Consider the following 121,896-nt stretch of genomic DNA (forward strand, 5'->3'; position numbering starts at 1 on the left):
CTGAATTGGAAAGTGTGCAAAAGACTCTCTCTCTATCTCTTTCCCTCTGTCTCGCTCAGCGTTCTTTCTCTCTCCTTTTCTTCATTTATATTCTGCGCCATCTCTCTTCGCATATTGCCTCCGTTGGTCAATTCAAGTAATTGTTATAGGCATCTGACATGAGGATGACAATTACAAGCTGCTTTACGCAGCTGAAGATTAATGATAAGAAATGCATTTATAAAGGCATGAAATTTCATATAAAAACTCAGCTTCATGATGTGTTGATTATGATAGCACAGCCAAGAGCTTACACACTCTCTCTCTCTCGCTCTCTCTATCTCCCTCTCTCTCTCTCTCTCTCTCTCACGGCGTACTCTCTTATTCATGAGCTTTTTAAATTTTTGCTCTTTTGCATATTTACCTTGTTATTTTATTACGCGGCGGATATGAGCAGAGCAAAAATAAAATAAAATATAAAATAAAAAAAAACAGAAAGACAGGAAAGTGGAAGCTGCCGCATAAACAGCGCGAAAACATTGTCACAGCATGAAGTCAAATGTTTTTTATATGCAAAAATATTTCATTTCCTACAGCGACAAAATGAAACGAAATGTTAAATAATAATAAAAAAAAAAAGAAATATCCACATCAAGTGCGACAAAGTAAATTCCTTGTAAACAACAAAAAAAAAAAAATTACAAAAAGAATATCGGGATCCGTGAACAAGAAATGCAAATAAAAAACTGCAATAAAAATCTGTTTAACATGAAGTGAGGGGACGCACAAAAATGTACCCGGCAGAGTCAGTCAGTCGCTTTGTGCTCGCTTCTTGCCATACACTTTACAACTTATGAGGGCTAATAAAATTCTTCACTCGCCATATCCTTGACAATTCACAAAAAGTGCGTCAAGGTGCGAGCAATGATAAAGACAGCAACAGCAGCGGGGTTAGTCGTTGGGCAGGAGGTGGGAAGGTGGGAAGGTCGCCTTATGGACAGCATAAAATGCGATTTCATTTGAGTTTTCTTTTTTTCTTCTTTAACACAAAGCGCACAAAATGAAACACTTACTTGTATCTGCTTTGTGCAATTTCTGTGATAATTTCGCAATAGATTATGTCCGTTCGCTCGCACAAAAGCCAGAGTCTATAAAGTCTTCAATTTGCATTCTGAGTGTGAGGTTGGGAAGAGTTCTGCGATTATTTGTTTATTCGTTGTCAAGTTTTTCAGTTGAGGATTGGCAGCAGCATGAACCTTCGAGAAATGTAAGGCAACTGAAGTCCAACTGGGATTACAAGATTCCAAAAGTTCAGCTGAAAAGAAAAATAAATATATATAAATTATATTCAAAGCATAAGTTGATTACAGTTTTATTACATTATCTAATTATGAGTCAGGGAATTAAAGAGCAATGAAATACCTACAAATAACCTTTTAATAGATAACTTGATTTACAATAATGTTTTAAAACATAAAATGCTAGTTTTTTTTTAAAGAATTTTAGCTGACATGCAACTATTTTCTCATAGAGAGAAAGACCAGCTGAGATTACATAAAAATTTCGACTTAAGCTTAGCTTTAACAATGTACAAATTAGTACATTTATGTCTGCAACTTTGGGTTTGCCAGTTGCATGTAAAGATGCATATAAAAATGAGTTAACTAACGGGAGACTTCAAGGGACGGTACGTCGCGTTGTTATTGTTTCCAAACTTAGACTAAAAAATACAATCTTTATCAATCTAAGCAATGCCTGCAGAGACGCCGTCGCTGCTCCAGAGCCGCCGTCGCTGCTGCAGAGCCGCTGCCGCCGCTCTCGCAAAAGTGCAGCGTTAGCGCCTCGTGTGCGGTGTCGGATGACCGTCGCGGCCGGCGACATAGTTGCGACATATCCGTCGCCACATGACTCTGGTCATTGGCTTCCCCAGAACGCTGGGTCAGCACATACCAATAGTCAGTGGTTAACTTACACATATAAAGCATAAATTAAATTGATTGCATATTATTAATAGTTCTAACATTTGGCGATTTAGTGCTCCAGTCCATAAGCTTGCGTTATTTTAAATAATTCGTGGTTTTCTGTAGAGAATAAATTTACAAACTTAGTCAATAAAAAACTTAATCTTATTTCGCAGAAATAAAAATATTGAAATATTATCTACATCCCCATATTATACACCATCCCTTTTCTTTGCGTTGATTGGGATGCCTTCCCTTGACAAAAAACCGTGTCAATTACATATTTTACATTTTGAACATTGAATATTTTTTCTAAAACAAAGATCACTGGGGCAGCCTTACAGGAAAATCCAGTATTAAAATAAATGTATATATCTGGGCAATGTCAACCACTTGGCGACTCTTTCCGCAGCTGCTCCTTGTGCTGATTCTATTTGAACTGCAGACAACGGAGGCGATATGGTTTCCCTGGTACTTTCATCGCTATGGTTTCGAGGCGCACAGCCGTCCTGGTGCACCTACAAAAGTATTGCCCTCAGCTAAGCCGGAGAGCAAGTCGAGTAAAGACGGATCCGCTACGTGTCCGCCTGGCTATCAGCTGAAGGAAACGACTGCGGCAACATGTCCGCCAGGCTATCAGCTGAAGAGCAAGAGCGGTGCAGTTCTATCCGTGAATCGTCTGTGCGATGATAATCCCGTGGTGATGCAGCTGGCACGCCTTTATGTGGTTAGTCCGGAGCGTATTGTGTTGTTGCTGGCACAGCCGATGCTGATGGAGTCCTGTGAGGAGATATCCGACGTGGTGGATCATATACGAGCCGCCACAAGCAACTGTTTCCTTTCCGATGACAACATCTATGGCAAGCTCGCCGAGGGTCTCAAGTACTACAAGGCGGAGGTCTGCGACGCCGACGCCGACAGCAGCAGCAGCAGCAATAGGAAGCGCTGCGCGAGCCTCAACGAGGCGCACAGCTGCTTAAAGGAGCTGCGCACGGACATGATCGAGTGCGAGGCGCCAGCGGATTGGTATGAGCAGCGTAATGCGACCAAGGTCTGTCAGACCTTTAACGATGTCCTCGACTGCTATTACACGAGGGGCGCCATGCTGTGCGGTCTCGAGGCGGCCCGGCATTTGCGTTCCTTTGCCGGCGATAGTATGAAACGCTCCATGATCCATGCCTGCGATGTGAACAGGCGTTTGCCACGTGTGATGGATCCTATGCCCGTGATTACTGCGGCTTCTACAAATTCTTTAAACGTTTTGTTAGCTTCTAGCTTTGTAAGTTTACATATAATATATATATTTATATAATTTATTTTGTATGCCAACACTCTGACCCGTGAGGGAGCCTAAAAATCATTTATCAAATGCACCCGACTACAAGCTTGGGGGAAGGCCTAATGCCAACTTAAGTGTTTTGCCATTGCGAGTAAATTTCAATAAATACCCAAGGGACTTAAACTGTCGACAAAATAAGCCAATTTACCTACATGGCCAACACGCGGTGCTCCAAGTGTGCGAGTGCTGTGTGTGTGCGTGTGTGAACCGCAGGACACAACTAGGATATATTCGGGTTTGCTACAAGCCAAAACTCATCAATTATGTTGACGCGGACTGCGAATACACGGCTGGTGTGTGGTTCCTGCTAATGACCCTTTCCTCCGGCTTCCCAATATGGCCAGAGTTGTCAGTCAGACATTACCTTTGAGCAGGCGAGCCAACAGATGGAAGTTTTCGTTATCCTAAAAATAAAATAAATGACATCGTGTTTTTATTTATAAACTAGAATTCGGCACAATTTAAATCAAGTTATATAAGGAAATAAAGGACTCTCATAGTTATCAAGGCCAGAATCAGAGGCAATTCTTAATCAATCTAACAAACTATCTGACTGAAAATCCAAGCAGGCTGCCTATATATGTTATAGAATATATTTGGCTGATTCACAATGGAATTTGCTAGAATATTATCGATGACAATCTGGCTGAGCAAAAAGTTGTGCAATTAAAAAATATATATCATTTTATTTTCATTCTTTACAAAATATATATTTAAGGCTTCGGCTTTTCGTAAATTGAGTGCCAGGCAAACAAAAGTTACCACCGTCGATTAATCCGCTCCTTCTCCGATGATGAAACCGTTGACAATGATGCTGAACGGGCATAAGTATATATATAAATAATTTACTAAATAATATACTCACAGAGTCATGCGATTGCACAGGTAGTTTTTCAAGTGTTCAGTGTTGTGGTTGATTATTCCACTCCTGTGACGAGTGTTACCGAACAAGCTACTATAAAAGCTATAGACAAATAAGTATATTTGTTAAATATATACACTTTTTGCTTACAGTGTTGTATAGTGTTACTACAGTCGATTCCAGTCCTCCGATGTTTGCAAATGATGCTGAAAGAGTAGCGTTAATGAGGATCGATATTATGTACACATGAATATGGATATACTTGGTGTTGCAATGTGTAACGCGATTGCACATGTGTTATTTCCATAGTCTAGTGTTGCATTGATCTCCGTTGGGTCTGTAGTATGTATTAAGTATCCGAGTGTAATAGTATATGGAGTTACGGTTATAAGTATGCTATGTTAATTGTATTTAGTCTCGATTTATTTTAGCCCATTTCGGATGTCTAGCTATCAGTTGCTGTTGAAGAAATGTATACATTAGTTTTCTGTCTTAATTGTTTTCTTTTTTTTTGTTAACTTACATTATGGTCCTTCGCAAACACTCGAGCTTTTGGTTTCTCTTAAAAAATATCACTTTTTTCTTAAACTAAAATCTGGAACGCGTGGAGTACCCCAGCTGTGAGTTTTACAATTATTTTTGTGTGTTTTTTGTTTTCTAAAAAATTTGTGTTTTAGTTCTAAGCTCCTACTGCTATGAGTTGCTAAAGTGTACTGAACCTCTGTTGAGGGGCTCTGGCCAATGTGTTTTTCAATTTCCCAAATTCCAGGCCAACTTCGATATCCAAATTCCGATTAGAGAAGTGTTTTATCAATGTTATCAATTATAAATTGAGCTCAAAAGAGTAGTCCGGCACTTAATCCTGATGTGTAGGCTTCGCATTGCCGGCGTTTATCTGTAAAACAATTAAAAAATCACATTTTAAATGGAGAATATGAAAATAGATTGTTATTATATATGTTTAATTATTATGAAGGGGTTTGGCTACATTCCTTATAATTTGCATGGCGTTCAAAACTCAAAATATTACACCAAAAAAATTAAGCAAATTTTTTTTAGTGCATGTTTAGGGCTTAAGTTGTACATAATTTAAATTGCTTTATTTTGTTAGATAGTGTCAATAAGTAAATTGGTTTCAATTGAAAAGCTCTGCCGTGGCTAATATGAAAATTGGTTTTGCCAATATGCGTATTAATTTAAATTATATTCACAATTGCAGCAATAAAAAGATGGTGCTAGAAACAGCTAACAAAAGTTATGAGTGCAATGCTCAAATTTAATGGCATAATTAAACAGACACACACAAACAATCGCACACCCACTCACAGCTGATAGCCGGGACTCTAAGCTCGTAAAGTGAACACAGAGACAAATATGCTAGGCACACGCATAGGAGACGTTGACAGGACGCTGTGGGTAAAGGGGTTGGCAACTGGCGCCCATTTAATGTCGCCAACGCAGTTATTGTTGTTGTTGTTGTTGCTGCTGTTGTTGTCTACTCCATTAAAAGCGGGCGCTGCTCGGTTCGGTGGCGCCAGCGAGACGTTCAAAATAAAAAGCAGGTTGTTCGCAAACAAAACACGGGCACATTTCAATGCTTTTTACCTGTTACCTGTAAATACACAACGTAGCATTGGGGGCAAATAGACAGCCAGACAGAAGGCTGCTGTCGCCTAGCACAGATAAAATATCTTTTTGTTTTCTGCCACATAAAAATAAGTGCTCACAGAACAGACCCTGAACCGCACCCCAAGTACATTCAACATCTCTATTATTTTTTTCCCTCATCCCCGCAATTGATAATAAACACACGTTGGCCGAGAGGATGACCCCAAAAAACGGTTGCCATTTGGTCAGATGAATGTCGTTTGCCAGGGCAATGAGTGTGGCCTCCCTCTTCTAGCCTGTACGTGAGTGTCTGGGCGTATACGTAATATGATTTGCAAAAGCACTCGCTGTGTTTGCCGTGGGTCATATTTACGGTGCATTCATTGTTAATTTGCCATTGATGAATTGATGTTAAATAAATCAAATTCAAATTAATGCCAATTAAATTATTAACTCACTCTGTTGATGAGCACAAAATATTTACAGGCGAGCGCTTTTGAAATTAATTAAAGGATAGATGTGCGTATACGCAATGTATTTAATTAACTGAATGCTTAATAGGGCGGAAACTGAAACTTCAAAATAAATAAAGATTGTAATGATTATCTGCAGTTATAAACAGTTTCACAAAATGAAGTTTAAACAGAGTTTTCGAATCATAAAAAAAATAATTTAAAAAAATATAAATTATACCAAATTAAATATAAATTTCTAGATGACGCTTTTGAATTTGATCGATTTAACAACATTATTAACTCGTAATATATTTGCCACATTTACCACTAAATTTCCACACTTTATCTTAGCTTATGGCCAAGGGTTCTTTAGCAAAAGCAACCACACCTTATAATTTAACCATCAATTCAGTCACCGCATCACGAGCTAAACCTTTTCTCTTCTTGACATTCAAATGCCACAGCACGTAGTCGAACCCAAAATAAAAAGAAGGCAAAAAAGAAAAAAAAGAACAACAGAACTGAGCATATTTAATAAGTTGACAAAACATATTTCACACGCACAAATGCGTCAGCTTTTGGCTGGGATGTTGTTCGTGCAGCAGCTTCTTCCCCTTGAGTCTACATACATATGTCAAGCGTCATTATTAACAGATTTTGGGTGCGACACGCACATCGAACCAATCCTGGCAGATCCTTCTCATACAACCCCCTTAAAAGGCACGCCCAAACACCTTACAACATTTGCCTGTGGGTGGTGGCTTAACAAAACAAGCACAGCGTGCGAAAATGTTATTGACGTCTATTTCAATATTTATCAACACCCCAAAAGTATTATGCATGTAAAATATAAAAAAAAAAGAGGAGAAAGGAGAGAAAACACCAGCCCTGGTTGGGGTGGGGCTGATGTAACGGCATTTCGTTTATAATTCTCTGCCAGTTGAATGGAACGTGCCTGACTTTAAAGCCCTGGCAACTCAATGAACTCAGACGACAGCCGAAAGTCCATCGAATTCAATTTATCAACAACTCTAGAGCTCAGCCTGGGGTTACAGCATACGTGTGTGCGTGTGTGTGAGTGTGTGGGTTGTGCGTGTGTTGACTGATTTCGATCATTGCAATTTTTGGCCACTAAAGCATGCAAGTCCCATGAAATATGCATCATTTAGCATTTACGACAGCAGCCAAGGGACAAGCACTGCAACTGACAGCGGCAAGCGCCAGAGGATGGGGCTTAGGGCGGGGGTTGCAAATGAGGGGGCAAACTGCAACCACTGTTTATGGTTCCATCTGTCCGAACATAAATGCCACAACATTGGAGCTGACACTAATACTCAAAGCTTGGTTAGGCAACTAATAAGCGTGTTGCCGCGGTGCGGCCCCAGATCCATGGCCAATGGAAGGACGCACAGTTGTGCTAGTTGTGTCCTGTTGTGTACTGCGCGCCAGCCACAAAATGGGCAGCATCTTAAGTTGCAAAGAGACACCTCTTCCTCTGTCTCGCTCTCTCTGTCTCATGAAAAAAAGGCAAGCAAATTAAACCCATATCAAACTAAAAGCATTGAACAGTTATAAGCCAGGCTAGACAGCGTTCCAAATACCAGACGGTAGAACAAGACCAAGAAATAAAGGTAAAAATATATAATGACCCCCAAGCAAAAGTACAATGGGCTAAATATTGAAATTAGTTGATGAATGTTTGAAATATAATACGAATAAAATAAATGTCTCACAAAAGAGAAGATGGACTTTGTCTTATAAATATACTTTATATACATTTTGAAATAAATTTTTTAAATAAAAATAATGTTGGCTTATAAGAATATAGAACCAGATATCTGTACATACATATTTAAAACAATTTTTTATTAACTTTCAAATACAAATTTTCAGCTCAATTTTGAAAAATCGTTTTAACATAATTTTTGCTCTATTTTTCCAATATATTTGCCATGATGACCGAGCCAAAGCCTTTTACAAAATTTAAATCGTGGCACCTACACGAATCCACGTCTCAGACATGCAAAAAAACCAAACAGAAGAAATTTTCCCACACAAAAAGCACGCAAAATACGTAGAAGCCATATCAATGGCATATTTATGCTGCACGAGGGGCTGGCCCTAAGAGAGAGGGAGATGGAACCGAGTTCAATGCATTGATTATATAAAGATTACACATACGCCGTGTGTGCGTTCAGGCAAATTTTGGCTAGAAATTAAATTAAAGTTTGCTACGCTGGTCAGGGCCAAGTTCAATAAATTATTGATTATGCCAAAAGAGAGGCAGAGAGAGAGAGATAGAGAGAGAGAGAGAGAGAGAGAGAGAGAGGTTGAATTGGGGAGACGGAACGCGTCCAAGGCAAACTGAAAACTTTAATCAAATGAGGCGAAAGGCTGGCACAGGCCTAGGCGGGGTTGGGCGGCGTTGGGCGGGGTTGGGCGGCAGAGGCAGACAACCTTCGTTGCGGGCGACGCTTGTGGTTCAGTTGCTGGCGCTGCCGCTGCCATGGCACTTATTTAATTTATAATCAAATCAAAAAGCAGGCAAAGCCAAGTCAATAAAAGTCAGGCCAAAGTGCGAGCACAAAAACTTGAGGCATTTCTGATTATTGGACATTCAAATTGCCTCAAGCATGAATTATGTGCGGGCCCAGCTAGGAGGAAATTTGTGCTCCTTGTTGTTTTTGTTGTTGTTTTTGTTGTTGTTTGTTCTATTGAAATACTTGGAAATGAAAGTAAATAAGCGTAAAGATTCGCTTAGTGACTCTCAATTCGTATTCGTATTCGTGCATGCGAATGCGAGAATTGTTAAATGATAAGTAAATTTAACTTTTGTTTAGCTCTGAAGTTTGCCTCCTCCAAAAATATTCAATATGAGAAAATGTTGCGGTTGCGGATTTTAAATGAAAGATATTTTGCGTTTCCGTTGACCTAAATTAACAGTTGCGCCAATGCCAGAACAATGCGTGACTGTAAATTAGAAAATTCACAAAATGAAAACCAAAGCAGCGGAAAAGTTCATTGAAAAACATAAAAATTAAGCTCGTGCGGTAGCTTCTTTAATTTCAATATCTGTACAATACGAATAGTCTGTGTAGTTTAATAGACCAACTGGAAATTTGAAATTGTACTTTAAAGCCTTTGTTATGGCTGCAATTGTTTCTGGCCTTGGTGTACGCTCGCGCATAAAGATCGAAATTGATCCTATAATTAAAAGATATAAACTAAAAATTTGCAGGTAATAAGGATTTTCAAATAAACCCACTTGAATGCTGTCGACCTAATTTGGGCTGGCGATTCTCGAAGCAAAAATACTGTATTATGAAATTCTCATTATCAGTTTGCGCAAACTGTGCCCAATAGAAATTATTATCGAAGGCTCGTTTAATGCATTTATCCTGCAGATAATTTGGATGCACTGCATATTGAAACCAGTTGCCAGTAAACTGCGAAATTTGGAAACATATGCTTTCATATATGCAGTATATATTAATTAACACATATTTACCGATATTTCGGAATTCCCAACAGACTCAAGCTCCACAAACTTAGGGCATTGTCCCTTGAACATAATTCGTGTATAACTAGCTAGGCAAAGGGCTATCAACAGCTGAGAGAAAAGCAGGCAACTAAATAAAAGACAAATTTTGAATAGGTCAAATTTAGGAGTAGAAATACGAACCAGAAGCGTTTAAGCATGTTGTTTGGCAATTGACTTGTGAATATGTAACTATATTATTAGCTTGGCACATAAAAAGATTTTACACTGGTTTAGTTACGCTTTGTAAATTTATATTCTAACATTAGTCACGCCCAGCTGCAGCTGCTTTTAAATAAATATGAGTCGAATGGTAGCCAAGAGAATTAAATAATGCTTTAGTCACGGCTCGAACTTAGGAATCTGATTTACACGATGCTAAGTCCGATTTTGAACTAGTTTTCTTTAAAATTTCATTTGCTTTGGGTTCAGTTCTGCCTCGCTCTGAAAACTAATATAGTGCGAGGAAACTTAAATAAATTGTTGTTCCCGTCGGCTTGGTTCAGAGAGGTTTTTGTGATTATCAGGCGCCAAAATTAAATACTCGTACAGTCTCGTCTATTTACTGACCTAAACTAAGATGCCTCTTGAGACATGTTCATAGATTAAATAAAAAAACATTTCGAAAAAAATCAATAATTAACAATCTAAAAAGCTGCTAAAAACTAGGAGCACGTTCTGTGAAGCACTCATTAAAATGCATTCGGCTCAGAGCACCTCAAAGGCCAAATGTAAAGTGTGGCCAAAAGAGTCACTTGTTGCAGTTATCCAACTAAAGAGCAAAAGAGCAGGCAAGTGTTTTAGAGAGAGAGAAAGAGAGGGCGAGAGAGAGAGAGAGAAATACTGACAGATAGCTAGATGAGATGACACACAGTCAACACTCACTTAAGCCAAGTACTCGAGCTGCTCGCAGACGCGTCTTTTTCTATCCATCCTAATGATGTGCCACACAAGTTATTTAAGACATGGTTTTCCTTTTAATATTGTGCTCTATATTAAAACGAGCTGTCCCACTTTCAGACTGGCAGCAATATGTCAATGTCATTGCGCAAGAAATGTCAGCGACTTGCGGCTTGTGACTCGCGGCTGCAACTGCATTTGTTCAGTTTAACATAATAAAACACAAACAATGCAAGCAACAATAAATGCATAAAAATAATATATATAAAATGCATGTTTTATTTATGCCTGTGCCTGGCTGCATTTGCATGCATATGCGTGCTTGTGTGTGTATGTGTGTGTGTGAATTTGTAAAACAATTTTTATGCTCCAATTTCCAATCAAGACACGCACCAGAAATTCATTGCCACCTGAAGCATACAAAGTTGGACGCGACATTAATGTTGGCGCCACAACATTTTTATGCTGGAATTCTTGTGGTTTACGGTTGTTGAAAAAAAAACATTTGTTATTGTGAATATCGCATTACAATCATTACAATCATTTCAATGCTGTGTAAAAAATACTAGAGTATTTCGATAGCTGGTAGAATAAATCGTTGAAGAGATTTCCCAGTTAAATTTGCCTTTTTTTAAATAATGAAAGAGAATTTCAGAAACTAATCTATACATTATTCAGAAAAATAGTTTTGTAGATTCGGTTCAACAATATTTAAAAAGAGACTAGGCCTAGTCTAATTAAAAGAAATTCTATCTATTAAATTAATAGTTGAGAATAAATATGTTCCATATCATTATTTATTTTTTTTTTTAAATTTATTTATGCTTGCTTTTTTTATTTTTAATTTGCATGATTTTTAAAAACAATTAATCCTCCACAAAATTTGTATTTATGGTATTTCAGGGTTCATTAAAAATTTAAAATAGAATTATGAATTCCACGTGTTAAACACATTACCTTTAAGTAAATACCAAAAGATAAATATTTATCAAAATGAAAAGTGCAAAAATAAAAAGAACATTCTCAGCTGACACACTTTACTGACGACATTTTTCACTTTTCCTGTTGCCGCGTATGTTATCTGACTTGACTCGCGCCTCTCATACAAATTTAATTAAAGAATTTTCCAGTGTTTTTCCACGACAAATAAAAAAATAAATAAATAAAGAGGAAGAAAAAAAGAAAAAACAGCGAAAAAGAAGCGAAATCAAAAAGATTTATTTACCAAGTGCAAATTTATTTTCATTTCCCCCACTTAATGACTTTATGCAGGCGAAACCCGAACGCGTACGCGAACAGCTCAGCAGACAGAGTCGGAGACATAACATGTGTCGTTACCCCCTCTTTCCACCAAGGACGAAGGAACCAGTCCAATCCCTAGTGCAACTACTACTAAAGCCTGGGGCTGTCTCTTAAATAAAGGTGCAGGCTTCACTTTCATTCGTGCAGCCAAAACCAGCAGGCAGCAACTGCCTCTCACAACTTCTTGACTTGCTCAGTTACAGCACAACAACAACAACAACAACAACAATAAGAACAACAATAACAAAGTCAAGAACATCAAGCGGAACAAGATATATAATTTCCTTTTCTTTACATTATAGTTTTCCAAGTTTTCGTTAAATGCATTCAGCATCCTTCCCTCTCGCACAACTTGGCCAAGACAAGTTCGTATAAATATCTTTGCACGGCACACGTATCAGCCAAAGATACTTAAACTCCCATGTAATACGTGTAGTTTTCAGGCTCTCTCGAAACTTTGCCTGCTTTCCACTAGCCCAACATTTGGAAAATGCAATTTTCACCTACTGCATTGTCTTTCGTGCTGTGTAATTATTTCCCTTTTGCTTCAACGCAAAAACTGTTGTTGCTCGATTTTTGCCCGCTTTGCCAATTCGATTCTTGTGCTGCTTCTTATACCTTCCTTTGTTCTGCTTCTTCTTTTTTTTCTTCTTGCGGATTTTATTCTTTAATTAATTTGCTACGAGTCGGAAATGAAATAAAAGATGCAAGCGTGACATCAAACGATACTAGGGAACCTATTAGACGAGCAGCCATATAGGACTCTGGGATAACTAAAAACTGTTGCAATTTTTTGCTAAATGTACGGCTTTTTGTGGCAAAGCTTCAGGGTGGTATTAAAACTAGTTTAGTATACCCTGGACCCACTGAAAATGGACAAAGGGGTATACTTGTTATGTGCAAATGTATGTAGCAGACTGACGAAGTCATCTCTGACCCAATTAGGTGTATATATATTCTTGTTCAGGACGACGAACGAAGTCAATCAATCCGTGTCCGTCTGTCTGTTCGTCGAAGCGATATATAAGAGAAAGAGATATTAATAGACCTAAAGATAAAGATAGAGACTTGTAATTTGACATATATATCCTCGTTTACCAGAAGCAGAACGAGTGCGTCATTATTTTCGTCGACATCTCCTCCCATTTTCATTCATAGATAAATATTAAACTTGGACATCATTTTTTAAACATAACTCAAAAATCATATGAGCCATATTTGACAAACTAGGACTATGTATTACTGTATACACAAATAGGGAATTTTTCACTTCTTAAATAATTTCTATAGGATCGGACTGTAAGAGCCGAAGGTATATAATTTCCAATGCACTTTCCATAGTCTTTGGCTAGAGAAAGAAGAAACGCAGTCGCGATAAAAGATCATAACATTTGTCAAATTGAACAACATTTGATTAATAAAAACGTTTGTTTTTGTATAAATTAATATTATCCAAGACTCCTTTGTCTTACCCGGCGACACCCAGCCTGCTAGATTTTACATTTCGACCAATATCCCATTGAAGATAAAAAGAGATATTAACGGAAAACTTCATGTGATTATAAGTAACAACGCCAGAAAGAATGGTCTTCCATTAATTATAATTCTCTCTTCATTTTATCAACATTAAATAAAATCTTAAAACTTATTGAACAAATCAGAAAACCTTTTTATTTAGTTTTTTCTAGTCATATATTTAGTTAAGTCTGGATACTGCCAAATCGAGTTGCTTGGATCTAATATTAAGTTCTTCATATTTTCAAGACAGACTCAATATCAAGTAAGGGGTTGTTATCAACTACGCGTACCTCGATGCCATAACTATTGTGGCCGAGCACCTGGCTTGAAGTTTCATTCTTCTCAAGGGGTTAACAATATATATTTTATAAGCAGCAGCAGCTACTGCGAATAAGTAAACTCTCATCAGCTGCATCAGAAGATGCGTAAACATTTCACGTAATCGCTCAACACCTAATCAACATTCAGGCAAACCCTTCGAAAGCTGCCACTGACAACCACTTCGCACACACACACACACACACACACAATGCAACAAAGTTGGGAGTGTGCCACGCCCACAGCAGCCACAAAACTTGATGCAAAGGAAACGAACTGAACGTTTATCGCACTGAAGCTGAGTTTTTGGTAAGCAGATGAGAAGCTGAGCATATGAGCATAAAGGATATACGCTGTAAATTTTCATTTTTATGAAGTTGCACAAAGTACGAGAATGTGGTTACATTTTGGATTAAAATATTTGATGTTGTTGTTGTTACTGCTGCTGTTAGCTGCAGCAGCAGTTGCGGCAGTATGTGCCAAAGTAGTATAAGCCAACAAACGAGCCGAGCGAATGTCAAGCGAAGAAAGCGAAAAGTGCTTTTGCCTTCATATTATGCATAGCAAAAAGTTCTTTAAAATGGGCTAAAATATATAAAAATAACAGCAGGTGCTCAGATATATTTCAAGGCCAATAATGGCAGCAACTTAGTGCAGAGATAGTGCGGGAGAGCGACAGAGAAGAGTAGAGAGAATGTGAGATTTAGTTAGTTATCTTGCAGCAGAGTGCTTATTTATAATGTAATAAACTTCACAAAATTCTACATAAAGATACAATAAAAATCTTAAGCATTAATAAACATTATAAACATAAAATTTTTTATCAATAAAATTTGCTTTAAGGACAAACGACTGCATTTTATATTTAAATTCTTTAATTGAGTAAATTTGCAAATAATAAGTTTAAATTAATAATTCAGTCATTGGTGAAGAATTAAAAGATTTTTATTATAAAAGTATGCCCCATTGAGTTGAATTTATATATATTCTTGATCGTCCTAAATAGTTCAGTCGGAAAAGTCAATTCTTCTGTATCTGTCTATCTTTTGCGAACTAGTCTCTCAGCTTAAAAATTATCCTTATGCTAAAATTATCCTTTTACATAGTTGCGCCTTTTCAGAGCACATAAGATTTGGCAAAATATAAAACAAGACAGTTTCCTATAAACACTTACATTTTTAGTATATTAAAAGTGTTTAAATAAAAATGTTTGTACTTTTACCCACTATATCACATAGCCGCACTTAAATTTATTTATATATTTGTTTTGAATATTTAATGATCGGTTTCTCTGTGCATATGCAGCCCATCTAACATGTTCACAGAGATTTTCAATCTTCTCAACTATTCTTTTCTTTTGGAATAGAACGTAATTTTGCAAAAGTGGTTAATAAATTCTGAGTTTTTAGAGTAACACAACATCTGAATGCTGAAACTATTTATAGGTAAATTAATGTACAAGGGAATATAATGTTATCTTTGGTGTAGCATTTTTTTTTAAGTTGACCAATTCATCCGTAAACTATAATAGCACAATTTTAGCACCTAGTAGGAACCCAAATTCATACCACACAATTTTGTACAGTCTAAAAACTCAACTCAACCAGCAGACATTCCAATTTCATTGTCAATCAGTGCCTAGAGAGTCTGTGTCTGCCAACAGATGCTATTGCCATGTGTGCAGCCCTCTTCAAGCCCCTCCCCCCCCCTCACCCTCACCCACCATCACCCCCTCGCCAGTCATGCACAGAAGCATCCGCAACCACAAGAATTCTCTAGTCTCCACGCATGTTAACCTCAAATACGCTGCGTTTTCTTAACGCAGCTGCGGCAAGGGCGCCCTGGCGGCATGCGGAGCGTTCCATGGTTGATTTATTTAACATGTCACGACATCAGCGAACTCTTTCCAAAAGCCACGCCCGCCTCATCCGCCCACCAATGACTGCAAATGCGACACGTTTGTGTGTTTTCGTGCGTGTAATAAATTTTTTATACGAGCAAAATACCAAAAAAATAAAGAAGAAAATAATGCTAAATTCTTAATCGACACCTGTCAATAAAGCACTTTTTTTCCTACATTTATTTTCTCAACCGATTTTCGATGGATGGCACGACTACCTACTGAGTGTTTGGGTCTGGCACTCTTTTTAATATGCCTGCCATGTGCGGCGGCTGAAGCGCTTAATACACAATACTTTGCATACATGCAAGGGTTGTGGGGGGTTTCGGGGGTTGCGGGGCGTTTCGATTGGGAGATGCCACAATGGATGCAGGCCAGGCACTTCTGATTAATATCTGGTTGTATTGACAGCTGAGATTTGGCACACCCCCCATTGAGTTAATAAAATGTCGAGTGACATGTTTGAGTCCTTGGAACGTGCATGAAATTCTTAAATGCGCGGGGAGGAAAATCAGAGAAATGAGCAAAGCCAAAGGACTTTCATAACATTTCATTGCGTGCGTACGTGTGTGTGTGTGTGTGTGTATGGACCCTTGAATTATTGTCAGGTTTTTATTAAATGCGCGGCGTTGTTTGCTACCCAACAACAACAACAACAACAACAACTACAACAACAACAAGCAGTGCGCAGGCATAACTCATACGCCATGGAGAACGCAGCAACCGCAAGAACTAGCACTCGACCCCCAGCTTGACCCACCTAAGCGTAAGCTGAACGGGGGCTAAAGCGACGACTGCCCAACAAACAAAGTCTAATGACAGAGATTTATGCTGTAATTGCATTTACTCGTACAACGTACCAGGTACCCGGTACTCAGAGAGCCCGAGCTTAAGCCTTATGCAAAACAACGACGAGTGTATGCGCTTACCAAAGGATTAGACAGGATAAGTGGAAAGGGAACTGTAAACAAATAGCGAAGAATTACAAAAACAAGACTATGTACAAGCACTTGCACTTGGATATAAAAATGTAAGATACAATATTAAATTGGACATAAAGTCCTAGTTCTAATGTAATATAATGATATATTTAAAATATTAATATCATTAATATATTTATATTCTTCACTTTATTATGTGGACTTGGGCTAGAATAAAAACTCTTCAGTTGCCTAAATTTAAGGCTCATTAAAACAATATTTTTGAACAAATCATAATTAAGATAACAACTGGCAATTTTTATCAATTTTTAATTGTTAATTTAATTATTTAGTTTATTTGATTACTTAGATATATAATTTCTCAGAATTCCGCATAGCTTCCAAGAGATTATTTATACTCTTCATTTTGTTTAGGGTATTTGGGTAAAAGAAATGCGGCATAAATAAGCAGTAAAACCAATTATAAGTTTTGTTTTGCTGCCTGCAATTGCACATTGCACATTGCACGTTGACATCCGGCAAATGGCCGGGCACAAAGTTTAATGAAATTGAAAATAAATGAGAAAAACATTTTACACACCTCTTGCGATCCGCTCTCGGAAACAGAATTTTCTACAGCGCTTCAGCATTTTAATTGCACGCGGGGCCAAGTTAGGCGTAAGTCGAGGGAAGTTGGGGAAGGGGATGAGCTCAAAGCAAGTGGCATTCGCAATTCTCATCAGTTGCAACAGCAGCAACAGCAGCAGCCAAACAAATGGACAAATTAGCATGTAACCACCTCCCTCAATCCCTCAATGCCTCAATGGCTCAACGTCTAAGCTTACACGTGCGCACTTGACTTGGACTTCATTGCACTCACGCAGCACGTGGAGCATACTTGTGGAGTTTATGGGTCAAGTGTTTATTACGCCCACGGGCGTGGCCCGAGCACACTGCTAAATTGTAGCACATTGTTCCGGCTGCAACGAGGCAACGAGCCAGCCAAAGTGTTTGTTTACTTATGTAATTGTGACGCCTCATGTGCTCCACACACACACACGCTCTCCGCGCTTGCCCCACAATGAGCCGGACTAAAAGTAGGCAAACATTTATTTTTTGATGTTGCTTACCAACTGCATGTCCTGAACTAGCTGCGACAGCTGCGAGTTGAATTTAATTGAAAGCTAATTGAGCTGAAATGCGAGTCTTTCAATGGTGCCATCGCAGGGCAATCAATCTATCAATCTATCAATCTATCAGTGCATCACTTGGTTCATTTGACCAAAATTATTGAATGCTGTAGCTTCATTTGGCATGCGACTAATTGAGTGCAGCCAAGCGGAGTCTGCATGGCAATTTTCTCTACCAGTCTCACATTCTCTTACTCACAGTCTCTCTATTTCTCTCCCTCTGTCTCACTCTCTCGCTCTTTTTACCTTTCATTTTAAGCAAGGCCTTTTAATTGCAGTTAATTGAACCAAATTGTTGTTTGCCATATAAGCAGGAAATTGTTGCCAAATATCATCTGCATCTGTCTCTATTTCTCACTTATAAGTGTCTCTGTTAGAGTTGAGCGTGTCTCGTGTTACTTTTGCGTGACCAAGCACGACTGCGTTTCTATTGAAAAATTGTACCTATGCGTAATCGAGTTTAGCACAATAATGCGATTAAACGATTCGGAAAGATGAACACAAAATTTACATTACACGATTATCACGAATTATGATAATAATTATTATAATTAGCAGCACTAAAAGCACGACTCAATCCACTTCAACACGATTTGAATTGACTAAGCACGTATCAACACGACTTAATACATTCCACAGCACGACTTAATGCGATGAAACAGGATTAAGCATGACCTAATACGACGTATTCCAACTGTATCCGTCGCAACACAACTTAAAACTAAACTCAACATAGCAAAACACGCATCGACACGGCCTAATACATTCGACAACAGGCTTAAACTCGTCCTAACAGGACATATACCCGTCGGACTGTACTGTGTCCGTTCCAACACGACTCAAAACACGACTTAACATGGCAAAACACGCATCGACACGAAGTAATATATTTGACAACACGATTTATCCTCACTCAACAAGTCTCAACACGGCTCAAAACATAACTTTGTACAATTAAACATAATGAACACGACTTATCCCTACTCAGTCCGTTTGAACACGACCCAAAACACGACTCAACACGACTTATGAACATGACTTAGCACTGCTCAACTAAACTCGGGACAGATCAAAACATCACTATATCACGACTTATCGTGCATATCGTTTCTTATCGGGCACACCATCTTTTAATTTCGTGATTCGTATTCGGCTTAGTCTGCTCATCTCTAATTCGTTTATCTCTGCGTGTGGCTGCATAAGAAAAATATTTTGTAATGAATTGATGGCTCACAAATAGCTTGAACTGTAATTGAAATTTGCGTCTGTGACAGCAAACAAGCATCAGCATCTGACCATGAAGTTAATTGATAGTTGAATTCGACAAAATAAGAGAATCAGGGAAAGTTGGACAAATTAGTTTGTGCATTGCCAGACAAACAATATTTACAGCTGATAAGTATTGGCAAAAGTAATTAAGCTGCCTGCTGAACAAAGCATATTCATAGTTAAATATGCCGCAATCTCCTCTAGATACATTTGTATCTCTCTTCTCTCTCTTATCATATAATGCATAAGTATTTCGCTTATAAACGTCGCATAATTCCAGTTAATACACTAAGGAGCCACTTGTTTAATCGTTTACAACAAATCCCATTTAAGCTTTTATTTCATTATGTATTAACACTTGGCGCGCGCTCATTTCGAATAAATTACGCCATAAACACAATTAACTAATTAATTAACGGCATGATTAACGGTGAATGGCCAAAAGCCTGCAAAAGCGACATCAATTTTTAACGCATTTCTGCGCTTTTGCCACAGCTTTCAAATTGATAATTTAACTGTGTCGACTTTCAAGTTCAAGCAGCCATGAAATGACTGACGCTCCGAGCCCTGCGTCCTGCGTCCTGCATCCTGTCGCCTGTTTAAGCCGGCGAACCGAATAAATAGAAATTTCTGTTGACACAGGTATAAACAGGACTAGGAGCGTGGCTTGGGTGAGTGTGATCGACTGGCAGATAGCCTATACAAGAAGCAAATATACCAAAATTTATTGGTGTATAGATATTAATTATTAATGCATATAAAAGCCAATCCCAAAATAACAGTACACTTATGTCTGTAGTTTATCTGCAATCATATCGAACTATTAATTAATAAGTGACAATGATTTTACATCCCGCAGCAGATAGAAATGCCATAATATAATTCTATACAATATATTTCAGAGAAGTTTTCACACAAATATTTAATTCATAACAAAATTAAAATACCATCTGCTAGGGTATACAAAGCTATTCTCTATATTTCTCTCTCGCTCCCTCTCAAAAGTTTCGTATGTAATCGAAATCCAGTTCCATTGGAAATGAATTTTATTTTATTTAAAAAGCTCCACACCAAAAACAATACATTATACTTTTTAATAAATATACCTTCACCGACGAAGCATAAATAAAATACTGACTGGCTTGTAAACATTTTATAAACGCATTTTACAAGCAGGGAATTTAATTATTTATTTAATTATTAGCAACGATTTAATACACACGCGCAGACCGAAGCACACCGCAGACGCACACTGACTAAATTAGGCATTGGGCATGCGCCTACGCTGTGTCGGCATTCGCACTAATGCAATCAAAGCTTAAAGTAGACAACAAATAAAGTTACCCCCTTTCCCCTCGCCTTACACTCACCTTCCACAACTCTGGAAGTGCAGCCTGTACGCCCTCCACAATGTCCACTCTCTGAATAAAAGCTCTTTGTCAGCGCGCTGATCTGTGCAATTCCACAGACGACACACACAATCACATTTTTTGAGATTTACAAAAAAATCAATATATTTTATGATGCGCACTTTTCGCAGAAGCTTAGTGATGTTTTATATATTTTAGCTGGACTTACGCGGTGCCGTCCAGCCCAGTTTTTCTGCTTGATCTTTTATTTGTGTTTTATCTATTTTTTGTATGAACGAACAATGAGCATAAGCCTTGCCTCTTGCAAATATTTTATGCATGTTTACTGAAGCTTGTAAGCGCAACTCATTCAGCAACTAATGACAATAATTTGGCAAACTCTTGTCGCTGTTTGGTGTCCAATAAAATAAATATACTTTGGCAATTGCCACTTTAGTCATTGAAACGACTCATTTGAACTTTGAAATTGACTTTGTCTTCTCTCTACTTGGCCCATTGGCAGGGGCCAGGATTAGGCCAAGTTTGCATCCGGCCTTTACTCTGCGTAGTTGACAGCCGAAAACAACGCACGTATGCCAAACATTTTTTTCCCACATATAGCAAATTGCTTTTGGGTGAAAATGAAAATGAACTATTTTTCAAATGAGTGCATGAAAATTTTGCATTATTTGTCACGTTCTCCATCAAAGGCAAAATACACAGCGAAATGCTATCAGCCAGCATTGGCCGATGCGGCGTATACGTGATATTATTTTTGTTTGCGCATCAACAGTCAACGGAAGCCGCCGCCCCGGAAGCGATCTCATTGAGCTTTATTGTTTCACAAATCGAATTCATTTGTATTTATTCACACACACACACACAGTCACTCACACACACAGCACAACAAGTTTCAATTTATATTTTTTTCACTTTTTTTCCTTTAGCTGCTTTGGCAGTTGCGTGTTGCCAGTGGCTTAATTTATGCAATTTTGCATAAACAAAACCAAAATGTTAATGAACTCTGCGGTTGTCAGAGCGCTGCGGTATTCTATTTACTACAGTATTATCCAATATTAGTTGTTTTTTTTTTCGTGCCATTTCTCGCTGATGTTGGATTTTAAATGGAAATTTCGATAGCGAGCAGAACATGATTTTTGCTATAAATTAAATTGAAATATAGCTTATACCCAGATAATTATCTAGACGGAGTGACAATTGGACACGGGTAGGAAATTTAAAATAAAATAGAAATTTAAAGCTGTGCTGGAAAATTGTATACGTATTTTAGCTAAAAGACGAGCTCGCTTATAGAATTGTTAATATAATTCATACAAAAATATTAAAAACATCAGCCTGACAACTGCTTATTATGAAAAAAAAAAAATTATTTAACGATAACATATTTTACAAAATTAGTTTTTTTAAGCTTTTTTACTCTTTCAGTAACCATCCTCTCTCAACAAGATTTCATTTCAGTTCCTTTTTTTTAATTATTTCCGCCTAGCAAAATATACTTATGAAACCAAATATTTTGCAGGCATCCCTTTTCTCTTTTGTCCACAAAATAGCTATTGAGTTTATCAAATTTCCAAATTCAGTGAAAAAGCCCAAGCCCAAGCCCAAACGAAGGTCCGCATTGATATAATGATTGATTAACCCAAATAAAGTCTATAATGCTGCTCAAAAAAACCGACAAGAATTTTGCTCAAAAGTTAATATGCCATAACGTGATGTCACAGACAAACAGCCCTAATAAACAATGCCCAATTTTTTATTATTTTCCAATACCCTGTAGCCATGGAAAATTTGTAAAAATGGGCATAATTATTTCATGCAGGTGCACGTACCTGGCAGACCCCGTTAACTGGTACCTTTTACCTTGGACCCAGACATAAGGTATTCATATTCTGGCCCAGCTCAACAGCCTAATCGGTAATCGGAAACTGCAAATTTTTTAAAATACAGATATACAAATGTACCACCTCCCCGTACTCCACCAAATTCATAACAAGCTTTTTTAGGATTAATATATACATAATTTCTTGTTCTTAGTTATTCCAGAATAAACTTCCCATAGTTGGAAGACTGGTGAAAGAAGAAGCACAGCCGCCTTATTTTTGGTGTTTGTGTATGTTAACACATTTATATCGAAGTGCGAATGCTTATAGTTTAGATCTGCTTACAGGGTATCTGCTAGCCGAGTTAAGCACTGTTACACTTTTTTTTTGGGGTTTCTAAAATGAGTTCAAATTACGTTACGCGCTGCTCAAAAATGAAAGCAAAACTCACACATAAATGCATATATATTTTTATTAAGAGAAAAAGAGAGAGAGAGAGAGAGAGAGAGCACTGTGTGAGAGAGAGGCAGCACTCGCATGCGTTGCGACTCAGCTAGTCTTCGTTAGAGTAGCCCTAATTGGTTGACTGGCGACCCAGCATCTTGTGCGCCTGGCCCTTTGTCCATAATGTTCGCCGTTGTCCACGTTGCCGTCCGACTGGGCATTTGGCATTGTGCGGCCGCAGTTGCCTTTGGTTTTTTATGTGCCGCTGCAGCCCTGCCACCCTTCCCCCCTTCCCACCTCCCCCCGGCCACCCTATCACCCCCCGCACTTTTCTGCTGCCAGCTTCAATGGAATATTGAATTACGTCTAATGGCCAGCCACTGCACAATGGACAGCCACAAAGGTCCACATAATAACAGTTGCCAGCAACAAAAAAGAAAGGAAAAAAAATGTATTACAAAATTGAGAAATATTTTAAATATTTGCCAACCTTAAATATGTTTGGCACACAGTGTATATTAAAGCGTCCCAGTTCCCAAACTAACGCCAACTGTTTAAAATGCGACCACAGTAAATATACTTAAAATTTATTTACCCAAGTCAGCCACGAAAAATACACACACTGCAAGCTGAGTTATGTGACGATACTAAAGTGGATAGTTGGGATAGTTTTTGGGTATAAAATATTATACGATATTTGAAATGAAATAAAATAAATAAATGTTTTATATTACGAGTTGCATATAAGTAATTATTTTAATCATTTAAATATTATTTTTTTATCATTTATTTTATTTATGAATCTTTTGATTTTGAATGTTGTTTCATTTTTATTTTTAATTTTTTTATTTTATATGTTTTTGTGAAAATAATAATAAGTTATTTATTATTATATAAAATTATATGAAGTTATAAACTATCAGCCGAACCTTTTAAAAAGTTCATTTATCTTAAATAATAATATTCATTGTAATAATTATTTTAATAAAAAATATTTTAAAAAATAATTATAAAACTTAAAAATAAAATAAATAAATAAAAAGGGATTGTAAATTTTAATAAATTAATATTAAATAAAATTATATATAAAAAATTTAAATGTTTCAATAAAAAATTTCTAGCCGGTGAACGAAATACAAAATAAAATAATCTGAATTTTCATTCGGCCAATATTTAAAAACTTAATTTATCTTAAATAATAATTATAATAATCGCAATAATAAATGTTTTTATAAATAAAATATTCCGAATTTCTATGCCTTCGTCTATATAAGCAAAACTATTATTATTATATACTTTAAATCTTGGCAATGTATAATAATAATTTATATAATATATTTGTATATATATTTAATTATTTCAATAATCAATATTATATTTATACTTTCATATGCTCCTTTCCTGGCAATTATTTTTTGCATAACTTTATTTTTTTATTTTGATATTATCATAATTATTATTATGATAACTTTATTTACTTTATGAATATTTTGATAATTGATGACTTTTTAAATATTTAATTTAATTATTTTTTAATTATTTTAAACATTTCCAGTATATATCTTTACATTTAATTTTCGTTGTCGCTTTTATGTTAAATAAAGAGCTGCACAAATCAATCTTGCAAACGATTTATAATAGGACTAAGAAGCTACAGCCACTTAGACGCTTGATTTAACCACGCCCATATATAATCAGTCAGCTCAATTGCTACTTTATGACCATTAATTAACCAACTGCGATGCGCATAGAATTGGGCGATGTGAAGCCATAGCAAAGGTAATCCGAAAACCACAATGCCCTAACCCTAGCATAATACCCTACATTGAAATGTATGCGTAAAGGATGCAGCAGGAGGAGCTTTATGTACAATGGTGGTCATCGGGCAGGAGCAAAGCTCATTGAGAGAAGCGCCTTGCCTTTTGCCATTTGATGGCATAATAAATATTTCGCCTGCCCTGGGTAAATAGCTTGGACAATGAAGACGCAACCAAAGTCCTGGCGACCAGCCACACGAGCGGATGTTCAATATGTTTGCATAGGCCTTGGCTCACTGAAGACTAGACAAAAGGACTCCAGAACGGAAGGTGGAGCGATTTGTGGCGCATTTGGGTCTAGCTGCTTCACTTCCTTTTCTTTTTTTGTTTGTGTCGAAGAACTTGAAGACAACTTGAAATCGCTTTTTTATGAGTGCGGGCGAGCTCAGAGTTTTCTTTCGGTTTGTTTGCCCACACAAGACACAAGATTCCTTTGTGCGCGCCGGACTATTGGCATTTGGCATTACTCAGATGCTCTCGATGAGGATAAGGATTAGGCTGGTGGACTTCAAAATGAACCACTTAATGGCAATCAATTAGCAAAGATTGAGTTGCAACTCATTCAAGTCGCAGGCCGGACCATAAATAGCCCCCGTGCCCCTCGCGACAGCGACACGCTCCAATAAGGGATATCATTGCGCACTTTGGTTAGGTTTTCACAGTTTTCTCTTAAAAATGGGAAAGGGGCGTTTTTGTTTGTGCCCCTGCCACACAATGCCACATTGTAAATACAGCTGCCACGTTGCGTAAAAGGTGCAAAAGCTAAATAACAAACTTGTTTGTGTATTGCTTTTTATGCTCGCCCAAGTTTCAATGACAATGGCGCATGAAAGGGAAAATGGAAAAGGCCACGCACAAGGAAGTTGCCTTTCATCAGAGTTTTCTTTCTTCAAGTTTTCTTTTCGACAATTTTTCACATATTTTGTTGTGTTGTGGAAAGTAAATGAAGCCGTATTTGTTGAAGGGCTTAGGTCATAATAAAGATAAATGATAAGCAAGTGATAAGAAGCTTTCTTTTTTTTAAATAACAATATAGTTAGCTAAGCAGGCACCCTGGTGCCAGGCAATGAGAAACTCAAACGAAACTTTTTAATATAATAGATTCAATTAAGTAGTTTTTAACTGTATGAGAAGAGTTTGTTAGCAGTTTGTTTTAATGAAGTTGTGCTTGAGATTTTAGAGTGAGAACGATTTGGTGTATTAGAGAAAGTATCTGTAGAATAATTATGATTAATGTAATATTAAATAAAATTGGTCAACAAAATCAGGCTGTATTTAATAATTAATAGTTAAATATTTAATATTTAATGAATTGACATCAACTTATGTCAATGAGAATGATTTTATTTCTTGAAAATAGAATACATAGAATTTATTGTATCAATTTGGGACATACGTTATCAACCTAGCCTTCAGTCCAAGCTAATATATCTGAATGCACTTTGCTTCAATTTTTGAGATATTCTTATGCGAGATTATTCTTATCTGCACACTGAGACTCTTGGAACGTATAACTTCTTTTGTGTCAGTTAAGTTGCATTTATAATATAACAAATATAATTTACTAATATTTATTTTTATATATTTATGCATTTTATAGTTTTTTGAGCTCTTTTTCTATAATATTTTGTTTCATTTATTTTTGTTTTCCCCCATTTTCTTTCGGTGCATGTCATGTTCATATTTTATTTAGACCTTCCGTTTTCTGCGCATGTTCTCGCCTTTTCGTCCCAGAGTGCAAAGCAACCTGCACAGGTATTTGGCAACCACAGACGCTAATCCTTTGACCTTTTCGGCCATAAGCTGACGACTTGGCAGTAAACAAAAATTCGATTATGAAAGACGCGGAAATGCACCATAAAAAAGGCGAGGCCGGAAACTGGCTTCGTGTAAACATCAACAAATTGATATAAATGTTGGAAATGAGCAACAGCCCCAACAAAACAGTTAACGAAAGCAGAAATTGTTTAATAAACCAAATGTTTTAAGCGCTGCTGCTGCTGCTGCTGCCAGGGCAATTAAATGCGCAGAGCGCAAGCCGTAAACCCAGCCGAGGGGCGGTTCGATTGAGGCAGACGGCTTGGCAGACTAAGCCAATATCCGGGGCATGAAACAATGTCCCATGACCGACTTACTGACAGCCAAATATTTGCCAAATAAATATTAAGGATTGCCATAGCACTCACTCACCCCCGAGCAGTCCGCCCCCTGCCTGCACAACATCTAGTTGCCAGTGTTGTATAAATCAATTGATTGTCGTCGTTACGATTTAAGTTTCTTGAGCTGTGCGTCAGGCGTCGATAGCGACGGACACAAATTTCGCCTACGGGGCTGAGCCACAACCCCCGCCACACACACCCCCGCCACACACACCCCCGCAAAGCCAGGCTGTGGCCCGCTGTGTTGGCACGCGTCGAAATACTTTGGGCTAAATTATGTGCGACTTTCGACCTCGTCATGCTCAGAACTTGTCCATGGGGGCAGGGTGGAAATATCTAATGTATTAATTTCGTACATCCGACCAGAATGGGGCGCAATCTGGTGCTGGGCGGGGGGCTTGGCATTTCGATCAAATAAAATTGCAAATTTGTCTACGCGCTGCTTTAAGATATTTGTGTGCAAAGTCGTTGGCCAAATGTCAAAATTTGCGGCTATCGATTTGAACCGAATGCCAAAAGGGGGTTGGTTTAACATTCGCATATTGATTTGCAACTGGACTTAAGGGTGACGGGGGGGGGCTGAGCCCGGTTCAATGCTTATAAAGACATATCTATTGAATTGAAACAAATTAGGGCAACGCATTTGTCAGTTTTGTGCAGATGTGTGTGTGTGTGTGTGCATAAAATGCATTTTAATTTCGAAATAGACAACGCATAAGGGTTGCTTTTTAAGAGGGGATGTGTGTGTGTGTGTGTGTGTGTGTAGAACGAGGGTGCTAATGCCCGAGTGCCCAATGCATTAGGTCTGAAATAAATTGCACGGAAATAAAGAAAAGTTCTCAAAAATCGTTGTGGGGTAGAGGAACTTTTGAAATATTTATTAAAAATTAACAGAATGGGGCGAAGTTGTGAAGTTGAAGTAAAAATAAAACACGAGTACGCATTTAAATGGCCGCTAAAAAGTGGCATAAATTATAAATTAAAATACGAGAACATTGAAATGCAATACACAAATGTTACAAATTAAATCATTAAACTTTTAAGAGAAAGCTCGGCTTTAGTTTATGTGTATTAAAAGCTTTGGGTACATAAACAAAACATATAAAAGATCAGATTCTGATCTTTATCAAGCGAAAGATTACAATAATGTTATGGGTAAAACTTGGTATAGAAGATAGGCGCAGCAAACTATTAAGGAGGACCCTCCCCTATACCCATATATTGATAGGATCTACCTCACTCTAGTTTTGACTGTAGGGTGTAATAATTATAGCTCCTTGAAGAAAGTCTCCGAATATGGTTTTTGAGTCAGTTTATGAATTGCCTTATTTAAAAATCAATTGTAAAAATTATAATATTCTCGTTAAATGCCTTGCCCTTTGTTATATATTTAACTTACTTTTACTTAAAAACTTTACTTACTTTTACTTTTTAAATGTAACTTAACTTTATTAAGATTTTGCAATATTAAAAACCTGTAGCTTAATTCATTGAAATTTACACATAAAATTTAAAGAACTTCATTCTAACTAATTCAAATTCAAATTTTTGTTATTTTTTATTCAAATATTATTCTTTGATCAATATATATTTAAGCACTGTCTTGTTATTATTAATGAATGTGAATAATACAATTAAGCGTGCTTAAAGCTTCACGTGCTTTTAGTTGACTTATTGATTTTCGATTTTTTTTTCTATTAAAATAATTAAAATTTTAATAATAAAAGATTTGAATTCATTCAAAGCCGCTTTTAAATCAAATCTATTTTTTTTCTTACCATAGTATGAAAAATATATCTAAGCTCTGTCTTCTTAGCATCAATTGTGTTAAGTTCAATTTCAACCAAGCGTGCTTAAAACTTTCATGTCCTCTCAAAGTTCCATTTAAAGGTGGTTGTAAATATCAACCTCATTTTAAATAAACTTGAAAGTCTGATACAATAAATTATAAAATGTAATAAATAATTAAGTGAAATATGAACAGATATAAATATTAGTTTGTTTTTAACAATTATGTTAAGTTCGCGAAATTGAGCTTTAAGCGCGCTTAGATGTGCCTTCAAAGCTGTGTAAGCCCATGCAATTGCATGTTTAATTGACATTAGGTAAACTAAAAACTAACTTTCATTTATTTACTTTTCGAAGATCAATCTTGAAAAGAAAACACGACGCAATAAACCGTAATTGTGGTGCTTGCCACCAATTGCAATGCCACATGTGGCAACAACTTCAAAGTGTCAACCGTTTCACGGATCTAATCCATTTGCGACCGCCCACCAGCTCGGTTATAAATCAATGAAGCAATGTTAAACGTTGTCCGCCCAAAAAATCAGCGCATTCGGCGCCCACTTTAAAATTCAAAGTGAATGGTCAAATCGCCCAGCGACAGAGATGGAGCTACTAAGAGTGCGGGAGAAAAGGAAGCGAGAGCAAGCGAGAAAGAGAGAGGGACTCTCACAAAGTAAACACTTTAAATGCGATTGCTGTCACACTTGATGACTGGCACGGGCGGTAAACAACAATGGAGCCCAGCACGAGGGGGGGTGAGTCAAACCTGGCTATCACTCGAAGGGACCGAGAGGGGGGGGGGGGGCAAACACCTTCAGCCGCCCCCCGCCCCACAACCCGTCTGGCTGGCCCACAGCAATGTCACCAATGCGATTTACGACCATTATTCAATCAGTATGACTGTTTGTCACTTTGTGTGCAACATACCAACACCCCTTCCGGCCCTCCCTACCCCACCCTACAGCCTTAACATTTTTTCTGCTCTTGTCCTCTGCGGCAAGTACCCCCAATGGGGCTGGCGAGTGGGTGGCTGGCGGGATTGGCTGTGCTGCAAGTTTGGGTTGAAGTCAACATGACGCCGTCGCGTCTGTTGCATTGAAAAAAGAAGCATTTGCCAGTCAACGAGTGAAACAGGTGGGGGCCGGCTGGTTGGGCGGTGTGAGAGTGAGGGGTGAAGGTGAGGGGAAGGGGGATCTGCTAGAGCCGGCGTCGTAGTCAGTCAACGTTGACGCGCGCGGTTTTAATGCATTCTTATGTCATTTTTTGCACAGCGCTGCACTCGAATGTCATTTCTTTTGTGGGTACGCTGGAGCGGGTGTGCGTGTGTATATATGTGTGTGTGTGTGTCTGCACAAGTCCTAGCCAACATCATTTTTCTACACTCCTGTTGACTGTTGTTGTTGCTGTTGCTGTTGCTGTTTCACTTTTCATTCATTTTATACTTTCAGAACGCTGGACGCATTGGGGGGGACGCGACTGTATGGGACGGGCCTGTAGGCGAATGCAATGCGTCGTCAAACTTGAAATTGTGGGCGCATTTCATTTGTGTTGACAAAAGGCGCTTTTTGTGCTCCCCAATTTGAGCGCGTCCCTGTTGTTGGCTTTTTACTACTTTTATTTATTTTTTCTCCACGCACGGCTTTGTTTTTTGTTTTATATTCTTTTTTCTCTCTCGCTCTGCACTTCTGGCATCAATTTGAGGAGTTGATGCTTGCGCTTTTGTTGCCAGCCATTGTTCGTGGCTAGAAGCAACATATGACACGATATACAAACGGTATATACACAAGTGTGAGTGCCACTCTGTATATGCGAGTGTGCCGCTGTAGGTGTGTGTGTGTTAAAGCCCGTTTGCGAAATTAAATGGCAACAAGCTTTGGATTAACTCAGAACCCTTATACATTTTGATTGCGATTTGGTTGCGACCATCTACTACATTGCAAAATATGACGAAAAGGCGAATCAATATGGCAAGAAATCATAGAACATGTGTAACATATTTAAATATTATTATGATATTACATTCATTTTATTTAGAAAAATATATAAAAAATATTTGTATGTACCAAAAATAAATATACATGGCATTATTATTAGTATTATTTTGATTATTTTCTTTTGTAGATAAAATAGTGAGTAGATATCTACTATCTATAGGAAATACAATGAAAAGCTTCTTACAATTTTCAAAATATTGGTTCGTTCCCAAATTCAATATTGCACTCCAGTTTCTTAGGATAAAACTTTTGATTTTTCCTTTTGTATCTAAATACCATATAAATATCTATTCAGCTTTACTATGCAAAAAAAGTCTAATGAACAAATAATGATGCTTGCAATTGATTTGAAGAAAATAAAATAAAATATGGTAGTGAAAAAAAAACGTATGTCAATTTAATACAGTCTTGAGTACTCGACTAAAAGAAAAGGGTATTACCCGTTGAAAAAAATCTGCTATTTTTGTCAGAGTTTGTAATCACTTGAAGTCTGGAAAGACAATTTAAAATGCATTTGTTAGCTTAACAAATTCAGCAAATATAGACGCCTAGGGCGAACATTTAATTTTACCCTCAGGGACAACTGCGGAAAGTGTAAAAGTGTTAGTAAGTCGAAAAGAAGCTACGAAAATATAAAACTGCAGTTAAGAAAGAAAACATTTTGTACCATTTGCCATTTACAGTGTTGGTGTCTCCATTTTGAAGCAATTGTGCTGCCAAATTTTAATTAAAACTTGCGGAACGAGTGCAAAAGTAAAGAAAATAAAAATATTTTAGAAAGACGAAAAGAAGGTATAATTTTTATGGCAAATTGTCACAGCATTTTTCAAGTGTGATTAAAAATGCATTCGCAAGTAAATGATGTGCGGCATTTTAATTAGCCGCGTAGCGAGCCAAAATAATTGAATCTGCGCTCGCGGAGCTAATGCAGAGAAACAGGCATAAGAGATATCCGAGGAAGGAAAATAACCCAACTGAACTCAACTTCAAAGACGACTTTTTGATTCAAACACACTGATGAGAGTAAACAGAGGGGAAGATAAAGATAGATAGAGGGAGAGAGAGAGAGAGAGAGAGAGGCGCACGAGCAAACGACTCTCGAGTGCCTGGCATACAAATTAGTTTTTGCCACTGAGCAAATTTGACAAAAAGATGCCAAAAAGATGTCGTCGAAAATTTGCTGCAAACTTTCGGTTAACCGAAAAAATTAAAACATCATCATTTGGTGCACTGAGCCACACACAGAAGCCAAACTCGACGAGTTGTCTTTTGTAGCTCAGAGCTCAGGACTCAGCACTCAGCACTCAGGACTCGGGACTCGGGACACTCTCGTCTGTCTGTCTCGCCTAGTTATCCCGGTTCTATGTCTGTTGAATTTCAATTTGTGCACCACGCAGCCTGTCACTGTCACTTTAAGGCCAGCCGGCAACGAGTTCATATGAAAAACATTACGCATACGCACGGTTGCACAATTTTAAATAGCACGCGTAAGAGTCGCCGCCACGACTGCCACTGGCTCTGTCACACGGCTCCTCCACGCACCGCACCTAAAAACTGTGGCCACATTTTTTGACTAACCAGCCGTGTCTTTCAGCTTTTGGCAAGTTCGTGCGTATTAGGCGCCTACTTGACATCTCTTTGACCCAAAGTTTGCCCAAGCTATTTGCCCCAGGGTACAACGAGTCTCCGTTGACTTTGTTTTTAAAACACGGAAGCCAATTCGCTTGTTGTTCTTTTTTACTTCGGTCTCGTTGTTGTTGTTGTTTTTCTTTAGGTAATTCGCAAATAATCAAGAAAGTTTTCGTATTAATTTGTGCCTCACCTTTTCTCTCACTCTCAATTTATGCAGACCACGTCAATTTGTTTGCTTTATACGAGTTTTTTTTTTTTGTGCACTGAGCTGGCTGATTCGAAATTGTAGCTTAGACCAGGTAATACACGTATATAAATGAACTAAAATGAATCTTTTTGTACTTTGTTACTGTATTTTCTTGCTTGCCGACTTGAAACTCCAAAACTGTTTTAACGTTTCAATATTTTAAATGCAATTTTTAATATTTTTTAAAGTCATCAAACAGCTTAATAAAATAAAAAATTAACTAAGTTAAGTGGTGTGTGAAAAACTAAATTATTATATAAAAAAATCAAAAAGAATTAATTAAAAAATAATAAAAAAAAAATAAATATATTATATAAAAACATTTTGAAATACAATTTTTACGAGATATATTTAAGATATTCAATATATATTAAAAGTTTTATTTTTTTAAATTTTTATATAATTTCGTTTTTAAATATAATTTATTTTATATTTTTTAATTTTGTTTGCTTTGCATGATTGTTGTTTTGTTATGATTGTTTTTACATAATTGAACAAATGTCATCATAATATCAATTTCACTTGAAGCATAATGTATAAATGTAATTTATTTTGAATTGAATTAAAGTAATGTTTAATATATAGCTTAAGAATGTTATTTATGTTTGTTTTTTTTTATATTTATTTTTTTAAATATTTATAAATACATAAAATTTTCGTTCATTATTGAACAATTATCATTATTCTATTGGCAACCGTCTCAATTAATTTTACTTATATCTTTTATCAATATCTTAAGCCTTATATTTAAAAATTGGTTATAATTTTATTTCTTTAATATTTTTAAATATAGCATAATTTATGTCATTGATATAGTTGCATTTCTCATGAATGAATAAATTGTATTATTATATCTAAAACGTTCCCAATTTTACTAGATTTAAGCTTCTACCATATTGATATAAAATTTTAAACATTTTAAATCAACTAAATTTTGTTATATGCGCTGGATATTAAATTTATTATAAATAAATTTGCTACACATCATCTAAGTAGTTCATTCTAATTGCTTGATCTTGGGCATAGCTTCATTTTTGAGCAGCAATTAATATTATGCAAATAATGCGAAGAATCAAAATTGATTTCAAATATGCAAATCAGTCAATAAATATTTAATGCGTTGTGCTTTTTAACAATTAGCTAACGAAAAGTAGCTGCAAGAAATCATAATTCAAGTGCCTGCCGGCTGAGCCGTAAAAAGTAAGGTAGGCGGCACGAAACAACAAGAAGAGGAAGAAGACTTGCAGAAGCGGATGGCAGCAAAATTTTATTACTGCTCAATTTTTACTGCTTGCCTCTGCTGAAATCAAAGCCCATTTCCCAGCGGCTTCCCGATCTCCGTGTGTGTGTGTGTGTGTGTGTGTGTGTGTGTGTGTGTGTGTGTGTGTGTGTGTGGGGCCCCAATTTGTACCGCCATCATCCAATCTGGCAATACTTACTTATGGGCATGCCCGTGTATACTCGTATACAAATGCTTTGCGTGTCCTTTGCAATTTGCTCATACATCAATTTTCATATGCTCGCACATACACACACACACACACACACACACACACTGACGCGCACACATATTGTGCAATATTCTCTGGCATATTTGCAACGATTTTCTTTTGTGCGAATTTTACGCACGATTTCATTTACATTTGTTCGGCTTACGTTGGTTTTTTTTTTCTCGTTTTTTATGGGTTTTTTTTTCTGCTCCTTTTTTGTCTTCGGCTCCATTTGGACCCAGCTTCACTCCACCGACTTTTATCAGTTTTAATAAAAACGAATTAAATCTCAGCTGCAAAGATTCTTATTGTGTGTCTCGAATTTATGAATTGATTGACAAACGCTCGGTTCTGCCATCTGTGGACGGGGCAGCTGAAACTGTTCCAGGAACTGTTTTTAAGGGTATTTGTGCTTCGTACTTTGAATATGCATTTGTCAAGAGAGTTGCAGAGTTCTCGGAAAAAAACATAAAAGTCATTTTTAATGAAGACCTCCCCGCAGCATATATTTTCATAGCATTTTCTGACAGTCTTTGATCTGATGTTTGGGATTTTGTTTGTTTTTTTTTGTTTAAAGTTTAAAAATCTTTTGAGATTAATTACTTGATTTAAGCATTATATGTTAGCTAACGGGATAATTATTTATAATCTAATCTTAAAGGGACTCGATCCATAATTTAATTAAAAACTTCCAGCCAAAGCCTGGCTTAAAATCGTATCGAATCGTAAAATCAGATTCGTCTCCAAAGATGAGCTGAGGACGGAACGGGATAGTAAATGTCTGTTTCGGAAGGGGATCAAATTTTCGCTTCGACAATTTATTTAAAATGTTTATTCAAGTTCTTTCATCAATTTCCTTTAAGAGTTGAACATTTTCATTATTTATTAAAATATTTTTATTCTATATACAACTATTTTTAAGAGCATCTTTTATTCGTTCTTCCTATCCTATTCTTGACACAGCCTCTGCCACTTGTCGCTGTATTATTTATGGCACGAATATCCTTTGCCACATGCTGCGCTTCAAGGATTTCGCATGTGCAGAGTGGGCAGCAATTTTCGGCTGGTTCTTAACGCACGTGCGAAAAGGGATTCCCATTTGTAATAAAATGTCTGCGTGACATTCAAGCTAGCAGCAGTATTATTTTGAAAGAAACCCCCCACTGGGTACTAAAAAAAAAAGAAAATTCAACCATAATTTAGTGCTCACAAATGATTCAATTATCGCGTAATTAGACCTCAGTGAAATTTCATTAGAGACAAACTGTTTGCGGCCCACAGACACACACGGGCTAAAACTAATTTTTAGCCCAAATATCAAACCAAACTTTTTGCCGGGAGGTATTTGTGTTTTGTTGGGCAGTGTGTGTGTGTGTATGTGTGTGTGGCATGCATTTAAAAATGATTGAAAAATTATATTCCATCATTGACAGCTGCGGCATTTCATATTCATTTGCATACATATATGAAAAACACGTAAAACAACAAACAATCGACCACATTTGGGATATTGAATTATTTTAACTGCCGATTCGGGTGTTGTTCAAATGGAAATTGAGCCTGTCTCTAATTTAGTTATGCGGTAAACGAAAATGCATTAAACTTTATTTATTACACTTAAATTGGTAAAATGCATAACAATTATTATTGCATGTGTCTGCTGGTTGGCAAATTATGATATTCCGCTTACTTATTTGCATAATTTCCAGTTGAGCAGTCCGAATAAAAGTATTATAAAAGTTCTTGCATAGAGAAATCAAAAATAAAGCAAAAATTCCACAAACAGAATTCATAATTAAATAATATCTCCGCTCTGTAACGTATTGACTTTGCAATTCCTCTTTGTGCTTTATCCTTAAACATTGCTTAGCTCTTGTGGACTTGATATAAAGCGAAATGCAGTCAATTATAATTTATCCAACTATTATTATCTAAAATGATATAGTTATTAATATTGGTCAGAAAAAAATAGAGAAGAAAGGGTTGCTTTTTGCAATTCCTCTTTATGCTTTATCCTTAAACGTTGCTTTGCGTACTTGTTATAAAAGCGTTATGTATTCAATTATATTTTTAACCTATTGCAGATTAAATACATAAAAGCAAAATTCTTTTTTTTTTAATATAACGTATTATTATAATCTAACATGCTTGAGAATCTTGTTGGAAAATACGCTCTCTCATGTATCTTAAGTCATTTTTAAAATAATTTTAATTACCAACAAGTTTGCAACAATATATATTTCGTTTCTTTCTGCTTGACATCACTTTTGTTCTCTCTCTCCCTCTCCCTCTCTTCCCACGGTCTTGCTCTTAACCCTCTTTCCACCCACATGACAGCTATTATCTGCACCTGTATTTAGAAAGCGATCTCCGTGCAGCATTCATTACCTTTGCTGTTAGCGGCAATCATAATGAAAAACAAGTTAAAACTTGGCCCGCATCCCACCAGCCGCAAGCGGGGCTCCTGATGCGACGGCCAGACAATCACAATGGTTGGCAACAATGGCCAAACGCGTTATTCCCGACGACCCCAATAGAAATAAAACGCATGCTTTGCAACATTGGATGCCCCCCTCCACCCCTTGCGGAAACTAACCCCAAGCACAGCTGTTCGCTGTTCTAAAAGGACATTCGCTGCAAGTTTCGCATGCTGCATTTATTTTGATCCTTTCGAACACACGCTTCCGAACTCGACTAGAAAGCGTGGACAGCGCGCGCTGGCCACAACAGACAATGTTGCTGATGTTGTTGTTGTTGTTGTCCTGTTTTATTGTTGTTGGTTATCCTTTTGACTATGTTGTTTTCATAGTCCTTTATTGCTGCTGTTGGCTTGTCCTTGTTTGGCATTGTTTCTTTTTTTATCCTTCTTTTTTTAACCATTGATTGTGCGGTTGCGTTTTGGCCTTCAGCTGCTAGCTTCAAGCTGGGCTTTGGCTTTGACTTGGACACAAAATGTCTATAAATTTAACACCAACATTGGGTTGACTTACACACACACATCCACACACATACACACACGCACACTCACAAAATCTGTAATTCAATTTGTTGTCTCGAGACAATTGCATTTGTGTCTGCTGTGCAATCGCAGTCGTAATGCTGGCCAACAAATTGGCCAGCCTATAAATTATAAGCCGCATGCCCAAACACAACACAAATCCTGCCATGCAGCCACACACACATGCACACGCACACACACGTACACACACACACGCATATACAGAGTCTGCTCTAGAATTGTCATATCAACAGCTGCAGCAATCGAATGAGCCACAACAACAGAAACTCAAGCCTTTCCAGTTGGAAGCTCTCTCAGCTGTCCGGCCTGGCCATGCTCTCTGGCGCCTTACGTTAATTGCATCAAATGGAGGCCAGGTCGAAGGACCTCCCGGCCAGCACTCTGCCTAATATGCTAATTACACTGCAGCAAGAATGTGAGCGTGTGTGCGTCTCTCTCGCTCTCTCTCTCTCGCTCCATGACTTTTTCTGTCTGTGTGTGTGTGTGTTTATCTGTTGTCTGACTGCAATGCGTTGGGCTCGTTCATTTTTGTTGGGATTTGCTGGACAGGTAGCAGCTGGGAGGCGTGACTGCGTCCATGCTTGTGCCTAAGCCGCTTTGGTGAAGTGCCAGCTCAGCCTCGCCCTCGCCCTCGCCCCGCTACAGTTGTCCCATGTCTGTGTCTGTCTAATTAATTATACTTTTCAATTGTATCGCAAACAATGACAATGACATTCTCCACGTCCTACTCACACACACACACACACACACACAAACGCACATACACGCACACAAATTTACCCATTTCCACTTTGTGTCCGCTTATCGCTGTGGCATACTTTTAGGCGCTGCAGTCAAAAGTTTCCCCAATAAAACAAGTACACCGAAAATTTGCATGCGACTGCGATAAATGTTTGTCTAACCTGCTTATCGCAATTTGGCACACGAAATTCAAGTGTGAAATTTGTTGAAGCGCTTCTTTTTTATACGAGAGGTCGAGGGGCTTAAACTAGATAACGATTTTTTTCAAGTTAGGCGCAGTTTCTTTCGAAGACTAAACGGAGAGCAAGGTTTGACATAATCGAGAAAGTGATTTACTATCCGTGAAGGTTGGAATTCAATTCTTGGAACTGTTTTAAAACAAAAACAAAACTTTGGAATAAATAAATAAATTTGCATACCAATTGTTTTTATAAATTATGTAAAGAAATGATATCTATATCAAACTTACAAATTATGTTGAAATAAATATTATAATTATATTATTTTATTATATTATATGATATCATTTATACATGATCTAAATATGTTTTTATTTCATTGTTTAATTATTGATATTATTTTTATAGTTATTATTATTAATTAATCATTATTATGATTATAAATATATATTATATTAATACCAAGCTTTTAGTTTTAAAATTATATTATTATTATTATTTGTATATTAACATTTTTAATATAAATATTATTATTATATTTTTATTATTATTATTTGTTCATTATTATTTCATTATGTCACAATTCTAGCCTTTTTTGTGAATTAAGACTCAACACGATATATATATGTGTCTTTTTGTAGATTATCGAATGTCCACAAGTGCCAAAATAAGGTCAAAAGAAACTACGCAAGCAAATAACCTATGTGAACAAAAGAACAACATATGTGAAAGTAAAGCACACACACGCTTAACCCTAATCAGTTTTAAGCTTTAAATTTGTAGGGCGAGGAAGCAGGATAGAACAATAAAATCCACAGCTTCCACAAGACCGCACAAATGCAGAGTACAGAGCTAAGTGCAGATTGTAACTGAGAACTGAGCAGAGCTGACTACTGTTGTGGAAGATGTATATACACACCCACACTTCTTTGTATATCATGCTCTATCGTTAGTAGGAGAAGAGAAAACAACAGCAAAACTATTGACTCCACACAAGGGCTCCCGTGCACACAAGATTAAAGGCACAGCTCGGATCGTGGATGAGAGCTGAGCTGAGTGCGCAGTAGTGAAAGCTAAGTTGATCAGAGAGCAGGAATGGAAGCCTATTAACATTAACATTCTATTTTGCTGTGTGCATTGGATTCTTGTGCTCTGAGCGCAAAAGTCCTCTCCCAAGTTTACACTCAAAGTGGAAGTAATAGGAATTTGAAGATTAAATCAACGGCTGCCAATTATGAGCTCCTGCTATTCAGAGATGACACTTTAGCTTACATTATGCCGTGGCAGCGCTGCCATCGGCCAAGACTCATTATTATAATTATTGCTTACAAGTTAAACGGCTTAATAGATTTCTGTTAAATTTCAAATAACAATTTGAACCATGCAACTACGGGTAATTACTATAGCATTAAATAAAACTTAATTTTGGTATATAATAATAGTATCATTACTTTGGCACATTTATACAAATTTAACTATAATATCGATAAATCCCGATCTTGGGAATAGATACTCATTTAGAATCCTCCGATCTGCGATTGCCATTAATTTAATATAAAACTTGGTTTGATAAGTATGGCGATAGTAAGTAAGCCAATATGTCATCTTCAAAGAACATGCGCACAAATTCGACAACTGTTGATTTTTCGATCGCCGAATTTCTTGTACTTCGACGAAGAATTAGAGTGCACAACGGATAGGCTAAATTTGCGATATCTAAACTTTTGCACTCAACACACACTTAGCTCAACTAAGCTCTGTTATAAAAGTTGAGCTAACTGGGTATAACGGATTCTTATCACTCAATGGAGTTGAGCTTAAAGCAAAATCGAAATAACATTGTTTTCTGCTATGTGCACGTGTGCGTTGCTGTGCTTTGAGCGCAAGTATTCACCTCTCCGTGTGCATACACATTCTAGATCGAAATCGAAATTGAAAGAATTTGAGCATCAAAACAATCCACAGCTGCCGTCTATGTGCGCCTGGTATCTAGAGATGGGACTTGACGTTGACTTAAAAACGTGGCAGCGATACTATTGTTATTTATTAAAATCAAATTTTATTTTATGTAGTAGCAATTACCCGACGTCGTTCGGGCCAATTTAATAATATTTAAAGGTGGTATTAAAGTAAATTATATGCATGACCTATTTAAAACCAAGCCACAAACAGATATAAATAAAGGAAAAGGAATTGTGTTTGAAGCAGATGCCAAAATAATGTTTACCATTCACTTCACAGAATCAAAGCTAGCATTTGGATGCACTTACATCAACAACAAATTGCCCAAAGCGCAGAAGTCCAGTCAAGAACAAGAACATCAATAATAATAATAAACTGGCTTCGCCTAATTGCGCACAGATCTCAACGTATGAAAGCAATAAATATTATATTGACAAATCAAGATGTTTATATCTGCCTTTGGCATCGTTTGACCGACAATATCGAGCCACGCCCCCAGCAACGCCCACGCAAAACACAATGCACAAAGCATAACAAAGCATAAGAAATAAAACCCAAATTCACTTCATTATGTGGATTTCTTGTATGTAGTGTATCATTAATCATCGAGTTTGGTTTCACTGAAGAACAAAAAGAAGAAAATATGAAAACGCAAACAACCTCATTCACAGCTACGGCTAATAAATGTATTTCTGGGCATTGGCCAAAGGCCAACTAATAACTAATCCGAGAACATAATTATGATTTACGCTACAAGGCGTATCAATTTTCATTAGCTAAACGCGTGACTTCCACATTCTAAGCACAAAATTTATGCAATTCCTCAAGCATTCGCCATGGACAAAGTCGACATCACGAAGAACACCCTAAGTTTGATATTAAAGCAACCCCAAAGTAAGACAAGCTCCTTGCTGTGTGGCAGGCGGAAAAATGCATTTCAGTTGGTTTCACTGCAAAAGCTTAATGCTCCTTATAATTGGCACACTTTAGACTCTCTCCAGAAGAGAAAGTGCGAGAAGGAAGCAGCAAGAGAGGCACAGGAGACACAGCAATTTGTAAAAAAATTAAAATTATTTTCGAATTTCAAATTAAACCTAAACAAGTTGTATTAAGTATGTAACTTAAATATTTTCCTTGTGCTTTAGAATTTTTCTTTATGTTATATAACTTCCAGCTACTCTACTCTATGGTCTCTTAAGGGTTCGAACTACTCATTTGATTTATGCATCAAGAAAGAGCTACTAACCTAGAGCTACTGAGAGTTTTATGTTTGTGCATAAATACTAATAGAAATAAATGTTTTGCACAAGATATTTATGCAGATAGTGTACTTTACTTAATTCAATAAAAGTGTAGGTAAATATGTAACAATGAAATAATGATATGAATAAGATATAATCAAATTATAATAATGCGCATTTAAATAAGTAAGGCTCTACCGAATACTTTGTTTTAATATGCAGAACATACAGTGCACATATTATGTTCTGCATATTAAAATTAAGCATACAGTTGACCCACACTTGCTTGAAGATACATTTGTATTTATTATTATATATTTAATACATTATACATTATATTAATTTTATCATATCATTATTCATATTAATTTACTTCTGTTATTTAAAACCCTATGCATTAGATTAAGCATTTCTAGCCGAGCCTATTATAGCCTACAATATATTCATCAAAAACTGTGACTAGGAATAGCAGAATTTGTGAAATTTTTGAGCTAACGAGCAGAGTTATCAATAATTTGAATTCGACTAAATTTTCTTTTGGCACTAAAATACATGTACTCCAATTTAATTCTAGCTACTTATTATTGTCGTCGAAATTGATAATGCACAATTTAATTATGTCATTGTTAATTATGCAAAATACACAATAATATTTTATATAAAATACACACCTAAATTATTAAGAAAAAAATCAAATAATTTTTTAATTAATATATTATAAGCTTACCGATTTCAAATCCCAACAGCTTTTAGCTTTTCTCTATGATAATTATACATTTTTAGCAATATATTCACAGCAGTTTCAGCTCCTGAAAGAGAGGCAAAAAACTATAAGAGAACATCTATACAGTTGTAAAATTTTAATAAAATAATTCAAGCAGTGAAATAGCACAAAATGAAAACGCAATGATTAAATTGTAAATGATATTGCTTTGCCCGCTGACTGCATTTCGATGCTAGGGCACAAAATAGCTACCCGAACAACCCACAGCCCCGCATACACTCGCCCCCGCAGTCAATGGCAGAACTATTAAAAATTATTCATTAAGTGTGCAGCACAACAAGAAATGTGCAGACTGAATAAAAATGAGGCAAAGGCTGGGGGCAACAATTGTACGAATGTTGCCTGGCGCCCGGGCGTGCCAGCTCACAAAAGTATGCAACGAAATTACAAAATGTACAAGGGTGCAAGCAGCCAGAAAGGGGCGCCTTGGCGTAGCAGCTAGATTGAAGCAGTCAACGTAAGCTGAGCGGCAGGCAGTCAGGCAGCCAGCCAAAAACTAACTAGACTTTCACTTTATTATTCATGAAAAGTGAAAAGCGCACAGCAGCAGCGGCAGCAGCAGCAGCAGCGGCAGCAGCAGCTCAGTTTTGGGATTGTCGAAATGACTAGCGAGAAATGATGTGATGTGGGGCCTGGCTGAAAATTAAATGAAATTAAATGCAACGAACGGTAGCTGTGCACAACACAGAAGAACTGCTGAAATTATATTCAAATGAAATTGCATTTACCCATACACAAGCACACACACCCACACACGCACACCCGCATACGCGCAATGTTTGCTACGCAAAGATATATATATATATGCATATATGATTCATATACAGCTGCACATGCCTTTAATAAATTTTAATTAATTTTCCATATAATTTTTATAAATAAGAAACACTAATCGCTGGCATTATGCGCGCGCAACCGCCCCACACACACACACGCACACAAAAACAATTTGTTTCTATTAACGAAGCTGCGCCTACAAATTACGTTTCATTTATCAAGCTGCACAGCAACGGACACACCTGAACAATTGATGATGGTGCCGGCATTTACTTTAAGCAAAAGCAATTATTGTGGACTAGTGAATGCCCTGCAAATGATCTTTAATAAAATTATGTAAGACATTAATGAATTTATTAATATAGTTGTGCCTTAATTCAGTTTGAATCTAAGAAATTTTTATTTCTAAAAGTAATAATTTTATGAAATTTTAAAATGGATTTTTTAGATAAATATATAATAATATAAATAATAGTAAAATAAATAAATAGAAAACAATACAAAATAAAAGTTTGTGGATTAAATAAACCCCATCTTATGTTTGGACGATTCCAACTTTCGCAATTTCCAACATAAAATATGCTCACATTTGTAACCAATTTATTAAAAGTATGTAAACAAATAAATTGTTTTTAATTAATTTTATTAAATTAATTAAATAAAACAAAATTAACAGTTCGTAAAATGCCATAAATAAACATTTAAAAAAATTAATAATGTTTTGTAATGGGTTCAATATTTTTGAATAGATTATCGATAGTAAATTAAACATTATACACAGAAATTATTTTAGGTAAGAAAATTAATGTTTAATTATTTATAATTGAATAAAAAATATAATAGAAATATATATTTTAATAACTAATAATGACCTATTTTATTAAATTTTCAGTGTTCTTGGGGAAATGTTGCCTTTCTCAAGGCTACGTCAATCAAACCGAAAAGCCAAACATAGATATCAAAGCCAGAGCGCATATGCGTGCATTTGATGGGGCGCGAGGGAGTGCGAAAGAGCGCGAGGTGAGAGTGAGAGACACACATGTGTTTTGGCATTGTAAACGGTCCACCAAATACACGTAGGTCCATCATCAACGACGGCCAATTTGAAGTCATCATTCAACGCTGACAAACAAGCAGCCAAAGGCCAAACCCAGACTCAAAGCAAGACCAAACCCTAGACTAAAGAGACGCGCCCCCAAGCCGGACGCAGCGATAAGCGGACTGCAAGGGGGCGTCGGCCAAGAGGGGTAATGGGCTGGAGGTGGCTTAAGCAAAAGTTGGCAAGTCAGCGTGAGGCGCCCCAAAAAAGCTCGCCATTACTCACAAAAACACATCAATTATGCGCCGCTACATATGTGTGAGTGAGTGTGTGTGTGTGTGTGTTTGAGTGGGAGGGAGTGTGTGTAGGTGTGTGCTAGAGGCTCTTTATTAATGACAGTTAAACTGTCAGAGGTGTGTGCGTGCCATTGCAGGTGCCAAAAGCAACGGCAACGTTTCGCATTCAATATTTGGCTCTCACACCCCCGCCCCCGCTGACCAGAACGAAGACCAACCCCTTGATATGTGGCTGCCACTGCGCACAATTTGAGTAATGCTCGCTTGTCAAATTTGACCAAAACGGACTGCCATAAGTCAAGTATTGGATGCATTGGCTACCAGTAACTGGCCAGACGTTAGACTTGACCAACAGCCCAGGCCAAGAATCGAATGTGTTTTGTCAGTCGACTGCATTTTCAGATCATGTTGGGTGCAATGTGAATGTGATTGGGATTCGAATGGAAATTGAAATTGCAATTTGCAATGGCTTAAACGTAGCTGCTGCTAGAATAACTGAAAATAATGCCAATGGCTATTTTAAATAGATTATAGATAATTTTGAGAGCTCAGAAAATAAATCATCAGTGTGATAGAGTACATAATTTAGCTTAACTTAATGACTTTGTATATTAAATATATTTCTATATATAATAAAATAAAATATTATGATAATACATATAATCAAATATTAAGATGATAATAAAAAATACTAATAAATAATATTATATATAGACATATAAATTAGTATATTTAAAAGAAAACATATTTTAAATGTAGTTGTTCCTATTTCATATGCTATAACAATTTATATATGAACAACTTTATGTTTTTAATGAATAAAACCTTAAATTTTTGAAAATAACATTTATAAAAAACATAAGAGCCTAAAAAAAATAATAATGTATAAAAATAATAATAATCATGATAATAATTATATTATATATAAAAAAAAATAATCATACAAATAGAAAAAAAATAAACAAACAAACATGACAATAATAAAAAAAATTATAATATTTATTTTTATAAATTTATTATAAAAAAAAAAATACAGATATATGTATAAAAATAAATTTTGCATTTTGATAATATTTTTATACTTAAACTCACACCTGCTAGGCAGACTTCCCTCTTGGCCGGATCTAGACTGATTTAGGCTCTGAAACCATTGTAAGCAGATCAAACCTATTTCTCCTATTCTATTAAGCGGACAATGATCATTAGTTGATAAAAAAATATCCGAAGGTCACTGTCCACACAAGAGGGTTTGCACTACATTTACTTGTTAAATCTTTCTTGATTTTATTGAAAAATATAACTTTATAAAATTTAAAAAAGCAATTAATGAAAGAGAAGAATAGGAAATATTGATTATTAAATATATGGAAATTAAAGACAAAAGGTAAATAACTAAATAACAATACATTAATATACCCACAAATTAAGGTAATGTTTCAGTTCGTTTCAGGTGCGTTACAAGAGCCAGGTGTTCATTAGATCATTTCGCACCATAATTTATCATATGTTTAGTTTTTAATAGGAAAATTTTGTTTATAATTTAGAGTTTAACGCCCTAAATAGGGGCGTGTTGGTTTTAAATATAAATAATATTTTAATAAAAATAATAATGGAAGAAATTCTATCGTTCCATTTCACCTTTAAAACATACCAGGCTGTGATTAGCAAAACTAATATGGATCAAGGTTTGTTTCATAGTAAACATCCTGTTTGTAGCCTTGATAATCCATCTCATCCTCAACTACTGATCGAGTTTTTCACAGTTATAAACAAAGATACATTTTTGCTAAACAACTGAGAGCTGTGTTAACATTGTCTGTTTTTCTGCAAAACACTTTCCATTATAATTTTTTTTCCCTATGAACACATTTCAACTAACCCAACTTACCCAAGCAATTCATCAATGAGGCACGCATTGAGAAAGCATCTTAAAAAAAAAAACACAAATGCCATTCACATTAATTGCTATCGAAGGAGCAGAAAAACAGCTTACACTTTCACCCACACACATGCACAGGGGCAGGGCTGGAAAGTGTGCTATAAATTTGTTGCCTAGCGAATTCCGTGAATGGGATAAACTGCAAAACCGAACGTATGAATGACTTCCATTACGATTTTGATGCGAAATGCTATAGCATATAGTATACGCAGTTGTTGCTAACGTTGCCATTGTTTAGATTGATATGTAGATGGGGGCTCTGGGATAAAAAACAACAACAACAGCATGTTTATCTATTCTTATGTAATCTCCAGAGAATGGAAGTGGGTGTCTATTATAGTGCGGCAACTGCGCCTGTTTTGCATGCCTGCCTGCAATTCACAGGGAGCTCTCATTGAAAATAAATGATGACATTATTCTGATTTGATGTTTGCTTTGATTGCTTTCATCCCAAATGATGTTGAGGTAGTGCACAAAAATAAACTTGCCCAACACACACACACACGCACACTCCCATCCAGTTGACGTTTGTTTTGGTTGGTTGAGTGATTTGGCTTGTCATTCAATTTCATGGTCAGTGGCTTTCACTTGAAAAATGAAAATCCTTTTGCCCACGGCAGTCAGCCTTTGTTCAGGACGAATGCGACACAGCTGATGATTCGCAATGCCAGCAAAGTAACAGCTGCGCATACTTTACGACCCACTGTTCGCAAGCTGTGCCTCACGCCTACAACTATGCAACAGCTTTTCCGGCCTGCATAAATGTTAACAAACAAAAAAAAAATAGAAGAAAATACCGCACACAAATCCATGGTGTAAACACTGAGGGGCACTCAACGCAGCACCACCAACTGTGCCAACAGGCAACAACCACAACAAAATGGCCAACAAAATGCCCCTCCTCACGACTAGCCCACCCCACACTCTGCGCTGAGGGGCGCTGCAGTTGTAACTAATTTGAAGAGTTTATGGTTGGCTGAAGTGCTTCACAAAGTGATTGTACAGCATTTTGATGGACGTTAAACTGAAAAGCGAAAAGTGAAAAGCAGCGAATTTGTGATTTAACTCAAATTAATAAAATTAAACCCATTTTCAAAACAAAAGGTTTACAATTAATGCACTTTTTTTTGCAGGTTTTAAAAGAGCTGAGCATCAAAACGTAAAGGTAGATACTAAATTAAGAAAATGTTGAATTTTTAGGTTTAAGAGAGGAAAAAAGTATGCATAAATTTATACATATTTTATATAAGAAAATAATAAAATACTTAAAGCAAAGAACTTGCTTTCTAAAGTAGAGATTTTATAATTAGAGATAATGTGTTTATGCATTTAAAGACCTTAATAATGAGGTTAACAAAGAAAAAACTATAAAACAAATTAAAAAATTTTAAATTAAATATAAAAAAATATATATATATTTTACATTCATTATCGAAACTTAATTTGTGACGTGGCCTTTAAGCAAGTATGGGTAGATCTAAGTCTCCAACGGGCGTGAAATGTGTGGAAAAGTGAAATAAAAGATTTCATATAATTAACTTGACCCGAGCAAGTCGGCGGAATGTTTCCCAAAAGATGTATATAAATATATTTATTTATTTGATGCTGATTTTGAAGACCTTTCCATTTTCAAATATTTTATAAGCTGGCTCGAGGTTGGGTTTTATATTTATTTATTTTGATTATTCGCCTGTTGACTTAATTTTCGTCCGATATTTCAAAGCGGAAAAGGATGTCAAATAGATATATATGATTACACGATTTTACGTGCCATTCGAAAGCTTGCTTTTTACTTTTCTTTTAACTGCCAGTTGCTTCGCTGATTTTTTTTATTATATAATTGTAATATTTACCATTCAGACACGTGTTAAATGCAGCTTGACCAAATTTTAATATCCTCTGCGGGGTTATGAAAAAAATGTAGAGATAAATTTGAAAGTAAACTGTGATTTGTGTGTTAAACGCAAAATAAATAAACAAATGGAGTTTAATTGAAAACAAAAAAACTCTTCATGGATTTGTAGTGCATACTAATGGAATGTAGAGTTCTCTGTTGTGCAAAAAAGCTCTCAATTTAAGGCACACTGAAATGCGTATAAAAGTTTGATATAGGTAATCCGTATTTTATATGCAACTATTTATCCATTAACGTGCTATGTGAAACTAAGCCCTCAAGCTGGACAGGGAGCAAAAAAACAAGCAGAAAAATGTGTAATAAAATAATACAAAATTCGCATATTAAATGCTGTTAAATTTGTAACGAATTGTAGCCGACCCCCCCTCGTTGGCTGTAGCAAAAGTTCCCCACGCACACGCCGCGCCCCTCCCGCTGCACGCGTTAACAGCTAATAAACGGCAAATATTGAAACATTTACGTGCACGCAACGCAGGTGCCAGTTGGAAGGAGCAGACAATTCAAGCTCAGTGCTCTCAAGTGTGCCAACACTCAACACACACACTCAAACACACGCTCACGCAACACTCGGTGCCAGCTCAAGTGTAATTTCCATTGTTTACACACACACACACACACAGAGTCAGACACTTGGACAGATTGTAAAAACAATCTATTACAACACGAAAGCGTCAGACGACGGGCGACACGCACGCGGACAAGACAGGACGGCAACAGGACACATTGCATGTACAGGTGAGAGTGCGGCGCGCGGTCGGAGGAGGGGGAGGGGAGGAGGGGGCAATCAGCAAACGCCGACGACAATCGTCAATTACTCCAACTGCAAACAGTTAACTGTAAACTGCAGTGGAACGCATTTCATTTAATATTTTGCATAAGCACCGCCTGAAGGTAGGCAACAAAAAGTTGTGAACGCATCAGCACGCCCGCACACACACACGCACACACACACATACGTACGCAGAGAGGTACCCACACACATAGAGGCACTCAGACGAGCACTCGCTCCACTCCACACTCAAGTATGCAATTAAGTGCTTAATGTGTTTATTAAAAGTGAAATGCCAAACAACTTTTAATGCCACACAACCCTATCAATTTGTAAGTGTGTGTGTGTGTGTGCGGGTGTGCGGGTGTGTGTTGTTGCTGCTGCAGCTGCTGCCCGCAGCGTTGTGTGTAAATGTTGTTCACTTTTGTTGTTGTTCTCCTTGTTTCGTTGTTGTTTTTGTTGCTGTTTTGCAGTTGTTTCGTTGTTGTTTTGTTGGGTTGCCCCTGCAGCGGGGCACGAGTTGGACGCTGGCTTTGGCCACATGTCAACGGTGCGGCTTGTTAGTTTTTAAGCCGCTGCGTTTGCTGCTAAGCCTTGAATATAATAGACGTATTAAATGCTAAAGAAGGGTGTTTTTTTTAAATTTTGTTTAACTCCCTTTCAACATTAGGCAGCGAAATGTATTTAAAAATACATTAAGCCGCGTGGCTTAGAAAACATGTTCGTATCACGGCCTTGTAAAGGGTGTTTAAAATATGTATATGTATATGTATATGTATGTTTGTATGTGCATATAATCTTAGTCAATCTAACAATGCCTGTCTGTTTGTTTCTATGCAAGTGTCTCAGTTGAAAGTTATCGTCACGCCAGCAAAGGTTCATCTTATAACACACAGTTCTATAGGAACAATCGGTTAAGATATTAGTTTTAATATGGAAAAATTATGTTTTACCAAATATACCATACTCAGTTATTAACTGCTGATAAAAAAACATTTTTCACTACAAATCGAAAAACATGAACTTTTGTTGAAAAGCTAAATAAATGCAAAAACTATCATTTATTTATATTTCTTTTTTTCGCCAATTTTGATTTGCATTACGCACCTGTTCAACAATTACGCAAGCTGTCAAAAGCTGCCAGATGTGAAACTTGTTTGCACTTTGGCTCAATTTCACTTGGCAAAAGGTTGCCCAAAAATGCTGCTCTCAATTTTAATGCTAGACAGTGGCATTAAGGTTTGATATGTAAAGTCAAAACATTTGCTGGCAACTTCAAAAATGCATCAAGTATACGAGCTGTTGGCCGAAGTTCAAGTGGCTATGCAACAGCAACAACAACAACAAAAACATCAACATTGGTATGTGAGTGCGACTGTTGTGCATTTGTTTATCCGTTCATGTCCTGTTAGAAAAGTTAAATATGTTTGCTGACTAGAATATGTTTGCAGCTAACGCAGCCCAAGTCATTTCCTTTGAGACGTATGGGTGTTGTGTGTGTGTGCGCATGTGTGTATCTGTGTATAATAGCATTAAATGCAGCTCAGCATTGCGTGTGTGTGTGCGTTCAAAGTTTTGTCGATTCCGCTCGACTCTGTATGTTAAATATAAATGCAACAGTTTTGACAACAATTTTTCCTGTACGTTGCCATTTAAATGACCAGAAAATTATCACAAAAATTTCACTAACTTCTTCGTAAGCCTCTTGCTAATGCCAAAAAATATGGCAAGAATTATAAAATTATCAAGCATATGCTCAAGTTTTGAAAGCACAAAAGTTGAAAGCAGCCGACTGCATTAAATGCAGGACCAAGAGTTTAAGTCAGAGTCTGAATTCAAAGCACTGACAAAGTGCATTGTCTTCTAAGTTAAGTTAAGTAAGTTTTTATTTAAAAGCTAACCATTTTAAGTCTTTTTTTAAAGATTATTGAGCTGCAAAGCTAACTCTGATGTACTATATGAAGTTGATTGTAGTTTGCCCTGCTTATTCATTGGTAACAGTAGGTTTTTACTGTTCCTCTAATCAAGTGACAGACTCAAGGCAAGAGCAATTTGGTATGGAATTAAGCTATTATTCTAAGACAGAGAGAAAGTGAAAGCAACCATTCTTATATTTAACTCTACAACATATATATGTAGATTTAAGTAATATAACGATTAGGCTAAACCTACTATTTAGCCTAATCGACTCATGATTAATTTATATAAAGTTTATTTTCAGTTCTTATATTCTTATCTTTCCATTTACTACGAGTAGATTTTATAAATATCATATTAAAACAAACATTTTACAACTATATAATAGTTAAATAATGTATTTTTGTATTAAAAAGTTCATTCATTACCCCAGCAACAAATATTGCATATTTAAAATTGATTACTACAGCAAACCGAAAAGAATTCAATGGGTTCAGGGTACAAAGACAACAACAAAATAAAAAGATAGTTAAAATTGTAAGTATGCATACTCTTTTGGTATTTTTTACCAGTAAGAATAAAATTAAAACTATCTTCAAAGCTGTCAAAGAATCTGTCTAAACATCTGTATTTATAATTATAAAAAACATCTGGAAACAAAATCGTGCATACAGACCGACAGCCATTCAAAACGAAATAAATAAAATATAATGTTGAATAAATTAAGAACATTTACAATGGTTTATACACAGACAGAAATTATATTTAGCATGAACTAAGCCTATTCATTATTAAATGAGCTCAACTTATTTTAAGCCGAATCTAAGACCAAACTTACGTACAACAAACTCAAATAGATTGAAAATTATGCGCTGTTTTTAATTTAAAGCCAAACACTATCCACACACGCAAAAGCCACAAAAAAAAAACGGAAAAAACCAAAAATGCAAAACCAAAATCCCAAAACTCGCAATGTCTGTAAACTTTTGCACGGTCAAAGCCAACAGCAGCAGTCGAAATTATTAATAAACCACATAAGCGTCGAGATGGCGAAATATCAACCTGTCTCTCTCACTCTACCTCGGTCGCGCTCTCTCTCTCTCTCTCTCTCTCTCTCTCTCTCTCTCTCTTCGGCTAATGTGTCGCTTGCGCTGACTCTCTTGCTCTTGCCCATTGTGTGAGCCTGCAGATAAAAACTCAAATATGCACCATCGACAATTTTGCACAGTAAGAGTTGAGCGCCGAAACGAAAACTATGAAAACACCATAAATTTTCCACAGACACAGCCAAAAAGTTTTAGCGCTGACTCACCCACGCACACACACACACACACACACACACACACGGAGACCTGACAAAGCCACATGGATTGAAGTGAAAATTATCCAAATGATGCATGCGCAAGTCAAAGGAGCAAATTGAAAGGTCTGCCCGCCTTTAACAATTAATGCCCGAGCGTTGCCAGCGGCAACAACAAAAACTACAACAATTGCAGCTAAAGCAACAACAGCAACAACAATAAGTGCAACTGCAACAAGTCTGTCCGCCAATCCATATAAACCACTCGATATTTTGCTCTGACAGCATTTGAACTCTGCTCATTTGAACATTCGCAATTGAAAAGCAGCGCCTGGCTTTGACACAAAGGTCAAAATTACAGCACTCATTAGGGTTTCAAGCAATTTGCGGAATATATTCCAGCTGCCAGTTGCCAGTTGCAAGTTGCCTCTGGCCTGTTGCCTGCTGCCTGCTGCACTCACATGTTGTAGGGTGACGAGGTTCGAGTTTAGAGGGTTAACCTCTTAATCGTGCACTAATTGTGTGAAGTCAAGATGCCAACATTTTGATAGTGTCAATTGGGTGAGAGTGAGAGAGAGATCAAATGGATTAAGCAAAAAAAAAAACTAGATAGACAGTCAAATTGCTCAATTTGGATTTAAAGTAAAGCTGGAAAGCAACTGGTTTAGTTTGTAGAAAGTATTGGGAAAGCAAAGGAACTATATTGGATTTATGCGAGAAGTGCACATATGCATATACAATACTTGCTTTATAGCTATCTTTATATCTATCTAATACCATAATATTAAATTAGTTTCTGGGATTTAGGTAACTTATTTTATATTTATAAGTTTATTTTGTTTGGTCTTGGTTTTTATTTTGCCTCATATATATTTACAAATAAACTGAGTATGGACTATCGACTAAGTATACTTATAAATATAATTAATTTTATCAAAATAAATAAACTGAGTGTGGACTATCAATTAATTTTATTTGTAAATAATCTATTTTAATTTTATTTATATATTTGTTTGTGATAACCAGCACTAATTAAGTCAACCTCGGCTAGCTTGACTAATTATTATAAAAAATTATATCAAAATTGAACTGCTAAATCATATTGCTACTTTAGCCATAATCAAGAAGAGCCGTATCAAGCTGCTTACATATACAAATATGATTATAAATATCATATAAGAACTACTATTTAATAAAACTGCCATATTTTCGAAAGAAAAATGTTGTTCTTTTAAAATATGTTTCAATTTGCGCTGGAATCGATCAGTCCCTTCTGATCTCTACCAAAAGAATATATAAGTGAATGTATAGTTACAAGTGAGTAGCTTATTAGTATGATATTTGCATGTGGTGGCTGTTGGTACAGAAACGATGCATATTGGTATGAATTGTCGAAAAAAAGTGAATGAAATTTAGCTGGTTTCATGTTTAGCCTTTTAAATGGCAGGTACCCTTCTTTGGAGGTTGTTAAAACGGATCCTATGTTTTTCAGCGATTCTTTGAAAACAGTCAACATGCTTATAAGTACCAAGAGGTTTGGAAAATTATAAAAGTTTCATTGAAAATCATATAAAATACCATTAAATATACGATATTTTAACAAACTACATTATGCACTTTAATATAAATGTCAATACAAGAAATCAATGGAATCAGCGGGCTATGCCCGAAAGAAACCATATTAAGGGTCTACTCCAGACACGCCTCTCTCAACTAATAATTATGTATATACTATTGTTAGTGGAGGTTTTTTTTTTCTAATTTTACGCGATTATTATTGAAGTAGCGGGTATTGCACGGACTGCCCGTGGAAGGGTGTGTGCTAAACAATTTTAGATATTACCTTTCCAATAAGTACACGCCCATGGAAAATTGAAATCTACCCGTGCCATCTTGATCTCCACTTCTATTTATGCAATTAGTTTTAATTGCATGGAATAAAAAACCAAGTGTATACCAATCAACGGTTTCCACCCAAACATTTTAACGTGAAACTTATTTATGTAAATATATTTTAACCATTGTCGAGAGCCTTACTAGCTTCTAACATATAATAAATATTTATGAATATCATACTATATCACATAAGAATGCTTCTTTGAATAGAAATATATCAAAAATTTGCCAAGACATTTATGGTATTGTTATTCAATTATTATGGTTCAAAATTGATATTTAAATACTACTTACCTGAATTCCACTCTAGGATATGCTGTTTAGTTAGTTAAGATCAGCGAATAGTGTTATGTATAGGGCTCTGTTGCTGCAACCATTTGAGCCTGAAGGTAAACAAATTAAATCTAATTACATTTATAATTTATAATTTAATACATAACTTTAAAAAATATTGCATTCAAACTATTCAATAAAAACTCTCTTCGTGCCCGCATCTGTGGAAACACATCATTAATACATTTGTTTGTTAAGTTAATGGCATATCATTTAAATAAAGCGTCCCGCGCTCACCCCATGCGAAAATTGTAATCAAGTTAGTTGCCCATTAAAACAACAACAATTTGCATTACTTTATGCAATTTCCGTATTTGCGCTCATTTTATTTGATTTAATCAAAGGTTCGTCTCTTTCGGCCACACTATTTTGCCTCTCTCTCTCTCTCTCTTATTTGTGCTTCACGCTTTATTTATTTGTATTGACTTTTACTCTCTGTGTGTCTATGTCTGTGCAGAACGCGAAGGAAGCAACAAAAGAAAATACAATTACACTGAGTGCTTCAGTTCCTGTTCTTCCTCCGCCCACCTCACCCTTTTGGGTGGCTAGAAATTGGCTGGCGCAACAAAATATTCCGCACAGATAAATGTAAATACATAAGCAAACAAATCATTTGGAAAATATTTCTCGCAAAATCACATCAAGGTGCAAAATATTTACGTATATTATTTTTGGGCAAGACAGCGGAAAAAAAGAACTCGCAAGCAACAGAAAAAAGACGTTGCCAAATGCCAAAAAACTCGCAAGTGAAAGGCAAAAGTGTGAAAAACTCCGAGAAGCATGAAAAGTGTAAATATTGCCACTGACATAATATTTGCATAGCAATTTTATGATTTTTCCTTGCATTTTGTTGATGAATATAAGCTTCAATGAGTACTCCTTAGACTCCATCAAAGACGCAAAGTGATTGACTGACTGACAGACGGACTGAATGACAGACGGACTGAATGACAGGCAAGTGCAGTGAAAAGAAGCAAAAAGAGCTTCAGCTAGTTAGAGCTGACGGCTTAAGAAATTTCTTGTGGCAAAAATAAGCTTAACAGTATAATAAATAATAAAATAATAAATTAGCTGCATCTGTTTGCTTGATATGAATAAAAGAATTATTTATTAATTAAAGTATCTAATATATAAATATGCATTTATTATTTTATTATTTATTGTCTATTAATTTAACATGAGCATAAGTTAAAATGCTTCAATACTCTTTATACAGTTTTTAAAAGCAATTTAATTTAAGTCTAAAAATAACCATAACACCAAAGAAATATAAATAATATATATCAAAAAAAAAAAAATAATATATATATATATATATATATTAAATTAAATAATATAAATATATATATATATTATTAAATTTTATTTTATAATAAAAACAGACCACATTCAATGCAAGTTTTAATTTTTATTTCTGCTTAAATATTTTAAATTTAATTTGATTTATTTTTTATTGTACGTACATTGCCCAGAGAATTCAAAGAATTATGTTTTAATATTAAAAGCCGATGTGGTCAAAAATGTATAATTTCAAATAATATCATAAATTTAATTAGAATTTTATATTAAATTTTGTGTAAAGAGAATTCAAGTATTATTTATTTCAATATCAAAAGCCGAACATATTTGATTACATTTTTAATTAAGTCTTATTTATATTTTAAATTAATAAGAATTTTATTTAAAAAACTCTTGCCCAGAGAATTCATGAAATTATTTAATTGATTTTCATATTTACGTATTTATCAGATTTAATTGAAAAATGTATTAATGTAATTATATAAACATATATTTATAACTTGTATTTAAATAGTTTAGACTACAGATAATAATAAAAGAAAATACAAAAAAAAGTATTTTAATAGCAAGCAATCAAAATATGCATTTAATGTAGTTTTCCTCAACGTTTTATTAATAGTCATTTCAATTATTTGTGCAAATATTTTTCCCAGTTATTAATGTTACCTCAAGCCTTTAATTGATTTTAATTATGTTAGCCAATTAGATGGTATTTGCTTATGGGACCAGGCCAAGGTCTCCCAAACATACACATACGCCCGCATGCTATAAACTGCGGCTTGCATAAATATTGTTAATAATAATAAAGCAGAAAAAAATAAATAATATTTATACATACTGTAGAACGCAAATAATTTACACACAACACAAACACTCACAGCACATAGAAATAACAGCGTCGCAGGTTCTTTTACTGCTGGCACAGATTATTATAATAAAACAAATAAATACACAAAGGACGGACACTTGGCTCTGGGGCCGCTGTACAACGGGGCGTATGTGTATTTGTATTTATGGCAAAAAGTTGTGAGGGGCACAAAATATACGCACAAGGCGAAAGCAAAGAAAAAAATTTTGCAAGTTTTGCTCTAAAATGGCAGCGAAGCTTTTTGCATGTAAGTCGTGTACGTGCCGGCAGTGTGTATGAGTGTGTGTGCGAGTGTGTGCCTATTTGACTGTTAGTTCCATTGTGGCACACAGTTCCATGCCACTAATAATGTTTATGTAAGAACTCTTTAGAGTACGAGCTCTCACAATAATTTCATTGTTCGCATTCTATTTGCTTGGCTGTTGCCGGTTTGCGCTATTATTTTTTTTTACTTTTTTCCCTCTACTTTTTCAATGATAATTAAGTGTGTATTACAATTCACGTACGTATGTGCTCCACCTTTCGGGTGGTAAAGGGCTGAAGAGAAAACTACGAGCTGGCGCTTGTGCTTTTGTGGGTTTCTTCGATTTTTTACCTGCCCGAAGCGAAAATAAAAAGCTCGGGCATAGAGGTGGGTAGAGTGAAGCTTGCATTGGTTCCGAAATTTTCGAGAATAAATACCCATCCATAGTTCCTCTTCCGATCCATTTCTTCAAACTCTTACTATATAGATTCAATTGTCTTATCGTAAATCCCCAAGAAATAAGCTACAATTTATATCTAAAAAGCAATTTCCATTGCATACAAACAGGCGCAAAGTCCCGTTGCGATGCGTGTTGTAAAACGCGTTGTAAAACGTGTTATAAAACGTGCGTGTCAAGCCGCAACTATAATTTAATTGCCACTATAACACTTAAGTTAAATGTTTTTACATGCGTAGTTAGCACATGGCAAATAAAATAAAGTGTAGCTGCTCGAAGACAACCACAAAATGTGACTCGAAAGAGCTTTAAAGTTGCGCCCCATAATGAGCATAAAAATATAATGGCCATGTACATACATAAAAATATATAATATGCATTTACAATGTAAGCAAAACTACCCGGCTGTAGCTCGATGGGTAAACTCCTGAAAATTGTTTACCAACGCGTCGCGCTGATGATGTCATCAGCCAGACTGATATGGGGGTGTTTGCCAAATTATGCATCCTGCTGTACGAGCAGAGTATCCCCAGCCACATCCAACCCTGAATCAATAACAATAAACAGAGAAGAGCTCTGAAACTCCGAGATGAGAGTCAGACGTCGCCTTTGCCATTTGCCAGACGACCCGCCAAAGTGGCGCCAATATTTTTAGCCAGTTTTTTTTTCTCTTTTTTTTTTTTTTTTTTGTCTTCCGGTTTTTCGTAGGGGTTGAAGCCAACGTGTGTTGTTGTTACGTTTGACTGTCTTCCCCAAGATAGTTTTCCCAGCTGACTTAACTTTTCTTGGCAAACTTGGCAGCGCTCTTTACAAATTTTAAGCGTATACAATTATTTTAAATATTTATGAATTTTCATTTTTATTTGTATTTCATTAATTGGAACATTTTCCTCAGGCTGTAAAAGTTAATTGGATTTTGAGTTTGAAAAAAATCAGAATGAAAGCAAAAGTTAAGGCACTTTTTACGCTCATAATTGGAAAATGATAAAAACGCCGTTTTTAATCGGGCTCAAGCAGTTGAGCAGCTGCCTGCCGGCCAATAATTCAATTTGGGCTTTGATCTTTGAATAAAGTGAGTGTTAATTAGATAATTTTTAAGTAATTAGCAGCCGACAGTTGCAGCTAAAACAGAAGTTCGAACAGCCTCAAAGCTACAAGTTTCAGTTTAAATAAAATTGTTGCAGGTTTTTCGAAAATTAAACAGCCCGAAGGCAGGCAAGCTGAAGCTACTTTTGCTGCTAATTAGTACACTAGTTAACAAGATTGTATTTATTGCTGAGCAACAGTATGTGATAGAGGCAGCAATCTTTCATAACTTTCATTGAGTACAAGTTAAAAACTTTAGTTCAACCGAAAAATATAAGCGATGTTCCTGGGAGAGTGGCAAGGACTCGCCTTGTAGACTGTCAAGCCATTCTCTTTAAAGATAGGAAAGCTCTTCGACGTATGGTAAATGTTTCACATGGCAAAAAGGAGACCATTTCACCTGAAAGATTGAGTTATGCTCTTTGTAACCGATTTTGACGGAGCCAAAATGTTTTGGTTGATTTGGAGCTCCTACCAACAAAACGAACAAAAACTTTGAAAATATTTTCAAATTTTTGATACTTTCTTTTGCCATTTTTGGGCATTGGGTAAGTCAAAGTGCTCTAGTTGGGTATAGGAGACTGAAAGACTGAATGATAGATACCTGATATATATATACTATTCTAGGGCTACATTTCCAATTTGGTGACTCTAGCTCTTAAAAACAGGGCAAGTTATCGTTTATTGGAAACAAACTGCGCGGGCATGAGGAGGACCTACGGTCATATTAAAATCTCTGGCTTTTATGGGCTCTGACAGACAGACTGACGGACGGACATGGCTAGTGATGGTGATCAAGAAAATATATACTCTATTCGGAGATGCTTCCTTCTGCCTGTTACACACATTTGCACAAAAACATTATACCATTTTGTACAATTTTCTACGATTTGAGGGTATTAAAATAATATAATTATTAAATATAGTTTTGCTTGGCGGCTAAAAAAGCGTTTTGCCTGGTAGATATATTAAAGATTTATATTTTATATATTTAATTTATATTTCTTTCTAAATATTATAAGCACAACTTAAAATAAACTTCACTTAACAGGAAATAGGTACGTTTATTTAATGCCAAAGCTATATTTAAAATAGGAATTCAGCTCGTGTTATTTCGAAAACTACCTGAAAAGTACCTAAAATGAATCAGCCATAAATGCACACTAATTAAATAATAAATTAAAGAACTTACTTGCATCAACTTGTTGTAGTTGTTGTTGCTTTTGTTGTAGTTGCAATTGTTATTTGTCTGTTTGTTTGTTTGGGCCAACATGCATTTGCTTTATGGCGCAGTCGTCATCAGAGCCATCGTCATTTCATAGAAAGCTTTGCGCACACTTGCACACAAATGCAGACAAGGACGAAAAGGACAACAAGGAGCGCTGCTTGCATTGCGCTGGATTGCGCATTGCGTTCTGTGGCGGGTACCGGTGCTGCTAATTACTCAAGCATACGGCCACGATGAGCATTCAAGGACCTTGTCGGCGGCAGCAAAAACACACACACACATATTAACACACACCCACACATAATGAACATATGCGACATAGTGGCATAAAAAGGGTTTTGCCACTTCACAAGTTATACACACAGCTTTGGTGGCGGGTCAAAGGGCGCGGGGCGTGGGACGCAAAGCGCAGGGGCTAGGCCGCCGTATAATGCGAGCCATAATTTTAATTAGTGGCATATGAAAAGCCAGAAGAGAGATAGAGCAATACAGAGAGAAAAATGTGCTTGCAACAAAAAATTATTATGTTATTACGGCTTTTGAGCACAAGCCGCTTATGCGTGGGCGGCTTCAGCGGGCCATACGGGCGTGGCCTAGGCTTAGCAGCAGCACAAAAGATATGTGTGTGTGTGCGTGTGTGTGTGTGTGTCTTTTACGTAAAACTAGTTGGCAATGCAAGCAGATTGCGGGGAGAATATTTGGGTCAGATAGGTTTTTGGTATGTTAACACATATTAAAACTTAAGAGAAAGAAAATTGGATGGCTGAATATGCCAGAAAAGTGCAGAGAATTTGTCAGTAAGCCAAAAATAAGCAATAAAGTGTGCATTATGAAAATGGGGGAGTTAATGTATTTGCTTAATTTTCAGAAATTCTGTTGTAGCCACAAGAGCCTACAAATTGTATTTAAAGACTTACATTGGCCCATTCTAATAAAACTTCAAAGAAACAGGAAAGAGAACGGAAAATTACGTCAGGATTGCAGCCTTTTGAGCCCGCCTTGCGAACAGAAAGTCGTCAGTTCAAAACCATTAAAAATATTTAATTTTTATATTTGTTGATTTAATTTCTTATGAGTGGATGACTGCACAGACGCAGGATGGCCATTTGAGTAGATTTGCACATGTCCATAATTTGCGCAAATTTTACAAGCAAATTTGGAGCCTTATTCATTGAAACCGAGCGATGCCGGGTAATGGCTAGATCAGCTACTTATTCATTTTCTTAAAGTTACTTTAAAAAGCATCGCCTTGGAATTTTCCTATATTTTCTTTAAGTAAGAAAATAAAGAGATTTAAAAATACAAAAAGAAAACTTACTACTTACTTAGACCCATGCTTAAGAGCAAGCATTTTAAAATTTCTAGCATACCTTGCTTTCTTAATCAAAACATTTTAATAAAGGAACACAAAGTAATTGTCGTAAATGCTGAAATACGTAAGCTCCCTAGCAGTTGCTGTCAAAAGGGTCCGCTTCAATGTTCAATATCGCTCAAGTTAGCCCAGTATCATAAAATTTTTGGTTTCTAAAAGCACAGAACGAAATTCGTGATTTTCAAAACCAATTTAAAAAAAACAAATCGAAACACTCATGTCCAGTTTAGATGATTTCTTTGCGAAAAAGGACCGAAAAAAGTCCGCAACAAAAACAAATCTCTTGGCCGCCGACGAGCTCTATCGCACACTGGAAGAGACCACCAAAGCGCCGCAGGAGGTGGACAGCAATGAGAAGCTGCAGCTGGATGTGGCAAACAGTCAACATTCGCCACTTGAGTTCGGCATTCGCTTCTCCGATGAGACCATCGACGAGGAGGACGAATGGTGCGATTTTACCGAGGAGCACGATCAGCCATTTCCAAATCTAAAACGCAACTCAAAACTGGTCCTAAGCTCAACCGCCGTGGTTGCCAGCAGCGAGGAGGTGAAGCTGGCAGCCGAACACTGTCAATATCAGGACACTGGCGGCGATGGCCTCGGCGTGGGTCAGGCCATCGATGAACTGGGCAAGCCAGCATGTCCCTGGCTAAAACTGGACCCCACAGAGCTCACCAGCTTCAGCCCCAAGGCCGTGGAGACCGTCGAGCTCAAATCGCAGCCAACGATTAAATCACAGCCGAACATTGCGCCCAAAAAGCAAGTCTATGTGCCGCCAGCTCTGCGCCAAAGCCAAAGCGAGTTCAGTGTGCGTCCCCGAAAACAGACGCCACCATTGCCCGTGAAGCTGGCCAAGGGCCAGGCACCGGATCTAAATAATGTCGATTTCTTTCCGTCACTCTGTCAATCACGCATCTCGAAGCGTGCCAAGTAGTTTTCGTATTTCATTATCCGTTCTTCTAGTTAACACTTTTTAAATTTGCAACGATTAAAGCTTGAGTCCCGATAAAAAAGTACACAACAGCGCTTTTTATCTCTTACTCTCCATCTCTCTCTCTCTCTGTCTAGGTCTATCTCTGTTGCTCCAGCTCTGCACAGCCTCGACCGTACTCCCCGACGTGTCATTAGCCAAATATTTACAATCAAATCGCTTTAGCGCTAAATGCACCCCGCGGACTGTTTTGCGTAACACGCGCAAATGTTGGTAACAAATATTTTTTTTTGCCATTTATCATGTCGTTATATTATATTTTATGCCCGCATTTGACTATGAATAAATAACGCGCATTATACAGCTGAGCTTAAGGCATGTAAATAACTTTACTAACTAAAGAAGCACGGAACGTTGCAGACAATAATATATCCTATACTGTGAAATAGTCTGTTTTAATAAACCAGAGCCTATAACTAATTAAAGTAATTAAGAAAATCAATTAAATCAATCAGGCTAACAAAATTGACACACTACAATTAGAGTTAAAGCTGTGGGAGATTATCAAAAGCTTCTGGAATTAATTAATCTGATGCCAATTCCTGGTTGATTCTAGGCGCAATGCCATTTAAATTGCTACCCAACTGATTATAGGCCGAATAAATAATTTAAATCATTAATCATCAATCATTTGCATTTGCTTCGACTAGTAGTACAAATATAAACACTGAGAGAGCACGTTATTATCATAATTTATTTTTCGAATTATGAAATTGAATTTTAAAACCAGTTTTTCTTTAAATATGCCTCTCGCTTATAAATTTATTGAAAATTTAGTACGAAATTCAAATGCGTTAAAAAGTACATTTTTGTTAAATTTTTTAAATGCATTTCGAACCTCATAAGATATATAACTTCTTGGCAAGCCTGAAGAGCCGTCTCTCCGTCCGCTTGATCAAAGCTTTTTCTCTCCTTTGTCTATATTTTTATATGTATATATTTCTTATACATATGATTTATATATACTGTACGACCCCAGCGAAGCCGCTAAGAACTTCAGATATTCTGAAAATTTGTAGCATATCTGTCCGAAATTTTTGATATATGCAATATTCGAATGCCAGCTATCGCAAATTTCGTAAGTGCAAGCTGATGTGAAGCTATAGCATGTAAAAGTATGTACGAGCACATTTATGTTTAATATAAAGTATAGAGAATCAATTGGGGCACGCTTGGCGAGAAGACTTCCTACAAAATTTTATTCTAATTAAAGGCACATCTCATTTTTGTATGTAAAACGACAAAGGCATATTGAAGAATCCTGTGAAAATGTCCACTACAAGCTCAGCAAAGTTTCAGATCTATTCTAATGAAGGAAATATTTAAAATACTTCATTCAATGAAAGCAAAAAGAACTGTTTCTATCAGACCTATTTTAATGGAAGAACATAATACTCAGTTCTACAAAAAATCATTAAGAATCACAGTGGATTTATTGTTTGAGACAACACAAGTTTCGGTCTATTACTTATATAAAGTAGCTTAGAAATCGGCTCAGTAAATGATAAAAGCGTCTCCCTTTCAATCGAATCTATTAGGTCTTTTGCCGATAACCAGTCGTTTGATACGTTTGCTGAAACCTACTATCCTTCTAAGCAGGCTAACAGTGTCCACCAAAGGGTCCGTAGCATGAACAACAGCCGTATGGTCCAATTGGACCGCAGCAGTGGTTTATCGCCCGGAACCACTGTCCATTGTAGGGTCCGCAAAAACCGCAGGGCCCCAGTCCACCTGTTGGTCCACAACAGGTGCCAGGCATTGAACGCAAGCAAGGATTGCACATTTTTTTGTTTTGCCCTTTAATGGGGAATATATAAACATTTTTACTATTTTTTGTTATAGGAATTTTCCTAGAGTATACTCACTTTAGCCTGTTTACGGAAGTAGGTTGTCAGAAAATTAGTTTTCGGTTACTTCCAAAAGATGTTTGTTGTACGAGAGCCCAGACGAGTATGAGAATAAAAACTGGTCAACGGGCTGAAACGGACTTTTCAATTTGGAACATGAAAACCAAAGCCTACTGAGCGCGTTTCTGAACAGCTTAAGAAAATTCCAATAAAATGCAATGTCCGCTTATCATTTACTTATTTTATTTTTAAGATTTTTCTGTTGATGCCTTCATTTAAAAATGATTTTACCGAAAGTCCAGTTAACAATTAAGTCAGTTTTATAAACAAATTTAAAGCAGATGATTTTGGGGCTTGGCTGAGCAGTCGCAAAAGACAAGAGTAGAAACTTGTGATGTTAGTTTCAAAAGAAAATCGAATTTTCACATATTATAAAATCCAAAAGAAACAAATCGACATATCGAAATATTTGAGAACGATTGATCGAATTTTTTTAAAAATTTGCAAATTATGTTTTTTATATAGTACTTAATACATATATAAGTGTAAGACCTTACCAATAGGCATATTTATGCTTTTAAATTTTAAAACCTAAGCTGATATTTATTTCAAATACAAGCGAAAATCCTAAGAATTGCTAAATATAATGCAGCATACATTACGCCACGCGGAAAAGTCTGTGTATTGCATTAAGTTTTGTCTAAAATGTAAAATGTTTCGGGAATTTCGTGTACATAGCTAGGTGAAACCGTATTGTTTAGCAATTTAATCGGGAAGCTGTAGGGTGAGAGCATAACCTTCAGCCCAGCTACTTTTGAATGCCACTCAAATGCGGCCCAGCTGAATCCCTGCCCTGCTTTTAAAGGTCCCCAGGCTAAGCATTAGCATTTGTGCTCTGTAGAACTTTTGTTAAATCAGCGCCCACAGAACTAAAAAATAAATCTGTGTAGTCATGTGCCTGGTTGGTAGCCAAAGCAGGGAGTATCAAATAGAAATACACTTGACTGCACTTGTGAAATATTTCCAGTGTCGCTCGCCGGTCTCCCCTCAAGGCTGTTCGTGCTGTACAGAATGGAGCCATAACTCAGAGCTGAGCGGAGCAACAAGTGTAGCTCGACTAGCCCCACTTTTAGTTTTTCTCCTTTTGATTGTTTTAGCTGTGGCGCAAAAGGCACAAAAAACACCAGAGCCCCAACCACTTTGCTTGACTGTGCATTTCATAAGAGAGAAATATGCTACTGTTCCTTTAGTCGGGTCTTTTTGGTTTTTCCCCAGCTGCCGCCACGCCCACTCCCGCTCCCAACAGCACTTGCGTTGTTTACTCCAAACCAGATTCACAGTCAAAGCGAAGTAAAGTCATTTGACAAGTTTTGTCACGTGCGTCACATGTTGGAATGCGCCCAGCTCTGGGCGTCCCAACAGCAGTCGTTCCCTTGGTCCTGCCTGCTCCCCAAGCTGCCAGCTTCTTTGGCTTGGCTTCTGCACATTTTGAGCAATTTTCCACACAGCAGTTGTCGTCATTGTTTCACAAAATTATTCTACTTGTTGTTGCTGTTGTTGTTGTTGTTGACCTGGTTTTTCTGCTTACACAGCGCACAACATTGTTGTTCTTGTTGTTGTCCTGTTGTCGCCTAGAATCTGAAAGTGTTGCTCTTGTCGCTTTCGTTGTTTGCTTAAATGTGTTTGTGATTATTTAGTTATGGCATCTAATTGAGTTTTGTTTTGTTGTTGTTATTTGTTTGGCTGCTGTGTGTGCAAACCCTTGTGTGCCCCGGCTAATTGAGTTGATTACCTCAACATTTTGTCACTTGGCCGTCAGCTATGAAGGCTTCTAGTTGGCCAAAAAGGAATCACATTTAAAGATTGGACAGGCACAATTGAACAATTAAAAGTAATTGCAGTTCGAACAGCTTCTTTCACTTTGACATTTTGAAGGTTCTTTTAACCGGAAATTAGACAACTTTTTGCTAGTGCTTAGCGTATTTGAAATAATTTTAAGCATTTTCAATTGATTGAGATTGATTTTGATATAATGACTGCTTTTTCTACAATAGATTTCAGTAAGACCCGAGAATCGCTGTCAAGTATACATTGGCACCTGTTTCATAGATGCATTTAATATGCGTCGAAAAACAAAGGTGTTCTCCAGTCCTCCTACTCCACCTAGAACAAAGGGATACCCATTAGAAATCCCCTGGAGTGAATTCCTTCTATAGGTTCCATATATATAACAAGGCGTTCCATATATATTATAAGGCAACAAGATGAGTGAGAAACGTCACAGTTCCTTCCCGTGCTGTTCCAAACGTTTTCTCAACTTCCTTATACCCTTTGCTCTTGCCCATTTTCAATGGGTATGCGGAAAAAGAAAAGACAGACATAATCTTGTTTGCGCTTATAGAAAGCTTCTAACTAACTCACAGCAGCACTCATACAACTACAATACACAACATGCACGCACAATACAAACCATACACACACACACGCACACACACAGTCATACTCATACTCCCTGAATCATTCACAATAGACGATTGGCAATAGACAAACTCCATTTGAGCGTATAATTGCATGCAGCGGCGCTTTATAAGTCAGCATCCGCTCAGCTTCATGACGTCTTCACAGCGCCATCCACTCTGGGGTTTTGTGCTTTTGATTGCTCAATTGCTGATGGACTCACTGACAGATTGACGGACTGATTGACTGACTGACTGCTGGACTGAGTGGCTGAGTGACTCGCTGACTGACTGACTTGTTGTGCATTTCAATAAAACATTCGCTGCAAAACTACAATGGGCATAAGTTATGCTCTCAGGGCGGCGGCATTGATGGTCTTGAACGGATTTCAACACAAAATTCAACCAGCTAAGAGGGAAAGAAGAGTGCTAGAGAGAGAGGGAGAAAGAGAAAGAGAATGTGCTCTTGACTCGCACTAATTCGCGCAGTATGATGATGCATGCATCCAATTGACGGATTGATGTCATGTGCCGGAACGCATACAATCGTCAGTCTGACATGCAGGGGCTTATTTGAGTGCTTTAATCACACATTCTTTAAAAATAGAAACTGTACGAAAATCTAAAACTTATATAAGCACATGCATATTGTAATTTTGAAATATCTAAATGCTTGGTAATTTACCCAATATTTCTCGAATCAGTAAATTATTTTTCAGCATCAAACACTTAAAAATCTGCTGTGCAGATTATATATATTTTTTGATAGTTTTTCTGGCGCTGTTTCTCGCATAAATCAAAATGAAAATAACAACAGCTCAAAAGTTATCGCTGGACTTCCGCTGCACGGATGCCGCTTTGAATGGGGACATTGAACTTCCTCAATTTCGAGCAGCTTGAGGCAATGCGCAAAATAACAACACCAGCAGCAAAAGCAACTGCAAACACGTAACCTTAAACAAGAACAGTCACAACATATTCAACTACGGATTTTTAAAGTTCTTTAACTTGGGAGCGCCCGCAACAAAGCAAACGAAATATGAAACCCGCACGCGATGTAATATAAAGTAAACTAAATAGAACAGGCAACCCTCAAGTCCAGATTTGCTGCAATTCTTAAAAGCATTTAATATAGACCAATTCAAAAAACTATAGAAAAAACTGAAAGTAATCGAAATATTTGTACGGCACTCAGTTGTATTTGAAATTCAAAAATTCTCTTTTACAATTTGACGTTTTTTCGCATACCCAAATACTTTGATATTATGCCATACCAAAAGCCACATTCCATTGGGTCAATGGTTTTCAATTGATGCTTCAAGACTTGCATTTTCTCATTCATATTGCAATCAATTAATTAAATTGATTTTTGCGTTTGCTGCATTTTCAATTATACAAAAAGGTATTCAAATTGAGGGCAACAGCAACAACGACAACGACAACAACAACAACACAAATCAATCAAAAATTCGTACTATTTGCATTTAGAATTTGTGAATTACACTTCGCTGTGGGTATTTAAATATATACCATTAAATATGTTACGTATTCTTTTAATTTTTATATATATTTTATATTATATTATATTTTAAGAACCGAGCAGAAAGAGCAAGCTGGAAAGATAGTCCATCTTTTGGATGTGAGCTGAATGTAAATTTATGGAGATAAAACTTGCTACAAAGAACTATTATATACAATTTTTCTCTTTTTTTCTTTGGGATATCTTGACCAGCAAAAGTATGAATAAAAAATAAGTATACGTACACTGCACCCATTTTTTTATTTAGTTAAAATAAATTCTTAGAAAAGAGTATTTTTTTATATATATTATTTTATTATTATATTATATTTTAGACAATTTAGACAATTCAATGACAACCTCATATAGTTGGGCATATCGGACAAAGGGAAAAGTGGAATAGATAGAGTATTAGATTGTCAGCAAATCAAAAGATATATATACTGTCGCAAGCAAATTGCATTGCAAGTGTTGAACCAAATTGTTCAGATCGTTGTAAGTTATTGGCCTAAAAGCTTTAAAATTTGAAATTTGCTATAAATCATCGAGCTAATTAATTTAAATACATGCGGAAAATTAGAAGCATATAACGAGCAACAGCTGTTCCAGCTGTTCAAAAACATAAATCTGGAAAGCAATTTGTCTGCAAAGTGTCATAAAATGCATGCAGGCCAGAAAGTTGCCAGGAGCTTTACGCCAGCCAAAAAGGAGTACAAGTAAAAGTTTATAATTAAAACTTTACGCACGTTTTGTCTAAGTAAATACGCAGGCAGATACACACACACACACACACACTAAAAGCATGGCAGCTATTTGGCTTTGGCCTTTACGTATGCGTGATGCGAACAAAAATTTTGTGTTGCATACTTAAGTGGGCGAGCACATGGCCCTGGGCTGCATTCGGAATGCCGGACGGCTGCTCAAAGCGAGCATATGACCCCCCACAAGGCTATGCTTGCCGCGAATTCTAACTAAATTGCACAAATAAATAAGATAGAAAAACGTGTGTCAACAAAATTTGCAGAGCGTATGTGACACCAAGTTTTTGAATATGTAAAAATAAAAAAAAAAAAAAACAAAAAGCTGATATATATTGTTTTCAGCTTAAAGTGAAATTAGATTAGCTTAAAATTATTTTTGTTTTTTTAATATACATTTTTGAAGGACCCATTGAGAAAAATGTGCGCCCTGAAGAACAAAATTTTATTAAACAACTCAAGCAAAATAATAATAACATACTCAATTAGGCTTATTTATGTAAACTTAACTATGAATTATTATTTAAGTTATAATTATTGATATTCCGTACTGTTTAGCATTGCTTAAATTTCCGCCCAGACACAACTTTATTTATTTGTTGAGTAAGAAAAAAAAAATGGATTTATCTTGAGCCACAGAATTAAATATTAGTATTAAATTTGATTATTACATATTGCTAGTTATGATTGTCTAATATTTTGATTGCTGCCTGCTAAACACATGTTACTTTTGAAAAGTCCTCACATAATATACATATATTTGATTGAATTTCTCATAATAAATAATAATAATAATATTATTATTATATAATAATTAAAATATTAAAACAAAGTAAAATAATAACTATTTAAAACTATAAAATTAATAATATTCTTAATATACTGTAAGTTATATTACAATAATAAATAATATAAAATATTTATATATTTTATTTATTCGATATAATTGTATATTTGGTATGTCTAAATGTCTAATTAGCTGGCTTTTCTATTTATTTTGTAGGCATACATTTGTGAAATATTTGTCGTGTCTTCTTAAAATGAAAATGTGACAAATGTCCATCTCTAATGCAAAACACATTTGAATACTTTATGTAACAAGCAGGGATAACTCGGGAGTAACCAACAAAAAACAAGAAGGATTTAACAAGTAAAACTAAACGAAGTTGTAATGTAAATATTTGCAAAATGTTTGTTTTATATGTAGAGTTGGGTCAACAATTTGAGTTGAGTTTTTGGTCAGTTGATTATAAGTTGTTGTTGCTGTTGTTATTGCTATTGTTATTGTTGCTAGTGTGCATTGGAGCAAGGCAGCTGAGAAATATTTTTGAATTTAATTAGTTACGAAAATTTCCGGCGTAAAATTTTAATTTATATAATTGTATTTATTTTTCTCTTGCATAAAAATGATTTAATGAATTCAACTACAGCAGCATGTGTGAACATGTCTGTGCATGCGCATGCACAAGTTAAAGTTGCGGTAGAATGTGGCACAGATATTGGCCTCTCAACAGGCCAGGATTCATTTGCGTGTTAATTGTCGAAATGGTTCGTCGGTTGTCGACTTTAAAAATTGCATGTAAATTATTGTAATTTGTTGCGGTTTTGTTTTTTGTGCAGTCACCGAAGGGTAATACACTTTATTGGTTGGGTATGTTACGTTCTTTAAGAGACTTTGCACTGATTGATGAATTTATTTATTTAATATGTAATATTTGTAAGCAAAAGTTTAAGCTGAATGTGAAAAGGTAGCCAAGTATTTTTTTTTGTAGTGAAATAAAAACTTTTCAAGACCAAATATTGGAAATAACTTTATGATTTTCTATGATTGTGTTTATAATTGCAATAAAATTGCATTTTCATTTGGTATAGAGTATTCAAACTTCGTTGCACAACAACTTAAACTCCCAATTATCGTGTGGCATTAAATTTCACAAAAATGTCGCATTCTGTTTTTATAGCCATTATTGCCAGAGTTCTGTGTAAAGTTTATTGGATTTCCTTTTTTTTTGCTCTGTTTTTGTTGTTGTTTAAACATTTTTATTGCACAAACGCCGCTTACCATGTACACAAATTGTTAATTTTTGGACAATGTATATATATTGCATATACACTTTTCCCCCCGATTTCTTATATTGATATAACATGTGTTTACTCCATTGTTTTGCATATTTACAAAGGCTAGTCCTTAGTTTTTTTTTGTGTAATTTTTAGATGCATTTCAAATTGTTATATGTAATGGTTTTGTTGGTTAAATTATTGGTTTAATATCATTTGATGAAGTCCAAGCGTGACATTTATTTAGAAAATAAATTATTTAAGCTGTTGTTTAAATATTAAAATTGTTCGAGCGATTATTTACGTGCCGAAGCTTTTATTGCAGAGATTATTTTACCTTCATGTTCAAACGATGCGCTTCTCGCTGCTACATAAATCCACTTTTAAATATATTCAGCATTTTTTTATATTTTATTTTTAAATTATCATTCAACTGTCATCAACCGGCGCGTCGTCGCCCGTGACAATGAAAAAATGGTTGGGCAACAAAAAAAAGAAAAGGTTGAACGGCTTTTGGCCAACAGCTGAACATCATTATTCACATGGCAAAAGTGAGCATTATCATGTCTAGCAAAAGGAAAAAAATATGAATAGAAAAAAAGCGACAGACATTTGGAGCGCTAGGCAAGTGAAAGTGCTACGGAAAAGAGCCTGCAAAAAATCCAAATTATTGCGACAAAGTCACAAAAACAGCAGGCACAAACAAGAGCAAAAAATATGATTATATGCACCTAAAGGTATATGAGATAACGCCCCAAGGACATGCCGTCCTTTCATTATATATTTCGCTAGCTTCGGACTGGTTTGGCTTTAGGCTGCACTTAACTTCTTTGAGATATATCTGGGTTGTTTCTTTTTTATTTTTCTGCTTCCGACTATTTGGAGCTTGGATTGACATTTAAAGTCCTTGATAAATGATATTTACCTGCTTTAAAATAAAGCCAGCTTGCTATTAACCGACATTAACTTCCCAAAATGGCCAACAAATAATCTTAATTTGCATGATCAGATAATATTTTTATATAGACATTGACAGACTAAATCTAGAGAATAATAAGACCAAAATACTAAACTGCCATCATTAATAACCTCAAGATATTAAAAGTATTCATTTCGAAAATCGGTGGTAAGCATTCGTGTAAGATCAAGAAGCTGCCAAGATCAAAATGGAAACTCGCATGTATTTTTCAAGTTGTGTTCAGCTTTAACTTCTAGGTTTCTAGAACGCACCTTATATAATTCTAGCTACTCAAGCTTTGTTACACAAATCTTCATGTTTATGTGCAGCTGGCTCAATAAATTTGTTTTAAGCCAAGCGGTTAGCTTGAATAGCTTAAAGCGCAAATGCAACTAATGCCACGCAAATAGAACAGGAACAATGCCGACAGCAAATTATCAGCTTCACATTTCACTTTGGGCAATCAGTGAGTGGCCACAGCAACAACAACAACAACAACGATGACAACAACAAAAACAATAGCAGGTTAACACCTGCAAAACTAACAACAACTGCAACAAATGGCAGGACAATATCGTAAATGACGCCCTGCTAAATCGGTCAGTGTGAAGTTGGCCAAGCGAAGTGCAATGCAACTAATTGCCATCATTAATTTGGCTTAAACGTGCCTAAGATAGTGTTAGTTAGCCTAAATATATATATAGAGATATATATTTACCATATATATGCCTATCAGCTTGCGTGTCTGGTAAGCGGATTCGGTGCGCTGGAAAAATAAAACAAAAAAAATAAGAGAAAAGAAAAATTTCGTGTGCGCGCATTTTGCAATTACACTGCGGAAACTCTTTAAGTTGGAAAAAAATTTAAATTCAATTAAACTTTAATCAATTGTCAAGCAGCTGCGATCAGTGCAACACAACAACAACAACAACATGCAATAACAACCACAACAACAGCACACGTATCCTGTTGGCTGCTCGTCGGCCAGGCCAGAGCTGCCAGCCCGGCCCACGCCTCAGGCTGACTGATATCGCGAGCGACAGCCACAAATAACCGCAGGATAACTTCATTTGCATGCACCACACACGCATGCATACACACACACAAGCACGCACACACGTCCAACACTTTTCATTGCATACTTTTGTGGGCTGCCGCCGCAACGCGAATTAAAAATTTGTTTATTCATATAAGTATATTATATTTATATGTATATATATATAAATATGGTATGTGTGCGTATATGTTATATTTCTTGTCTGCATTTACATTAAAAGAATTTTTATTATTGTTGTTTGCTGCCTGCATTACAACCTCACAAAAACATTATTTCTTTTATTAACAGATAGTCAAAAATGCGAAGCGGAATTTTGTATATTTTATAAGCAAGTAGAATATAAAATGCTCTATTGTCAAAAATTTGCAACAGATGGCAGATTTAAAGTTTATTAAAAATAATAAATATATCATGAAAAATATTAAAATGTATTGAAAAAAAAGCAAAAGCAAATCAAGAATATTTTTCAAAATTAAAACTTAAAACAAATTAATTTTGTAGAGAGTATTATTATTTAAATATAATAATTATAATGACATGTTATTTTTTCTACTATTTTTCAAAGCTTTCCATCAGACCTCATCGCTCAGCTAATAAGCTCAAGTTGCCTGCTGACTTGTGCATATATGCATTGGCACTGGCAATAAATAAATAAGAATTAAATAAAAATTGTGAAATTTTACAAGAACGAAATCATATAATTGATGTGCGGCACAGACGAATATTGCGTGCAATATTTTTAAGCGAAGCAACCGCAAATTAAGTGCAAATATGGTTTCTTTTGTGTGGCTCAAGACCCTAGCGTTAAATTCTTTAAAATCACGAAAAGCAGCCACATAAAATTAATAAAAGGCCAAAGAATTTTGCATCGGAATTGACCATTTATAAATGGTCAGTTGTTGTTTTTGGCATACAGTATGAAAAAAAGGGTTTTTGAGTCAAGCCCCAACTCCATATCATTTGCATGGAATGCTCATAAATTTTGGACTAACTGCCCTTTCGGTTGGGTTAATGGCCGGGCACGTGCGAAATATTGCTTATGAGCATGTCAAATAAAGATGCCAAGCCAGACTGAAACTAAAGACCTTTGTGTGTAACTTAAAGGCAGGCAGCTTGGCGACTCTGTTATATGTCACATCATTATCGACGTTAACAACAAAAAGCACTTTATTGCCTTCATCAGGCGGTGCAGCAGTCACGGCTGCCACGGCAACCCAGGTGGCTGCAGGTCGCCAAGCATGTGGGACAACTTATGCAACCAGGGGAGCTCGGCTCGTCAGCCAAGCCTATAACGGTAATAGGAAGGAACCTGGCATCGCAGTTGGCAATCAGCAGCTCGCTTACGCTCAATGCAACTGTACACTGATAATATTTGCCACGCCCACAACGCCTTGCGGTGACTGGCTGATTGCAGCTTGTGTCCTGCGTGTGGGCAAAGATGCCAAGCAATGTGTGTATGCCATATCTAGCACAATGTAATAGGGGTCCGCTGCTCAAAGGAGCTGTGGTGTGTGCGTCTGTGTTTGCACGGGGACACTGTGGGTCCTGTGTGGTAGGTCGAATGACTTTAAGTGCGATTAAACTTGAAGGAAGCTCTGGCATTTCCTACCAGCCTTATGCCAGTAGCTATTGCCTATGGGGCATTAGGCAGGCAAGTTATATGATTTTGAAGCAGTCAGTGTTGGTTAACGCATTACAATTCATGAGGTCAATAACAATTTGTGAATTATAAGCCAATTACAATTTGATAAGACTCATATATGCCTAGTTATAAGCACGCAAAAGTTGGCCAGCATCTTGTAATTATAATAATAATAACTCAACTGTCTCTTGATATATTTATAAACATAACTGAAGTGTTGTCTAAAATCTTCCCCTTTATAGAATCATGTCTATACAAATTTAATCATTTTATCTGTACTTTTACAATTCTCTTTCTGAACTCTTAATTATTTTTAACTGATTTTTGCCTGCCTATCCATAACTTAATATTCAATATTGTTTCTCTCATCCCTTGCCAACAATTGGCTATTGAAAAATGATCTCGACGTGTTGCGCATATTAAAAAACATTTCAGACCCAACGAAAAAATGTCGGGTGCACATGTTTGTAAATCAGTTACAAAATGCTGGTAGCTTCAACGTCAGATGCATGAAATGTAAAGACCCAACGTCAAAGTATCTGGGGGAAAAAAAATGAACGCGAGTCATAAACGGAAATCAAGTGAAAAGGTCAAAATATAAAATACTCGCAATTTGCCAGGCTCGCTGTGAAAATCTACCCACAATGCGACCTTTGCTCCTCAACCGCCACGCTTTAACTCCTAGCCTGGCGTTAATTTATTTGTCGGTTGATTACAACGCGCTTCCGGCAGACGACAGCGGCGGCAAAAACAAATTAATTTTTATGTCTCTATGTTTGGGACGCAACAAACGTTTTGAGTAATGTTCTGGGCGCCTCCTAAGCGGAAGTATATTAATTTCCGACCCACACAACAAACCGAACGTGGAAAAAAACACGAAACCGTTGCAAATATCAACCTGGAAATTGTCATCAAGGCAAAGCCGAACCTAATAAATGAATGATCTGTGTGACTGCTATAAAAGATGGGTAGCCAAGGTTAAATTTTAAAACATATTAACACAAAATTTAACACAAGTGCCAATGAAAGAGAAACATAAATAAATTGGAAAAGCTATTAATATTAGAATAGCATAATAATTAATGTGGTATAATATATATAGATATAAATATATATATCCCATTTTGGTTAATTTTGACCCATTTAAAGATTCTCCCATTAATATTAACATTATATTTTAAATTTTTTAAATACAAGTTAATAATGTCGTATGACATTTAACCAGCGCCGTGATAAGTTGCCTGCTATTTTCGGATTCACAAAGGAGTTGCACGTCTGGTTTTTACGATTCCCAAGAAACCACGTTAAGTGACTTTATAACACACTCACACACCTAGACACACAGGCGCGCCCACACTCCTGCTGCCACACCCACATTTGAGACTTTTAATGCGCCAGCTATAAATGTCAAGTACCGTGGGGAGACGGGGATGACAAAGAGGCGAACGAAAAACCACAGCAGCGCACAAAGGGCCAAAAGAAAACAAATAAACAACAACAACAACAACAACAAAGCTAATGACACTGACTCTCACACACACACACACGCACACACACAACAACGAAACATTAAGAAATTTGTTGAAACGAATGCGTTTTATTTAATTTTTATTGCCGCCAACGACGCTTAAGCTAAGAGTGTGTGTGAAATGTGTGGGTGCGTGTGTGTGAAATGTGTGTGCGGGTGTGTGTGTGTGTGTAATAAAGCATTTAAGAATTATGAGCAGCAAGCAACAAGCTGCAGCTAGGAGCTGAGCGGCGGGGCGCGACGCTGCACAGAAAACAATTAGCTGCCGCCGCACAAAAGTATGCTACTAAAAATAAGTGTGTGTCTGTGTGCGTGTGTGTTTGGCAGTGCAAAGTGCGCAGATTGAGACGTGATGCCATTAAAGTGCACGAGCGTGACCTGCCAAACCCCAACCACGCCCCGCTCAAGCAGTTGGTGTGCGCTGAGTCTTATGATTAATGCTTTAAATGAAGCGCACAAACAATGCGCGGGCAGGCAAATGCCGGGGGAAAAATGCGAGCGGCTGACCTAGACTGCGAGAGCGTGAAAAACCGCACAGGATCCAAAGGATGTTGAGGCCATGCCGACAAAGTTTTGCATGTGGCAACAGCAGCAGCAGCAGCATCAGCTGCAATAGAAGCAACAACAGCAACAAGAGCAACAGCCACAACAACATCAAGTGCCAAATGCACATGTGCGCCCTCTCCTGAAGCCTATCGGATCGCTGCCCACCGCCAAACCCTGCATGCCACAGCATGGCGAGTAGTGTGACCGTTGGGCTTCAAATTAAAGCGCAACATTTGCCACAGCGCTGACTCATGCAACTGAAGTATTTGGCCGCAACAAAACTAGCAACAGCAACAACAACAGCAACAACATTGTGTGTGCGCATTCCTATTTGACATTAGTGGGCGTTGGCGTGGGCATGGGCGTGGCTAGCAGTTTGGTCATTTGATTCGCTCGGTTTTGTCTGTTTGCTTCTAATTAAGCTTAATGTGCTCACATACTTGGACATTTTAAGCATGTATTTGCCTAGTTGGTTGCTGTTGTTGTTGTTTCTTGTTTATGTTGTTCTTGTTGCTGGCCATGTTGTTGCGTGCAGTTTTTGGCTTGTTTGGACTGTTTTGGATACAGCTTCTGGGCTTGGCCCTGCCCCAGAGCTCACAATTATCGCAAAAGTTTAAAGCTTGGCCAGGCAAAACAGAGGACACACATACATACTTTTTATGACTGTCAGCGGATTTAGGCACAAAAGAAAATAACTTTAGAAAATAATTTAACTAAAACTATTTCTAAATAAATAAAAAAGACTTACAAGTCAAAATCATTTAAAAATGAAATTTTCTACAGGAAATTTCTAAAAAAAATTGTAATCTCAAAAATTCGAAAACCTAATGAAAAATAAATCAAATCTAAATCTAAGTACAACAAAGCATTACTTTATTGTTTCGATACAGTCCATAACAAACTGAAACCTATTTTCCCACGTACTCAACTCAAAGAAAATTCCTGGCGCAAATGCGGCGAAAAAAAAACATTCAAGTCCAACAAAAGAGTAAAAAAAAAAAAACAAAACGAAGGCGTCACAACTTACGCGAGTTTCACGCGAGCTCAACAATGCCACGCCCCCTTGAAAAGTTTCGTGTCCAAACAGCAGAAAGGCAACGCTAACCAGCAGAAGCGGAAAATAATAGGGGCGTAGGGAAGTGACAGCAACAAAAAAATACAAAAAAATAATAGAGAAAGAACACTCAAACAAGTCTCGAGCTTTTCTTCTCTGCGCTACATGAAAACCTATTAAAAAATGGTGGCCCTCGTTTTGGAGGTGTCCCGAAATGGGCGGGGCTCTTGTTTATGGGTGCACTGACCCGAAAGAGAAAGTTACATCATTTGGATAAACAAACTGAGGTATGTTTTTAAAAAAATGCGTATGTATGAATTTTATTTTGATTTATGCCAAGGTCAACGAATTTAAAAGTTAAATTTTTTAATAAACATGGCATATAAGAAATTAAGTTTGAGAGGTCCCTCTCTGAAAGCTGAACTCAAATTCCACAAACAGACAGGGATGGACTAAGATTGTCAGCAAAATGTTTTAGATACAATGAGAATATTATTATAATATTATTATTTATTATTTTATTAATAAAATAAAGTAATAATAATTTTTAATATACTAATCTTGTTCTCCACTTCTATTTTAAAATGTGTTTTAAGTGCATCGAATAAAAAACCAACTGCTGCGGTTTTCGACCATGTTAAACTTGCGGTGGGAATCTTGATGCTGAAGAATAAGTTTCATTTATTAAACCTTTGACCCGCAATTTGCCACCAAAGAGCATATTAATTAAATTCCTAACATTTTTTTGAAAATGATTTGGAGGCCGATCGGATGGTAAGCGAAAAGCTTTCATACAATCGTTTTTCGCCAATTCCCCACTGTTTGGGTGGAATTTCCCAAATCGTTGAAATACGTATTTTTTAAGTTCTTATGTAAAGCTCTGAAAATAAGTTTGAAGCAAATCGAACATAACTTAAAACATAACTTAAAACTTCACCAAAAGAGTCTTAAAATCGCACTTGTTACCGAGAATGCTTTGACTCTGCGAAAAATGTGAAACAAGTCTCAAATGTTTTGTCATATAGATTCTCGGAATATTTTGAGCGCCAAAGCCACCCACCAAATCTTTGACCCCCATTTCCACCGAAGATGAATGTTTTCTTCGAAATGTGTGAAACACCAATCAATTTGAACAAAGATCTTTGGTAATGAGTTTGAGGCCGATTGGATGGTAGGCAAAAAAGTTACATACAAAAATTTTTCGCGATTTTTTCACACTTGCGGGTGAAATTTCCCGAAACCCCGTCTTAGTGTGCACCTACATCACATAAGGTAACCACAGTGAAAAGTACAGCTTCCTACTTACGGTTTTGGCTGTGCGTTGATCACCAATCAGTCAGTCAGTCAGTCATTCAATAAGGCAGTCCGTCAGGACAAAAACAGTCAGTCAGTCAGTCATTCAATAAGTCAGTCCGTCAGGACAAACAGTCTTGTAAATAAAAATAATAATAAATATATTAACAAATAAAAAACTAAATAAAAAGTAATAATAGTAATATTTTAATAAATTTAAATAAATAAAAATATAAAAATATAAACAAATATGTTTCCTATACAAAAGCTCTACTTGTAACCGATTGTACCTACTATGTGAGCTATTTGATATGGTCAGGTTTTTTCCGACTCCGAAAATGTTTACTTTAATGCTATGAACGAATAATAATGCCCCATTCAAGAATGCAATAAAAAAACAATAAACAAAAGTACATTCCTGAGAAATTTGCACTTTAAATCGAAAGCATAAATAAAACAGTGAAATAGTTTGAAGCTACTTAATTGTAAAGAGCTTAAATTCTTAAACATATTTAAGCCTATAAGATGTCCGGCTATGTGTGTGTTCGACAATGTGTGTGTGTGTGTGTGTTGGTGTGTTAATTAAAACCGAATGCGGCTTTTAATTGAAATTAACCTGGCGATTGACGCGATTGCAATGCGCATTCGTCTGACAAATGTGTGCGGTTCAAAATGCAAAACATAAATCACAAAATGGCGGCGATAATCAGACAATGCACTAACACACACACACACACACAGGCAGTAATGTATATGTGTGTGCGTGTCTGTGTTTGTGTTCGATTTCAATCTCTCAAGCCAATTGACAATTGCCGCAATGCAATTGAAAATCTGCGCGATTTCCGTTAACAAGAGCCTAAAAGGCGGCCCAGCAACAAAACGCATAAATAACTCCGCATAAATACTTAAAATTTATGCACACGTTGTTGTTGTTGCTGTTGTTGTTGATGTGTTTGTTGTTGTGGCACCCACAACCACCTATACATATATGGCGCTTCCCGCACCTTCTGGGCAAATTGCACACAATTACAAAATGCAATGGAAATTGATTTATCACGCACACAACATTTACGGTCACGCATCCCACATAAATTTTCATTCACTGTCTTTTTGGGCAGCCCAAATCTTTGTTGTTGTTGCTGTTGCTGGGAAATTGTTTTGTGCCGAGCATAAATTGCAATTTCATATAGAATGGCAGGTTCGAGGGTACAGTGTAAAAAAATGAATGTATGTAACCCCTTATTAAATAACAATAAATTGACAAAAATATTTCGAGTAATTTGCGGTTAAGCACGGCAGCCATTAAAGTCACATAAATTGTTGGTTAACATTTTGCGTGAGAGGAATGAAAGTATTTAGTAAATTTGTGGCAACACTTTAAATTTATTATAATTTATATTAATAATTTTGTAACTCGTTGGCATATTTTTGGTTTCGGTTGCCAAATTCTTTTAGCAGCAGTTTTTAAATTTTTCATATTAATTTATATATTAAATATAAATGTGTTTTTAAGTTTTTTATATATATTTTGTTGTTTTTTTTTATTAACTAAAAATATGATGAATATAAAATATAGTTTCTCAACGTTTTTAAAAGGAAAATTGAGGATTTCGCTTGATTTAACGTTGCACAGATCTGTATACTTATGGCAAACAGTATATTAGTTGGTGTAAACCGAAGCCTGATGACTATATTATATAGCTCCCATTAAAAATATCGCCATATTGACTGATTAACTATATGTTTGTGAGAATATTAAACCTTCAGCATCACAAAGACTGTGTTCTATCTGTTTTAGACTCTCTTACATATAAGAAAACAGTTATTACTCTTTTAAACTATATTCTACTACACTATGATATACCTTATATTGTATTCATGTTAATCTAATTAACTTTGCGAAGCTAAAACTTCTTCTAAGCTCCACACAAAACATGAGTTAAGTGCACGCTGCAGTTACTGCAGGTGTTTTTATGTCTAGACCTGAATTGACTACTAACATTTTGGCTGCTGCTTAACCCGAGCGCCCGAACAATGCACGACCCAATGACCCCGCCTCTCAAGGGGTCGCCTGCAATTGCACACATTACGAGCGAGATTTGCATGCCAAAAATTCATTAGCACTTTAACAATGACAATTTATGTAATACATATATAAGAGGGGAGGGGCAGTCAAACTATGCCGGAATGAATGTTGTGTGTATGTATGTGAGTGTGCGTGTGTGTCTGTGTACGTCTGGTCACATTAGACGGATATTAGATTACATGCGGTTCGTAATTATTGCTTCCTGAGGTAACAATGCGCACTGCATTATGCCTTTTCATTGCTGCCCAAATGCAAGCATTCGATTTGAATAGCTTGAATGATTCATTCATTCATTAGCCGTAGCTCAAGCTGAGCTTGGTAAGCCATGTTTCTGGGCAAATTCAATTGCAATGTTCCGCATTTAATTTCGTTTTAAATGGCTATCGCAGTGTCGCTTTGACGCATAAATCAGTGTGGGCGCCTGCTCAGATATTAAGTATACGCCACGTGGCGGTGCCGGCTGACATTGGGGTCCACTTGCGTTGACACTTTTCTATTTTCAATGTCTCCCAAGACGCCACTAAACAAATTAGCGTTAATTTAATGACAGACGTTCGCCCATTTTGCAACAAACACGCAATTTATTGGTTTCCACTCGTTTGTGCCGTAACGGCTGGCCAAAAAAAAAAACAGAGTTCGTTGAATGCGAAGGCAAGCGACGGCAAAATTGTGAACTCTGTTTCTGTTTGTGCCCGTGTGTGCTGTCCATAAATTTTATTAGGTTTCCAGATGTGCGGGCGGCAATGTCAGCAGCAACTGTTGCATAGGCGTGGCTAAGCGAACGAATGAATCAAGTATTCGCAACTTTGAATAAGGCCAATGATAAAGGAGCTGGGAAGGTCCGGCTAAGTGAGCATTGCACTTGGATAAAGCGATTCCAAGTAAAATATTATAATAAGAAAATTATTTTCAAGTAAAATATAATATATCATATTTTTTCTGAATTTAATCTAACCACTGATTATCCTAAATTGCTAGCTTCATGTTTGTCTATATATTGCGGTAATTGGGAGCTGGCTGTAGTATCTTCTAATTCAGAGAGTATCTACTTTTTAGACTCCACTCTGTATTTATCATCTCTATTGTAATTTTAAGTATTAACTTTCGAAATTTCAATATAAGCTAATTTTCAGCAGAGTTAATTTAACACATATCCTACTTTTTATTTAGTAATATTAAAAAAACAAAACGATTTAAGAACTCAAAATGCAAACGAAATCACGTAACCCTATCAACACACACGACAATAATACTCGCGTACTTACATCATATCAAATAAGCCGATTGTTAGTCACTTCTAGAGCGAATTGTTTTCGCATATTGCAGAATATTTTAGCCCTTTAGCCAAATACGTTCCCAGAAGTAGCATCATGTGGCAGTTGCAATGCCGCCGTTGCAACTGAATAATAAATCTCGCTACCTCTCGCTCGGCATCACAAACTCTCCCTCACTTCTCTCCTACTTTCTCTGTCTCTCTCTCTCCCTCACTCTCTTTGTGTGAGGGGTTGCCCAGACAGGCAACATGCCAGACGGGCTGAATTTTAGATGCTGCTCTACTTAGGAATCGTGACTGGTCTACAATAGCTTTTACAATTTACATGCATATTTTAAACTTTGCTTAGCTGCCAGAAAATTTAATAAAAAAAATTTCAACCGAAAAATATGAAAATTGAAATGCATGCAACAACGAAGACGCCACTTTGCCAAACTATTCAACAACTTCCAATGTCGAGAAATTATTAACAGCAACAACTACAAAGACGAACAAAGCGAGCAGCTGTAAATTATCAACTGCTTAATGCTCTGTTTTTCGGTCAATAACAGCGATTGTAAGCCAGGTTAATAAAGGTAGGAAGTCTGTAAAATATATATATACAGATACATATATATAAATAAACTCATCTGCCACACTCACATACACACAATTTGTATTCACGAAAATACTTCTAACACATAAAAAGCCAATATACCCCATTAGGCCTGCTGTAAGCAGTGTGTTCAAAAAAAGTGTAAGCAACAAGAAAATGCATCGAACTTTTTGAAAGCATTTTTCGCACAGGTGTGCACAAATTTTCGCACCTCTTTGCGGGCTGCGCTCAGTTCTGTTTCGGGCTACTGAGCTACAGTTCCCGGGGCCAGCTGACTGTCAAGCATGCTCCACAAATTTCTATTTGTTGGGCTGCTGTACATAAGTTCAGTTCAGGCAGCCCGTTTGCCACCCCCCCGGCAGCCACACTTGAAGGTATATTCCTTCGGCTGCTCCTTTTTCATACCTTTGGCAAAGTGCAAACTTTTGCATACAACTAATGTGCACTTCCGCTTTGCACGCCATTTTGTTTTCTTACAAACTTGAGCTAAAAATGCGATGTGTACGATATTATTTTGTGCTTCGAACTTTCGAATGGCTCGCATTGTGGATGCTTGAAAGAGGTGGGTCTACGCGGGTGAGCTATGTGAATTGTGTATTGTAAAAGTTTGCGTGGCAAAACATAAATTCCCAACAGGATGTGACCCTTAAAGCTGTGCCGCTAGATAACTGTATACATGTATTGTTTATGTGGCTCATAGTCTTAAAAATATATTAATAAATACAAAATAAACGTGACATTATTTTTCAATGGAAGATAAAATCGATTGGGATTATTTGAATTGAAGGTTATTATTCCAAAAATCTTAAACGTGTTGACGTGAATACACATTGTAAATATAACTCATCATTTTAAATAATAGTGAAATATAACAATAGATTTATTCTATTCAATAAATTCCTTACAGTTAATTAAAGTTAATACAAATTTACTCCACATTTGTCTTCATAAATTCTTAGGTACATGGGAAAATTAAGTAACAACAGCAGTCAAATGAATTTCAGAATTGAGCTACAATTGAAAATCGTATTATCTCTCCATCACAATAAATATTTAATTGGCTTAACGCACAGCTTATGCTTAGTATTCATAATCTTCTCTAACACAAATACCCATTTTGTATGGGCTCCGTTGAGCCAAAGCCAAATTGCACAGTCACGCCCTCAAGATGTGCTCAAAATCTGCTGACCTTTTAGCGCAAATGCAACTCAAGATGTTTGATGGTAGCTCGCTTCGAGCCGAAATGCGTAATTATATTCGCACACACATACACACACTAACACACACACACACACACACGCATACACATAAATCATAAGCATAATTGCAACACTCCAGCTTCATGAGCTGCTGCCTGCCCCACAGCAAACCAACAGCTGAATTGCCTTGGCAGCTACTCGAGCGTTGGCCATTGCTTAATTAAGCGACGCCATGCGGCGCAAATGGCAGCGACGATGACTGCACACACGCACACGCACACACACACGCACACACACACGCGCACACATCACGAATACATTTACACAGCCTTTTGTCTTTACAATTATTAGCTAGACTATAATAAAGGTTTTTATTTCATTGCCACAAAAACAAGCAGCGTGAAATTAACACGAACCGCCTTTACTGACGCGGGGCGAGGCAGGGAGGGGCGGCATGTGTGTTAAACAGTGACTGTAACAGTGACTATTACCGTGACTACCATTTTCCCGACATCTGACCCAAACCGCTTGGCTACACGTACAAAAATGTATAGATAAATATAAAAAGAAAAATAATTAATTTCAAGTAATAATAATATATGATTTAAAGGAATAATAATCTTAAATCAACAAGAACGAAATATATATAAATAATAAAATTTAACTGAATTAAATAATAATTAATTAAAGAACAATAATAACAGGCTATACCTAATTATATTAAAGTTAATATTAATTAAAATATATAATTCAACGTATATTATTAATATTATCAAAATAAATATTAATAAAAATAAAAATAATAGGTTATACTTCATGTACTTTATTGGCCGGCTCGATGGCCGGGTTTTATTTATTAAAATAATTGAAAATTGAAAACAATTTTGTTTTATTATTATTTATGCTATACACGTCTGCGCTTCTTGACATGGTCGACACTTTTTTTTTGAATAAATTATATTTAGTCCTCGAGCCAGCCAATTAAATAATTAAAAAAAGGAAGAGTCGCTAAAATCAGCATTATATAATTTATACATTTACATAATTCAAAGTAATAATAATAAGAATGGGTTATAGAAAACCTGAACTAAAAAAAATAAATGAAAATATATAATTCAAAGCAATAATACTAAATCTTAAATCAGAATAAATATTAATAATAACATATAATTTAAAATAATAATTATAATAATAGGCTACTCTAAATCGTAAAGCAACAGCTTTAATCTGTAAAAAGAAAAAACAAAGTACAACTAAGCTGCTTCTCTTTTGTCCTTTGCTAACCTCGTAAAATGTAATAACTATTAATATCAAAATGATATGCTAAGAAATTGAGGCCCAATTTCAAAATAATAATAATAATAATAATAACAATAATAATAATAATAAAGTTTCACAAAATGGCAGCCCCATGTAAATGTGTTTTTGACATATTTTTGATACCATCTACGCTTTCTCGTCTTTAATTAAATTACCTCAAATCACTAAATAATATATTCTTAACTTATTTATTAAAAGGGATTCATCAAAAAACTGTTGAATAACTGGACCTACAGAAACCTTTAATAGATCTATCCACATATATATTTTTTGCTTGATATTGATATTTATTAGCATTATAAATTCTCACTAATTTATCAAATATATGTATTTGATAATCCGAGAGGATTCTCTCAGTACACGCGGCTTTATTCTCACGCCTCACACACGGCGCATTTTATTCATAAATGTTTTTCTTTTAATAATGTTTTTTAAGGCCAGCTCTTCTAGCGCTTAATTATGCCACGCCTAATGCGGAAGGCATTACGCTTACATTTCGCATTTTTCTTTGAGCTCGAGTTAGACATCGCATTTATGAGGTCGGCCGTTGTCAGAGAAAAGTTGCCATTTTTCCTAGATTTTTTTGCCCCCTATTTTGTATTCCTTTTTACGCCTCGCCTCGCATCTGTCTCGTGCTGCTTTGCTTCTTTTTTTTTTTTTGCTATATTGCAAGTCCCCTTGGACTTTTATTGACACTGATAAGTGTACCCAGAGCACAGCAAAAGGTAAGCAAAGCTGGCAATTTAAATTGAAATTGTTTGCCGCAACGCAACAGCAGCACACACACAAAAAAAATATGTAGGAAAGGGGGAAAACGCTGGAGAAAAAAATCGGAGGAGAAAAAATGCCAGTTGCCCAGAGAAAAATTAAGTGAGACAAAGTGTTTTGTGACAATGCAGCAGCAGCAGCAGAAACAGCAGCAGCAGCAAATGCAAGCCCAGCCAACCTCTAGACCCACCCAACTGAGCAAGGATTCGAGGAGTTTCGGGGGGTTCGGGGGTGTGCAGTGCGTGTTAATTCCCTTTGGGCAACAGTTTTATTGACTGACCACATACAACGTGGAGATCCATTCAGATGCGAATCGATGCCTTCGATATGCGTGTCCTGATTGTTTTGTTTAACATGCAGCTGCCTCTACCGTAATAGCAATTGAGTGGTAAAAGATCTGCCCGAACATACGCACACAAACTCGCCAATATATATACGCATTGAGTTGTTATCCAATTTGGGCTATTGCCAGCACTTCATGTATGAACAGAGCTCTGGATAAATACACGAGAATGCCATTGCATTTTTTCAACTGTCTGAATGCGTCATAAGATTTTTTTAAATTGGCTCAGCTGTGGGTTTTTTTTTCAAACAGATTGCCCAGGGAAGTTATTTTAAAATCTGGTTAAAATGCAGACGCAAAATATTGGTCGGTAGTACGTTAAAAGCTCTAATGAATTGTCTCAACTTTCTTTTGAGCCTACATTCATAAAAAAATGTATTATTTGCCTATATTTACAAAAATGACGTGCTTTAAATTCTGATTCCAACCAAATAGCCGTACAATCAAATCAGCCTTCATAAAAATATATTGAAAATGGGCAAAAATATTGAAGCAGCAGCATTTTTATCTGACTGAACATAAATTGCAAATGAAAGCAAAATGAAAACAAATGATAAAAGTCAAGTGCGAAAACCAAATATTATTTGAAAATGCAACTGAACAGAAGAGCATAAATAGCTTAACTAAAATGCAAGAAACAACAGAAAATGATCGATATCTTTTTTAACCATTTGACGCATCTACCATTTATGGGTTTAAGCGAATTTAATTAAAAACCATAAATACGAACACGAAAATATTTTCGTTTTTATTTGTGCAATCAGACCGAAAACACAGCAGTTTATGCAGTTTACCAGCCATAACAAGCACTAGAGCGTAGTCAGCACGGCTTGAGGTCGTTTAAACGGACGCAATTCCAATGTGTGGACACAAAGAGTTTTGGGTCCAACGTTCCTGTCTGTCAACCTCCCGTTGCGATGCCACGCGGTTTGTTTGTCTCTCATGAACTTTTAATAAAAAACAAAATTCAATGGCTTCAACTGTGGGTGGTAACAGCTGAGACACGCCCACCGTTGACCAATGCTGCTCATAGGAGGAATCCCCAAAGACAAGGCAAATATGACAAGTATAAACATGAAACATTGGCAAAATAAATCGAGAAAAAAGTGCTATCTTCGGCACACCGCAGATTTAATACCCAACCTTTTCGTAATAATCATAAGTATCTAAGAAGCACAGAGAAAATAGTTAATGCCAATGTATGGTTGAGATATCTAGAAAAAAAAGTTTTATCATACAAGAACGTTATTTTCGAACGATCGTTCCTATGGCAGGCTTTGGTATAGTGATCCGATGTAAACAAAATTTTGCAAAAATATAAGGAGCATAGTGAAACTTATAAATGCCGAGTTTATCCGAGATATCTTGGAAAACAAAAAAAAAAAAGTTTTCAATAAAACAACTCAAATTTCGACCGATCCTTTTCATGACAGCTATATGATATAGGGGTCCGATGTTGATGGGATGTGGATAAACAAAAAAGTGTTTCATACAATAACCTAATTTGCGACCGATAGTTCCTATGGCAGCTTGATGATACAGTAGTCCGATCCAGCCCGCTCCGACACAGAAAGAGGGACTTATGCAAAGCTATATGACGATAGCTTTAAAACTGAGAGATTAAATCACAGAGAAACAGACAGACGGACAGACTGACATGGCTATATCGACTCGGCTGTTACTGATACTGATCAAGAATAAATATACTTTATAGGGTCGGAGATGTCTTCTTTTATGGGTTACACATTTCGAGACAAAATAATAATACCCTCAGCAAGGGTATAAAAATAACCGCACACAGAAATTTCAAAGCAGAACTGTTAATGAAGAAAAAAGCTAAGAGTAAAAGATTTTGTGACAAAAATAAATAAAACTGGGAATAACCCGCGGCTTAAAAAGTAATATAAAGATCATGCGTTGGTTGCAGCAAAAAAAAACAGAAGATAACTTAGAAATATTTTGCATAATAATAAACTAAGTATTGCCCGGATTTGAATGAGAAATGTGTTTCTTATTAAATTCTAAATAACAGCTAATATTCTTTTTGTGGGTGGACTTTCGTTGTGAATATTTTCTGTACATTTTTTTAGAGTTTTAGAATAGGTTTCAAGTAGGTTAAACGTACAACCGTATGCCTTCACTTTCCATTTAGAGAGCTCAGTGGATCTTAAGGCTATTAATCTTAACAAAGATATTTAAAACTAATATTGAATGTTTCGTACAACTTTTCTTGAACATTCTCCGCACTTGATGCACGCATTTTTCAATCCCAAATGTGGACTTACATCACAGCTATTAAGGTGTGAGCTGTGCCTTGATCATCAACCAGTCAGTCAATCAATCAGTGCAAACAGCCTTATGCATATGGGAAAATGTTTTTAATTTCTTTTTGAGAGAGTCGAAATACCAAAAGAATTCACATTTAAAGAACTCCAACAAGACTCACACACACACACACACACACTGAGTAAAAATCTCATTTTCAGCACAATTTTCACATTGCAACACAAATTAATTTCCTTTGAGAATTGCCTTTTGCGCAACTTTATCGAGTTGTCCTAGCCAAACAGTTGCAGTAGCTGCCACTGCTGCTGCAGTAACGTTTATGTATATTGTTGCAGTAGCTGGTTCTGGACGCCCATTCCCCCCCTCCCTCTGACCCTTAGATAACCAACCCAGAGGTCCAAGTATTAAATGTCAGTTTACAGTTTAAATGTCCAGAAAATTATCAACTTTAACATTTTGCAGCAGTTACTTTCAACTTATAATGAAGTCCACCAGGACATGCTATGTCTTTGTGTGTGTGCGCGTGTGTGTGTCCTCTTTTTCAGTTATTTTAATGCAATTAGCTTAAATATTGCCTGCAAATAAAAAATCGAATTTGTGCTTGACAAGCTCTCTTTGTGGACGCTGCCAGGCAAAACTTTTAATTAGCCGCCAGTTAACATCGCGCATACGCAGCGTTGTTGTACCCCAACGAGTTAATGCGAATTTTGCTGCAAGGCACTCGAATGTCTCTGAGCATACTCAAAACATATTCATAACATGCATTTTTAAATATGCATTACATTTTTCAATACACTTTCTCTGACAGCTGGGCACTCACCTGTAGGCATTTCTGTTGTGTTTTTTGTCGATTTCCATTAAATTGTTTCGAGAAGTCTGTAATGAGATTGAAAGATAGGGAATAATATAATTTATTTATTTACTCTTTGTAGGAAAGTTACGAAAAGTCAAAGGTCAATAGAAAAAACATTTCTCTATTTAAATAATAAAACAAATATTAACAGTAATATACATATTTAACTATACTATAGGAAACGTAATGATATAATACAAGTTAATTATTATTTATAATATTAATTAATACAGTATATTATTAAATAATTAATAAATACGTAAATAATATAGCATTTATTGAGTCTTTAGTGCCCTTAATTATATGACCTATTCGTAAAATTAATTAAAAAAAAATTAATATATTAATTAATAGGTAGATATCCTATTAAGGAATCTCCATCTAAGAATCTCAGTATTGACAATAAGGAGAAATAAATAAATAAATTGGTTAATATCCTCTTCTATAAATAAATAATTCCCTTTATAAAAAAAAATTAAGAGAAACAACTAGTTAAATTAATAGATGAATATCCTCTAATATTTAGTTAAACCCTCTTGCAACTATATTATATGCATTTAGAGGGCGTTTGTACTTCGTTGTGTTACATTTGGCCAATTCTCTTATAGTTGTTTTTTGTTATATCATTAACATGTGCATAATTATATGCAACCAGATGCCAAGTGGCTTGTCGGCGGTACAAAGACAATCTGTGAGTCGTTTCCTGTTGGCCCCATTTATTGTTGTTGTTGTTTGTTGTTTGTTTGTTGTTTGTGTTGTTGTTGTTACTGGTGCTGCTTACAAGTTCAACTCCTGTAAATATGCTACGTGCACACACACTCGCACTTACAGAGACAGACAAAAGTTGGTCTGGCTCTGAGTCCGTATTCTGCCGACAAAATCATACATAAATATTGTTTTTATATGTTTATGTATGCGTGTGTGAGTGTGTGTATTGCCATTTAGATTTCGCCGCGCTGCTGTTGCTTTAGTTGGTAATTATGAAAGTTTTTGTGCATGCTACACAGATTTAAACAGGTTGCCCCAGGCAATTTTAAGACAGGTACATAAAGATATGAATATTATGACCATTAAATATTTTAATTAAATTAATTAGTGTTAACTTTAAATATTATATTTCAGACTTTAGTTAATAAAGGGAATAAATGCAACAAATTATAAATATTTTGATAACATAGTACAAATATTTGTTGAATTTAACGAACAGGAAGTTCTCTATAAAAGCTTTAGATAGAAAGCTTTCAAAACCATGTCACTAAGAAAGCTTTGTTCAATGCTAAAAGCTGTGCTGTTTGAGCTTTGAAAGCGAGGACAAATTATTTGTATACCCTTTCTTGAGAAATATATACGCCATGTTCAATGCACTTTGCTACTATGGAACTTTTTATATATACACTTTTCCTGCTACTTTGGTTTATTTGCACATAGACATCAATAAAAAGCTTTAATATATGTAAGTCATAATTGATATTATAGAAATCCTATTGAACAACGATAATTACCATTTGGCAAAGGCCGGGAAACTAAGTCAGAGGCGATATGACTTAAACATTTTCTCAAAAAATACAAAAAAAGGTTTCCAAGTCGTATTTGCATTTATGAAAATCGCATAGAAAGGCGATCGACAGCAAAACATTAAAAGCCGTTTGTACACAGATTCGTAGTCAGTAAAACTTAGTCATTAATTTTTGAATGCCAATATTTAAATGCATTCTTCACGAAGTATTTATTCCTCTAAGAAGCAATGAAAATATTGAAAAATCACCTAAATAATGCAAATCGACGAAAAATACATGAAAAATACCAGAGAGTAGCCACTTGGAAAGAACTCGCCAGCCAACTGACAGTTCTCGGCTGATCGTTGGCGTTATTTGGTCTGTTGGCTCGGCGTATTCGCGTTCTCCCAACCGCCGTGCAACGCGCCCGTGTGTGTTCAGATTTATTTTTAAGCTACACACACAAATTATATTCTCTGTGCGGGTGAAGTGAAAAGAAAAAAAATTATATTATTAACACTGCACGGGATTTTCCAAATCAAATTTTAGTCATTTTACGAAGAAAATTAAACGGAAATTGTAAAGTAATTGCACTAAAGTGTTACAAAAGATAAATTCTCCAAAAGTTGCAAGTGTTTCATAAAGAAATTATGCATATACATATGTATATGCAGATATAGTATATTTATATATACTAAGTGTGCAGTGCGCTGTCACATATATGCTTGACCATATTAAAAATAATTTGGCAAGCAAAAAAAATACAAGAAATAAATATTAATATTTAGTTTGGTAAAATTTTAAACAAACTTGTTGTTCTTTTCGGTTTAATATAGAGTCAGAAAGGCGAATTTTCTTAGCTCTAGAAAAGAAAATACAAAATTAAAGAAGAATTCGTAGAGTTAAAAATATCAACGCCACGTATGCTGTGCCCCTGCCTTTGGCTCGGACTTTTACGTACGTCGGACACAAAAAAAAATTGTGCTGCCTGTATTTCTTTTGTTGTTTTATTGTTGCCACGAGGGAACGAATTGATATCTTGTAAGTAAAATGTAGAACAAGCCAACGCAATGTACTATATCTATTATACGTATATATATATATAATTTCTATTCCTATGCAATGGTGTATGGGGGCGCTACATCTGTTAGAGCTCATATTTGGCTAAATAGTTTTGAGTGTTTCGCGCTTGCATTGCATTTATGAGTTTCTTTATTTATTTATTTGTGTGTGTTTTTTTTTTTTGAGGCATTTCTTAATAGTTTTGGGCTAAAGGCAATTCAATTAAGCTAAATTTAATTTCATTGTCTGCTGGCTACTAAAAATTGGGGCTAACAACAATAACATGAGCAACATCAACAACAAGACGATCGCATCGACAGATCCAACTACGTGTGCTTGATCTAAATATAGAAGTGCGGGCAAGGAAAGCAGCATCATGCCCAAGCAAACCAAATGACCGACGAACCAGCCTCCCCACTAATGCCGGCCCCAGCAACAATGCCCCGATGCCCCAATGCCCCTCCCCCGCCCCTTGCTCCCCTTTTGCGCAGCGTTGCCCACAATTTGGCAGCTCTGGCGTTTTTCTGTTGTTTTCAATAATATTTAGCAACACATTTTTCATTCAAACAACCGAAGCGTTGCTCGTCTTTTATTCATTTCTTTTCTTATATAGTTACTAAGCCGACATGCCGCTAAATCAAATCGGTGTTCGCATTCTATATAGCCATATAAATTTTAATATACAACCTATAACTGGCCATGTGGCCTTCAAAATTGATCAAAGTTTTATTCTTGAGTTATTCAACTTGAAATTATTGCGAATATTTTTTGATGAACAATCAAAAACTATTTTTATGAGTTGTTACAAAAATGAAGCAGCTGAAGATCGTACGTTCTATACGAAAGTGAAGCAGAAATATGTAGATTATTAATGTTTGCTTCAAAAATTATGTTTCAAATGTGTTTAAGATCTGTGCCTTAGTGATATTTATCGATGTTATATTATTTATTAAGGTATTATAAGTTTGAAATCGGCATAGTTTATAGATCGGCCATAATATATATGTACTTACTTAGTACGCCTGCAAACCAATTGTGAGTCACACCAATTCAAACCCGATATTTAAATTTGTTTTTGATATAAATCGTTAAGACACGAGCATACCATTAAAAAAAGAAAACTACACCGCACCTAAAAACAATTGTTTGGGCTTAAAATACAAGCCTTTCTTCGGGACATACAGAACCGAAGCCTCGATAGATCGGGCTCCAGAAAACGTTTTTATTTAACTATATTTGGCAGTTGCCTTTTTAGGTTAGAGATTTTATTTAATTCTTGTATGTGAGTATCCTACAATATCTTCAGTGTAATCAGCAAGTAGACATTGAAGCTGAACTTATGACAATTTAAAAAAAATAAAACGAACGAAGATATAAAAAACACCAGGCTTATTAACCAAAGCTAAAGGCAGGAAGTTGGTTCGAACTGTAAACAAAACTATCCATAATTTACCAGCTATTCACCTGAGCTCCTAATAACTCTGGGTCGTGTGGTATTAACCATAGACAAGCCGGACATCGAACCCGATAACTTACCTTTTAATATTTTCAAAAGCATATTATATATGAATGTAGAATCATTATGTCAATATGAAAGACTGAGTGAGTTTTTACTGGTATATGTAGGGTATCTCAAAGACATTACCGCCTGTCGCACTCTATATAATAATTTATAAAACAAATTCCTAGGCAATTACCCACAAGCCAAATGATCATATTAATAGCTGTACGAAAATTGAAACGCTTTTGACAATTTGTGAACATTTGTTTTCATTTTTCACAACAATAAAGGAAAAAAAGAGGCTGACCCACAACTAATTTCCAGCCGGATGTCGCTCATTAGCAAATTGTAGAGAACTCGCAAAGTGTAAAAAAAACACGAGCAAAATTCTAAGTTTCTTGATTTATTTGTCAGTGTCAAGAAAATTGTGGCGATGAGTCAGCTGTACGAAGCCAACGAGAAAATAGCAGAAGAAAATCAAAGAAAATTTGTTCGAGCCCGTAAAAGTTCAAACTGAATTTGACAAGCAATTCTGAGTGCTCTCTCTTGCGCTCTTTCAATTTACGCTCAATCTTTCGCGCCCTCTCTCTCTCTCTCTTCTTCGCACTCACTCTCCGCAACTGTCAAAATGTGACACAAAGCTGTCGGCGCATGCGTCGTTTACGAACAGCTGTGCGATGAGAACTTGACAACAAATGTGAGTGCGAGCGAGAGCTAACTAGTTTGTCAGTTCAAATAAGAGATAGATATAAAATATACATAAAAGTCTGAATAAAAGTGTTTGAGAACGTATATGAAACGAAATAAACGTGAAAAGGTGTGGTTGTATTTTATATTTTTGAATTTGTTTGTAAACAAAGCTCATTGTTATGATCGAGAATTGGATTCTTTCGTTTTCTTTTATGATTTCTCGCCTCAATTATTTAAGAAAACTTGCAAAGCCATAAAGAATCGAAACCCTAATATAGTTCCAAGGGGCATTATTCGCGATTTTATTTATTACGATTGTTTGCACATTGTTTTATGGATAATAACTGTTTAGTTTGGTATTAGAGGAACATAATCATAAACAAACTTTTCTTAACTAAAATAGAAATAAATAATAATTTCAAACATTTGCTTCAATATGTCGTTTTTTTTTATGTTTTACGCCTTCAGGGAGTTTTAAAAAGTTTTGGTATTGTTGGAAATGAGTTTGTTTCTTGTTTCTTAATGAACCTGCCGAGTTTTATTGAGCTTTTTTTTATTTAGACCAATGTCACGACTCCTTTGAGTATTTGTATACCCTGTATTCCCTGGCAAAGGGCGTAGAATATTTATATATTTTTTTGGTTTTTACCTATTTTTTAAAAAGTACCAATAATGCAGATAGGGTTTCCCAAGGCAGAAAACTTTCTGCCTTTTGCCTTCTTTGTGTTGAATAAAAGGTATCTCGCATTAATTGAGATTACTTTTTGAAAAGACACCAAAATTCAAGGCAACAACTCCCTATTAACTGCACAAACCCTTAAAGCGACTGCCTGAACCCAGTTGCCTGTAACATGAGAAGCCCAACAATCGATAAGGTCAGCTTTCGTCTTTTAAGCTTCGTCGCAAAAAAGCTCCTGTCATTGTATGTCAACATTTTCACGGTTGCCACGCGAAAAGCTAACAATTCCTGCACAGTGTGCTTTTGTGTGTGATTCCTTAAACGCGTTCACGTCGCTGTTGGTCCAGTTGGCCTGCCCGTAGAACACAAAGAAAAATAATAATAATAATAATCATTTTAAAAACACATTAAGCAAATGTAAAACAAAGTAAAGCCTTTTAAGAAATAAGCCCAATTCTAGTGTGAAATTCGAGTGCTCTCTTGTCTATTTCCCGTGGCTTGTGTGAAAAAAAAAACGCTTTCGCTTTTCTACGTACTGCGTCTGAAATTTTTCTCACGTGTGTATGAGAGTGTGTGAGTGTATTGTGCATGTGCATGTTTGCGTGTATGTGTTCATATATGTATGTGTGTGTGTGCTTATTACATATGCCTGGGTAGGTCAATCGGTCAGCAGTTACGATTCCAGGAAAATGTTTGCGTACGCTGAAAAGTGCGCTATGCATTTTCCCCAAGCGACTCATAAAATAAACGCGCAAATTAGTTTTTAGACGCGCGCACTTGACCCCAATGCGACTAAATGCCAACCGACGATACACCCACCAACCCCGCGTGGCCCACAACCCCGCCCCAACACTTGTGGTTAGAATTTTACCAACTTTAATCAGTGACGAATGCGGCACTGGGCAGGGCGGGGCAGGGCAGAGCGGAGAAGTGGAGTAGCTGCCGTTCAGTGAAAGCAAAAAGGCTTTTTTGACATTTGGCTTGAAACTTTTTTGGCTGCTGCAAAGCAAACTGTGCTTTGCTGCACAGAGAGAGAGACAGTCAATAAGAGAGAGCAGAGAGAGCGCGAGAGAGTGTGTGTCTGTGTGTGTGTGTGTGTGTGTGGTAGAGAGCGCTCTAAAGTTGATTGCCCATTTGACAGTTAGGTGTAGCCCAAAAAATCAACAAATGTTGCGACAACAAAGAAAATGTAAACATTGCGTATGTTTTTGTTTTGATGCGCACGCACACACACGCACACACACATACACACGAACAGAGGCTTTGCATGTGTGTCAAGGGTTTCGATTTATATATAGAGCGCCAATCAATGATAAGCTATCAGCACTAATGGCAATTCTGTGTAGTGCAGCCGTCTGGAAATAAGCAAAATTCAATAATTGTCATAAGCCCAGATAAGGCAAGCCACAAAAATAATAATAATCCATAATTATAATAATAATAATGAAACTAACAGCAGACTTCAACAAATGCCAAATTTTAAATAAAATTATTAGCCATTTAAAAAGCAAATAAAAAAAAGAGAAAACAGAAAAAACAGCACAACAAACCGTCATTAAAACGTCCAAAGAGCAACAATTGCACCACCGTCTAACATAATAAAAAAACAATATATATATTCAAACATATATACCCTTCAATTTGTGGCTAACAACAACAAAAAGCTTTAGCAGGCCCTGCCAATCAGTGAGTGAGTGAAAGCGAGAGCCAGCGTGTGTGTGTGAGTGGGGGCGCGAATACAATTTGCATGCGGGCATGTGTCAATTGAAGACTGAGACTCAGCACACCTGTTGGACGTTTGTTGTGTGTTGACCGCATTTAATGGAAAAGCGTATATAAAACAGTTCTCGACAGCGACGTGAATGAAAGCAAAAATCAATTTAGTCGTGGGAAGGAAACTTCAAATATGAATACAGGTACCAAATGACATGGCGTATGCGTTATATTCACATTTCCACATGATTGCCATCTGAATATCATTCATCAAATTGTCAGCAGGCATCATTTATTGTTTACTCTTATCAATCATCAAATAAAGGTCTGACACTTGCATATGATATGAAATATACTTAAATATTTCTAATACAAAAGGCGAGCCAAATTAAAAGTACGCTCTCTTTAACTTTTTTAATAAGTTGGTACTCAATAATTGTAACTCATTTAAAGAGACTTTGCTCTTAATAACTGCTATTTAAAATAAGCAAATAATGACATTATACTAAATACAAGCACTTAAAATATATGAATTGGTAACTGAAATTAACGCCGTTAATTCACAGTAAATTTAACCAAAAGTGCCAAGTTAATAGACGTTGTATTTGCATATGTCCACAGTTTGGAAGGCTTCTACTATGACCAGAAATTTGAATGAATTTGAATTTTTTGGCTCTAGAATCAAGCCTAAAAAATGTTAAATACATAACTTGCCTCGGGGGCAACTTTCGGAGACTTTTCCTTTTATAAATGTAGAAAACCTCTTATATATATTTATATATATATATATTCTGTCGGAGATTTTTTCTTTAGAAATGCCGAAAACGTCTTATATATTCTTTTATAAAAGCTGAAAGCCTCTAATATCTTCATTCACATAACATTGCACTTACAATTGCAATACTAAGTTACTAAAAGAAGTCCAAGAAAGATATATATACATTTTTCCTACTATAGGATATATTCACATTCGAAGAGCCTACTCCATACCCTTGACTGAATGGCGACGTCACTTAGACCTACCTCTGACCGTTATAGGAATAAAACTTTCCAATTTTTATTGGTTTTCTTCATATGGAACACGTGGTTGGCCCTATAATTGTCCATATGCGCATTGCTTTGATTATGTTAATTAAATCACAGACCCATATAGAAATATCATTGCGCACCATTTTAATGTCCTGTATAAACACCAATAATAACTATACTAATAAATTTGCCCACTAACACAAATCATAAACCATTAAAACTAGGAGAACATAAGGAGCATGCAACGTCAACGCAGCAAAAAAAACAATCGCCAACAGCCGAGGAACAACAGCAACAACACCAACAACACCAGCAACAACACCAGCAACAACAGCAACAGCAGCAACAAATTAACAAACACGATGCCTTGGATAGTTCTAGTAATAAATTAAATCATAAAAACAATAATAATAAGGCTAAGGATAAGGATAGAGCTAGAGACGCGTGCAAGGATTTGTCACCAAGTTCCATTGATGAATCATGCCTGACCAAACACACACAACAGCAACAGCAGCAACAACAACAACAACAACAACCGCAGCAAGCAACCAGCAGCTCGCGCAATGTCGCAAGGCCAACAACAACATCTTCTCAGCGTCGCCGTCAGCTACAATTTCAGCGGCAGAAGGAGTTAAAACTTTATGACCCCAGCGATGAGCCGTCAGCAGCAACAACAACAACAGCCACAACCTCCACAACTGTGATGGGTGGGGGTGAGCTGGTCAATTGCATAGCCTACGATGATAATACGCTGATAATTGAACGCAAGCCCTCGCCCACATCTCCAGCTAGCTCCAGACGATATCTAAAAGCCGAGACGACGATGCGCGGCAGTCGCAAATACAATCGCAAGTCGAGTGCAGCGAAAAGTGAGCTGGAGGTGATCATTGTCAAGCCGGAGCGTCATCATCAGCATCGATCGCCGACGATAACGTTGCCGTTGCCGTTGCCGGGCGCAGGACACAGCAGCACAACAGCAACAACCCCAACAACAACCACAGCAGCAACAACAACAACAACAACCCCAGCAACAGCAACAACAACAACAGGTCCAACGGTGCTACAACAAAGGTATATGCAGCTCCAGCTGGGGCACGAAAAGAAATTCATTACCAATGCAATCCAAAACTTTGACTATTTGGAACATACAAATTCTAGGAATTCTAGGGCATAGTAAGTTAGCCAACGACACCCCAAATTAATCTCAATAACTATCGTTTACTAACTATCGTAACTATATGTTGTGCATCGCTGTTTGTCCCACTGTGCAAACTTATATTTGTGTAAGTGTGTGTGTGTATATGAAAGAGCATGAAGAAGCATGCGAAGCGCATGAAATAATATGATACTTCAAGAGCAGCGGAATCTATTGTGGGGGACAGATAATTCTTTTTTGTGAATTAATATATATAATTTATGATATTTTAGTTACTTTAATGTTTAATTAAAAAACGTATTGAAATAAGTAAAACTTTGGTCAACGAATTCCAAAAACAATTATTATGATTTGTAATTTACTCATTTATAGCTGCTCTTTTTTTTTAATTTTCTAGGTGTTATTTTTAAAATTTTCTCCGTTCAGTGAAAGTTTTAGTTTTTAGTAGTGAAAGTTTAATCGATAACATTTGCATCGATGATAAAAACTAGCTTGTCTGAGGCTTTATTCTGGGGCTGCTGAACAGCATTAGGGGTATGCCCGAGCAATCTCTACTGACTGACTGATTGACTGACTGATTGGTGATCAACGCACAGCCCAAACCGTAAGAGCTAGGAAGCTGAAATTTTCGCTGTAGTTACCTTATGTAATGTAGGTGCACGTTAAGACGGGATTTTGAGAAATTAAATCCACAAGTGTGGAAAAATCGCGGAAAACGGTTGTATGAAAGTTTTTTGTTTACCATCCGATCGGCTCCAAACTCATTTTCAAAGATCTTTGTTTGAATTCATTTGAGGTGTGTTTCACACTTTTTGGAAAATCCATCCCTCTAAAAAATTGGGCGGGTGACGTTTCGCCCTCAAATTCATTTCAAAGGATCTAAGTATATGAAAAATCCTTTGAGACGTGTTTCACATTTTTCGCAGAATCAAAGCATCCCCGGTAAAAAGTGCGATTTTAAGACTTTTTTCGGGAAGTTTTAAGTTTTGTCCGATTTGCTTCAAACTTATTTTCAAAGCCTACATAAGAATTTAATGAATACGTGTTTCAGCGATTTAGGAAATTCCACCCGCAACAGTGGTAAATTGGCGGATATCGTTTGTATGAAAGTTGTTTGTTGTCCATCCGATCAGTTTCAAAATCATGTTCAAAGCTTTTTGAGAATATTTACTTTACACGTGCCACGGGCAAGGCCGTGATATACCGGCTAGGTTATTATATTTCTATCTCTATATAGCTCATAAATTATAAGAAACAAATAAGAGGTATATTATAATTAATCGGTTTCATTAGTTCATTTGCCCGATTGAACAAAGTCAGTGTGACCAAACAGATATTATGTCCATACCATCATTGTCCACAGACTAAAAAGGGCTTTATGTAGATGGCGATGAACTGATTAAACTTCTCATTGGGAAAAATGTTATAAACATACTGATGGGTAGCCGCAGCTTATTAATAGGACAATTGAGTGGCCAAGCCAAATCCTAAAATATATGAATCTTTTTATTAATAAAATAAGTTAGCTAGGAAAGACAATGAAACGCTTTTACTCTAGTCAATAAATGGAATAAAGTGGGTTAATAAGCTAAATGCCTAGCCTAGTTTTATTAATAAGCAAGAAATGATCAGGTAATATATCCATAATCCGGTTCCGCAGAGCGTGTGTAAAAATTTAAAATGATTCTTTTCTTGTTTTTGGCAAATGCATCCAATGAGTATTTAGTATGAGTATAAATGAATATGCAGTAAAAAAACATGCTAACGTAATTTTTTGTATCTCTACCCCAGTTGCAGTCCGCTTGATGTAATTGCCAGCTGTGAGGATACGACAGCGGGCAGCTCCAGCCGAATACGAGGCGCCAACACAGAGCTAGCACTGAGCACGGTCACCAGCCAAATTGTAAATAATAGCACCTACAAGCTCGACTTTAAGCAGCGCAGCAGGCACAAAAACAACAACAACAACGGCAGCGAGGCAAGCTCCAGCAACGGCAGCAAGCGTCAGCGTCGCAAATCCAGCTGCACGTCGTGCGGCGGTACAGCAGGCGCCGGCAGCGCCAGTCAACGCCTGACGCCGGAGGAGGCACTAACAGCGGCGGCAGCAGCGGCAGCGGGTTGGCAGCAACAGCCACAGAACAGTGTGACCAGCGCCGGCAGCACCAACAGCAGCTACAGCAGCGGCGCCCGAGACGAGGACAGCAGCTACAGTGCCGTTGGCGGCGACAGCAGCAGCAGCAACAGTTGCAACTGCGACATCACCGGCGACAACAGCACCTTGCATGGCTTTGGAGTTGGCGACATCAGCAGTTTCATAGGCGACGACGACTGTGAGCCGGGTGAGGACGACAACGACGACGACGACGAGGACAACAACGATCCGGACAATCCGGACGGAACAGAGCTTAGTTCGCAAACGCTGCGCACAGCGGCAATTGTTGCAGCTGTAGCGGCAGCAGCCAAAGAGCAGGCGGCTACCGACTGCGAGAGTTTCAGTGAGAGACGCCAGGATGCGGATGATGATGCGGACGATGATATTAGGATCATTGCAGGCGCAGCGCGTAGTGGCAACGACTCGCTCGAGGATGTTGGCGATGTGGATGACAATGCGGATGTCATTGTAAGAAGGAATACACGCAATCAACGGCCCTCCATACGGAGGACATGTAGAATCACTGAGGAGGAGGACGACGACGGCGCCGAGCAAGACGACGACGAGTACGACGAAGAAGACGAGCCCGAGGGCACAACCATTGATATTGATGAGCAGGAGCAGCTGGCACAGCAGCATCACGACTATTACGAACAGGACCACGACGACGACGACGACGAAGACGACGAGGAAGTCGAGGACGACGAGGAGGTTGACGAGTATTACGAAGAGGAGGAGGACGATACTCAAGCATTCTCGCCATTCTACTCCAGCTCCGCGGAGCTGATTGATAATTTCGGCGGCGGCGCCGGCAAATACTTTAACATTATGGACTTTGAGCGAGGCGCCGCTGGCGGCAGCACCTTCACGCCCAATGGCAATGGAGGCGCCGCCGTTGGCGGCGACATGTCCCATGCCCATAATCCGCAATCGGATCTGGGCGGCGGCAACAACATTATGGGTAAGTTTTTAACCACCAACCACTAATTGTCTGTATTTGCTGCTGACCATGCCCTGACCAACCCACCCGGCACTCTATACAGGCATCGATGCCATGGGCATTGCTAACATTCCGGAAACTATGAACGGCACCACTATTGGACCCAGCGGCGTCGGTGGACAAAAGGCGGCCGCTGCCGGCCAAAAGCGGCCGCAGCGACGCGGCAAACCGCAGCCGGATCGACCACAAAGAGCGCTCTTCTGTCTAGGCGTTAAGAATCCCATACGAGCGCTCTGCATACGGATCGTGGAATGGAAGTATCCTTTTCCACATAGACAAATAATTAACGCCTCGTCGTAGACTCAATGCTCAAAAAGTTTTTAGATTCTGTACGGAATGATTTTTACATACTAGCTTTGTTTGCAATTATTATTAAGTCTTACACACAAGCCGCTTCAATCGAAAATCTTTTGAAATTGAAGTTTCCGAATAAGATTATAATGCCCTTCTCTGGCTCTGAAGTTCAAAGTTGGCTCAAGGCCTGCAAATCAAATTTTCAATCCTTGTTTTAAACGAGAAGAGCCTGTGAAAAGTTGTTTAGTTCTTCGTTTAGAATATTTATCATATCATTTCATAAGCAAGGAAAACAGACATATTTTTCTATAAGCGTAATAGCGTACACATCTATACTCGAAAAAAACCTTATAAAGTAGTTCAACTTTTAACTTTTCGACTGGTTCAAAGTCTGAAGATAAAAACTCTCCGCGTAAATTGTATGGCTTGCAACATTTGCTAACTTAAAAAACTTTTTTCTAAATTATTTTACTAAACCAAAGCGAGAGCTTCCTCCTTTTCAACCCAAAAAAAACCTTCAATAAATATACCGGCTTTATATTTGCACACTAAGAACTCCTTAGTTCTAATGAATACCTCTTAAATCACCTCAACTGTTTCGTTTAGTATTGATGAAAAACTAGTTTAGGTCGGCTTTGCTAAGCTTTTAGAATATATTTTCTTAATCTGGTTTTTCTTAATCCAAATCATCCGCTAGACCATTTGAGTTCCTTATTTTGTTAACCATATTTGCCAATTGTATTGCCTTGGCCGTTTACACGCCTTATCCGGGCAGCGATTCGAACGTGACGAATCAAACCTTGGTAAGTTCTACGCGGCCTGCTCCAGAAGGCGCAAACTCTTTATATATATTTGCTGATATTGTGGTTTATTAATCTATATATATTTCTCTCATCTGTCTTTTATGCATTCCACTCATCTTCTTCATTCATATCATGCATCATCATTCACCCAAAACAAAAAATATTTCATAATACACACACGCACACAACACGAAATTAGGAAAAAGTTGAATATATATTCCTAGTTATATTCACAGCGGAATGTGTTATGAAGATTTTAGCATATGGTTTTGTGTTACATAATGGTGCATATCTAAGAAATGGATGGAATTTATTAGATTTTACAATTGTAGTTATAGGGTAAGCATATAAAATATGCCAGTTAAAAGCGTTAAGCGCCCAGGCCATCAAATCGGCCTCGTTTTAACCATTTTCTATGTTACCTTATATCCAATTCAATCGAAACTGAGACACGTATGAAATTGTCTATCCAAATCACAATTTTACAGAGCAATAAGTACAGCACTGTCCCATTTGATGAAGGATGCCTTCGATGTGAAAGCGCTCCGAGCCTTTCGTGTACTGCGTCCATTGCGACTTGTATCGGGTGTACCAAGTAAGAGCTTTCTGCACCAACAAAAACAAAAAAAAATGACAAAAACAAAATTCTAAAATTCACTTTTGTCCTTGTAGAGCAAAGCAATCAACAACTACGGTCTCTAACGTAGTTAAAATACCGCACAGATTGAGTAAAGCGAGAGTGTAGAGTAAAATTTAAAGACAGTATTAATAGGAAATCTTGAATACCGATCAATCAAGTATTATATTAAAAATACAGCAAAGAAAGTATTTGTATATATAAGTAAAAAAGCAATTTGTCTGTGGTTCGTTTTTAAAGAAACGTCAATATTTTTCGAAAACAAAATTCCCTTTGGAGGAATGTATAATATATTCCCTTTTTTAATATATCTGCTTGGAATTCTAATAAAAATTCCGAACAATAGATCCATTTGTTTTTCCCATGAATATTTTTTTAATTAAAATATTCTAGAAATGAAAATGAATAATATATGTATTTTAAAATTTCTTTAATATGCTCTCACACAAATAAATCCGATTGAAATACCAAAAAGAAAGTGTCCGAATTTTATAGAAACTTAATGTTCCCGTTCTCACTATAAAATTGAATATTTGTAATATCTGAACTCTCGCCCCTTTATCAACTTCTGTGCAGTGTGACCAGCTTTTGTTGTGTACCATAGAGTAAGCCGCACTTGATGTATTGTAAAAACCCAACCACTTGATTATATGTATATGTATTGGCTATTCATACGCTTTCCGCAGGTCTACAGGTTGTGCTTAATTCAATTTTAAAGGCCATGGTGCCACTGTTTCACATTGCACTTCTGGTCATATTCGTAATCATAATCTATGCCATAATTGGTCTAGAGTTATTCTCTGGTAAATTGCATAAGACGTGTCGAGATGAGGTAACAGGTAAGCGCTTACAGAAAATTATTATAAAATCAGTACAATATTTATACGTTGTACGAATATCATTCAATGTCTTGAATGCTACCAGATATGTCGCATTAAAATTCAACGTCCTGTAGCTCTATTAATAGTAGATTAGTGCACGGTTTTGCGGGCAAGCACACAACTCAATTAGTCCAATAACAAAAACAACAACAACGACAAAAGAAACGCTCTACACACAGCTTCCACACATCCATACAAAGAAAGATATGCGCAAAAACCAATTAGCCAAAAACTAAATACACTATACACATACAATTATTGTCCAATTTTCACCGAGCATTTCAGCTAATCTGCTAGTTAATAGAGCTGTTGAAATTTTAAATAAATGGGACAACTGAGCGGCATATTCCGCAACATAAATTAAGACACAGAAGCATCCCCCCCACACAGACATACAAATCGCGAACATTATCATCCCAATTATCATCTCATCTCATAGTACATCTCATCACTAATGCATGAAACTAAAGAAAAAACAAAAAAAAATACAACCAAAAAAAAAAACAATCCCAAAACAAATAAATCGGAATCTAGGTGAATACGAGGACGATATAAGACCCTGCGGTGCGGGCTATGCCTGCCCCGAAGGCATGAAATGCTATGGCAATTGGCCCGGTCCCAACTATGGCATTACGAACTTTGATAATTTTGGACTGGCCATGTTGACGGTATTCCAGTGCGTCACACTCGAGGGCTGGACAGATGTTTTGTATTATGTACGTATAGGAGCAAAAAATTACCAAATATAATTTAAAATATTTCGTACTTCCCAGATACAAGACGCCATGGGCAGCGATTGGCAGTGGATGTATTTCATTTCCATGGTCATACTGGGCGCATTTTTTGTGATGAACCTGATTCTCGGTGTGTTGTCCGGTGAGTTCTCCAAAGAGCGTAACAAGGCAAAAAATCGCGGCGATTTCCAGAAGCTGCGCGAGAAGCAACAAATCGAAGAGGATTTGCGCGGCTATCTCGACTGGATCACGCAGGCCGAGGACATTGAGCCCGATGCGACGGGCGGCCTGATGCCCGATGGCAAGGGCAAGCAGCAAAATGAAATGGACTCTACCGAGAATATGGGCGAAGAGATGCCCGAAATGCAGATCACCGAATCGCGTTGGCGCATTATGAAAAAGGATTTCGATCGTGTCAATCGACGCATGCGTCGCGCCTGCCGCAAGGCGGTTAAATCGCAGGCCTTCTACTGGCTCATCATTGTGCTGGTGTTTCTTAACACTGGTGTCCTGGCGACGGAACACTATGGACAAGTTGATTGGCTAGATGAGTTTCAGGGTGAGTTCTCAATAGATGTTACCTTTCCACGTTGTAACCACGCAAAAAAAAACTGTTTTCTGCGCCTTTTAGATATTTTATCACCCATAATTTGCGTAATGTTCCCAAAGTTCGCTCTAGCTTCTGCTGTTAATAACAGCATGTTAAATATAATTGCAGCGATGGTTTTGATCGATTTGTGCTGTTAAGTTTACACACGTTTTTTACAGTCGTTCGCAGTGTTCCGATCGTGTAACAGACTCTGTTAAATTTTACAAAAGCTGCAGCCAATGTTGCCACTTTAAGGAAATTATTTCTTTACTTAAATGAGAAATATTTGACAATATATAAAAGCTATCCTTGCGAACTTTTAAAAAGTCATCATTACTATGGGGTTAGTGACTCTTAAGCTGTAACTTTTAACAGTGTATTTGTTATCCCGATTTTCACGAGAAATTCCACCAATATTTTTGGTTCAATCATGACAAAGCTCTGATATAGAATCCGCGCTGGCATACACATATCACGCGGATGAATATAGTCTTCTATGCACACTAGTATAAAATTTGATGCACAACATATTAAGAATATTAGAAAATTAGCCAAAGAACCGGTGTACATAATCGGTATATTATATTATTTTGGTATATTTTTGGCATATGTGACAACCATGGTTACAGAAGCTGCGGGGCGAGCCAAAAAATGCCGTGACTATTATTTCGTCATAGTCTAATTTCTTTTTTATATCTTTCTCCTTACAGAATACACAAATATGGTGTTCATTGGTCTATTCACCTGCGAAATGTTGCTGAAAATGTACAGTTTAGGCTTTCAGGGCTATTTTGTGTCGTTGTTCAATCGCTTTGACTGTTTTGTGGTGATTGGCAGCATCTCAGAGACGCTGCTGACAAAAACCGGAATGATGCCTCCATTGGGCGTCTCTGTGCTGCGTTGCGTGCGCCTGCTGCGTGTCTTCAAGGTCACCAAGTGGGTTGTAAAATTTACCAGGAGCAACAGATTTAGTCAGCTTGTGCTTTTTCTTCCAGATACTGGCGTTCTCTATCGAATCTAGTTGCTTCCCTTTTGAATTCAATACAATCAATTGCTTCGCTATTGTTACTGCTCTTCCTGTTTATTGTGATATTTGCATTGCTGGGCATGCAGGTTTTTGGTGGTAAATTTAATTACAATGAGGAAGAGAAGTATCGCATGAATTTCGATTGCTTCTGGCAGAGTTTGCTCACAGTGTTTCAGGTGGGGTATGCCATATATAAATCTGTTACCTATTATTTAAAAACCCCTTTATACGACAGATAATGACTGGCGAGGATTGGAATGCGGTCATGTATGTGGGCATTAATGCTTATGGTGGCGTCTCCTCGTACGGTGCCTTGGCTTGCGTATACTTTATCATATTGTTCATATGCGGTAACTATATACTGCTAAATGTGTTCTTGGCCATTGCTGTGGATAATTTAGCCGATGCCGACTCACTCTCCGAGGTGGAGAAGGAAGAGGAACCGGTAAGTCGCTACATAAACAAATCGGTCCTTATAATTTAATTGCCTTTGTTTCTTTAATAGCAGGACGATGGCGCCATGAAGAGATCGCACAGTCCCACGCCCACCATAGATGGCATGGATGATGAGCATCTGAGCATTGACATGGATATGGAACATAATGAGCTGGACGATGATAAGTTGTGTGCGGTTTTCTTTTAGTTATCGAAGCATACTAAAATATGATTTTCTATCTAGGGATCATGAAACACTATCCGATGAAGAGGGCCGCGAAATGTGCGAGGATGAGGAAGAGGGTATGTTGCTTGCCTAGCATTAAGCTAAATCTAACTAATCTATAGGCGTTAGCTAGTTTAAGTATCTGAAAAGTACCTAGAATTTAAGTACGTATATTAAGTTAAGCAAACACACACATTATACACGCCGCTTAGACACTTAACTAAACCATACTTGAAAGATATGATATGATATTCATGCCTACTGACGCTTTCATTTGCTGCCTTGGAAAACACAATACAAATTCTCAATTTGATATTAATCGAAAGACTCCCATTCTGAAGTATCAGCACGTGTTACTGCACGACCCCGGCGTTTATCTGAAGTCAGCATGAAGAAGACTAAAAAGCCAATACCACGCGGCAGTGCATTTTTCATTTTCAGTTATACAAACAGGTAAATCAACAAGACCAACATGCAGAACAACAAAAAACAATACACTTTTACACTTGTTCGATTCATGTGTTATATTGAAATATTTAAAAAAGAAAAACAAACTTTTTTTGCACTCTTGATCTATGGTTTTTTTTTGCATGCTTGCATTTTTTATAAATTACACGAATTAATTTAAAAAAAAAACTTTAATTTATCTTAAATTTACTTGATGGCTTTCCGATCGAGCTCTAGTTATTTGCATACTTCACTGTACATAATTTTATTTAAAACTTAATTTTGGTTTTCAGTTGAAGAGAAAAAATATGTGACCAGCTTTTGACACTGAAAATATTTTAATTAAAATTAACCATAATTTTTCTTTGCATTTAGCAAGCAGCTAGTGCTTAAGAAGTTTTCAGAACTACACACAGACAGCTCATCCTTTTAGCAGACATAGTTGATCCATCAAAAAACAAAGAATTTAGAGCTTAAGAAGTTTTGTTTTCGTTTTAGTTTGATAAGTTTTTACTTATGATAAGCTATTTGTTTTTTTTCTTCTTCTTATATATACATTTTTTAAGTTAAGCAGCTCTGTTTTTCTATATGAATATATATGTCTTTATTATTTTTTCCACATTGGCAAATGATAAATTATACAAATTAATTGCATATAGTGGATGAAGAGGGCATGATAACAGCACGCCCACGCCGTATGTCTGAGGTTAATACGGCTACGAAAATTCTACCCATACCACCGGGCACATCATTCTTTCTTTTCTCCCAAACGAACAGGTTTTTATGTTTTAGTTAACCATACAATACAAAAAAAATTACAGCTTGGTTAAAACCAAAGACATTTTTTAGTTTCCTTCAATTTACTTTCCTTCTTTTTTTTTTGATTAATTGTACTGTGTGTGCGTGTGTGGCTAAAACTTTGTGTATTCCTTTGTTTTAAGTAGATTAATATTGTATTTGTCTTTTGTTTAACAATATTTGTGTACTTCCAAATGTGTTTTACTATATGTAACGTATGTCTAGACTATTAGTATTTTATTTGATTTAATTGCATAGCGTAAACTGAAATCTTTTGTAACGCCAGGCCCATTAAGGGGTTGATTGTCCCTAGTTGTTAGAGTTCTTAAAACTGGATGAGCCAAACTCTTTCCTAGCAAACGCTTTTATTTTTTTAAATTTTTGTATATATTAACTATTGTTTCTTTACGATTTCTAACTGCATGTGTTTATTGTTTGCTGTCTTTTCTAATTTTATTTATGGGCATATATTTAAAACCTGTAATTCTCTCACAGATTTCGTGTCTTTTGCCACTGGCTCTGCAATCACAGCAATTTTGGCAACATTATCCTATGTTGCATCATGTTCTCATCGGCCATGTTGGCTGCAGAGAATCCTCTAAGGGCCAACGATGATTTGAACAAAGTAAGTAGCTCCCGATCCGAACCAAAAACAGACGCGCAACTGAATATATCGTAAGTTGTCTGTTTTAGAAGTGAGTTCGTAGAGTCTTCTTGTTTTTATTTATTTATTTTTTGTGTTGATTTGCTCCAAACACTTTTCATGTTGTCATTCATTCAATTTTTGCAGGTACTCAATAAATTTGATTATTTTTTCACGGCAGTTTTCACAATAGAACTGATTCTGAAATTGATTTCATATGGCTTCGTATTACACGACGGAGCCTTTTGCAGATCCGCATTTAATCTATTAGATTTACTTGTGGTCTGCGTCTCATTGATATCTCTAGTATCCAGGTAAACGAAAACAAACGAAAAAACTACTCTAACCCAGTAGTTAGATAATTTACTTCTGGAATATATTTATAACGTCGATTTCAACTGCAGTTCGAATGCGATTTCAGTCGTGAAAATTCTACGAGTTCTCCGTGTTTTAAGGCCGCTGCGTGCAATTAATCGAGCCAAGGGTCTGAAGGTAAGCTACATCGTTGCTTTCACAGTTCTCGTTTCTATTTTCAATTTTATTATTCACCTGCTTCTATTAAACAAATTGTTTATTTTCCTTACAATTTTGAGTTCCTATTTCGTTATTATGATTTCAACAAAATTAACACTACAAAAATAATATTATATTATTTTCTTTTTTTTCTGCGAGCTAATAAATCTTGACTTTTTTGCAATAACCCCATACGAAGTGCAGTTAATATTGGTTCTGGTTCCTATAACCAACAACCAAAAAAAAAAACCAATTTTAAATAAAACCTTGAAATGCTGGGTGTAGGGTGCACCACGAAAAAGCTCTTATTTTGCTGAATTATACAATGCAAAAGTAAAATTATATAAATATATATAAATTTAAGCTCAACAACTGTTTGATTTTGAGTTACACTTTTAACACCTAACGAAAATGGGCGTGGAATAAATGCTATGGGCGTGGCGCTTAGGCATAAAATAAAATAATGTGCCATAGATGTTGATACTAAAAACCGAAAAGCAATTAAAACACCAATTATTATACCCCCAATTATATCTAGAGCATAGAGTATAAATTATATATCGTATTATAACTATAAACATATAAATATATATATATATATATCGTCGTATACAGCATGTTGTTCAATGTGTCATAGTCGCTGTTAAGACTATCGGAAATATTGTGCTCGTCACATGCCTACTGCAATTCATGTTTGCCGTTATAGGAGTCCAATTGTTTAAGGTATGATTTTGTTCTTAAGTGCTTGCCCAAATTTCTTTTCGTTAAGATCGCAAAAAAAAAAATATTTGAAAAAAATGTAAAAAATCGCGCGATATTTAAGCATATTTTTGCAGAGCAAATATTATTTACTAGTTAATTTTAAATTGGCCTAGGCTTAAAGTTTATTTTTTGAAAAAGAATTCCCATAGAGAATCAATTGTAACTATAAAGCTCCAGGAGAGCTTTATTTGTAAATTGTCTAAGTACGCGTATATACTAATATAATATAATTGCACACACATGCAACTTTTGAATATATATCTAACAATTTTGTTGTTGTTTTTAAATTATTAAATGTTTCGAGTTGTTATGCCTAACATTTTAAACAATCAACCTTTTTTTAAGCTCTACAAAATTATTTTTGTTGTTTTTTTGTTTATGTGAATTTTTACCTTTTTTTAATACTAATAGCTAACAGTGTTATAAAGTGTACAAAAGAAAATCTATTGTAAATAATACCATATATGCTGCCTAGTATTGCTTATTAATGCTCAGCATAGCTGTGTGAACATTTTTTAATGAGAACCCTTCCCATAGAAATAATATATTGAAAATCTAAGCGAGAGAATACTTAATAGTGGGACATAATATTTCAATAATATATAATAATAAACTACTAAATTAGGCTGGTTTTAAAAAAACAAACACATTTTTTTTGTCAGTGCACTTAGCAGAGATTTATAAAACAAACCCCCCAAAATACAGACCTAACATAACTCACACAATTAAAAACCGTGTAAACTTGTCAATTCTTATATTCCACACCCATTTTCTACGTTGTATGCGTCAATCCAAGAGCAACATGTTTGAGAAAATAACAACAATATGATTGTAAGCTCATAGCAGAGCACAAATACACATGCACACACACACACACACATGCATAAGAACATTAGATGAAAAACACACACATAAATAATGTTAAAGCACACGCATATTGATTGAATTATTCCAATAGTTAATTATGATATCATGCAGCGACCAACCTTGCACCCTAGCATCAAGGCAACCCAATCTCAACCAAACCCGAAGAGTATCACAAAAAAAATATTTAATATATATACATCTCGATTTGTGTATAAAACTTCTAGTTAACATTATGTTGGTAGATGAATCTGTTGTAGTAACAAGCCCGATCACAAAAACACACATACTTATTCATGCTCTAACATTTGATTTAATCATTTATTTTTAATCATTTTATTTTTCATCAATTTTAATTTCTTTCTCCCACTGTCTGTAAATGTCATTAACCTCATGATAATAGTATAAAGCAACACGCACATTTACACTCACACTCACACTCACACACACACACTCATCTATTTTTAGAGAAATACAATTTTCAGAATTTAATCCCTTACAAATGAATTTTCCTCTTTTTCTCTCTTTTATCGTTTCGGTTTTTCGAACTTTTGCCAAAACACAACCAATTGCATTGTGTACCATTTGCTTTGGCGAAATGTAAAAAAAAAAAATTATACGAAACAAAAACAAAAAACTTTTGATTTCAATGAAACTATTCCAAAAATGTGGGCACAATAACAAAAATTCCACTGATTGATGCTGCATAAACACACAAACACACACACACACACACACACACACACCTACACCTACACCTACACCTACACCTACACCTACACCTACACCTAAACACATACATACAAACACATCCAATAAAATAAAAAAAACAAATACAAATCATACACGCCTGTCAATTCGTTTGCTCCTAAACAAAAAATTTATTGACTACACTGAAAAAAAAAACAATATATAATACAGTATGTGGTCAAGTGCGTAGTAGTCGCAATTAAAACCATTGGTAATATCATGTTGGTTACATATTTATTGCAATTCATGTTTGCCGTTATTGGAGTGCAACTCTTTAAGGTAATTTCTTTTCAATTATATAAAAAAAAAAACAAGTAAAAATAAATGAAAAACTAAATTGGTAAAGGGTAACTAGAATCAGCTTTATGTGTGCGCTTTTTTTGACAGAATTCAAATACTCGCTGCTAAATATGTGTGCTTTGAATTGTTGATGTACTTGAAACGACTCTTTAAATATGATTTGGAACTCAAATATAGCACTTTATTATGGTGAAGGGAATACTCTTTTGTATTTGGGGCCTAAACCTTAAAAGGTTTTCTACTGATGTGTAAAATCTTTCGCTTATCTCTCAGCTTTATACAAAGATTTATACGAAATAATATTGGTAAATCGTACGAAAATATTTTCCAAACTCATTTAATTAATACAAAAAAAAACATTCATTAAATCGTTGCAAACAATACACTTTCCAATCTCAGCTTACAAAAGCTTTCAATGCCTCGCTAGCTTTTATTTAGCTCTCCAAACTATAAACCCCTTTTGTACGACTTTAAAGCCCAACGAGTTTTGTACTCTAATTAGCTAAATAATACTTCCACCAGCTATTTAGATACAGCTAGAATAGCTGCTCGCTAACCATTTGTATTATATCTATATATATATATATAAATATATATGAATATATCTGTTTAACACTTTGCAAACCCAACCCTGAAATTTTTGTAACATTTGTAACGTACCGTCTGTAAATATTGTGTTGTCCAGCTAAAATAAAATAAAAGCTTGTCCGTGCCGAACAAATTATATATATATATATAAAAAAAAAAAAATAAATAAATAACGTTTGTGTATGTAAATTTGTTTGCCTATAAGACACCCTGTATATGTGTGTATAGACTAGCTTAGTCTATTGCATTGCTGCATACTAGTATATATAATTAGGCTTTAGTTGATAGTACCTATCAAGTTGTTTTAGTCAAGTGCTCTCAACTGTGGATTAACTCAAGTTTAGCGCACTTTTCATAAGAGAAACCCCAAACATTTTATCCTATAAACTTTTAATATATAAACATCTTTTGTGGTGGTAAAAAAAAAAAAAAAACAAACCAACATATAGGGTAAATTTTTCTCCTGCACCGATGGCTCCAAAATGGTGAGAGAGGAATGCTTGTAAGTATCTTATTATATCCGATTAAATGTATACACTGTTTATAAATGATTTTAATTTTTAGTGGCACCTATCTGGTCTATGAGGATGGGGATATGAACAAGCCGCGCCTGAAGGAGCGCGAATGGAGCAATAACGGTTTCCATTTCGATGATGTGGCCAAGGGCATGTTAACACTTTTTACCGTTTCCACCTTTGAGGGCTGGCCATCGTAAGTAATACCTCGTTTTATATTGATTTAAATAAAAACAAACTATTTTCTCACCTGTACAGCCTGCTGTACGTCTCTATTGACTCGAATAAGGAAAATGGGGGTCCAATACACAATTTCCGTCCTATTGTTGCTGCCTACTATATAATCTATATTATTATAATTGCCTTCTTTATGGTCAACATCTTTGTCGGTTTCGTTATTGTCACATTTCAAAATGAGGGTGAACAGGAGTACAAGAATTGTGATCTGGATAAGAATCAGCGTAATTGCATAGAGTTTGCATTGAAAGCAAAGCCCGTGCGACGTTATATACCCAAACATGGTATACAGTATAAAGTCTGGTGGTTTGTGACGTCATCATCATTTGAATATACCATATTTATATTGATTATGATAAACACGGTGACACTGGCCATGAAATTCTATCAGCAACCGGTATGGTATACCGAAATGCTGGATGCACTGAATATGATATTTACCGCGGTGTTTGCGTTGGAGTTTGTCTTTAAACTGGCTGCTTTTCGATTTAAGGTGGGCTTAACATTTTTGTTAAATATATTACTATGTTATAAAGAGTTTCACATGTAATTCTCATCGTTTATAGAACTACTTTGGCGATGCTTGGAACGTTTTCGATTTCATTATTGTGCTGGGCAGCTTTATAGATATTGTTTACTCGGAAATTAAGGTTTGTGCAGGCATACAGACTATATGGTGTATTACCTAGTCAAGCTTCTCTTTCTACTCCCACAGAGCAAGGACACTTCGCAGGCCGCTTGTGATATAGTCGAGGGCTGTAAGGCCAAGGCCAAGGCGGTAAGTTCTTAAATATTTTCCCAGCTCAGCTGGTTCATAAAATTTTCTTTTGTACATTTTCAGGCTGGTTCGAATTTAATTTCCATCAACTTCTTTCGCCTGTTTCGTGTGATGCGTCTCGTCAAGCTGCTCAGCAAGGGTGAGGGCATACGCACCCTACTCTGGACCTTCATCAAGTCCTTTCAGGCACTGCCTTATGTAGCGCTGCTCATTGTGCTGCTCTTCTTCATCTACGCCGTGGTGGGCATGCAGGTGCGTCCATTAAAATTCAGAAAGAGATTAAAAATATGTTCGGAATTCACCCATTCAAAAATTTGAATATTTCCATGCTTTTCATAAATTCCTCACAGAGCTCTTCACATATTTAATTACTTCTAATTGTATTCCGCTTTAGGTCTTTGGCAAGATAGCGCTGGATGGCGGCACGGCAATAACACGAAACAACAATTTCCAAACATTTCAGCAGGCGGTGCTGGTGCTCTTCCGTTCGGCCACCGGCGAGGCGTGGCAGGAGATTATGATGTCCTGTTCAGCGCAGCCGGAAGTCCGCTGTGATATGCAGTCAGACACACCGGGCGACCAATGCGGCTCATCCATAGCCTATCCCTACTTTATATCCTTTTATGTGCTGTGCTCCTTTTTGGTGGGTAGCATTAGATGCCTCTATATACATATGTATAGCTATTGCTGCCCTTTATTCCAGATCATCAACCTGTTTGTGGCCGTCATCATGGATAACTTTGATTATCTGACGCGCGACTGGTCCATTCTGGGTCCGCATCATTTGGATGAGTTCATTCGGCTATGGAGCGAATACGATCCGGATGCCAAGGGTCGCATCAAGCATCTGGATGTGGTTACATTGCTGCGCAAAATATCGCCGCCCCTCGGCTTTGGCAAACTCTGCCCGCATCGCATGGCCTGCAAGCGTCTAGTCTCCATGAACATGCCCCTCAACTCCGATGGCACGGTGCTCTTCAATGCCACACTCTTTGCGGTGGTGCGCACGTCGTTGAGCATCAAAACGGAGGGAAACATCGATGATGCCAATTCAGAGCTGCGCGCTACCATAAAACAAATCTGGAAGCGCACAAATCCCAAGCTATTGGATCAGGTGGTGCCGCCACCAGGCAATGATGATGAGGTCACAGTGGGCAAATTCTATGCGACGTATTTGATACAGGACTATTTCCGGCGCTTCAAGAAGCGCAAGGAGCAGGAGGGCAAAGAGGGTCATCCCGATAGCAACACGGTTACACTGCAAGCAGGTCTGCGCACGCTGCACGAAGTGTCGCCGGCACTGAAACGCGCCATCTCTGGCAATCTAGATGAGCTGGCTGAGGAACCAGAGCCCATGCATCGCGTAAGGCAGATTTGATGACAGCATATGCAAATAATTAATTCTCCCTCTCTCTCTCTCTCCTTCTCTTGACCGACAGCGCCATCATACACTCTTTGGTAGCGTTTGGAGCTCTATACGCCGCCATGGCAATGGTACGTTCCGGCGCAGCGCCAAAGCATCGCAGAGCAACGGCGCCCTGACAATTGGCGGCTCCTCCCTGGCTGCTGCAGGCGTGGGCGGCAGCAGCTTGGCGCTGGGCAGCTCAGATCCCGCCGGCGGCGATTATCTGTACGACAGCCTCAATCGCAGTGTGGCCGATGGCGTCAATCACATAACGCGCAACATTATGCAGACACGATTGGCGGCCAGTGGCAAACTGCAGGATGAGCTGCATGCGAGCAGCGGCGGGGAGCTGCGCACCTTTGGCGAAAGCATTTCGATGCGCCCGCTGGCCAGAAATGGCGGTGGTGCAGCAACTGTTGCTGGCACACTGCCGTCGGATGCGAATGCGTTATCTTATGAGTGAGTATTAGGGGGGGGCAGGGGCGGAACGCCAGATGGGGTTGGTTGGGGAAGAGAATTGCGGGCTGCAGCTGTTGTGAGTTGGTCGTTTGGTTTTACTCTATTAGCCGCACATTTGGAGCTGTCAATTCTTGAGTTTCCATAACCATATATACTTCCTGTTACTATGGCTTGCTGTTTAGTAAGTTTTTCTTTTATCATCATTTTTTGCCAAACAATTTTTAATGGCATTTTGTTAACACTTTAGTGCGCCTTAAACGTTTGTAATGAACAAAAGGAGCCCGGCCAACAGATTCTTGTTCCGGCCCAAAACAATTTAGTTGCAATTTAGTGAATTAGTTGAAAAAAAAAAAATCACAAAAAAACCCCGAGTTAAACTAAGCAAAATAATAACAAACAAATCATATAGATTTTTAAAAATGTTTAAAAACAAAACAAAACAAAAAAATAGAAAAAACCAACCAACATTCACCGAGAACCGAACAACAACAAAAATTTACTCAAATCCCCGAACATTAATTTCAGCAACCGCAATCGTGGTATTTTATTGCATCCATATAACAATGGTAAGCGCAAAAATGCTGCAATTGCAACAACTACAGCAACAACTGCAACAATTGCAATTGCACAAAAACAAAAAAAAAATTAAGTTCTTTAAACGTTATTTTTTGAGTTTACTTCCCAAAATAACATAAATAACATTAAAAAATGAAATTTTTATGAAAAACATTTGTTTGTTTGTTTGTTGTGGCATTTTCTGTTTGAGTTTTTCTTTTCGGCTCACACACAGAAACCAACCATAATCTCTTGATTTCCTCAAAACCTCTAATTGTTATTATTTTGCGCATACTAATTAATTTAATTATGATATTATAATTATAACATTTCGGTATATACATAAACTAATTGTAGCGCAGCATTAAATATTATTATTGTGTACATTTCTTTTCGTAATCGCCACTAAATTCTGAGTTGTGAGTTCTGAATTTTGCCTGCGGCATGCCCAAAAAAAAAAAAAAATAAAATAATATTAACTATATAACTAAAAAAAAAAGAAGAAAACTAACTAATGCGCGCAGCTAAAACCACAAATGCAATGAAGCAACTGTAACAAAAACCAAAATTCGTTTCGTTTTCAATGTATTTTTTTTGGCTGTTTGTAATATGCGGCGCCAACTGAATAGACAACACTCAAAACACTCAAAATCAGAATGGTTATCCATTTCGATTCGTAGTACACTCACATTAGTTCAATACGCAGTTAAAATTACATTGCAATCGTATATCGTATATAGCTATAGCATACAATTAATTGTAGTTATTTAGTTGTTTAGTTTGGGCTAATCTAGAAACGCTTTTGCTGCCTCTTACACACAATTATATATATATTTATATATACTCAGCGTCTGTAGATGAATACATAGTTCCACAACAGTCACACAAAACAATATTTAAGCACACGGAAAATAAAAAATATACACAGACTTGAATTAATTGAAATAAATTATTCAAATTATAAGTTTAAGAGCTACACAAATAGAATTCAGCTTGGGTTGAACTCAAAACTTAAAGGATATTGAGACAAACCCGAAATTCAACTACAAAAGTAGCTTCAGCTAGGCCTTAGTGACTACTTTTTCCAGGCAGTAAAACACTTTTTATGTTTAAGTGGGATTCGAGTGAGAAAAAAAATGTAAAATAAGTAAATTTCTTGACTTAATTCTTCAGTGAAGTATAACATTGTAACTAATTATTTGAATACCTCTCTTATATTTTATTCAATCTATTAAAGTTTAGGGTAAAATATAAAAAAAGTAAGCTACTAAGTAGGGTTCTATTTAAGGCAATAAGTGAATGACATCGTTTATTTATAACTAACTATATATAAATATTTAAACCTTACTCTTCCAGTTTCAAAGCGTTGTTCTCTAACAAAATGCACAAGGCTCCTTTTGTTGATTACAAACTAACAAATTGAGATTGTTAAAAGTAAAAGTTAAAATTGATCAAATTGCCAACAAATGGAAAATCATGAATATATTATTTATAAGTTCCATTTTAAAAACCTCTATGCAAAATTGTAAAATTGTTGTGAAAGTAATTTGTTTTTGTATAACTCTTTTTTATAAACATCTTTATTATAGCATAAGTGATTCGAGTTTAAAAACAACCGAGTGCTGAGTTTCGAACACTGGATGAATCTCAGAGAGTTCGAACCACATTTTTAGCCTCTCATTCAGGCCAAATGGGCAGAGAGTACTTTTTGTTTACATTTCTTTGTTATTTTGTGCTAAGTTTACAATTATTTTTGTACGAAAAAAAGAACATTCCATAAGTATCGTAAAAACCTTTAAAAGCGAGTTTTACGTAACTGCTTAGACCTGCGTGGAGTATAAACATAACACCAACAACAACAACAACCAACAACAACCAACAACAACAACAACAACTGAACAACAACAACAATCGTTTCACACGCAACAAAAGAACGAATCGAATGAAAGACTTTAAAAGAAAAAGGTTACCATAATCAAAGTATTTCCTCACAAATCTTAATCCAAATGATATCGGTGTCTATATAAATTACCCATATAACAGTGTTGTTGTGCCCATGTACTCATATAAGCTGGCCTGGCCGATTGAGCGTATCCATCAAAAAATGTGTGCCTTGCGTCCATCAAATATTTATAATATTACAATTATAATACCCATGCCAACGATATAAACATACTCGTATATACTCGTATACCTAATTATTTTTGACATGCCAAATCTTCAAAAAAAAAAAAAAAAAAAAAAGATTGCTTATTGTTGTTTCAATGTTGTCTAAACGTCGCTTCTTATGTTTTATATGTGCGGGTGTCCCCTTAGGAAAAGACAGAGAACCCAAATACAAACACACTCTGTGTATACCCAAAGGACACACACACACACCCTACCTACACACACACACATACATTGCTTGGTTTTTGGTTAGCTTTAGCTGAGCCGCCTGCTTCGTTTTTATAACGCTGCCCTTGTCCATGCCTTAGAAATTGCCTTAGTAACGCCTTTGTAGAGCCCAACTTGGAGACATGCTTGCCATGTCATATATTGTATATGCCTATATATATTCATAGAGAGAGATCGTTGCTTGCTTTAGTTCGTATATATATAATAATCAACTTTTGTTTGTATAGAAAATGCTTATATATCATTTACATAAAGCTGTACAATAACATCTAACATACTAATATAGCTTGTATATTATTGAATGCTTAACTAACAGTCGACTGTAATTTAGGTTGTCTTTTATAAATATATAAATAGTAAAATGCTTGATGATCATTTTAGTTTAGGGAGATTCTATGATGACTTTAGGAACTGGATGAGCAAAATAATATATTAAACTCTTTTGGATTTATATAACATGTTAGTCAAACAGCATTAAATTCTAAATTAAAATTAAATTCCCTTATTAGAGTTATATGAAATGAATATTCATTGATAATAATTAATAAATTACATATTATAAATGTTAGGAACAAACTGTTATTAACAAGTTTGGTCAATATGTTTGAAAAACCTCAACAATTAAATTGTTCACAAAATAATTTTTTAAGCAAAGCTCTGTATGATATAGTTTTTCAATCGGGCAGACTCTGACATATCTTGTAGATATTTGATTTTTGTAATAGGAGTAAATAGTCCCAGCAAAATACTATATTTTCCCTAAATTTAGTTTTATTTAAATGGATATAAATTTGAAGAATTAAAAACATAAACAGATGAGGATAGGCAGAACATTGATAGGGTTGAAAATTGAATTTCTCAGACTAACAGATAAAGTCAGGTAAGACCCGTATACCTTGTATATAAATAAAAATAAGAGCTGATAAATAAAGGTAGGTAAGATAAGAAACCTGTCAGGTTTATAGATATTTTATATGATCATCAAGCGCTGTACAAATTTACTAACCCCTGTGAAAGAATTCGCCTGCCAATTGCAGCTAATATCTTAAATTTTGTATATTTTTTGCATTTATATAGTCTACGCACCCAATGGTGCTATTCCTGGCCACGAACGCATGATCCAATCGACACCAGCTAGTCCTTACGATCAGCGTCGTTTACCAACTTCATCTGATATGAACGGCCTAGCCGAATCATTAATTGGAGGGGTAAGTATAAAACAAAAAGAACCTAATTGAAATTTGTATACTAAGCGACAATTATTTGTAGGTACTCGCCGCTGAGGGTCTAGGAAAATATTGTGATTCAGAATTTGTGGGAACAGCTGCGCGGGAGATGCGTGAGGCGCTGGACATGACGCCCGAGGAAATGAATTGGGCTGCCCATCAGATATTATCGAATGACCATTCGTTGAGTCTGCTTGGCAGCAGTAATGGCAGCATCTTTGGAGGTGCTGGCGGTGCTGGTGGTGCTGATGGTGCTGGTGGTGGTGTTGGCAGCAGCAGCATTGCTGGTGCATTTGGTGGCAGCGCCAGTGGACCATCATCATTATCGCCAATGCATCAGGGTTCGGGCACTTTACAATCACCACCGATACCAGATAATCGTCTAAGACGAGTTGCCACAATAACGACCACTAATAATAATAAGTCTCAATTTAGCCAAAATAATAATAATACTAATAATATAAATAGTAGAACTAATGCAGCAACGCCTACGACTAGCCAAAGAAACATGTCACCCACACAACAACATCTAATGCAGCTGCAACTACAACTACAACAACAATCGCCTGAACATAACTTGGGCAGTGGTCAGGGTTATCCTGCCACCTCATAGCATACAAACTGTAGTCCATACATGCAAAATGTCTTCTTAATGGAATTTTAAATGTAAAATTTATGAACACTTTTTTTTATAATTTTTGAGAAATAAAAAACAACACTAGTCATAGATATTTCGAGTCAAAAAACAAGCAACATTATGAAAAACTTGTAAAAATCATTGTATGTACTTACTTATATAATTAATGGTTTGCCTTTTTGATAACGTCTATGATGGTTTATCGTCCTGTATGAAGAACCAACAAATAACTGAAAACAAGAAAAAAATAATAATAATTATAATAGCAGACACACTTACACTCACACACAGACACAAAATATTGTATATGAACAAATATATATTTTTTAACAATTGATTGAGTAGTAAAAGAAAACAACCTAATTGATTAATTACTATAGTCACCAATAATAATTATAATTATAATAATAATAATAATTATCTAATTCATCATAATGTGTACATCAATATGGCATCTACTTACATATGCTGTAGGTATTTCGATTTAGACGCATTTTATTTTTTAAGTATTTAATAATTGCGTAAATAAAGCATACAAAATATGGAATTGTTTAATATGTAAAAATGCAAAAACAAAAAACAACAACAAATAAGTAACTAATTAATTTAATAGCGAATTTTCAATGAACGCCCAAACTGAATAAAGAATTGTTATGATTGATTTTATAAAAATAAATAAACAAATTCAAAAATAAACAAATGATATGTTTTTTAATTGAATAACCTATGAAATTGGCAGCCACCTAATAGGATAAGTGAAAGAATTGCACATTAGTTGGGCTTTGACTCTCTTGTAGGCAAATGGTTCAATTTAAATTTCGGTTAATAGTAAAAGAAAATTAAATTCCAGTCACGAATTAATCACTAGAGAAATTTCAGAGAGCCAATAAAGCAATGCAATGACAAATACATATTGTGATATGATACGCGTTAAAGGCTTTCAAATGTCAGCTTTCAATCGTAACATGAATGGTTTAAGCGCTTTTTATCCCATCTTTTTTAATTGA

At 36.4% G+C, this 121,896-nt stretch overlaps 4 protein-coding genes and 3 long non-coding RNA genes across 26 annotated transcripts; 3 read left to right on the forward strand and 4 right to left on the reverse strand.

The window, feature by feature from the left end:
* Positions 1 to 2,257: 2,257 nt before the first annotated feature.
* On the forward strand, positions 2,258 to 3,256 carry LOC135431145 (uncharacterized). The gene has a single exon (XM_064686097.1). The coding sequence runs from the start codon at positions 2,323 to 2,325 to the stop codon at positions 3,250 to 3,252; it is 930 nt and encodes a 309-aa protein (XP_064542167.1). The 5' UTR covers positions 2,258 to 2,322; the 3' UTR covers positions 3,253 to 3,256.
* Positions 3,257 to 3,445: 189 nt separating this feature from the next.
* LOC135431146 (uncharacterized) lies at positions 3,446 to 20,556 on the reverse strand. 4 transcript variants are annotated; one of them, XR_010436738.1, is made up of 6 exons: positions 20,430 to 20,556; positions 4,665 to 5,036; positions 4,404 to 4,600; positions 4,292 to 4,347; positions 4,145 to 4,243; positions 3,446 to 3,683 (listed from the first exon to the last, which is right to left on the reverse strand). It is a non-coding gene; the product is annotated as an uncharacterized LOC135431146 (long non-coding RNA). The 4 variants fall into 4 exon arrangements; XR_010436737.1 differs by having other exon boundaries at positions 3,448 to 3,683; positions 4,145 to 4,234; positions 20,430 to 20,553; XR_010436736.1 differs by lacking the exon at positions 3,446 to 3,683 and adding an exon at positions 3,946 to 4,093 and having other exon boundaries at positions 20,430 to 20,549.
* On the reverse strand, positions 9,222 to 9,994 carry LOC135431124 (uncharacterized). 2 transcript variants are annotated; one of them, XM_064686071.1, is made up of 4 exons: positions 9,887 to 9,994; positions 9,713 to 9,833; positions 9,470 to 9,650; positions 9,222 to 9,408 (listed from the first exon to the last, which is right to left on the reverse strand). In XM_064686071.1, the coding sequence occupies exons 1-4, from the start codon at positions 9,901 to 9,903 to the stop codon at positions 9,242 to 9,244; spliced, it is 486 nt and encodes a 161-aa protein (XP_064542141.1). In that variant the 5' UTR covers positions 9,904 to 9,994; the 3' UTR covers positions 9,222 to 9,241. The 2 variants fall into 2 exon arrangements, with proteins under 2 accessions (XP_064542141.1, XP_064542142.1); XM_064686072.1 differs by having other exon boundaries at positions 9,242 to 9,428.
* A 33,331-nt stretch (positions 20,557 to 53,887) lies between the features above and the next one.
* LOC135431163 (uncharacterized) lies at positions 53,888 to 121,120 on the reverse strand. The gene is made up of 3 exons (XR_010436741.1): positions 121,045 to 121,120; positions 88,879 to 88,934; positions 53,888 to 53,977 (listed from the first exon to the last, which is right to left on the reverse strand). It is a non-coding gene; the product is annotated as an uncharacterized LOC135431163 (long non-coding RNA).
* Positions 60,550 to 61,502, forward strand: LOC135431148 (protein CDV3 homolog). Its single transcript, XM_064686100.1, has one exon. The coding sequence runs from the start codon at positions 60,699 to 60,701 to the stop codon at positions 61,413 to 61,415; it is 717 nt and encodes a 238-aa protein (XP_064542170.1). The 5' UTR covers positions 60,550 to 60,698; the 3' UTR covers positions 61,416 to 61,502.
* LOC135431114 (uncharacterized) lies at positions 62,887 to 63,517 on the reverse strand. The gene is made up of 2 exons (XR_010436726.1): positions 63,338 to 63,517; positions 62,887 to 63,269 (listed from the first exon to the last, which is right to left on the reverse strand). It is a non-coding gene; the product is annotated as an uncharacterized LOC135431114 (long non-coding RNA).
* Ca-alpha1D (Ca[2+]-channel protein alpha[[1]] subunit D) lies at positions 91,301 to 121,511 on the forward strand. Of its 16 annotated transcripts, none has more exons than XM_064686129.1 (33): positions 95,952 to 96,255; positions 97,306 to 98,152; positions 100,029 to 101,350; positions 101,433 to 101,646; positions 102,381 to 102,486; positions 102,686 to 102,825; positions 102,975 to 103,081; positions 103,810 to 103,962; positions 104,539 to 104,720; positions 104,778 to 105,297; positions 106,038 to 106,263; positions 106,323 to 106,530; positions 106,590 to 106,799; positions 106,860 to 106,975; positions 107,034 to 107,092; positions 108,122 to 108,239; positions 108,756 to 108,885; positions 109,051 to 109,217; positions 109,308 to 109,395; positions 110,032 to 110,139; positions 111,964 to 112,071; positions 113,130 to 113,182; positions 113,245 to 113,391; positions 113,454 to 113,925; positions 113,999 to 114,082; positions 114,148 to 114,210; positions 114,274 to 114,462; positions 114,605 to 114,853; positions 114,914 to 115,573; positions 115,650 to 116,074; positions 116,600 to 116,640; positions 120,104 to 120,234; positions 120,296 to 121,511. In XM_064686129.1, exons 1-33 carry the CDS (start codon positions 96,246 to 96,248, stop codon positions 120,863 to 120,865), a joined length of 8,223 nt encoding a protein of 2,740 aa, XP_064542199.1. In that variant the 5' UTR covers positions 95,952 to 96,245; the 3' UTR covers positions 120,866 to 121,511. The 16 variants fall into 16 exon arrangements, 14 of the variants coding, with proteins under 14 accessions (XP_064542195.1, XP_064542197.1, XP_064542198.1 ...); XM_064686121.1 differs by lacking the exons at positions 108,122 to 108,239; positions 111,964 to 112,071 and adding an exon at positions 107,342 to 107,468 and having other exon boundaries at positions 100,029 to 100,732; positions 100,790 to 101,350; XM_064686120.1 differs by lacking the exons at positions 108,122 to 108,239; positions 110,032 to 110,139 and adding an exon at positions 107,357 to 107,468 and having other exon boundaries at positions 95,951 to 96,255.
* Positions 121,512 to 121,896: the final 385 nt, after the last annotated feature.

This window comes from Drosophila montana, unplaced genomic scaffold, assembly GCF_035044405.1.
Source record: "Drosophila montana isolate Dmon_TW-CO22-7 unplaced genomic scaffold, ASM3504440v1 contig_312_1, whole genome shotgun sequence".
NCBI classification, from domain to species: Eukaryota; Metazoa; Arthropoda; class Insecta; order Diptera; family Drosophilidae; genus Drosophila; species Drosophila montana.

Coding starts and splice junctions, on each gene's coding strand:
- LOC135431145 (XM_064686097.1), top strand. CDS start 2,323: ATGTCAACCACTTGGCGACTCTTTCCGCAGCTGCTCCTTGTGCTGATT.
- LOC135431124 (XM_064686071.1), bottom strand. Junction 9,651..9,712: donor TTGGGAATTCCGAAATATCG/GTAAATATGTGT, acceptor CAAATTTCGCAG/TTTACTGGCAACTGGTTTCA. Junction 9,409..9,469: donor ATTAGGTCGACAGCATTCAA/GTGGGTTTATTT, acceptor TTTTAATTATAG/GATCAATTTCGATCTTTATG.
- LOC135431148 (XM_064686100.1), top strand. CDS start 60,699: ATGTCCAGTTTAGATGATTTCTTTGCGAAAAAGGACCGAAAAAAGTCC.
- Ca-alpha1D (XM_064686129.1), top strand. Junction 106,264..106,322: donor CGTGTCTTCAAGGTCACCAA/GTGGGTTGTAAA, acceptor TTTTTCTTCCAG/ATACTGGCGTTCTCTATCGA. Junction 108,886..109,050: donor CCAACGATGATTTGAACAAA/GTAAGTAGCTCC, acceptor CAATTTTTGCAG/GTACTCAATAAATTTGATTA.